Source organism: Canis lupus, chromosome 13, assembly GCF_048164855.1.
Source record: "Canis lupus baileyi chromosome 13, mCanLup2.hap1, whole genome shotgun sequence".
In the NCBI taxonomy this organism is placed as follows: domain Eukaryota; kingdom Metazoa; phylum Chordata; class Mammalia; order Carnivora; family Canidae; genus Canis; species Canis lupus.
The window spans coordinates 14,546,832-14,668,727 of record NC_132850.1 but is presented as its reverse complement, the minus strand read 5'-3'; the positions used below and the strand labels follow the sequence as shown (position 1 = coordinate 14,668,727).

General features: G+C 38.7%; 2 protein-coding genes across 8 annotated transcripts; one reads left to right on the top strand and one right to left on the bottom strand.

The window, feature by feature from the left end:
• Positions 1–268: 268 nt before the first annotated feature.
• Positions 269–63,018, bottom strand: STIL (STIL centriolar assembly protein). 6 transcript variants are annotated; one of them, XM_072772232.1, is made up of 17 exons: positions 62,719–63,018; positions 60,290–60,376; positions 56,661–56,768; positions 53,899–54,011; positions 53,415–53,602; positions 51,789–52,036; positions 48,538–48,621; positions 47,322–47,408; positions 44,200–44,350; positions 41,600–41,709; positions 36,394–36,508; positions 34,048–34,983; positions 31,355–31,520; positions 27,347–27,578; positions 12,923–13,136; positions 10,841–11,091; positions 269–1,772 (listed from the first exon to the last, which is right to left on the bottom strand). In XM_072772232.1, exons 2-17 carry the CDS (start codon positions 60,331–60,333, stop codon positions 986–988), a joined length of 3,834 nt encoding a protein of 1,277 aa, XP_072628333.1. In that variant the 5' UTR covers positions 60,334–60,376; positions 62,719–63,018; the 3' UTR covers positions 269–985. The 6 variants fall into 6 exon arrangements, with proteins under 6 accessions (XP_072628333.1, XP_072628336.1, XP_072628334.1 ...); XM_072772235.1 differs by having other exon boundaries at positions 36,406–36,508; XM_072772233.1 differs by having other exon boundaries at positions 62,763–63,018.
• An 11,635-nt stretch (positions 63,019–74,653) lies between these two features.
• On the top strand, positions 74,654–106,627 carry CMPK1 (cytidine/uridine monophosphate kinase 1). 2 transcript variants are annotated; one of them, XM_072772230.1, is made up of 6 exons: positions 74,654–74,900; positions 98,661–98,807; positions 102,584–102,736; positions 104,002–104,078; positions 104,324–104,420; positions 105,539–106,627. In XM_072772230.1, the coding sequence occupies exons 1-6, from the start codon at positions 74,730–74,732 to the stop codon at positions 105,578–105,580; spliced, it is 687 nt and encodes a 228-aa protein (XP_072628331.1). In that variant the 5' UTR covers positions 74,654–74,729; the 3' UTR covers positions 105,581–106,627. The 2 variants fall into 2 exon arrangements, with proteins under 2 accessions (XP_072628331.1, XP_072628332.1); XM_072772231.1 differs by lacking the exon at positions 74,654–74,900 and adding an exon at positions 97,159–97,243.
• The last annotated feature ends 15,269 nt before the right edge of the window (positions 106,628–121,896 follow it).

Sequence of the window (121,896 nt, the reverse complement as noted above, 5' to 3'; positions counted from 1 at the left end):
TAGTTATATACCAAAATGTAAATAAATGAGTGCACGTAAAAACTTGTGAAACCTGAAAGGTCTGTGGCTTAGTTACTAATACTGTGCCCAATGTCAATTTCTTGGTTTTGATCATTTGCTACTGTTATGTAAGATACTGTAACTGGGGGTCCCTGGGTAAAAGGGTATACCTGAACTCTGTTATTATTTTTGTAACTTTTTGGGAGTCAAAAAAGTCTTTTTTTAAAAAAAAAAAAAGAGGAGAAGGATATGGTACAGAGGAAAACAGTAAATTTAGATATTTTTATTAAGTTCTATTAAAAAATATTAAGACACTTGAAACAAAGTTTATAAGACACACTCATACTCAATAATTTTCTTATTTTGTGATAGCTAGTGCTATAACTTGAAAATGTTACATTAAATCAACCCACCGGACTGCAAAAGTTTTACTTCCACAGAATTTAACAAATATGCATCTTAACTGAGAACATAAACACTCATTGTATAACAGATCTTAAAGTTATTTTTAAAAGTAAAACTTTCCCCTTAAATTCAGTAAGGGTTGATTTAGCTAATTTAGTCAGGGTCATGATAAGTTTATTCTACGTTATTTCAGGATACTGGATAGATGCAGAGATGCAACGTGCTAGAAAAATTGAGTTATTTTTCACAATTTACAGTATAAAAGAGTGGTTCAGATTCAGAGTTGGATAGCACCTGTTTACCTATATCTGTTGAAATAGCCTATCTCAGGATTCTTTTTAAAAAAGGTTATAGGGATGCTGAACAGCTCTATTTGAGCAGAGAACTTCGCCCTCCTACTAGCCCACCATTTCACAGACCATCAGGTCACTTGTTCAGCTCTTTGCCATCAGCTGCTACCAAGAAACAGATTGGCCCCTAGAATGCTTAGGCATCTCAAAACCACCAAAAGGCTCTGGCTTCCCTAAGTCTCTTCGAGAGTCACCCCATCCTCATAGCAGGAGGGTGGTGAATGGAAGGTTTAAAATAATTTTGGCAACTGTCTAAGCTGTTTTACATCTAAGAATGTGCCTACTGAATTCATACTGCTCATTTGCTTTAAAGTTTCAGGTTTCAAACTTTCGGGAAGAATTGGAGTGTCCTTTTCATTTTCTTTCTCAGGATGTTGTGTAAACTCTGCTTTTCCAGTTCGGAGGTTCACTACAGGACTTGGTTTAAGGTTTTTTAATAAGAAAGCTGGGTTTTCATTCAATTGCTGCATTCCTTTTGGCTGAACAACTTCATTTGTAATATTTCTCAATACTGGTGTATCTGTGTAGGTGCTCCCAGATTCACAGTTATAACGATTAATTATTTCATAGGCATTCCTAGAAGGTTCTTTCTGACAGTGAAGTTGTTCAGGTATGGATGTAAGGTTTTGATTCAATAAATGTTCACTCTTGCTATCTGTATTGTTTGGGGGCTCCTCTTCATCTTCACTGTTGTCACTGCTTTGTATGAGTCCATATCTCTTCATGTATTTTTTGGTTGCAAATGACATGTTGTTTGGTGAAATTAAACTAAGCCCCACGGTGCTTTTGTCTGTATTAATATGTAGAAAGCTAAAAGATGAGTCACAGTTATTTTGGTTTGATCGAGTGAGAGATAGCTGTGACAGCTGATTTTCATTTAAATATTTCAGAGCTATAGCATTTGCCTCCATACTCAAATCCACACCGCTGGGGCTTAAGCCACTCATGCCAACATTAGCAAATGACATGTAGTTTAATCCAGAAATCACGGCTTCGGGGCTGATGCATGCCAACACACTGAAAGACACAACGAAGTAGGCCATCATTTATCTTACTTTGAGTACTAAAACAGTGTTATTCTACATGTGTTCCATTCTATGAAAGTAACAAAAGGTCTTCAGCTTTAAGCTTCATGATATTTTTTCAGCTGAGTGCTCAAACATCTAAGTCTAAATAATCCAGATACATTCGAGAGATAAATACAATAAACTAGAAGGTAATCCATGATTCAAAGACTGAAAGTGGAACACAAATTAGTTTTCCTAGATTTATACATCAGTCATGGTTGTAAGAACAAATGTAACACCTCAAAACGTAAAAGCCATTCAGTTTTGGTAAAATAAAACAAAAATAAAATCAAACAAAAAAACATTTACAAACTTTGGTGAGTAGTTCAGAATATTTAAAGTTGAAGAGATTCCATTTGTAAGGACTGAAAAACATCAACCAGTCTCTGGATATGGACTAGTATATCTCTGTATACATCCATTTTCTTTCATTAGATATAATCTTCAACTCACTTTTGATTGGTGTTATCTCATTAATAGTAACTAACTGACTTGCCTTATATTAGTATTATAAATACAATAACAGCTGCTCATTTTTATTGATGCCTTATTATATGCCAGGCACTCTGTGCTAAACATTCACTCTCATTTAATCCTCACAGAAACCTTTCTCAGAGATGTCTCCCCTTTCAAATATTCCGACCTCATTCTCTACTCTCCAACACTTTACACTTGTATCATTTATTGGCAGTCCATATATTTAACCCACATTTCTTATTTATCATCTAACTCCCTCGTGAAAACCCATGAGGGCAGGGATTTTTAACTGCTCCTTTTCCCACATCAATATCCTCGGTGGCTGGAACAATGCCCGGTATAGAGTAGGCATTCATTAAATATTTACTGAACAAATCAAAGAAATAAGTACTATTATCTTCATCTTACATTTGAAAAAACTAAGGAATAGAGATTTTAACTGATTTTCCTAACCTGAAGAGGCAGGAGTTTAAAAACTGAGACCAGGTCTGCCTTACTCTCGAGCTCTACAAACACTGTTTCACTATACTATATTCAGCAACTTCTATTTTACTATCAGTTTTTCTGTCCCCTAAAAATTAGTCTTTTGTATACCATTTGTTGTGGTAAACATAATATTCTGGTCAAAAAATATGCTATGATTTTCCATATGACCCAATGAAGCTGTTTTTATTTTTTATTTATTTTTTTATGAAGCTGTTTTATATATGCCAGCCACTGCTTACATCCCTGCCACCCAAATAATGACCAGGTATTTTCATTCTGAGAAGCACCTGAAATTTTGAAGAAACTATTTCCAACCATTAATATTCTCGATATGAGAATGATGTCATCAAACAATGGAACAGTGTGCTCAATAATTCTGGTCTTAAAAACCACCTTGTAGGGACTCCTGGGTGGCTCAGTGGTTTAGTGCCTGCCTTTGGCCCAGGGCATGGTCCTGGAGTCCCAAGATCGAATCCCACATCGGGCTTCCTGCATGGAGCCTGCTTCTCCCCCTGCCTGTGTCTCTGCCTCTGTCTCTCATGAATACATAAATAAAATCTTAAAAGAAAAAAAACACCTTATAATTTTCCCTTAAACTTCTTGGTACTTATGGCTTTGGAGACTGTCTTAATATGATGGAAAGATACCAATTTATCTAGACATTATTATTTTATGAAATATTCATAGTGACATTATCTTCTGAATATAAAATATTTTTCTACTGTCTTTGCCTATTTCTTCAAAATTATAAGCAATTTACATATTAAATCAGAAGACCCATACACATTAAAATACATATAGGTATAATATCTCTAGAGGTAATATTAATGTAAATAATTTGAATAGACAAAAACTTTTCTTTTAAGATTTATTTTATTATTTATGATAGACACAGAGAGAGAGAGAGAGAGAGAGAGAGAGAGAGAGGCGGAGACCTAGGCAGAGGGAGAAGCAGGCTCCATGCCGGGAGCCCGATGTGGGACTCGATCCTGGGTCTCCAGGATCGCGCCCTGGGCCAAAGGCAGATGCCAAACCGCTGAGCCACCCAGGGATCCTAGATAAAAACTTCTAATTCAAAATGTTAAATATTTAGAAAAAGGTCTAATTTGAATTAGGTTTTCTTTTATAGATTAGCGAAAGATTCTATACAAATCCATAAACCAGTCAATATGAGTTTAGAAGGTTCTTCAAGTTTCATTGTGTAACATAGCTTGCAAATTTTAATTTGGGGTTAGGGGAACCAACATTACTTTGAAAACAAAACAAATCAATAATACTCAGAACCAATGCAGATAAACACTGAGGAATTAAAAATGAGAGGCAAAAGGAAGCCATTCCACTAATCAAATCCTAACAGCCTTGAGCACAAATATACTATACTAGAACCTCATTATATAGGCAGTCACAAAAGGATGATGAGAATTCATTTATGTTTGTATATGAGAGTCACAGGCCAACAATTAAGGAAAGCTAAAAAATTATCCCAATTTACTTAAAGATGAAAACCAACCTTGACTTTATTGTCCTGTTTGAATCCCAATTAGTTACCTCCTACTTATCCTACCTAGGGTTTTCAGCTAATAAGTAGAAAAGAAGGAAACAAAGAGACTGCTTAAGGTGTTTTGAATTTGAAAGGAATTGGAAATATGCCTATAGAGACTGTTGTCAAACACCAAAACCACAATCTCCATTTTCCCTACAATTTCTAGGATTGTGTAGGACCTTCTTCCATTGTTCTGCTGCCTTTGGATCCTTCTAACCTCTGTGGTGTTCTAAAACAGGAAAGCAGAAAGGAAATCTTCGGAGCATCTGGGTGGCTCAGTTGGTTAAGCATCTGCCTTCACCTCAGATCATGATTTCAGGGTCCTGGGATTGAGCCCTACATCAGGCTTTCCACTCAGCGGAAAGTCTGCTTCTTCCTCTTCTCCCTGTGCTCGTGTATGCTCTCAAATAAATAAAATATTTAAAAAGAAAAAAAAAAAAAGAAGAAGAAATCTTCCTTCCCTTGTCTCAGCTACTCATCTGGTAGGAGGACCTGCTGCTCCTGAAGTTCAGAACTGGAACATGAAGTAAGTTTTCACATAGATACAATGACAAAGAATAAGTGGTTTAGAGAACTAGGGGAACGGTGTGGATTGTAAGAATTATACAGTACTTTCCTGGAATACTTAACTAATTTATAACACTATTTGTATAGGATAATGTACTTTAAATTCTAAACAACTGCCTTATATGTACTTTAAACATACCAATTATATTATACTCATGTGTTAAAAGATAACAATACAAGGCCATAAATACTGACAAATACTACAGAGGTGCTAAAAATAAATTACTCACTGTAAGTTTCAGGGATGACCCACATAGGTGAGATTTAACTAATTCAATTCAGCAAATGACTCAAGGAAGGCCCACCAAGTAGAAGCAAAGTAGAGTCAAAGATATATAAAACTTGCTGGAAAGGCTATCACAAGAACATGCTATAATCTATTAGGAACAAGATATTCTGTGTAAAAACATCAATATTCTGGTGAGAGGTCCAGGAAACCTTGACAAAGGAGGTACCATCTGAGTTCACCTCTGAAGGATAGATAAGAGGATGTGGCAGGCAGAAAGGTGAAAAAGAGTATCCTAGGTAAAAGTAACAACAAAGAACCTTGCAATACCAATGTTGAGTTAACTGGAAGCTGTTAGAGAATGAGAGATTATACTAAAGAAAAGTTAAGTTTAAGACAAACTGTGAAACAATGTGAATTAATTAGGTAGGCTTTAGATGGTCTTATGTTTGGAGTGTTCTCTTAGCTTAAGATTAATGACAGACAAAATTTGACTTCTGTGTTAGAAAGTTAGGGTGTAGTTTCATTTTTAAGCCTTTAAAAAAGCTGATTTTAGAGGGAGAGGGGCAGAAGGAGAGGGAGAAAGTTTCAAGCAGACTCCACACTGAGCATGGTGACTGACAGAGGGCTTCATCTCATGACCCTAAAAGATCATGACCTGAGCCAAAACCAAGAGTCGGACGCTTAACCAACTGTGCCACTCAGGTGCCCCAGCTTCATTTTTAATCATAATTATATGTAGAACCTATTACCAATCGAAAAAATATAAATTAAGAATAGTTTAAGATGTTTTGGTCTAAATTAGCACACATCTTGTAAAAGGAAGATTTTAGGGGTACCTGGGTGGCTCAGTTGGGCATCCAATTCTTGGTTTTGGCTCAGGATCATGAGACTGAGCCCTTATCAAGCTCCACACTAAGCACAGAATCTGCCTATCTCTCTCCCTCCTCCTCTACCCCTTGCCTCAAAAAAAAAAAAAAAAAAAAAAAAATCTTAGGGCAATTTTAATATGGGGTAATTATAATACAATATGAAAATATTGCTAATGTTAGCTACCTCTCCCATGTGCTTCTACAACAAATTGTATCCAGTTTTTCAAAGGAGGCAACAGAATATACTATAGTTGACTATCTGTGTTTCTCCACTACACTATGAGCTCTGTGAAGGCAAAGACGTCTTCAGCAGGTTATCCTGTATGCCACGATGTCTCTCAGAGTTGGTTCAAATTAGAAGCTCAATACATATTTACTGAAGTAAAATGAGTGAAAAGTACTGGTGAAATAGACATATAGCTGGTAAGACCGTAAAACTTAACTCTTTCCAAAAGCAATGTAGCAACAGCTTTAAATTTTTCCTACTCTTTTGACTTAGTCTTCCCATTTCTGAGACTCTATGGAAATAATACTAAAACTAAAAAACTGCAATCTTGGTAAAAGATGTTCATGTCGCTCAATAGAGGATGCGCCTGGCTGGCTCAGTTGGTTAAGCGTCTGCCTTTGGCTTAGGTCATGATCCCAGGCTCCTGGGACTGAGCCCCCATATTGGGCTCCCTGCTCAGTGGAGAGTCTGCTTCTCCCTCTGCTCATGCTCTCTCGCTCTCTCTCTCAAATAAAATAAAAAATACATATTAAAAAAAAGTAATTTTAGAAGAAGAATAAAAGGAAAAACAAAAATAGTTTTAATAATAAATGAGTTTGATTGGTATGAATATGGGTTTTTCCTACATTTTACAAAGTAAGTTTGTATTACTTTGACAATGAAAACAAATAGCAAACTCTTATTTCCAAAGCTCTATAATATTTTATATAATTTATACCATATAATAAAACTTAAAAATTATTTTTCATATGAAGATATAGCTATGGTACTATGAGGTTTTTGCCAGCCTACCCCTCTATGGAAATTAATTAATTAATTAATTAATTTAACAGATTGCTTTGAAACGAAAACAATTTTTTTCATATTGGCTTTCACTTCCTTGAGAAGATTATCTTATATGAAGTTAAAATCCTATCCATAAATGTGTATCTATGAGTTTTTTAACTCGTGTAACCAAATTTTTATAATGGGTATATAGACTACAATATTAAAATGCTTAAATCTTTAAAAAAAAAAAAAAGGAGGGGGTGCTTGAGTGGCTCAGTTGGTTAAGTATCTGCTGTTGGCTCAGATACTTAACAGCATACTTAATCAGGTCATGATTCCAGGGTCCTGGGATTGAGCCCCCATATTGGGCTCCCCGCTGAGCAGGGAGCTTCTCCCCTTCCCCCCACTTGTGCTCTCTTGCTATCTCTTTCTATCAAGTAAATAAATAAAATCTTTAAAAATAAATAAAATGCTTAAAGAAACATTTTTAAAATTGTATATATAGTAAAACTGCACTGTTTCTTAAAAAGCTAATTTTGGGGGGATAAGTTCAGATGACATTTTTTCATTTTCTAAAACACCAAACTTGAGCATGTATATTTTTCATAGTATAAATTTATAATGTAAATCATTATTTAAATAAAGAACAGAATAATCTTGATTAAAACAATGACTACCCCACACTGATAAATCAAAAACTTTACTTCCCATTTCATTCTAAAGAATCTAAAAAAAAACAATCAGGTTCATTATACACTAGTAATTTATTAATTCCTATGTGTCACTGTAAACACATTAAAATTGGGTAACCACTCTGAAGAAATAATTAGCCAGAAACTAGCCCCTGCCCCCACAAAGGCACTACACCAAAACACAGTGTTCCACACAGATAGCAGGGTGATTTGTATATTCAACAGACATTATGTAGCCTTTATCTCACAGCATTGAGTTAAAACCTTCAAAAATGCTAGCCTAACTCTCTTACACTGTTGATAGGAACTGTTTTGGTGGGCAATGGCAGCAACTACTAAAACTTTAAATGCGCATATCCTTTGATCCTGACTACTTCTAAGAATTTATCCTACAAAGATACTTGTACATGTTCCTGTAGAATGATGTTTACCTAGCATTGTCTGAGATGAGAAATAAGAGATTCAGCCTAGAAGTCCATTAGGAGAGGACACGTTCCCTATCTTATAGTACATGGGTACAACAGAATATTATGCAGCTGTTTAAATGCATGAGGAAGAACTGTATACACCTATAAAGAAAAATATCTAAGACATAATGTTAAGTAAACAAAATGAAACAAGAACAAATTATATCTGAACATGCATGGAACATTTCTACAGAATACAAAACAAGAGAAGTAACCTTAAAAAAAAAAAGGAAAGAAAAAAAAAAGAAGTAACCTTATGGGGGTCAGATTGAGGAATTGGGAAGTGGAAGCTTTTACATTTTATCTGATATTGTTGTGTGTTATTTAATACTTTCTTAAATCATGAGACAGTATTACCTTTGCAACTAGAAAACAATAAAAATAATTAACAGAAAACACGCTAACCTTAATAATATAATTTTCAGATTTTATCCTTTTTAAAAACAAGCATATGCTAAAGTCATCTTTGATGAAGACAATTCTGAATAGAAGAACGTGGCCAATTTTAACTGGTAAGCAATAAGTAAGTGTTGTATGACTATACAGTTCAAAATATATTCCTAAGGAATGTTTTTGCCATTTAGATGACACAACTGCATAACCAAACATCCAATAGCTGATGTAGACCCTATCACCTCCAAGAAGACCTTCCAGACCCCATAAATGAGTAAGAGCATTCTTTCTCCAAAACTCCCAGAGTATTTTGTTGGATTGTTACCCAAGAGATAGTATCTCTTATGTATATAAAACCCACTGAGTACAGATGATCTCTTAGTCATCACACACGTAGTAGGCCCTGAATAAATGATGAATCAACTGAATTGAGTGGTAAGCTTATAGTTTTCCTCATGAGCTTGCTGTAAGACATCTAAAATTTTTTCATCTTTTTTTTTTTAAGATTTTATTTATTTATTCATGAGAGACACACACAGAGAGAGAGGCAGAGACACAGGCAGAGGGAGAAGCAGGCCCTATGCAGGGAGCCTGATGTGGGACTCGATCCCCCAGTCTCCAGGATCACACCCCAGGCCAAAGGCAGTTGCTAAACTGCTGAGCCACCCAGGGATCCCTTTTTCATCTTTTCAAACAACTGTTATACAACTATATGGTCAACTAATCTTTGACAAAGCAGGAAAGATTATCCAGTGGGAAAAAGTCTCTTTAACAAAGAGTGTTGGAAAAACTGGATAGCAACACGTGGAAGAATGAAACTGGACCACTTTCTTACACAAAAAATAAATTCAAGAAGGATGAAAGATCTTTATGTGAGACAGGAAATCATCAAAATCCTAGAGGAGAACACAGGCAGGAACCTCTGTGACCTCAGTCATAGCAACTTCTTACTAGACGTGTCACCATAGGCAAGGGAAACAAAAGCAAAAATGAACTACTAGGACTTCATCAAGATAAAAAGCTTCTGCACAGCAAAGGAAACAATCAACAAAACTAAAAGGCAGCCTACAGAATGGGAGAAGATATTTGCAGATGACTTAACTGATAAAGGGTTAGCATCCAAAATCTGCAAACTTACCAAATTCAACACCCAAAAACCAAATAACCCACTTAAAAAATGGGCAAAAGACATGAATAGACACTTTTCTAAAGAAAGACATCCAGATGGCCAACAGACACAAGAAAAGATGCTAAATATTACTCATCATCAGGGAACTACAAATCAAGACCACGATGAGATACCACCTCACACCTGTCAGAATGCCTAACGTTAACAACACAAGAAACAAGAGGTGTACTGTTGGTGGGAATGCAAACTGGTGCAGCCACTCCAGAGAACAGTATGGAGGTTCCTCAAAATGTTAAAAACAGAACTACTCCGGGAGCAAGCAATTACACTACTAGGTATTTACCCAAAGGATGCAAAAATACAGATTTGAAAGGGTACATGCATTCCAATGTTTATGGCAGCATTATCAACAACAGCCACGCTATGGAGAGAGCCCAAATGTCCATCAACTGATGAACGGATAAAGAAGATGTGGTGTGCATACACACACACGTGCACACACACACACACACTGGAATATTACTCAGCCATCAAAAAGAATGAAATAAAAAAAAAGAATGAAATCTTGCCATTTGCAACAATGTGGATGGAGCTGGAATGTACTATACTAAGTGAAATGAATCAGAGAAAGACAAATATCACATGATTTCACTCATCTGTGGAATTTAAGAAAGAAAACAGATATGGGAGGGGGATAAAGAGGGAAACAAATCATAAGAAAATCTAAAAGAAAGGAGAGGAAGCAGGGTTGATGGAGGGAAGTGGGTAGGGGACTGGGCTAGAAGGGTAATGGGTATCAAGGATGGCATTTTTTTTTTTTTTGGTTTTGTTTTGTAAGATTTTATTTATTTATTCATGAGAGAGAGAGAGAGAGAGAGAGAGAGGCAGAGACATAGGCAGAGGAGAAGCAGCTCCCTGTGGGGAGCCTGATGTGGGGACTCAATCCCAGGACCCCAGGAATCATGATCTGAGCCAAAGGCAGATGCTCAACCACTGAGCCACCCATGGAACCCCTCAGGACGGCATTTGTTACAATGAGCACTGGGTATTGTTTGTAAGTGATAACCACTTACTCTGGAATTCTACTCCAAAAACCAATATTGCACTGTATGTTAATTAACTAGAATTTAAATAAAAATTTGGAAGTAAGTAACAAAACAAATTTTAGTTACCTGGCGTGATCCACTTTATGTGCATTTTTATTCACTTTAGTGGGAGAATCTATTTTTACTCCAAGGCTTCTTAGCTGTTTAAGGGTTGCATTAAGAACACAATCTTTGTCTACCAGACCTGAATCACATTTTTTCTTCTTTGTATGGTAAACATTTTGTGTTCTGGTGCATTCATGGCTGATAATAACTGCTTTGGTAGATGGCTGCTCAGTTTCTTTGGAGGAGTTATTCAGTAGGTGGTTCACTTGACTCTGACAAAAAGAAAAAAGACCTATTTGAAAAACCATTGTTAACAATCTTAAGAAACAAAATGTAAATAGCATAAGTAAAGCCAGGGAAAAGCAAAATAATATCTAGCCAAATACCACAAAGAATCAAGTATATTTGGAAGGTTTTTTTTATAGGGTTTTTATAAAGGAAACCCATCTTAACGAATGATTTTATCAGACCCTAGAGGAAATTTAGAATGTTTGCTGAGAATTTGTTCATTTTAAAACCAACAGATTTAAAACTATGAGTAATATTTCAAGTGTTTTCCAGGGCTTATGTAACTATTTATAAATTAGATCTTTATGTTATTTTCAGAATTTGACTCCTCTCTTTTCTCCCTCTGAATGAGAATGACCTGTGATACTATCTCTGCCTTCTTGACATTAGAACGTATTTCATGCCGAGGGCACAGCTGCCAGTACCAGTATAGAACCCAGTAGGCAAATAACAACTATGTATTCACTGATGAACATCAAGGCCCTATGAAGTATGGAGAAATCAAATATTCCCAAGTCTACAGTTTGGATGGAAGTGACAGCCAGGGTCATTCAACCTTCAAGTCTCAGTCTACATTCTAATTTTTTTTTTAAGATTTTATTTATTTATTTATTTATTTATTTATTTATTTATTTATTTGGGAGAGAGAGAGAGAGAAAGAGGCAGAGACAGGCAGAGGGAGAAGCAGGCTCCATGCAGGAGCCCAATGTGGGACTCAATCTCGGGTCTCCAGGATCAGGCCCTGGGCTGAAGGCAGCGCCAAACCGCTGAGCCACCTGGGCTGCCCTCTACATTCTAATTTTTCCAAGATGACCAGATGACTATTTCTTCCAACTGGAATTATTCCTTTTTATTACATGCTGCCTTTGCTTCTTAGACTATCCTATAATTGTTTGTTACTGGTATCTATGTGCTATTTCCCCTAGGTTCTCAAGAGCAGAGACTATCATCTTTATATTATTCACTTTACTTAGTTCATTTTTTTTTTAAAGATTTATTTATTTGAGAGAGAGAGCACAAAGTGGAGGAGGGGCAGAGGGGAGGCAGAGAGAGAGAATCCTCAAGCAGATTCCTGGCTGAGTGCAGAACCCGCTTCACGGCTTGATCTCATGACCTCTGAGATCACAACCTGAGCTGAAAACAAGAGTCAGATGCTTAACAGACTAAGCCACCCACGCACCCCTTTTTACTCAGTTCACTTTCTTAGACTAAGCTAAGTATTCAATAAAAATCTGCTTAACCTGAATGCAACAAATATTGCCATAAATATTCTCCTACATTCCAATTTTCAAACTTCCTGCAAACTGTTCCTTGATTTTTCTGGTACTAACTTTACTTTGGTTTGTTTGTGTTAAGTTTTTTTTTTTTTTTTTTTTGAGAGAGAGAGAAAACACACAAGTGGGGAGAGGGCAGAGAGAGAGGGAGAGAGAATCTTAAGCAGGCTCCATGCTCAGCATGAAGCCTGACTCAGGGCTGGATCTCACAACCCTGAGGTCATGACCTAAGCTGAAATCTCAAGAGTCAGATGTTTAACCGACTGAGCCATCCAGGCACCCTAACTTTACTTTGAATTTGGCTTAATATTAACACTACTATTTTTAAAATAAGGGTTTTTTCCCCCTCGTGGCTAAGAATTTGGTAACCGGTATGCTTATAGGTTATCATCATTATGAAAAGCTAAAAGAAACAAATTATACATCATATATTTGGGGGAAAAAAAGGTCCCAATCAGTTTAAGGATAGGAGAGGCTTAACTAGTCTCCCCTAAACTAAATAATCATCTAAGAAAAGATGAAATAGGTTACATTTTCTTACCAATAAATCCTGGTATATCTTCTGATTGTCTGGTGGTTGATGAGGCAAGGGATGCATTACTTGCTCAATTTTTGGTTCCCCTGATGTTACAGAGTTGTCACTGGCACCCTCTGTTGGTCCACTCTGTAAACAGATGCTTACATCCTCTGCCAGCATGGAATTTGGAAAGAACACAGGTGCATCAGGTTCTTTTTTCACAGCTGGAGAAGAGCTGCTTGAAAGAATATAAATAATGTGTCAGTATCAAGATACTTTCAACATATATTTGAGATGTAGTAACTTTGAAATAAAGAGTAACACTCAAACAGCATTCTGGTTTGTATTTTCAGTTCTCATCTTGATAAACTGCACATAAACCAGATAATAACACCTTTTAAAGTCATGTTATTTATATTTAGATCACTTCTTTTGATAGCTGGCAAACAACCTATTGATTTCTCCTGAACTTGATGCAAGTATCTAAAAATTTTAAATATACTATTTCTTTACTGAAGTTTTAAGATATACTTAAGATCCCTGCAAATGAGAGTTCATAAGCTGACATTTATAATCACGTTACATATTTGGTAGTATTTCTTTCCTTCTTTATGCTTTTATATATTCTTCAAATTTTATACAATGAGCCATTTATTACTTTCAAACTTAGCACGTAAATACATAGTTTTAAATTTACTATGGAAAGCGATATTTAAAAACATCTGGTACAGGAATAATCTGTCATTATTATAGAGAAAGTAATATTAAACATTTCATTTATTTATTCATGAGAGACACAGAGAGAGATAGGCAGAGACACAGGCAGGGGAAGAAGCAGGATCCTTGCAGGGGATCCCAGGATCAAGACCCGAGCAGAAGGCAGATGCTCAACCACTGAGCCACCCAGGTGCCCCTGGAGGCTGCTTTTTAAAACCTAACATTATATGTCATTAGTTCATTTCACTAAATATTCTTAAAAAACAAGTCTTAGGGATGCCTGGGTGACTTGGCATTTGGGCACCTGCCTTCAGCTCAGGTCATGATCCCAGGATCCGGATCGAGTACCACATCGGGCTCCCTGCAGGGAGCCTGCTTCTCCCTCTGCCTGTGTCTCTGCCTCTTTCTCTCTCAGTCTGTGTCTCTCATGAATAAATAAATAAATCTTAAAAAAACAAAAACAAGTTTTAATTGTGACATAGCATTTCATTTCATAGGTATAATTTTTCTATCCACACATCTTTAAAACTCAGCTAATTTCCAATTTTCCCCATATAGCTTAATTTTTGTCTTTTTTTTAGAGGGGCTGAGGGGCAGAAAGAGAATCTTAAGTAGGCTTCCATGCTCAGTGCGGAGACTGACACGGGGCTCGATCTCATAACTCTGACATCAAAACCTGAGCCAAAGTTAAGAGTCGAACACTTAACCAACTTGAGCCACCCAGGTGCCCCATGATATTGCTTAATTTTAACTTGATATGAAGTGCCAAGTACTCATTTGGTATATGATAAGCTCAGTAAATTATTAACTGAAATGAGTATTTGTAAAATACCAGTTAAGATATAATTCTAGGAAAAAAATCAAATTTGACCACATAAAATAAAAAATTTTTACATGGCAAAAAACATGAAAGTCAAAAGACAACTGACAAACCGGAAGAGAATATTCACAACATATACTACAAAGAGCTAACATCTCTAACATATAAGAACACCTGAAAATTGGAGGGTGAAGGACCTAAGACTCTAGTAGAAAAATAGTGCGAGGGCAGCCTGGGTGGCTCAGCGGTTTAGCACCGCCTTCGGCCCGGAGCGTAATCCTGGAGACCAGGGACCGAGTCCCACGTCGGGCTCCCTGCATGGAGCCTGCTTTTCCCTCTGCCTGTGTCTCTGCCTCTCTCTCTCTCTCTCTCTGTGTCTCTCATGAATGAATAGATAAAAATTTTCTTAAAAAAAGAAAAAAGTACGAGACATAAACTAACAATGCACAAAGATATTAAAATAACTCTCAATGTGAGAAATGATCCAACTTATTCATAATTTTTAAAATGAAATGAAAACACCACCAACATACCATTTATCACCTATCAGACTGGCAAAAAACTTTTTAAATATGGCAATATAGGGCAGCCCAGGTGGCTCAGCGGTTTGGCGCTGCCTTCAGCCCAGGGCCTGATCCTGGAGACCCGAGATCGAGTCCCACATCGGGCTCACTGCATGGAGCCTGCTTCTCCCTCTGCCTGTCTCTGCCTCTCTCTCTCTCTCTCTCTCTTCCTCCCTCTCTCTCTCCTCCATGTCTCTCATTAATAAATAAATAAAATCTTAAAAAAAATATGGCAATATATTTTGTTGGCACAGCTGTGGGAAAACAGGTAATCTCATCCATTGCTGCTGAGAATGCAAACTGGTACAACCTTCTATAGGGAAACTTGCTAATATTTAACAAAATTATGTATGCACCTAACCTTGGATACAAAAATCCCATTTCTAAAACTCTTCAAAAAAAAATATGCCACCAGGTAATCACTCTAGCAATGCTTGTAATTGAAAAATACTGGAAACAGTCTAAATATTCATAAGCAGGAAAAGTATTTATTAACCTATGGCATAGCCACATTGTGGATTATTATACAGCCATATAAAGATCTCTAGGACTCATTTGGAGTAATTTCTGGTACACACTGTTAAGGGAAAAGAGAAAAGTTCAAAAAAATACCTACGGCATGCTACCTTTCTATGCTTCATATAAGAAAAAAGTATCATAAGATAATACAGATACATATGCTCACTTGTGCAAAAGAAATACAAGAAAGGTAACCCAGTAACTAGAGAGATTGATTATCTAAAGGAGATGGTTGGGGGATCCCTGGGTGGCGCAGGGGTTTGGCGTCTGCCTTTGGCCCAGGACGCGATCCTGGAGACCCAGGATTGAAACCCACGTCGGGCTCCCGGTGCATGGAGCCTGCTTCTCCCTCTGCCTATGTCTCTGCCTCTCTCTCTCTGTGTGACTATCATAAATAAATAAAAATTTAAAAAAATTTAAAAATAAAAAATAAAAAAAAAATAAAGGAGATGGTTGGGAAAGGGAGAGGAAAAAGGGGAATTTGGGAATAAGGTGTCAAGAATGAGAAGGGAACAATACTTCTTTGAGTATATACCTTTTTATCTAACTTGGTCTGTTAAAACCACAGTAATGTTTCAGATACCTAAAGAACAAATAAAATCAGCCAGAATATGGAGGGACCCTCAAGTGGAATACAAGCAGTAACAAATCAACCTAACAGTATTACAAACAAATAACATAACCTAGGAAATGTGAAAGAAATGTGAAAGAAAGGAAATGTGAAATGTGAAAGAAAGGAAATGTGAAAGAAAATAACCTACCTGAAATAACTATGGAGAAAGGTATTTTCATTGGATATTGTAAGGCTAAAGATAAAAAGAATTATAAACAATATACATACTCTAATTAGATCCATTTCAGAATTCTTAGCAATTCTGAAATTATTGTATGTGTACACTAGAATTGTACAAATAACTATAGTGTACATGAAAGTCTGGTTTCTCACTCTTGGGGAAAGAGGTATAAATAAGAAAAAGGGCTGTGTTGGGTTGGAATAAGAGGATGGTATGAAGTCAAGGATTTTCAAATATAGATATACATGTAAAAATAAGTAAGAATGTGTGTGTATATCCAACTAGGAGGGCCTAGAAGCACAGATACAAAGTAGCAATGACATACCTATTGCTCAGATCTTAGCTTCTCTCTGATACCATTGCTCTTGGTTTCTGTAGGTTGGGGCAGGGAAAGTACAAGATGAGCCTGGAACATCTTGTGGTGCCAAAAAATAAGAACATGCTTGAAAAAGAATGAGGGTTTTTCCAAAGGAAGCAGAAGCCAACCTAAAGAGCTCCCAAAGACCAAAACTAGAACAATTTAAGCAAATAATAGTTTGAATTATAACTCATAGAATAAAAGAAATGTCCAGGAGTCTACACCAACATAAATAAATGAATACATAAACAGAGGAGAAGGTAAACAGCTTTTCCTTACAGAAGAAATCTAATTTACAAATGTAGAAGGAATGAGGAAAATAAAAAATCATCAGGAGGCAAATACTATGGTAATCATTGCTACAGGCATATCTATAGATGGATGCAAAAATCAGAGGGAGAAAGCTCAAGAAGAGAATATTTACACAGTCTCAAGTATCTTTCTGAAAGCATTTATTAACTACAAGGGGAAAATTTTTAACTTTAGTAATAAAAACTAGCAGGTGTCATCTGAGAGCTGTGAGTTCAAAGTTAATAATGTGATTTCACGTAACCCACTGATAGAATGCACTGAGAGGGGAGGGCTATACCACCTCTTTGTGGTATCTTAACAAAAATGTAAAACTTCAATTTAATTATCAGAGAAAGTATCAGACAAACCTAAATTAAGACATAGTCTACAAAATAACTGACTCATCAAAAGTGTTAAAGTCATGAAAGACAAGAAAAGACTGAGGATCTGTCACAGATTGGACTAATAAGATATAACTAATGAACCAATGTAGAATCCTATACTGGTTCCTGGAACAGAAAAGGACATTATTGGAAAAACTGGTACAATTAGAATTTGCAGTTTAATATAATATTGTACCAATGTTAATTTCCTGGTTTTGATCATTTTACTATGGTTATACATGGTGTTAACATTAGTGAAAAAACTCTATATTTTTCTAACTTTTCTGTAAATCTAAAATTTCAAAATAAAAATGCTTAATAAAGCAAGATATAATTTTAGATTGAGTTTCTTTTTCTCAAATAAAATTTGATAAAGAAGTCTGAAATCCTGAAGGAAAACAACAAAAATATAATGCACAAATATTTTAACAAAGATTATTACTTGGTATCTCAGACACAAAGACACACTGTTCTTAAAATCCGGAAGAAGCTCTCCAAGTCACCATCTCCTCCTTAAGATGAAATTGCATTTAAACCAGTAAAGACCCAGTGAATTTATCTGACTCAAAAGAACTTCAGTGAAATTATGTTGTATAATTTCATTTAGTATCCAAATTTGGTATACTTAATTAAATGCCAAGAACTGGGGGATCCCTAGGTGGCTCAGCTGTTTGGCGCCTGTCTTTGGCCCAGGGTGTGATCCTGGAGTCCCGGGATTGAGTTCCACATCAGGCTCCCGGCATGGAGCCTGCTTCTCTCCCTGCCTGTGTCTCTGCCTCTCTCTCCCCCCTCTCTATCATGAATAAATAAAATCTTTTTTAAAAATTAAATAAAAAATAAAGAATAAAGTCTTAAAAAAAATAAATACCAAGAATTGAATCTTAAAAAAAATATTTTTTTGAGTGTAGTTGACACACAATGTTTTATCAGTTTCAGGTATAACCAAGAAATAAATTTTATACACAGAGAAAAGTACCTGTTTAAAAAACTTAAGTGGAAGAAATATTTCCAAATTATGTGTCTGATGAGGGGTTAATATCTAAAATACATGAAGAACTCCAACTTAATAACAAAAAATTGAATAACCTAATTAAAATGGGCAAAGGACATTCTCTCCGAAGATGATATAAAATGTCAAGCAGGTATATGAACATCATCAGTAATCATGAAAGAAAAATGCAAATCAAAAATGAACTATCACCTCATACCCGTTAAAACTGCTACTGTAAGAAACCCCAGAAAATAAGTGTTGGCAAACAAAAGTCCTTGCATTGTTGGTGGGACTGTAAAATGATTGCACCTACTATGGAAAAACAGTATGGAGTAAAATATAAAAATATTTTATAAACTTTATTTTATAAAGTAAAAACAGTATGGAAGTTCCTCAAAATATTAAAAGCACAACTACCTTGTGATCCAGCAATCCCACTTCTGGGTATATATCCAAGAGGATCGAAAGCAGGGGCTCACAAAGATACTTCCACACCCATATTCACAGCAGCATTATTCACAATAGCCAACAGGCAGAAGTAACCTGAATGTCCATTGATGGATGGATAAACAAAATGTAGTATATACATATTCACATGGAATATTATTCAGTTTTAGAAAGGAAATCCTGTCACATGCTACAACATGGATGAATACCTTGAGACCATTATACTAAGTGAAATAAAGCAATCATAAAAAGACAGATACTGTACGATTCCGCTTACACGAAATATCTAGTCAAATTCAGAGAAACAGAGTAGAATAATGATTACCAGGGGCTGGGGGAGGAGGTTGGGGGAAGAAAAAGGGGAGTTATTCTTTAATGGGTATAGAGTTTCAGATTTACATGATGAAAAAAGTCTAAAGATCTGTTTTTCAACAATGTAAATGTACGTAACACTACCAAACTATACCTAAATATCAGTAAGATGGTAAATTTTAGGTTATGTATTTTTTATCAAAACAATGAAAATGGGATCCCTGGGTGGCGCAGCGGTTTGGCGCCTGCCTTTGGCCCAGGGCACGATCCTGGAGACCCGGGATCGAATCCCATGTTGGGCTCCCGGTGCATGGAGCCTGCTTCTCCCTCTGCCTGTGTCTCTGCCTCTCTCTCTCTCTCTGTGACTATCATAAATAAATAAAAATTTAATAAAAAATTTAAAAAAACAATGAAATAAACAAAAACCTTAAATGATTTATTAAAACAAACACAATTCCTTATTCTGCCAACCAAAGCGCTCCAAAATTTGGTAGTCAATTTGGCTTTTCAGCCAATTTCTTACAATACCCCATTTTACTTTATATTCTAAACAAACTGGATTACTAATAATACTCTGAATTCAGTCCATATATTTTCAGTACACAATGCAGTAGTTCTCAATCTTGGTAGCACAATAATATCACTTGTAAAGTTTAAAAAAAAAAACAAAACCGTTTGGATCTCAACCTTCAAAAATGCTGAAATGGTGAAGGGCCTGAATATCTCAAATGCCAAGGACTTGAGGATTAACTGCTCTATTGCATCTAAATTGGCACAACTGTCAAACTACCCACCCTCGAGGGGTCATTATATTTTATTTTATTTAAATATTTCACTTATTTATTGGGGAAGCGAGGGGAGAGAGAGAGAAATCAGGGGGGTGGGGCAGAAGGAGAGGGAGAAAGAGAAGCAGACTCCCCTCTGGGCAAGGAGCCCAACACAGGGCTCACACAGGGCTTGATCCCAGGACCCTGAAATCATGACCTGACCCAAGGGCAGATGCTCAACCAAATGAGCCACTTAGACGCCCCTCGAGGGGTCATTTTAAAAGTCTGCTTCCTCTAAAACTCTAACTGTATATGTTCTCTTGCTTCTTTTAACCCCCATTAGCACTTCCTTTTATCTCTTATGTCACATATACTCTCATTTATAACACAGTTATCTGTGTGTTCATCATGTTTTGTGTAAAATTTTTAATCTTTCTCGGTTTTGATTTCCTCATCTATGAAAAGGGAAAAAAGGGACTCCTGGGTGGCTCAGTGGTTGAGTGTCTGCCTTCGGCTCAGGTCGTGATCCTGGGGTCCTGGGATCCAGTCCCTCACTGGGCTCCCTCTGGGGAGCCTGCTTCCCCCTCTGCCTATGTCTCTGCCTCTCTCATGAATAAATACATAAAATCTTAAAAAAAAAAAAAAAAAAAAGAAAGAAAAGGGAAAAATGATATCCATTTCCCTGGCTTAAAAAAATGTGACAGGATCAAGGGAGATACAAAGCGCCTAGCATAGTACCAGAAACTAGTGAATCATAATTGTTAGTTTTCTTCATCTCTTGTTGCTTTCCCCTTGTTCCCCAAACATCAAATTGAACTTTTATCTTCAGCCATGTTAACTAATACCAATGAAAACACCAAACTCTCAAACAGAAGAAGAAATCTAGTCTTTATAGAGATTTTGATGGCTTTTTGGAAAATTACTTGTACTGAGCAGGTTTTATCATCCAAACATTTGCAAAGCACTTTGTTTTTAAGTAGAATCTGTGTCAGTTACTGAGTTTGCCTTACTCCAACTTTAGCTAGATGATAACAATAATTAGATACAAAGGCACTGTTCTAAATGCTTTACATATATTAAATTATTTAACCCTTACAAGAATCCTGAGATAGGTACTTTTATTATCTCCATTTATAGATGAGAAAACCAAGTCATCCATAAATTACGAAACCTGGCCACAGTACTGTGATTCAAATCCAGGCAGTCTGACACCAGAGCTTATCATCTTAATCATAATCACTCATCTATACTGCATTTTCAAGAATTTTAAAATATCTGTTTTGGCATTTAACTTAGTAAGCAAAAACAAAGGAAAAATAAAAGAACCAAAACATTAAAGATTTTAACCTCAAAAGATTTAAGATTAAAACAACATTTTACTTTATCTTTTTTTTTTTTTAAAGATCTTAATTCTTAAATAATCTCTATACCAATGTGGGAGTTGAATTTACAACCCCAAGATTAAGAGTCACATGCTTTACTGACTGAGCCAGCCAGGGACCCCAAAACAACATTTTAAAAGATGATTCTAATATGACAAGTATTAGTAGGTATGTCCAAAGTATGACTTCTAAAGAAAATAAAATTATTTCAAATGAAAGTTTCTGTAAATAACACATACCACTGTTCTTCACTGGGAAAAAGCTTCCAGTTACCAATTATGCTTCAAGGCAAATAAATTTATCCCTCACAGAATGCTTTGACATCAGAAAGAGAAAGATCCAGGAAGACATCCAAGGGGGACAGGGAACCCAGGTGGTTAGTTGCCATGTATGAACACTTAGCAGTGGGAAGCACAGCATGAATCAGACCACATATTTGGGAAGAATCCTATAGAAGCACCAAAATCACCACAGACACAATGAAATCAGTATTTAATCCAAATCAATATATTATGCTGAAAATCAGATTTACATCTAGTTATATGCTGGAATCAATAGAGCTGATTAGCTGCCCTGCGAAAGCAATGAACTACATTCTACCAATTAACTCAGATAGGTTTCTCAAGTTAAAAACCACATCGGAGTGAAGATATTTAAGTTCTGACTTAGAACCTATTTCTAGGGGAAAACCCCTATAATTCAAAAAAAAAAAAAAAAGGTCTACAGTTTACAGAAGTCAATGAGAATAAATAAGGATAGCAATAGCTAGTTCCTCCTTGATCTCAGCTGTTTTTAAGTATTTAAAATTTATTTAGGTAATCTCTACACCCAATGTGGGGCTCAAATGCACAACTCTGAGATCAAGAGTAACATGCTCTTTTGACTGAACCAACCAGGCACCCTTGTTCTCACTTTATATTATTACAAACAAAATATGGACTTATTCTGGGGCTCAACTTAAATTGTTCTTCCTATCACTGAACTCATACAAAATAGGTAACATGGGGAACAATACACTAGGTCAAGTTCTAAGGATACAGGAAATTATTATGATCCTTGTCCTACAGAAATTCAATCTAATAGGGGAGACATATTTACAAACCTTTTTAAATACACTCTGGTACATACAATGAGAATTTAAGTTATATGAAATATACTATACCGGGCAAAGGAGATAAATGTTTCTAGTTTTCTGGAGGAACATGTTATTGTTTTACTCATTATGATAATCAGAATAATTTAAAATGACAAATATTAGAGGATAAAAAGGAATAGAAAAGCATCCATGCTCATGGACTAGAAGAACAAACATTGTTAAAATGTCTATACCACCCAAAGCAATTAATGTATTTAATGCAATCCCCATCAAAACACCATCAGTAAAAAAAAAAAAAAAACAAACAAAAAAACAACACCATCAGTATTTTTCACAGAGCTAGAACAATCCCAAAATTTGTATGGAACCACAACAGACCCCAAATAGCCAAAGCAATTCTCAAAAAGAAAAACAAAACTGGAAGCATCATGATTCCAGATTTCTTTCTTTCTTTCTTTCTTTTTTAAGGTTTTATTTATTTATTCATGAGAGACACAGAAAGAGGCAGAGACATAGACAGAGGGAGAAATAGGCTCCCTGCAGGAAGCCCGATGCAGGACTCCGGGATCACACCCTAAGCCAAAGGCACACACTCAACCACTGAGCCACTCAGGTGTCCCATGATTCCAGATTTCAAGCTATATTACAAAGTTGTAGTCATCAAAACAGTATGGCACTGGCACAAAAACAGACATATAGATGGAACAGAATAGAGAACCCAGAAACGGACCCTCAACTATATGGTCAACAAAAAATTTTTTAAGGATTTTCTTTATTTGAGAGAGAGAGAGAGAGAGAGAGAGAGCACAAGCAGGGGGAGCAGCAGAGGGAGAGGGAGAAGCAGGCTCCCCACTGAGCTGGGAGACCGACATCGGCCTTGACCCTGGGATCATGTCCTAGGCCGAAGGCAGATGCTTAACCAACTGAGCCACCCAGGTGCACCTATGGTCAACTAATCTTCAGGAAAGCAGGAAACACTACCTGATGGAAAAGACCATCTCTTCAACAAATGGTGTTGGGAAAACTGGATAGCAACATGCAGAAGAATGAAACTGGACCACTTTTTCACATTGTACACAAAAAATAAATTCAAGAAAGATGAAAGACCTTTTTTATTTTTAAAGATTTTATTTATTTATTCATAAGAGACATAGAGAAAGGCAGAGACATAGGCAGAGGGAGAAGCAGGCTTGCTGTGGGGAGCCTAATGTGGGATTTGATCCCAGGACTCCTGGATCACAACCTGAGCAAAGGCAGATGCTCAATCACTGAGCCATCCAGAAGCCCCAGGGATGAAAAACCTTAATGTGAGACAGGAAATCATCAAAATCCTAGAGGAGAACACAGGCAGGAACCTCTGTGACCTCAGTCATAGCAACTTCTTACTAGATGTGTCACCATAGGCAAGGGAAACAAAAGCAAAAATGAACTACTAGGACTTCATCAAGATAAAAAGCTTCTGCACAGCAAAGGAAACAATCAACAAAACTAAAAGGCAGCCTACAGAATGGGAGAAGATATTTGCAGATGACTTAACTGATAAAGGGTTAGCATCCAAAATCTGCAAACTTACCAAATTCAACACCCAAAAACCAAATAACCCACTTAAAAAATGGGCAAAAGACATGAATAGACACTTTTCTAAAGAAAGACATCCAGATGGCCAACAGACACAAGAAAAGATGCTAAATATTACTCATCATCAGGGAACTACAAATCAAGACCACGATGAGATACCACCTCACACCTGTCAGAATGCCTAACGTTAACAACACAAGAAACAAGAGGTGTACTGTTGGTGGGAATGCAAACTGGTGCAGCCACTCCAGAGAACAGTATGGAGGTTCCTCAAAATGTTAAAAACAGAACTACTCCGGGAGCAAGCAATTACACTACTAGGTATTTACCCAAAGGATGCAAAAATACAGATTTGAAAGGGTACATGCATTCCAATGTTTATGGCAGCATTATCAACAACAGCCACGCTATGGAGAGAGCCCAAATGTCCATCAACTGATGAACGGATAAAGAAGATGTGGTGTGCGTACACACACACGTGCACACACACACACACACTGGAATATTACTCAGCCATCAAAAAGAATGAAATAAAAAAAAAGAATGAAATCTTGCCATTTGCAACAATGTGGATGGAGCTGGAATGTACTATATATACTAAGTGAAATGAATCAGAGAAAGACAAATATCACATGATTTCACTCATATGTGGAGTTTAAGAAAGAAAACAGATGAGCATATGGGAAAGGGGAAAAGAAAAAAGGAGAGAGGGAAACAAACCATAAGAGACTCTTAACAACAGAGAACAAAGTGAAGGTTGATCGAAGGATGTGGGTGGGGGAGATGGACTAGAAAGGTGATGGGTATTAAGGAGAGCACTCGTTGTGATAAGCACTGGGTGTCATATGTGAGGAATCACTGAATTCTACTCCAGAAACCAATACTGCACTGTATGTTAACTACCTAAAATTTAAATTAAAAATAAAATAAAATGTACCTAGAATGTATCAAGCAAAAAAAAAAAAAAAAAAGCCAAATATTATCACAAGGTTTATAATTTAAAAAAATAATCAGGGGTGGAACATCTGGGTGGCTCAGCAGTTGAGTATCTGTCTGCCTTCAGCTCAGGGTGTGATCCATGGTCCATGGATTGAGTCCCGCATTGAGCTCCCTGGGAGGGGCCTGCTTCTCCCTCTGCCTGTCTCTGTCTCTCTCTCTCTGTCTCTCTCATGAATAAATAAAATCCTAAAAAAAAAAAAAAAAAATTGGGGGTACCTGGTAGCTCAGTTGGTTGGGCATCTGCCTTTGGCTCGGGTTGTGATCCTAGGATTGACCCCCGCATAGGGAGAATCTGCTCAGTGGAGAGTCTGCTTTTCCCTCATCATCTGCCTCTCCCTCTGCTCATGCTTTCTCTCACATTGTCTCTCTCTCAAATAAATAATCTTAAGAAAAAAATCAGTTGTCTGCCCCATGCCACCCCACCACCAAATTCGCCTTTTAACTGTTACATATGGTGTTTTATACCTATATCATTCCTCTACTTCCAAGTTTATTGTTTATTCTATACCTGATTCCTCCTAATACTTCCACAAGTCCAAGCTCTCTCACTTGGCCTTTACTATACTAACCAGTTTCCCTATTTCCACTCTAAACTCCATCAGTTCATTTGCCACAGAACAGCTATTTAAAAACTGAAAAATCATTATCATTCTGTTGTCTAAAATCCCTCCTGGATTTAATAAGCATAGAATAAATTCAAAGCTCTTTTCCACATCCTCCAAAGCCCCCACTTAATTTGAACTGTCAAGCTTTTGTGCACACCTCAGGGTCTACACCCGACATTTCTTCCACCTGGAACACTTTTCAGGTGTTCTCAGAGCTGGCTCCTCCTTGTTATTCTAATCACTACTCAAATTGTTAACTCCTCAGGGAAGGCTTCCTTTACCACCACCTACTTAATATAGTCCTCACTTCCATGCTACCATCCTAGGTACACTCCACTTGACCACTCTGGTTTATTTTCTTCAGAACTGTTGTTGTCATTATGTGAAATTAAATTATTTGTTAATAATATGTTTACCTCTCCAAGTCATGGAAATTCTAAGAAGTTAGCAGTTTTTTCTAACCTACTGCTCAATCTCTAGGGCCTAGTTCTGTGACAGCACTTATCAGAAGCTCAAAGATAGTTAAAATTGTTTCCTAATATCCTGAAGATCCAAATTACTTTGAGATCCTTGTTTAATAAAGTAAAACAAAACAAAACAAAACAAAACAAAAACCAATCTTCATGGGCACCTGGGTGGCTTAGTCGGTTGAGCGTCTGCCTTTGGCTCAGGTCATGATCCCAGAGTCCTGGGATTGAGTCCTGCATCAGGCTCCCTGCTCAGTGAGGAGCCTGCTCCTCTGCCCCCACCCCTCTTCCTGCTCATGCACAAGCTTTCTCTCTCACACACAAAAAAATATCTTAAAAAAAAAAAAAAACTTAAAAAAATTCCTGAAAAATTTTAAACACAGAAGAGGATAGATAGTATAACAACCATTATACACAGACTTAAAGATTACCTATTCACAGGGCACCTGGGTGGCTCAGCTGGTTGAGTGGCTGACTCTTGACTTTAGCTCAGGTCATGATTTCACAGTCCTGGGATCGAGCCCCGTGTCAGGTTCCAAGCTGAGCATGGAGTCTGCTTGAGGTTCTCTCTCTCCTTCTCTCTCTGCTCCAAGCCCCCACCCTCCACAAACATATTCTCTCTCTAAATGAATAAATCTTAAAAAAAAAAAAAAAAAACCCTACTTACAATGAACCTTATTCTAATTATACCTCTAGCCATTTACTCTCCCCCAGGTTGGTTTTTTTTTTCTTTTTTTCCTCACCCGGTTATTATTATTTTTTAAAGATTTATTTATTTATTTATGACAGACACACACAGAGAGAGACAGAGAGAGAGAGACAGGCAGAGACACAGGCAGAGGGACATAGGAGCCCAACATGGGACTCGATCCTGGGCCCCTGGATCGAGCCCTGGGCCAGAGGCACGTGCTAAACCGCTGAGCCACCCAGGGATCCCCCTCACCAAGTTATTTTGAAGTAAATCTCAGATAACACTTCATATGTAAATATTCAGGCTATATTTTTCAAAAATAAATTATTATATATAATTGCAATATGCAGAATCTTTAAAAATTTATAAATTTCAGGGCCCCATCTCCATCTGAGACCTAATTATCAGAATCTCTACAGTGAGGCCTAAGTATATATATTTCTGAAATTTTCTTCAGATGTTCTGATTCAGCTACACTGTAAACACTTCTGATGACTGACATCTGGGAATAGTTATAGAGGGGCCAGAATTGTCAATTTCCTAAGAACCCTATCAGGAAAGACACTACTGAAAATACAATTTATAAAACAAATAGTTTGAGTTAAAACACCAAAAAGATTAGAATTTAAAAAGAAAAAAAAGGGGATGAATGTTCAAAGACACCTTACTTGGATACAGAAAGTGATTGATTAAATTCCTCTTCCACAGCAATGTTGCTTTCTTCAAAGCTGGGAATATCAACTGCTTTTAATGAAGACGTGCTACATGGAGGACTTGTGACCTCATTATTAACATCAACAGAAAAATTCATGTCCTCACTGGAAATCTTGGTATCATCTTGCCTTAGCTGAGATTCAGGCTCTTGATTATCACCTGCTCCATTCCAAAACAAGCTGGCACCTGGAGGTTAAATGATTAACCAGATACTGAAACAAATATTCTACTACAAAAATAATCTTCTGCAAACCTCTAAGACTAACTGTATTATTTTAACACAATTACCTAGAAATGTTTTCAGATTATATCTTCTCAGAAATGCCATAAAGAGTAAGGTGAAAAGATGGAAAATTGGTGTACAAAGGTGGGGGGTGTGTGCTTGGGTGGCTTAGTTGGTTAAGTGTCTGACTCTTGATTTCAGCCCAGATTAGATGGCTCTCAGGGCTGTGAGTTCAAGCATGTTGGGGTCCACACTGTGTGTGGAGCCTACTTAAAAAGGTAAAAACAGGGATCCCTGGGTGGCTCAGCGGTTTAGCGCCTGCCTCTGGCCCAGGGCGCTATCCTGGAGTCCCAGGATTGAGTCCTGCGTCGGGCTCCTGGCCTGGAGCCTGCTTCTCCCTCCTCCTGTGTCCCTGCCTCTCTCTCTCTCTCTCTCTCTCTCTCTTTGTGTCTATCATGAATAAATCAATAAATAAATCTTTTAAAAAATTTGACAAAAAATAATAATAATAAAAAAAATAAAAAGGTAAAAACAAAAAACCACCTGGGATACAAAGGGAAAGGAGATATTCTGGGCCCTGTCTCTTCAAGTATGGCTCTCAAATGACATGCTACACATAAGAAGGTTCTGAATACGATTTGGGGTGTATGTGTATGTGCAGATAACTGCTGTTCTGAAAAACAAGGGAAAATATATAAAATACCAGTTGCTAGGCTCTCTGATTTCTATCCTTAAATACAATATTTATGAGAATATTTAGAGACATACCAGACTTATGTAATATCAGGCAAGTATTTAAAAATCAGATGTTTGGGGACCCTGGGTGGCTCAGTTGGTTAAGTGTCCAACTCTTGGTTTTGGCTCAAATCATGATGTTGGGGTCATGAGATTGAGCCCCATTACAGGCACTGTACTCAGTGAGAAGTCTGCTTAAGACTCTCTCCTTATGCCCCACCCCCAACCAATCACATTCACACACGTTCTTTTTCAATTAAATATTTTTTAAATTAAAAAAATTTTTTTTTAAGATTTCATTCATTTATTCATGAGAGACACAGAGGGGGGTGCGCAGAGAGACAGGCAGAGGCAGAAGCAGGCTCCATGCAGGGAGCCTGACATGGGACTCGATCCCGGGTCTCCAGGATCAGGCCCTGGGCTGAAGGTGGCGCTAAACCATTGAGCCACCCAGGCTCCCCCAAATTTTTAAAAAATTTTAAAAAAGATTTTATTATTTGAGAGAGAGTGTGTGTGTGAGAGAGAGAGAGCAGGAGGAGGAGGTAGAGGGAGAAGCAGGCTTCCCATTGAGCATGGAATTTGATGCGGGACTCAATCTCAGGACCCTGGGATCATGACCTGAGCTAAGGCAGACGTTTAACCAGCTGAGCCACCCAGGTGCCCTCAAATAAATAAATAAATCTTAAAAGAAAAAACAATTATGAAAAATTTATGTAAGTATTGCTATTTTTCTGGAATATTTACTAATATATACCTTCAGAAAATTAATCATCATTGTAGAATAAACATGCTTTTAAAAGCCATTTAGTTCTAATAATTATTAATAATGCTTTTTTCTGCATATAAGTAATAACTACCCCAGGTCATCCACGCTGAATACCTGAAGTTTCAAGACAGTTTCACAATATCAGCTTAACCATGTAAATGACTTCATTCAATTATCTTTTATTCAGCACACATTATGATTTAGGAATCATGTTAGTGAATGAGATACAATAGTGGAATAAGGCAGTTTTCCGGATCCCAAAAGTTTACAGTCTAGTACAGATAGAGATACAGATACAGATGAGAGGCAGCTATAATACAGTAAAAGTACAGAGTTTTCTAGTAGGATACTACACTTTTTGGTATGTTTGGTACCTATGTTTGATTAGCTCACAATACCCACCAACTCCTTGTCCACCATCCCTCTACAACACACACACACACACACACACTTTCTTTGGTAACTGTCACCCGTCCCTGCAATTAACAAAGGTGAGACTCCGGCAGTTATGTCCCTATTACATGCTTCTCAATCCCCTTACCATTGAACCAGGGATAGAACTCTAATCCAAGCTAGGTCATTCAGGTTCTCTGCAATTTGAAATAAGACTGAAGGACAGTAACCTGGTTTGTGTACATGGCTAAAACTGTATAACATATACTTTGGAGCTTTAGGTGAGCTAGAAAAAACTGGGTAAAACAGCCATGTAGACTAGGCTGGATAGTCTTAATGGTATTCCAGTTTCTAGTTCTAGTCTTTTCCTGAAGTCCAGCCCATTCTTGGCCTTGGTTTTCATGAAACATCCTCCTATCCTTCCAGTAAATTCTTCTTCCTTGCTTAAATTATTATTATTATTTTTTTGCTTAAATTATTTCAAAGTGGTTTATATTACTTGCAGCCAAAGAATCTTGCCTAATACTCAGTAATGTCTGACTTATAAATGTACATGAGTTTCTTCCTCCACTCTCCCTCCTTGCTCCCCTCTACATGGACAGTTAACAAATGGGTTCAGAGATAGAATATAGAAATCTGTCTTCCTTCCTTTTCTCCCTCTCAAATCTTCATCTGTTACTTTTTCAAGTCTTAGGTCACCAAACCATCTTCATTCCTCAAATGTTTGAGTATCACCATCTTCATTTCCCAAAGCAGCTCAAATTCAACAGATTACTTAGAGTGAACTCCATCCCCTCTCTTTTGCTTCTCTAACATGCCTTCCCTAGGTCATCTAAGCTGAAAATCCTGGAGTAACTTTTATTTTCATTTTTAATACACTTTTAATATTAGAATAATTCTAGATTCATAGAGAAGATAAAGTTCCCGTATACTCCTCACCAGTTTGCCCTGATGTTAACACCTTACATTATCATGGCACATTTTTCAAAATCAAGAAACCAATATTGGTACATTAAAATTAACTAAATCTCCAGACTTTATTTAGATTTCACTGATTTTTCCACTAATGTTCTTTTTTCTGTTTCAGGATCCAAACCAGGGTATTATATCACATTTAGTAACTGTAGAATCCTACCTCTTCCAATCACCACATCCAATTAGTTATCAAAACCTATCACCCTACACAACTCTTTCTCTTCATTCCTACCATCATCATCCTATGTACTAGGCATCTTGCTAGGTCTTGGTGACATTCTTGAAGACATTTTTAAAGATCTCATGGTCTGGTAGTGAACAAACATGTAAACAAATATAGGTCATTTACATTATTAATTGATTTTTCAAAAAGGCCTTCAATGTTGTTTATCAAATAAAAGAGACGATATAATAAGCGCTCTCCATAGGCAGGACCACACTGGACGATTCAGAGCCCTGCTTTCTCACTGCACCCCTGCTATTTTCTCTACCCACCCTGTTCTACCTTCTCTCTACTTCATCGACTAAAACCCTACATACCCTTCAATGCCCAGAATTAGTAATAATGCACGGATGAAACAAACCTTCCCTGATCCCTCAAGACACAGATGACTTTTCTTATAAAAATTGGGTTCAGTCCAGGAAAGTAGTAAAAATATGTATTATATGTCGGGTGGACTCACATTTGTTTTCAGATACAGTTCTTGTTCACAAAAAGTAAAATTACACGAAGACTTAAGTGATACTCTCTTCACCTTGGCTTTGGTTCTGTTGGTACCACACACCAATTTAATGTATAAATTTTAAAGTGATATGAAAAGCAGTTTAAAAAAAAAAAATTCCTTACAAATAAAAAAAAAAAGACATTACCTGTGCTCACAGCAATGCTTACACTTTTTCTCATGTGCAAGCCAGGGGAAGACTGTGCTTCCATGGAAACCAGATCCATTTGTCTTGCAGCTTGCACTGTGTCTTCAACAGAGGTTGTCTTAGGGAAACAGGGCTGCAGAGACTGTGCTTCCAATAAACGCTGAATCTGTATTAATTAAAAACATATTTTAAACTGGTAGTGAAGTAATCAACCAAATTGTTAGTGGAGTTTAAAAATGAATTACTAAGTGCCCCAGTTATAAATAACTGACTTTTAACTCTATCTTCTCATAATTCAGTTAGATCATACCATAAAACTATTCAATGCAGAAATCACTATCCTTCATTATTAAGAAGCACTTAAGTAGGTGAAGTGTAAGTTTTATCTTTTTTTAAAGTAAACTCTATGCCAAACGTGGGGTTCGAATGTAGAACTCTGAGATCAAGAGTTGCATGTTCTACTGACTGAGCCAGCCAGGTAAGTGCCCCATGGCCAAGTGTAAATTTAAAAATGAAAACATAAAGGTATTTAAACTGGCATTCATAAATTGACACTTGTGTAAAAAAAAAAGTCTGAATGTTAACACTTCAAATCAGTATTTCATTCCTATTCCACTTATAAGTCAAAAGTAAGATAAGAATTATATTCTAACTCCTTACCAAATTGTGAACATTTTTTATATAAGGTTCTTCTTATAAAGGTTAATCAGAATAGCCCATGTTTGGCCATGCTAAAACTGGAATTATTAACAATAGTAGCAAACACTTACTTACTGAGTGCTTCCTGTTTATAAGACACTATAGTAAGAGCCTTTATGTTTGCTTATCACAATCCACCCCATGAAGAATGTACTACTATTAAACACACTTTACAGAGAAGAAAACTTGAGAAATTATAAATGAAGTTATTTGGCCAACTCATGTAACTAACAAATAACAAAGCTGAGGTTCAAACACCAAACAGTTCCCTGTTCCTTTTAAAACTAAAATGTAACTTACATACCATAAAACTCATCCCCTTAAAGTGTACAAGTCAGTGGTTTTTAGCAAAGCCACCAAAAAGTTTGTAACCGTCACCACCATCTAATTCTAGGACATTTTCAACAATCCGCTGAAAAAACCTTACCCATTAGTGGGGACTCACTATTGCCCACACCCATTCCCTGGCAACCACAAATCTACTTTCTGTCTCCACAGATTTGCCTATTCCAGACATTTTACATAAATGAAACCACACAGTACGTGGCCTTGTATCTTGCGTCTTTCACTTAAGCATAACATTTTCAAAGTTCATCCGTGTTGTTGTATCTATCAGTACTTTATAGTTGAATAATATCCCATTGTGTGGATGTTGTGTTTACCCATTCATCAGTTGATGGACACTGGACTGTTTTCATTTTTGGCTATTATAGATAATGTTGGTATGAACATTTGTGTATAGGTTTTTTGTTTTTTTTTTAAGATTTTATTTATTTATGCATGAGAGACATATACAGGCAGAAGGAGAAGCAGGCAGAGGGAGAAGCAGGCTCCATGCAGGGAGCCTGATGTGGGACTCGATTCCTGGTCTCCAGGATCCCACCCTGGGCTGAAGGCGGCACTAAACCACTGAGCCACCGGGGGCTGCCCTGTGTATAGGTTTTTTTTTTTTTTTTTTAAATTTTTATTTATTTATGATAGTCACACATACACAGAGAGAGAGAGAGAGAGAGAGGCAGAGACACAGGCAGGAGAAGCAGGCTCCATGCACCGGGAGCCCGACGTGGGACCCGATCCCGGGTCTCCAGGATCGTGCCCTGGGCCAAAGACAGGCGCTAAACCGCTGCGCCACCCAGGGATCCCTGTGTATAGGTTTTTATGTGAGCATATTTTTTTCTTTTTCTTGTGTATACACTTAGGACTGGAAGAGCCTCCCTTTTTAAACACTATGATTTTCTATTTCCCTATAAATTATACTATTGTGTTCAATTTGTCTCATTAATTTCAGCAAACTAATTTTATTAATATACAAAAATATAAATTATCAATAAATTATTAAGATCAGTAGAAATATAACCTGCATTACTAATACAAAATAGCATATATAGAGTGGTTTATGTGGATTTTGGTGTCATGAGGACATAAGTTTAAATCCTACTCTGCTACCTTTGGTTGTATACCAAGGCTTAGTACACTACACAGACTTTTCATTTGAGGCCGACAAATCAAAGACAAAGGTAGTTATGTTGTAGATTAGGATATGTACAAGACAGAGAAGAGAAGGTTTGCTTTCCAGTCCCAGCTCTACTCCTAACTAGCAATGTGTCATTGGGTAAATTATTTTCTCTGTCTAATCGTCTTTTTACTTATCTGTGAAACAACAGGAACCAGAATTCAGTTTCCAAGGTTCCTTCCAGTTTTGATATTCTACAATTTTACTCCATAAAATGTAATTACTGAAGAATTGCCAGTTATTTTTTAGAAACCATATTAAAACCAAGAATTTAAAAGAACTAAAAAAGTGGGGATCCCTGGGTGGCTCAGTGTTTTAGCGCCTGCCTTTGGCCCAGGGCACGATCCTGGAGCCCCAGGATCGAGTCCCACGTTGGGCTCCCGGCATGGAGCCTGCTTCTCCCTCCTCCTGTGTCTCTGCCTCTCTCTCTCTATCATAAATAAATAAATCTAAAAAAAAAGAACTAAAAAAGCTCGCAAACCTGTGCCTGAAGCAGTCTCAGCTGTCTGTCTTGTTCTGTGAGGAACCTATAAGCATCTGGAGACAGTCCCATCATTCCATTATCTGACCCAGTCTTGGGTGTGTGCATGCATACTGCACAAGGTGATGGGTTACAGGAGTCCACATGCGAAGGTAGTCTTGCCACAGGTGATGGTTCTACAATGCTGTGGGGAGAACAAGTACTCGTGTTTCCCTGAGGTCTCAAGGCTATAGGACTACTTGAAGAACAGAATGCATTAGGGTACAGTGCTGGACATCCACCTGGGTGAAATAATGAATGCTTGTGAAGGGCTTCAGACTGGAGGTCTTGAACAGACCCTACTGTATTCATTCCTTGCCAAGAATTTATTGGACTATACTGCATGCAGCCATGATGCTGACAACAACCACAAACATTTGTAGGACAGTAAGACGGTGGTGATGGAGTAGGTATCTGAAGTTCCATTGGTCTTCCTGAATTATGGGATGAAAAAACAAAATTGTGTGGTTGAGACCATGAGGCAAGAGAAGACTGCTTGGAATTCAACGCAGAGGATCTTACAGGATATTCTTCTTTGTGTACATCTGTATCAAGAGACGGCCTATTAATGGAAGATGGCTTAACACTGTTCCTGATGTGGGAGTTCCCATTCTTACAGGTAGATGGCTGCCTTACTCTGCCATGTTTCAAAGGAACAGTGCTCTGGGTTAATTGATTTGGTTGCCCTCTCAAGGAAAGCTCTCCAGCTTTGGCTTCTAGGCTGCATTTGTCATCGTAAAGCTGGGGTTGCAATGGCTCCAAGTGTTCAGAGTGGTTAATCAACAAAGGATTTTCACTATTCATCATTTCCAATGGCTTAGGCAGAGGATTAGATTCTATGAAATTGCCATCCAACACAAGCGAAAGTTCAGGAACTGATGGTTGGATCTTAGGAACCTATAAACGGGAAAGAAATGAAAGAGGAAAAGTATTTTTTAGTATGTTGCACTTTCTTCAAACTAATATTTTCCAAATTATATCCAATTACTTATTAAAAAGTACTTATTCTTTAGACAGTTGACATATATTTTCTAGGCACCTTCTACATGCTAGCACTAGGAATACAGTTGTGAGTAAAATAAACAAGGTCCTTGTCCTTACAAACTTACTTAACAATGGAATTCCTTTTATTGGAACACTGATTAATGTTGCTTATATAACATAGCACAATATGGGAAACTGTTTTAAAATAGACTTTTTAAAAATAAATAAATAAATAAATAAATAAATAAATAAATAAATAAATAAATAAATAAAATAGACTTTTTTAACCCTCTCTCTGCAAAAAACTTATCACTGGCAGAATGCTCCAATAGATCTTGTAACAAATAATGTTGCTGCATTTTAAGTAACAAAAGACCTGATAAGTATTTTAATAATTCTTATACTAAGTGAAAGTGTTCACTGTTATTCTTTTTACTGATAGTGACTAGGAGTTGGAAGAGAACAGAAAAAAGTAAACTAAATATTCACTATGGTGAATTTGGTTACAATTTGTTATTCATTTTTAAAAATCTTTCCCATTCCTTTTTCTTCTAATAAGTAATTGGTCCAATTAAGGCACAACAGTTCCACAATAAACTACTGGTTGCCTGCAGTCAAAAAATTATGACAGAGATTACTGCAATCTCCAAAATCAAGTTTGTTTTCTCAGATTTGGTGATAAGAATCAATGTGAAGTTCTAGTGATAGTATAGAATGTTGAGTCTATATGGGTTAATAGCACCATGTTCTGAAACCAAATCTTCTGAACTACTATTTTTACTGAATTCCAAACCTCCTGAATCCCAGCTTTACTACTTACTAGTTGTTTAATACTGGGTAGGCAACTTAACCAATCTGTGCCTCAGTTTTCTCTGGAAGTATAATTACATGTACTTACTAGAATATGTACACATATATATATATACATTATTACATATACAACATAATAATTACATGTACCTGTGAGAAATAACTATATCTGTGTATACAGATAATAGCCACACAGATGTATAGCTAGACAGATCTTCGAATAAAACTTAAATAAGCTTGAGGTAATATTATTGAATAACATGAAAAGATTTTAAGTTTTTTTTTTTTTTTAAGATTTATTTATTTATTCATGAGAGACACAGAGAGAGGCAGAGACATAGGCAGAGGGAGAAGAAGCAGGCTCTATGCAGGAAGCCCGATGTGGGACTACACTTTAGGTCCCAGGGATCACAACCTGAGTCAAATGCAGACGCTCAACCACTGAGCCACCCAGGTGTCCCAGATTTTAGGTTTATAAACACATAGGTGGGTTCTTCACAAGATCAATAATACCTTCTGACTCACAGGATGAGGACTAGGAATTGGTCTTGGAGAAAAATCTTCATCTTCAACACCAGAGTCATGATCATTTATTGGCATTTTTCCTGGAGATAACTTTTGGGAAGACCTAAAGAATAGAGGGGAGTAAAGAAAAGTCTTCAGTAATCTGTTTATTTTTTTTTAAGATTTTATTTATTTATTCATGAGAATACACAGAAAGGAGAGAGAGAGACAGGCAGAGACACAGGCAGAGGGAGAAGCAGGCTCCATGCAGGGAGCCGGACATGGGACTCGATCCCAGGTGGTCTCCAGGATCACGCCCCAGGCTGAAGGTGGCGCCAAACCGCTGAGCCACCTGGGCTGCTCTATTTGTTTATTTGTTCTTTCTTTTTGAAACTGAATAAAGTCCTTTTTTTTTTAAAGATTTTATTTATTTATTCATAGAGACACACAGAGAGAGAGAGAGAGAGGCAGAGACACAGGCAGAGGGAGAAGCAGGCTCCATGCAGGGAGCCTGACGTGGGACTCAATCCCAGGTCTCCAGGATCACACCCCAGGCTGCAGGCGGTGCTAAACTGCTGCGCCATGGAGGCTACCCTGAATAAAGTCCTTTAATAATCCCCAGTAGCATCTGGATCATTTAATTTAGTATCTGACAACCATAGATTATTTTGTTTTTCGGGCTAGTGTTAGTGGCCTAGAAAAGCTGGTCCAGTCAGATTCATGCATAATAAACTACCTCCCTTTGCCTGATCATGGGAAGTTTAACTCAGTTTTCCTTAAAGTTGCAAAATACCAATAGTTACCAAGCTATTTTCTAATTAACCACTTTGAGGAATGTAGTTATAAATACCGCATAGTGCTCGCCAAAAAAAACTTATAAACTGGTGATAAATCTGTACACTTATTGCATTAAACACTGTGTTAAAAAGGGAACTCAATAAGAAACTGTTACATTTTCCTGTACACTTACATCTCTGATGGGACATTAACTGAGGTCCCTCCTCCTACCAAGTCAGTTGTAGTCATTGCATCACAGGGGCCTACCCCAACGGAACACAACAAACCTTGAGTGCTGGTAATGAGTTTCAAAAGGCAAATTTAGAGTTTAAGACTAAAATCTGGAAGACTATACACATCAGGTTTTTTTTGCATCCTAGATAAAGTTTCAACAGGATGAGTTCAGGAAAGAGAAAAGCCAGAAGGAAATTAAGAGTTAAGACAATGATGGACTCCCTCAGAAAGGGTCCTATATCCTGGCAGGGAGCACAACAGAAATGCCCAGGTAGATGTGAAGGTCGGACAGCAGGGGAGAACTTTGCCCTAAACCCTGGTGGGCTGAGAAGCACTCAGGTCCTTCAGTGCTGAGGTGCTTCAATGAAACAATCAGAACGTCTGCATGGTGCGTTTAAGCAGCAGGGTCTACAAAGTTCTCCCCTAGCACCCAAGAGTAACATGGAGAATATTATGATACCTACTGTGCCTCAGTACAGCATGGACATGACAGAGATCCAAGGACCTGACTAGAGTAAGGAAATCACAGTGGAGGCCTGCACAAACCTACTGCCAAAGACCAGATGTAAAAGAAAATACCAGAGCAGATGGCAACTTAGCTGCATGATAATCATGTCATCCCACATCATTACTCTTGGCATAGCATTAATTCCTCCAAATTACATATAACTTCACAGAAAAGTGGATAAAGAGACCTTGAATTGACTGAAATTTGGTTTCTATAACCAATTGGACAGTCAAATTAGAAATTAAATTCAATTACTTTTAAAAAGAAAAAAAAGTTACATTTTTTGAACCTGAGTTTGTGGTAAAGAATTAGTATATTTTTAAAAAGATTTTATTTATTTATTTGAGAAAGAGAGGAAGAGAGCACAAGTAGGGGGTAGGAGTGGAGGAAGAGGGAGAAGCAGATTTCCCTGCTGCACAGGGAACCCGACTCGGAGCTCAATCCCTAGGACCCTGGGATCATGACTTGAAGGCAGATGCTTAACTGACTGACACACCCAGGTGCCCCAAGAATTAATATTTGCTACATAACTACTTATGATAACACACATATCAACACCCACATAAAATTTCTGACATTGAGCAATAAAATTCATTTCTGAGCTTTTGTAGTACCAAAAGCAAAAAGAAAAAACTTTGTTGTATAATTATAAGATCAGTTCTTTAGGTAAGACAAAAATTTTACTAAAATCTAAAAGTGACTGTTACTAAAGTTTTGATCAGAGTTGAAAGTTGGCAGTTTTCAAAAATAACGCTAAAGAAATTATGTGTCTCCTTAATCTGGCTTTTTAAATATTCAATGAAATCTTGAATAAAGACTTAAAAAGACACCAAAGGTATTCCTGAAAAAGCTGTAAGAATATAGTTTTCCAGTAACCTAATGTATTTCAAGGATAACTTAAAACGCCCAAAGATGGAGACAGTATAACTCAGGTATTTTTCTAATCCTCTCAGAACCTGTGGCTATGTTTATTGTAAAAGGGAGTTTGCAGATGTGATTAAGTTAAAGATCTTGATATGTGGAGATTATCCTAGATTATCCAGGCAGGCTCAATGTAATCACAAGGGCCCTTATAAAATGGAGGCAAAAGGGTCAGAGTCAGAGAAGGAGATGTGAAGATAGAAGCAGAAGTCAGAAGCTAGCTTTGAAGAGAGAGTGAGGGACCACCAGAAAAAGAATGCACATGGCCTCTAAAAGCTAGAAAAGGGAATAAAATGGATTCTCTACTAAAGCTTCCAGAAGGAATGCAGCCCTATCATCACTTTGATTTTAGCCTCAAATACCATTTCAGACTTCTGACCTCCAAAACTGAAAGGCAATAAATTTGTATTATTTTTAAGTCAACAAGTTTGTGGTAATTTGTTAGAGCAGCAACAAGAAACTACTTCTGATTCAGTCATAATTCCCACTTTACAGATGGAAGAATAATGTTCAGAACTAGGATTTGAATGTTGTGACCTGTATAAATAGTTGGTATAGTTGGCATTTGTTTTATTTTAAAATTGTACCATAAGTTCCAACTATACAATCAAGTGTTATGGACAGATGAATGAATGCTATGAAAAAAGTCAAGCCATTTTCTCAATAATGGCAATAATCTACAATGAACCTATACCTTCTGTTTCCCATGAAAGATATTAAACAAGCAGTATTAAAGGGGTCCAAAGACAGGTTAAGGTTATAGTCAAAAAGTTGTGAAAAGGACAAATTAACTACTAGGGTAAGTCAAAATAACAATAGTTTTATTGTTGTTTTATTGTCAGGACACCTGACTAGCTCAGTAGAGGATATGACTCTTGATCTCAGGGTTCTGAGTTTGATCCCCAAATTTGGGGGCAGAGTTTACTATGAAAACAATACTTTCAGACCTACAGCATCAAAGAACAAACCAGGATTCCAAAATAACTTTCAAATGAGGATACCAAATATTTGGCAAATTACTAACTTAAATTAATGGACCTCTCCAATCATATGGAGAACAATCAACACCTCATCAGTGGAATATAAATTCCATGAGGGAAGAAATCTGTCTGCCACTGTTTTTATTTTATTTTTTTAAAGATTTTTATTTATTCATGAGAGACACAAAAGAGAGGCAGAGACACAGGCAGAGGGAAAAGTAGGCTCCCCATGGGGAGCCTGATGCGGGACTCAATCCCAGGACGCCAGGATCACGACCTGAGCCAAAGGCAGACACTCTCAACCACTGAGCCACCCGGGTGCCCTGCAAGTGTTTTTAATACCACCATATTCCCAGCTTTTAGCACACCACCTGCCATACAGAAGAATGAGAAAGCATGAAGGGTTAATTTTATGTGTCAACTTGGCTAGGCCATGATAACCAGATATTTGGTCAATCATTATTCTAGATATTTCTGTGAAGGTTTTTTTTTTTGAGGGCATCAGGGAAAGAGGAGGGACAGAGGGAGGGAAAAAGAATCTTAGGCAGGCTCTATAAACAGTGTGGAGCCCTACGCAGTGCTCAATCTCACAACCCTGAGACCATGACCTGAGCCAAAATCAAGAGTTGGGACACTTAACTGACTAAACCACTCAGGAGTCTCTCTGTGAAGGTATTTTTAGATGAGATTAACGTTAAAATCAGCAGACTACCAAGTAAAGCAAATTATCCTCCACAATGTGGATGGGCCTTATCTAGTCACTGAAGGCCTTAATAGAACATACAAAGCAAGAAGAGGAAATTCAGCTAGCAGACCACTTTTGGACTCTAACTGAAACTTTTCTCAGCCTCCACAATTGCACAAGCCAATTTCATAAAATAAATCTTTCCCTCTCTCTCTCTCCATCCTGCTGTTTTTGTTTCTCTGGAGAACTCTAATACAAAGGAACATGTTTTTTTACCAGAAAAGGTTTATCAGACCCAAAACGCCACAGCCATTATTTAATTAATATTCCCCAAGCGTATTTCATTTTTTAGGTAGAGAAATTACATCTTACAGTAGTTTCTCTGATAGACCCAGGTTTAAAACTATACGGAAGAGAAGAACAAACAGAAGGCAAACTAACAAAAACAGGATGCTTCTTCCTAAGCAAGATGATTTCTTGACACTTTTCCCCCCATGTAATAAAGCAACTCAAATGACAACCATATTAAAGTTGTCACTTCATTAAAATTATCATCCAACATCTGAGTATGAAGTAATGCATTTAAAGCAAGGACATTTTATCATATCTAAGATACACAATCAGTTTCATCAGATTGGAGAGTTACTTTAATTACTCATCAACAACTAGTGGATATAATTTTAAAAGTACATATTATAACAAAAATTTATTTATTTATTTATTTGTTTGTTTATTCATAAATAAAGATTTTATTTATTTATTCATGAGAGACACACACAGAGAGAGGCAGAGAGACAGGCAGAAGGAGAAGCAGGCTCCATGCAGGGAGCCCGACATGGGACTTGATTCCAGGTCTCCAGGATCACGCCCTGGACTGAAGGAGGTGCTAAACTGCTGAGCCACCCAGGCTGCCCTCTTTTATCTTTTTAAAAAAATATTTTACTTATTTATTTGAAAGAGAGAGCGCGCACACAGAGGGAGAGGGAGAAGCAGACTCCCTGCTGAGCAGGGAGCCTGATATGGGGCCTGATTCCAGAACCTTAGGATCATGACCTGAGCCAAAGGCAGACACTTAACCAATTGAACCACCCAGGCACCCCCATCTTTTACCTTTTAGTTGAAATATTCTTAGAAACCTTGTTGAAAAACTCTGTTTCTGCATTTTGACTTTCAGCAGTCAGTTCAAAATGGAGTGAATTCGTGTCAGAAGGTTCAACATTCTGAAATAAAGTAGGTTGTACTTTGAGAGCTGACTTAAGCAAAAACACCAGTGAATTCTATTTAGCTGAAAAGTAGCTAGCTCTGAAACACTAGAAGGAGGAGACTTATTTCTATTACAGTACCCTTTTTAAAAAAATTATTTTTAAAATTGAGATACAACTGCCATTATCACATTACATTAGTTTCAGGTGTGCAACATAATGATTCAATATTTGTATATAATGCAAAATGCTTATCACAATAAGTCTAGTTAACATCTATCACCATACAGTTACAATTCTTTCTCCTTCTGTTGAGAACTTTTAAGATCTACTGCCTTAGCAACTCTCAAAGACAAGTTATTAATCATACCATGCTACACATTACATCCTCATGTCTTATAACTGTTCGGACCTTTTGACTCCCTTCACCCATTCTGGCCATCCTCAACCTTCTACCAATCTGTTTTCTGTATCTATGAGTTCAGATTTCACCCATAAGTAAGATCATATGGTATTTGGCCTTCTTTGACTTCTTTTACTTAGCATTTCAAGGTCCAACCACGTTGTCACAAATGACAGGATTTCTTCTTTTTTATGACTGAATAACATTCCACTGTATGTATGTATATGTGTGTATATATATATATATAATATGATATATAATATCATATATGTGTGTGTATATATAATCTATCTATCTATCCATCTATCTATCTATCTCACACTTTCTTTATCCAGTCACCCATCGGTGGATATTTAGGTTGCCTCTATGTCTTGGCTAACAGTGCTGCAGTCAACATGCGGGTGCAAAGGTCTTTTCAAGTCTGTGTTTTTGTTTCCTTTGGATAAAAATCCAGAAGTGGAACTGCTTAAAAATATGTTAGTTCTACTTTTTTGAAACCTTTTTTAACTGTCCATTCCCCTGCCATACAAATGAAAGTGAAAACTTAATTATCTCTATTATGTAACTCACTCGATAACCAGGGATTCAGTGAAGAAATGAACTGTGAACTGAGAATGTGATCTAAAGAATAATATATGTTTCCAAAATGGAAATGTATTAGACTTCAATTAAGAGAATTATATTTATAATTAATTAAATACAAAAACTTGATTCAAAAACTGATATTGCCTATAAACGTAATTCAAGAAGACACAAAATAGGAGCTGAGTGAAAACAAATAATTATTTAGAAGTATTCAATATTTTTGTATAAAATACACAATTTTTTTTTAAAGTTTTATTTCTTTAAGCTCTACATCCAACATGTGGCTTGAACTCATGACTCCAAGATCAAGGGTTTTTTTTTTGTTTTGTTTTTAATTTTTATTTATTTGTGATAGTCACAGAGAGAGAGAGAGAATGAGGCAGAGACACAGGCAGAGGGAGAAGCAGGCTCCATGCACCGGGAGCCCGACGTGGGATTCGATCCCGGGTCTCCAGGATCGCGCCCTGGGCCAAAGGCAGGCGCCAAACCGCTGCGCCACCCAGGGATCCCAAGATCAAGAGTTATATGCTTTTCTTAAGAATATAAATTTTTTTATTATTAGTCTGAGACATAGGACAATCAATCATTTTACTGAAAAGCAGTCTGAATGTTTTTACATAATGACACTTAGGGTTTCAAAGATCTACTTTTTCTGTGACCATCACTTATGTACTTTTACGTGTTTTATGAGATACAGCAACAATCTATTCTGATTCCTGGGATCAGACATAAACACTGACTTTCATCTGAGAAACCATTTGTTATACCTACATATTTAAAAAATAACAGGGTAAATAAAATACTAAGATTACAAATCAACTCTCAATATCATAAAATGATACCAATATATAAATTTTTGATACTCTTCAAAGGCTTTAGAACAACATGGGTAAATTATTCTGAAAAGGGATCCCTGGGTGGCGCAGCGGTTTGGCGCCTGCCTTTGGCCCAGGGCACGATCCTGGAGACCCGGGATCGAATCCCACGTCGGGCTCCCGGTACATGGAGCCTGCTTCTCCCTCTGCCTATGTCTCTGCCTCTATCTCTCTCTGTGTGACTATCATAAATAAAATAAACTGAAACTTTAAAAAAAAAAAAAAAAATTATTCTGAAAAGCTCTGATCCTGTATTATAATTTGGTTCTGCAGACATGATCTGAAATTTATAAAATATTAACCATAAATGAATAAAGTTAATATTCAATAATAATTATAAATATGGGACACCTGGGTGGCTCAGTGGTTGAGTGTGTGCCTTTGGCTCAGGGCATGATCCCAGGTTTCCGGGATCGAGTCCTGCATCGGGCTACCCGCAGGAGCCTGCTTCTCCCTCTGCCTGTGTCTCTGCCTCTCTCTGTGTCTCTCATGAATAAATAAATAAAATATTAAAATAATAATAATAATAATTATAAACAAATCTAATAGTTTGAGTAACTATGTTAAAGGGTAAAGACCATTGTGTTTAAACTGCCAACATGACCCTAAACAATCATTAATGTGCCAGGTAATCAAATCACTTACTTTGAAAAGATGTAATGTTTCCTTGCTGGTTAGTAGCTGGAACTGAAGGTCAGACGACCTGCCATCACAGGGGAGGCATTCATAAAATTCAGGATCCTTATGTGTCACAGAATAGAGAACTATAATGAAATTTCCAGATTCTGAAAAAACCCTGGACAAAAAAAAATGCCATTTAATTAAAAATTTCTAATAATAAGAATATATTCTAACAACTCTACATGAATCTCTCAATCTAGTTAATAAACTACCTAAGCAGTCTAACTTTGGGAAGAAAACTGGGGAGTAGGACGCCTGGGTGGCTCAGTCAGTTCAATGTCTGACTTTGGCTCAGGTTGTGATCTCCAGATCCTGGGACTAGGCCCATATCGCACTCTGTGCCTGGCGAGGGGTCTGCTTGTCCCTCTCCCTCTGCATGACATGTGCATCCCCCACCCCCACCCCGGCCATGTGTTTGGTCTGTCTCAAATGAATAAAGTCTTTTTTTTTTTTTTTTTTTTTTTTTTTTTAATTTATTTATGATAGTCACAGAGAGAGAGAGGCAGAGACACAGGCAGAGGGAGAAGCAGGCTCCATGCACCGGGAGCCCAATGTGGGATTCGATCCCGGGTCTCCAGGATCGCGCCCTGGGCCAAAGGCAGGCGCTAAACTGCTGCGCCACCCAGGGATCCCTCAAATGAATAAAGTCTTAAAGAAAAAACTAGGAAGCAAATTTGTGCTTACTTTTTAGTGTTACTGATTTTTAATTTTTAAAATATATTTTATTATGAAATACATATTCCTTGTAAAAACTTCAAGCAAAATAGATATATAAAACAAAATGAAAATCACCTCACTCTCTGGTTTAGCGTACACATCTCTGTAATTTTCTCCTCAGCATACAAAAACATTTTTCACAATCTAACAAAAATGAGGCCATACCATACATACTATAGTTGACTCTTGAGCAACATGAGTTTGACCTGTGTAAATCCACTTACACATGAATTTTTGTCAAATACAGCACAGTAGTATAAATGTATTTAGTCTTCTGTATAATTTTAATATTTTTTTCTCCATCTTGTTTTATTGTAGAATACTTATAATACTGTGAGAATATTTAAAGTATATAATGCATATAACATATAAAATATGTGTTAACTAGATTATCTATAAAGCTTTTGGTCAACAGTAGGCTATTAGTATAAGTTTTTAGGGAATTAAGTTATATCCAGTAGTTTTTGTGTTTTTTTAAGTAAATTCTATGCCCAACATGGGGCTTGAACTTATGACTCAGAGATCATGAGTCACATGCTCTACTGACTGAGCCAGCTGACACCTCATATGCAGATTTTTTACTGAGCACCCCACCTACATTGTTTCAAGGGCAACTGTTTTAGTGATTGCTATTTTTTATTTGACTATCTTGAATTTCTTCCCATGTCACTATTTTATATCATGTCTTAGACTTTTTTTTTTAAAGATTTTATTTATTTATTCATGAGAGATACACAGAGAGAGAGAGAGAGAGAGAGAGAGAGGCAGAGACACAGGCAGAGGGAGAAGCCGGCTCCATGCAGGGAGTCCGACGTGGGACTTGATCCCGGATCTCCAGTATCACACCCTGGGCCGAAGGCGGTACTAAACCACTGAGCAACCCGGGCTGCCCATGCCTTATACTTCTTTACTCATTTTAAGTGACTACATAATATTATCATTTATAGATGACATTATTCACCTAGACTTCTAAAAGTACGTATTTTAATTATTTACAATATTTCACTATTAATAACACAGATAAAAACATTCATTTTATTATTCATTGCATGTCTTACCAATTATTTGTAAAGTCATCAAGAATCCCTAAAACACATACTAAAATTAATTAAAAGATATCCTTTCTTTTTAAAAGTTCACATCAGGCCACTTCACTTTTACAGAAGACCTCTGTTAGAACCTGTTTTCAGTAACTGAGAGAAATGTGAAGAGGATTTTTGCTTCTACAAAAAAAAGCAAAATCAAAAATAATGTTCAGCATTTGTTTTGCATGAGCCATTATAGAGGTAAATGTGCACCAAAAGCAAGAGTAGCCCTGTCAGGCTCCTTCCTCAGGAACTACACTCAGCATCAAGTAGCCTTGGCTTTGTACTGTGTCTGTGAGTACTGTTTGAGCTAAGAGACAAATGGTGGTGGCATCACATACAAAATAACAATTAAATGAGGAGTTGAGGTAAGAAAGTTCCCTTGTGGGCAGCATGGTGGCTCAGCGGTTTAGCACTGCCTTCAGCCCAGGGCATGATCCTGGAGACCCAGGGTCGAGTCCCACGTCGGGCTCCCTGCGTGGAGCCTGCTTCTCCCTCTGCCTGCGTCTCTGCCTCTCTCTGTGTGTCTCTCGTGAATAAATAAATAAAATCTTAAAAAAAAAAGAAAGTTCCTTTGTTTGTTCCAATGCTTGTGCTTCAGTTCCAGAAAGAAAATTAAATCTCATCTCAAATATTTATTACAGTACTAGCATTAGCACTGTGTAACTTAATAAAACACGCATAAGGCAACAAACTCAAATTCATTTTTAATCAGTTCACTGAAAATTAATCTCTTTATAAAATCAGATGCTACAGTAGATGATCCCTAGGGTTTATTCACCACATAAAAAAAGTGTATCTTCTGTGTTACAGTACTGTGGTTAGGCAAATGAATTCCTTCACATTTCCAAGTATACTACAACCTCACCTTTGTCTGGTTTTATTCCAGACAATTTTTATTCCATCAATAAAAGATCTTACAAATCTTAATGTAAGATTTGTTTTTCTTAGTGCACTTAATCTTCTGGTCTATATAAGTATTATAAATGGCTAAAGCACTGTATGAATTTTATTTTATTATTTATCTTTAAAAGATTTTATTTATTCATGAGAAACACAGAGAGAGAGAGGCACAAACACAGGCAGAGAGAGAGGGAGAAGCAGGCTCCAGGCAGGGAGCCCGACATGGGATTCGATCCCGGGTCTCCAGGATCACGCCCTGGGCTGAAGGCGGCGCTAAACCGCTGAGCCACCTGGGCTGCCCCACACCGTATGAATTTTAAACCAGACATGTTCAGGAAAACATGAACAGGGGAGAAGATTAAAATACAAAATATCACTTGCCTTTCTTGAATAGAAGGACTGAACATGTATCGTAAGCAGCAAGCCCATACCTGAGGACTATATATATGTATAATTCCAGACAGCCAACTAAAAGAAAAAAATACAAATTAAAAGCTATAGTCACTTACAAATTAACACTTAATGTGCTTTACATTCTTAAAGTAATACGGGAGAGATTCTTGATATTTACCAGCGATACAGTAAGCAGCTCATAAATAAGAAATCTATGAACACCAGACCATGCTAATAATTAAAAGGAATATAGATATATAGATACAGTCAGAGCTTTCTCTCTGCCCTCTTCCACCTGAGAGGACAAGAAAATGGTGGGACACAAAACGGTTAACAACAGAGATGAAAGAAGGAATCAATTAGAATCATCTAGCCTGGACTAAGAAGAATGTGCTAAATTAGGGGAGAATGAAGTTAGGAGCCTAAAACTATAGAGTTATTGAGAGGATTAAATGTCGTAACATATATATGTAGCCCAAATCACCCAAGGCTCTTAATAGGCATTCACTTGATATAATCCATAGCTAATACCAAGACCATAGGAAACAGACTGTAAGATTTTGTGGTCTGCAGAATATTTGTGCATTCTCATTATTTAACTTTGCATATAGCACCAAACCCCTCTATTCTATTATCCAAACTCTTCAAGGTCCCCCTCAAGTTTGCCTTCTTTAAGGAAATGTCCCTATCATTTCTGTAACGAAGACTAGTAACACTCACTGTCTATATATTGCTCATTTCATAATAAATCACATACTTCCTGATTATTTTTTTATTTGTGAATATACGCATATTTTATTGCTTCACCTTTATTAAAAACTCCTTGGAAAATTTTTAATCCCAACACAGTACCAAATACAGTACTATGCATAGGGTAAACACACAATAAATACTCAACATAAAATTTCTGACTGAATAATCTATCTAAATGTCCTTAACCACGAACTCTAATGAGAAAGGCATTAACACTAAAGGAAATTTCCATAAAACTGCTTGGCAGTATATTTTAAAGTGTTATTCTGAGCCCTGGCTTCTTCAAGGTCCCTTAAAGACAGGGGGTAGTGATGGAGGTTGAAGAAACAGGGCTCTAAGGTTTCAATTTCAGCAAAAAAGAACTCAACGTTGTATGTTTTATTTATGCTTATTACATACATTTGAATACATATGTGGCTGGAAAGGTTTTCATACATAATACAATACTTACATCCCCACTAACGGTAGAGAACAAACCTTGGGATCCGATTCCAGCAAAAGTAACAATTTGCGTGTTTCGTCCATAGTAAGATATCTAAACAGAAGACATTCGTGTAAAAAACAATTAAAAGAGTATGTCCTTTTTACCTAAAAGAGATAATCTGAGTGCTTGAAGAAGCTTATTTTAAGCAGAGAAGATGATTCATATAAATGTTTTCTCTCATACACACGCACACAAAGAAAACTTCAATATGTAAAAAACGAATCCAGTAAGAGGAAGGAATTGAAGAGATTTAATATCTTAAAATTTCTATTAAAATGGCCATTGAAGATCACACCACTTTTTTAAAAGTTTTGCTCTAAAAGTAGCCACTTATTTTAATCAGGAATATTAAAATCAAGGCTATTTCAGATTCAAATAGATTTCCAGGGAGAAGTGAATTTCCTGTTACTAAAAGTGTTCAAGCATCCAGGTGATCTGAGAAGACTGCAACAGATGTGACTTTTCACTAACGAAACTGAATTATGTGAGGTATATTCAACTTTCCATGCACTATATTTCTCCAACCACTATCAAAGAATGTTGTAACCATTATGACCCCAAAATTCACTTTTTCCTAAAAGGAAACTATACCACATTTAAACTTTGTTATTATATTTATTATTGACAGTGGCTTTTTTTTAAAGTTTATTTTATTTTTTAAAGTAATCTCTATACCTAGTATGGGGCTTGAACTCAAGACCCTGAGGTAAAGAGTCATATGCTCCATTGACTAAGCCAGCCGGGCACCCCCATTACTGATAGTAAATTTTAAGAATATGAATGACCATAGAATCGTCAAGAGTTGGGGTGTGTGAGTGGCTCAGAGTTGGGGTGTGTGAGCGGCTCAGTCAGTTAAGTGTCAGACTCTTGATGTCAGCCCAAGTTATAATCTCACGGTTGTGAGGTTGAGCTCCTTATCAGCACTAGGCATGGGGCATGCTTAAGATTCTTTCTCTCCCTCTCCCTCTGCCCTTCACACTACCATCCCCCAGTCCCAGTACTTTCACTCTCTCTCTTTGGGGAAAAAAAAAAAAAAAAAAGTTAATTTCATCATTATGGCTTTAAAACACAAAAATAAAAAGGATACTATCAGTAACATAAAGTCTTGATAGTACCACTGAGGATATATTTTATTGCTATAATAGCCCTAAAACACAAAAATAATGAATTTATCAGGCCATGTGACAAGATGAGTAAGCCTGAGTTGGCAGGGAGATTTATGGATCAATGACACTTAGGGTTGCCTGGCTGGCTCAACTAATAGAGCATGCGACTCTTGAGCTCAGGGTTGTGGGTTCAAGACCACGCTGGGTGTAGAGATTACTTAAAATAATATCTTAGGGAAATAATGACACTTGGGGCATCTGGTTGGCTCAGTCAGAAAAGCATGCCACTCCTGATCTCAGGGTTATGAATTCAAGTCCCATACTGGGTGTGGAGATTATTAAAAAAAAAAAAAGTTATTTTTTTTACACCTGCTTTGAAAGCTCTTTTGCCTTGACCATCTAATAAAATCTCATTCTTTAAAAGAACTTTCTATGATTTTCCCAGGCAATCGGGACACACCTTCCTGCTTTCCCTGCACTGAATATGAACCCCCATTATGTTTATCTGCATGTTTACATATTAATATACTTAATGGACAAAAAATAAGGTTTCTAAGCTACTTAATTCCAGTGTCTAACACAATACCTATTCCATAACGGATCCTAAAAAATATCAGGGTAGTGCACCTGGGTGGCTCATTTGGTTAAGCGTCTACCTTTAGCTCAGGTCATGATCCTGGGGCCCTGGGATGGAGCCCCATACCAGGCTCCCTGCTCCGCAGGGAACCTCCTTCTCCCTCTCTCTGCCTCTCCCCCAACTTATGCTATCTCTTGCTCACTCTCTACCTCAAATAAAAAGTAAAAAATCTTAAAAAAAAAAATACTAAATCTTAAAAAAAATACTAAATAAATGAATGTAGTCAAGGAAAAGGACAAATGTCACAAATTAAATAATTCTAGGTAAGAAGGGGCAAAGAAAATAGGCGATTAGATAGAATTCTGAACATCCTGGGTTACCAGCATGCCAAGGGGTCAAAGAAAGACAAATTCATGCTTCACTAGTGGATGGGCATAGGTTTAAGAAAAACAAATTAATTTTTTAGTTAATTTTAACAAAAATTCCCATGTCCCAACTGAGAAGGACTTTATTACCCCCAAGAGAATTAAATGTTTCAGTTAATTCAAACACTTGATTTCTATCACCTTTGGCTATATCACAATAATGGAACATACCCTTTGACCTTTGTACCACTCCAACCAGAAGGGTGCTCTGATCGGCACGTGGGACTCAAAAATAGGACTTTTCTTGCCATTCCCGGGACCCTGTAAAAAGTAAACCCTCTTTTTCTTTTCCTCCTTTCAAAAGGCATTTTTAGAGAATTGGACCTGGAGCTGAGTGTATCTTGGCAAACATTTTCAGCTCCAGAGACCTAACAGGAACTAGGGTGGAGTCAGGGAAAGGAAACCAGAAGTGAATTGCTTAGACTTTAAAGCAGAGGGTGCTTACATTGTCTAACCTAGGTTCGTAGACAATAGATAAAGAAAGTGGATGAGGATTCAGGGAAGTAGTCCTGCTGAGGGTCAGAAAGCATGCAATTTGGCTTATATTTCCTAAGAAACTAAGAGTGGTGATAGAAAGCTGGAGAGGATGCTGTTCCAACTATGTGGGGAAACTCCACCCTCAAGTGGTTGATAATTTGGTAAGCAAGATTCTACAAATTTTTATTTAGTTATCTCCTTTCTCTGTCTGCAATGCTCATTATTCACAATTAAAACTGCAAGTAACAAATTTTTCAGCCCCTGTTAGGCTTATAGTCAGATTATAGTTTAAAAAAAAAAAAAAAAAGGCAAGACAAAAAGACGACACCCAAACCTAAGCAAAAAATAAAACAAAGAACAAGTAACAGGTTAATTTCTTCTACTTTCAAATCGCAAAATACAACCAATTACTAATATAAATTTTAATATTAATTTTTCTTGGAGTAATAGGCACAACTCTGAACTATATGAGGCAAAATTTAACAACTTCATTTTTTCCCTTCCTTGGTTATTTATCTAGCCACCATAGATCTCTGACTTGTCAACTGAATGCACAAACATTTCATATGATGTGGGTACCATGAAAATATACTGATATAACCAATATTTAAAATTACTTTATCTCTTACTTACCCATATTTATAGGTACCTTGAACTTGAGAAATATTCAAATTACTGCTCAAATTTCTTGCCAGAGCTGTTGGAATAACGGGGATGGGCTTCACAGGTGTGCACTTAAAGGTATTTGCCAGAGTTACTGCTGCCCAGTGCAAATCCAAATCCACAATGTCCAAACTTTCCCTGGAAGTGATATGAACTCTTAGGGAAAGCAGCTTACCACAATCCAAGGAATCTTTGCTACATACATGGTGCTGCAGAGCCTGAGGAATCAATATTACACAATTATTTTAAAACTTTGAAATTTGTCCATATTTATAAATGTTTGATCTCATACTGGTACATATATACATATGTATACCTTCAACTGACAAAATTAAATAATTTCTGATTTGCAATATTTCAATTCTCTCATTTCTTCCATGTGACCAAAAAGTTACATGAATACTTATGTCAAAGCAAGTCAAGATTTACTGAACCAAACTCTATCACACATTGCCAACTTAAATGCCCCAGGAGCATCTCAAATTCTTTTTTTTTTTTAGGATTTTATTTATTTTTTTCATGAGAGATATAGAGAGAGGCAAAGACATAGGCAGAGGGAGAAGCAGGCACCCTGTGGGGAGCCTGATGCAGGATTTGATCCCAAGACCCGAGGATCAGGACCTGAGCCAAAGGCAAACACTCAACCACTGAGCCACCCAGGTGCTCCAGCATTTCAAATTCTTATGAGAGAATATCACTTCCAATTAACATTTAAGACATGAAAAAAAGGATGTAAACTACCTCTGACTCAACTCAGAAAATCTAAAGTCCATTCTTTTTTTTTTTTCCCATTCTTCTTTATTACTATTATTATTGTTTTTTAAAGATTTTGTTCATTTAAAAGAGAGAGCAAGCATGAGAGGTGGGTGGCAAAGGGAGAGGAAGTAGATCTCCCCCCCCCCCCCCCCCCATTGAGCAGGGAGCTGACTTAGGGCTTGATCCCAGGACCCTGGATCACAACCTGAGCCAAAGGCAGACACTCAACCAACTGAACCACCCAGGTACCCCTAATTATTTTCTTATTACCCCAAATTGTCAAGTCAGTTCTTCTTGCATAGTTGCTCATGCCCACTGTGTCCTTCCTAGACATTGTCCTTCAGGCTAATACACCTTCTCTTACACCTGACTACTGACATGGCCTACCTACTCTCTCTGACTTTAGTCAGGCTGCCCTATCAGATTAACTATCTTTGATTTAATAGTATTTCCTCTTTTCAAAAACTTTCAATAACTCTACATAGCCCATATGACAAAGTTCAAATTCCTTAGATTGGCAGACAGGGGTCTCTACAATCTGACCAAACTAATAATCCATTCTGATTGCCCACAAATGCAGCAAAAAACTACACCCTTAACATCACCCTGAGCACATCTTCTACTTTGTTATCTTGTTCATACTGCCTCCCTTTCTGGAATGCTACTCATACTACCTCCCTAGAATTTCTGCCTTCAGAAACCATATTTAATTGTATTTTAGCAACAATCATTCAATCAGAAATTATTAGGTATACTTGTAAAATATGGGTTTATTGAAATACAACATAGTACACATAATTTGATACTTGTGTTCAATTAAAAATAGTCAAAAAATCTCACCTTAAAAGCTGAACTGAAGTCATCTGCATCATGAGCTATTATTTCTTTTGAACAAAGTCCCTGAGTATGAATTTTGCATGGAATCACAAAGTCCCCAGGAAGAGAAGCAGTAGGGGTTCTTTCTAAGCTTTCAGGTACTTCTCTACCAGGATCAAAACGATCTACTGTCAACGTCATACTTTCTTCATCTGGAGAACAAAAATAGCAGTTATTATATAGCATGACAAGCAAGCCTACAATTATAGCAAAGCATTTTGTTAATACTAATAGTACGCTAAGCTCTTATTTTAAAAAATGGTTTGCATATATATTCTTCCACCTGACCAGACTGTGAAGTCTCTGGTGGGTAGTATCAAGTTTTACTTACTTTTATAACCTTGGCATCTTGCAAAGAAAAATAGCACAAAGAACATCACAATAATTGGCTGAATTCGATACATAAATTCTATTATAGTTACAAAAAAATTTTTTTTAAGTATATTACCTTCATCTACTATGAGAGAACCAAGTAAAAAGCATGGCAGGCTTTTTTTATTCTGCTTAGCATGACGACAAGCAAGTCGGATGGTCTTTTCAGTTACCACAAGCTTTGGATTTCTGGAAAAAAAAAAAAAAAAGTCTTATATGAATGTGGTGGATCGGACATCCTAAAAAACCCTCCTGCCATGAAATGCTGCCTAAAATATAACACACATCTTTAACATGTACAGAAAAATCACTGTTGACAAATCCTAGGGTCAAAGATGGGCAGAGGTAAGAGTGGCTAGGGAGAGCTGCCTGGAAACCAGAATTGCAGTAAGTAGACACTGAAGATACAGTTATTATCTGAGCATTTGCTTAATTTAATGAACCAGAGCAAGGATCAAGAAACTGTGAGGCCAGCCTCCTGTCTTTATAAACAAAGTCTGACTGACATACTAAATCTGTTTGTTTACATATGGTTTATGGTCTTCAGATACTATAGTATTATTGAATGTACAATATATAAAAATATGATTAAAATGTGTAAAGATATATAAAAGGGACTCTAAAATATAAGCAAGGAAATATATACTATCAAAAAAGATGAGGCATATTTGAAAAAGAATCACAAAGAACTTGCAGAAATAAAAATATAATCAGTTAAAAGCTCAATATAATGAACTAGGAATAGGTATGTAAATTTTTATTATCCTATAAACACTGCACATATATTATAAACAATGTTTCATATATATGGAATACTTTCACATTTAAAAAAACCTAAACAAATAGGTTACACAGCAACTAAGTACACATAAAGAGAAAATTACCAGAGTTGAAAAAAATTACATTGTAGCACAAAAAGATACAATAGAAAATATAAAAAAGGTCAGACATTGAGAAAAAAATGAACAAGTCTAAGAAATATTTAATTGAACTGCCACAAGACTGTTTTTTTTTTTTTTTTAAAGATTTTATGAATTTGAGAGCGAGAAAAAACATGAGTGGAAAGAGAGAGAAGCAGACTGTGTGCTGAGCAGGGAGCCTGACACAGGACTCGATCTAAGGACCCTGAGATCAGGACCTGGGCCAAAGGCAGACACTTAACCAACTAAGCCACACAGACACCCTCACAAGACTATTTTTTTATTAGTGACACTATCCTTCTCTGCCAACTGGTTTAGAACTTCAGTACTTTTTGACTTGTAGCTCTCCTTTAGTTCAATGGAATCCATCATCAAATGCTATAAGCTATTCAAAATATCTTGTTTCATTCTTTCCTTTTTTTTTTTTTTTAAGATTTTGTTTATTCATGAGACATAATACAAAGAGAGGCAGAAACATAGGCAGAGGGAGGAGTAGCAGGCTCTATGCAGGGAGCCCAATGTGGGATTTGATCCCAGAACTCTGGGATCGTGCCCTGAGCCCAAGGCAGATGCTCAACCACTGAGCCACCCAGGTGTCCCTCATTCTTTCTTTTTGATCTCAATACTGCTACATTGCTCTACAAACCCTTGTAATAGCTACCATTTATTGAATACTTCCTGTTTTAGGCACTGTGCCAATTGCTGCTTTACAGAGTCTGTCTCATTTAATCCTTACAAGAGTGCTATGAAACAGGTATCACTATTCCATTTTCTGAATAAAGAAACTGATCCTTGCCTACTTTACTGAGGTTGCATAAATAAGAAGTGGTAGAATCAGGATTTGACCCTCCAGGCAGTCTGACTCCAGTTATAGCACCTTAAACAAACCAGTAGGACATAAACCTATGTTGCTTAGATTACAGAAAACCATCTCACAGCTAGGCTAACTCCAGGCTCTCCCCACCATGACCCATCCTTCTTAGAATTCTGCTTTCAAAAGCTCCCTTATATACAAAATCTCAAGTCAGCAAGTCTCTATTTTCTATTTCTTCAAACCCAAGTTGTAATATCTTTCCTTCAAGATCCTACCCACAACCTATGTTATATTCCTTCTAACATGATCTATCCACTCAAAATCAGTTCAATCTTCTCAGTGTTCTACAAAGAGAGTATGCTAAAGCATGATGAAAACCCTTTCGGTTTTTATCGTATTTTGTCTCTTGAATTCCCATAATACTTATAACTTTAGATTTGCAGAACACTTTGTGAAATTAAGATTACTTCTCAAAAGCACAAGTAATAGGGGCACCTGGGTGGCTCAGTGGTTGCGTGTCTCTGCCTTTGGCTCAGGTCATGATTCTGGGGTCCTGGGATCCAGTTCCACATCATGCTGCCCACAGGAAGTCTCCTTCTCCCTCTGCCTATGTCTCTGCCTCTCTCTCTCTCTGTGTCTCTCACGAATAAATAAATAAAATATTTTTTTAATTTATTTATTTATGATAGACACACAGAGAGAGAGAGAGAGAGAGAGAGGCAGAGACACAGGAGGAGGGAGAAGCAGGCTCCATGCCGGGAGCGAGAGAGAGAGAGAGGCAGAGACACAGGAGGAGGGAGAAGCAGGCTCCATGCCGGGAGCCCAACGTGGGACTCCATCCCGGGACTCCAGGATCGCGCCCTGGGCCAAAGGCAGGCGCTAAACTGCTGAGCCACCCAGGGATTCCAAATAAATACAATCTTTAAAAACCAAAAAACACAAAAGATTTAAGAATCAGCAAAAGGGATAGTTTGTTTGAAGGGAGATTCTGAATGGAAAAGGTTAAAAAAAAAAAGGAATTAGTCATAGTAATCAACTTTGCCTTACATATCATTTTGACTCCTGTTTCTACAAGTTTGATTTGAAAAGAGAAACATCTTATACCTGTAGTAATTGAGATGTAAGTAGATGAAATCTCCAACTGGCATTGGGTTCCAAAGTGCACATTTTGATGGAGGAAAATAGAAAGGTATCATCTTGCTTGAAGGAAACCTTTAAAAAATGTTTTAAATCACAGAGACAAGCAAACTTAGCAGAAATTTTATAAGAAATGGTTTAACATTAAATGATGAGGCTTTTCAAATACTTATGTTAATTTTAAGAGCTTTATATATATATATATATATTTTTTAAGATTTTATTTATTTATTCATGAGAGACACAAAGAGAAGCAGAGACACAGGCAGAGGGAGAATCAGGCTCCCAGAGGGGAGCCCAATGGGGGACTCAATCCCAGATCCCAAGCTCATGCCCTGAGCCAAAGGCGGACGCTCAACTGCCGAGCCAGCCAAGCGTCCCTAAAAATATTTTGAAGAAGAAAAAAAAAAGAAAAGAAAAATCCTTATAACTTTACTATCAAGAAAATAAGTACTCAGGGACGGACGCCTGGGTGGCTTAGTAGTTGAGCATCTGCCTTTGGCTCAGGTCGTGATCCTAGAGCCCTGCGATGGAGTCTCGCATCGGGCTCCCTGCAGGGAGACTGCTTCTCCCTCTGCCTGTGTCTCTGCCTCTCTATGTCTCTCATAGATAAATAAAATCTTAAAAAAATATATAAAAATAACTTAAAAAAAAAAAAGAAAAAGAAGCACTCAAAATGTAGGTATAGCTTTTTCTTGTCCCTTTTTCCCTATGCATACATAAATTTATATACACACATTTTTTTAAATGAAGCGGGAAGGATGCCTGGCTGGCCCAATTGGTAGAGCATGTGACTCTTGATCTCAAGGTAATGAGTTCAAGCCCCATGTTGGGCATGGAGCCTACTTAAAAATCTAAAAAAAAAAAAATTTTTTTTTGAAGAAAGAAAACTAAATAAAGAAAAAAGAAATAGGAGTATCAATCCTATAAAATCATTAAATAACAGAAATAACTATAAACCATGAATTTACATTTAAATTTAAAACTAAAATTCTGTTCTTCTGAACTAATTTCTAGACAATATCTAATAAAATTATGGAAAGCACAAAAACTTAATACAGTCTATTTTTCAGTGTTTCCAATATTGGTATCTTGGGTCCTACTACTTCAGTTGAATTATTACTGAAGCATCAAAAGGACAGCAACATAAACAAGTCCTTAGCGAAGATCCTAGAGACAGTATATAGCAAGTTTCAATCTTAAATCATACAAAGCACCATCACAAAGTTTTTTATTTTACATAAGTGAGTAACATGAGAAAACCACAGTAAGAAAAAAACAATGGAGCGAAAGGACTGAGGGGAAGATATCAGCCTAAGTTCCCAGGTAATTAAAGCAAGAAAGCTCTGGCAGTGAGCTACCTACACCCAGTGTATTTGCATGGTCATAGACTATTAAATAGGTGAACTGAAAGAATATTCATCATATCACATATTAAGAATACCTTGTTCTAGATCTTACGTTCACGGATCACCTAGTGAAGCTTCTCAACTACAAGACTAGCCCCAGTTTACTGATCACCCAATATGTACCAGGCATCTCAGTAGGCATTTTACATACACAATATTTCTCACTAAAACTGTTCCAGAAACACTTTTATCATCCATTTTATAGATAACAAACTATAACTTTCCTAACTTTATACAATTAAGCAGCAAAGCTGGGATCTGAATCTAAGTGTCTGATTTCAAAGATTATATTTCTAGAAGCTAAACGGTATAGTGCTTTAGAACCTGGGTTCAAATTCTGATTCCATCATTACTCCTAGCTGTGTGTCTAATTTGAGCTCATAATATCTATAAGAAGGATTTTTAGTCTCCCTTTTTTGAAATGAGGACATGGTCTGAGATTGAGAAATCTGTTCAAGGTCACAAAGCAAGTAAGGAACAAACTCAGTTTATCTACATTTCTGTATCTAACGTATTTATCACGTATTTATCAATTGGTGAGAGGCCGTATGATGTAGTGGGTAAAACAAAATGTCTGGAAGTTAATTGTTTAGATCTGAAAACTCATTTCAAGATTTGCTAGCTATGTGACCTCGCTCACATTATTTAATGTCTCTGTGCCTCAGTTTCCTCATCTGCTAAACAGGGTAACACCTGTATCTCCTGTAGTTATAATGAATATTAAATGAGTCAACACATGTAAAGGGTTTGAAGTAGAAATCACATAAGGTTTAAATCCTGGCTATACCACTTACCAACTATGTAACTTTGGGTTGGTTAATCTCTCTACACTATAGTTTCCTCGTTTAAAAAAAAAAGAATGGGGGATAATAATAGTACTTACACCTTATAGTTTGTTATGAGGATTAAATAAGAATAATGCATGGCACATAACAAGATTTCTTTAAATGCTATTAGCCCTTTTCTTAACCTAAGGTATACAGTAGACTTTAGAGGCAGGGGAAACACAAACATCTTGAAATGTGATAGAAACTTTTACATGCATGTATAACTGTTTTGTCTTAGGGAAGGAGATTCATGCAATCAGATATTCAAAGGGGTCTGCAACTCCTAAATAATTCAGAACTGTTGCTCTCTGGCCCAGAGATTATTGAAAATGAAAAAAAAAAACCAACCCCCCCCCCCCCAAAAAAAAAAAAACGAGAGATCATTAAATAAGTAAAAACTAGAGTTGAATGTATCAGGAATAATCAATTTATTATATAAGTATATTCTTACCTAGAATGTGTAATTAATTTGACCCCCCCAAAAAAATAATAATTTGACCCTAAAAATAAAACTAAAAAGAGACTGTACTGAGTTGTTGCAAACACAAGTTTTTTCAAAGAACAGAAGTTGACAAATTTTCAAAGAATAAGAGGTGGCAGGAGGATAAAACAGAAGGGCCAAAATTAAGCAAAAGGAATATGATAGCCTCTTTTGGTCAGGTTTCCCATTGTCTTCATCAAAAACATCTGGCACACAAAAAAAAAAGTACAGAGAATGAAGGTAACTCGTGGATATAATTATAGTTTAGAAGAAAACAACATTCACACGACAGCATTAACTGTCCCTTCCCAGAGGGAAAAAAAGAAGAATAAAAATCATCTAAATAGCCAAATAACATAAGCCAATCTGTCTTGTCCCCAGAGTACTGACAGACTGAGAAAATTAGGAGACAGGTGGTATGCTCCTCCTTCCTCTTCCACACAAATGGGAAAAGGCTTAGGGACATTTAAAAAAACTTAGTATATCCAGTGTGAAATTTTTCCATTCAAGGATTAGGGTTTAGACAAGGGAAGGAACCCAACCATTTTCTTACTTGTTTAGGATGTAAATAAATATGTATGTGATTTTTTTAGCCTCAAGGGGTCAGGTTCCATTTCCCATCGATAAAGATGCTCTGTGAAACCAAAAAAGGGAAAGTGGGAATGAAACTAATATTTACCAAGTGCCTACTATGTGCCAGATCCTTACTTTAGTAATCTTATTTAATCCTTCACAATAATCTTGTTATACAGACATTACCATGCCCCATTTACAGATAAGGAAACTGAGGCTTAGAGAAGTTTTCTTTTTCTATTCCAACCTATCTTCCCAAGTTAGGGAAAGTAGTGAAAAAAACATTTTGTAAAAATATTTCTATACCTGGTATTTATCTGGTGCCCTGCAAGAGAATATGTAGGCTCCATGATAGTTGGTGAATTTTGTATTCAATTTCAAATGCTTAGTATCCTAAAAAAAAAGTAAAGAGAATGTTATCAATGAGTGATAAAAAACAAAAAATAAGAAACATGATTTAACGGCATATTAATAGTACAGGCAAAATTAGGTTATTTTTATGAAGTGTCTTCATCTATAGTAAAATAAAACACTTGTGTATTCTGATTGTTTTTCATACTTTATAGTCATTCTGCCTATAAATTAATGTTAATATTTATTTTAGGCAGCAGGTGGTATTTAATATATGAAATTTTGAACAAAAGCCTCATAATATTCAGAAAACCACAAAATAGTACACAGGAACAACTTGAACTAGGTATTTATTGAATCTGTATGAGGTTAACAAACTTTAAGTCTTGTGGAGATGGAAGACAAATACTGCATCCCCACAAACTGATATGTTTCCTGCAAAATCAGTGGAGTTTTTTTGGCTGCACATGCCCTCTCTGGGTACTTTTCATCCACTCCCATTGCCTCCATACCCATTTATACATAGCCAACTCTCAGTTTCCACCTCTCTCCTCAGTTACAAACCTGTATTTCTAGCTGTACTATTCACTAGATATCTCCAACTAAATATTATCAAAGCAAAATACAGAGTGCATAGTCCTTTCTTTATGGTTCAGTACTTCCTATACTCTTTTATTAGGTCTTTTATTAGGAGTTCTTTAAGCTGTGTACATTCTACTTCAATTCTAGCAAGAAGGAATTGTCTGAAGCAAGATAAGGGAGGAAAGAGTTACTGATGCAGATGCAGAAGAGTCTTTTCAGATAAAGCCAGAGGCTGAAATTATGGACTAGAACAAAATCTTATTTAAAGAGCCACCTGGGAAAAAAAATAAAAATAAAAAATAAAGAGCCACCTGGGTGGCTCAGAGGTTGAGTGTCTGCCTTCAGCTCAGGTTGTGAATCTGAGGTCCTGGGATTGAGTCATGGGCTCCCTGCATGGAGCCTGCTTCTCCCTCTGCCTATGTCTCTGCTTCTCTCTCTCTCTCTCTGTGTCTCTCATGAATTAATAAATTAAAATCTTAAAAAACTAAATAAATAAAGTGCTCTTGTAAGGCTACAACGTCCCTCTTGGACTTCATGCATTGCCCATGGACTGAAGGCTTCTTTTTTTTTTTTTTTAAATTTATTCATGATAGTCACAGAGAGAGAGAGAGATGCAGAGACACAGGCTGAAGGAGAAGCAGGCTCCATGCACCGAGAGCCCGACGTGGGGCTCGATCCAGGGCCTCCAGGATTGCGCCCTGGGCCAAAGGCAGGCGCCAAACCGCTGCGCCACCCAGGGATCCCGGACTGAAGGCTTTAAACTTGAATACCGTCTGCATCACTTGGGTGTCACCGGTAACAGTATTCAGATGGATGACTTTAATTCTAGGAAATATATAAAATGCCATTTTTCTTCATTAAACGGAAGAGCCTTTAAACTCCACATCTGTCTCTTTTTCCTTTATGTATTAGGGTAAAAAGGTAATGTTGATTTTTTCTCATTTTAAAACAATACACGAGTTTATTCTGACAGCATCACACAAGCCATGAAAGCCGCCGAACCAAAGCCATATGCCACTATACCTAGCAAGACATACTCTCCTCAGGTGATGGCATCATGGTTCATCAAACTGAAACTCCAAGTTATCCTTACCTCTCCTTCCTCCCTCCCTGTTTTCCTATATAAATTCGGCTTATCTCCTCTACCTTAGTTTCTGACTTCATCAATTCTCACTAGATTTACTGAAAAGTCCCCAGACTGCTCCCAGGGGAGTATCTGTGCATCTCGGACCAAATTATTCCCCCTGCTTAAAAACCGGATGGCTCTTCTTTATTTTTTTTTTTTTTAAGATTTTATTTATTTACTCATGAGAGACAGAGAGAGAGAGAGGCAGAGACCCAGGCAGAGGGAGAAGCAGGCTCCCTGCAAGCAGCCCGACACGGACTGGCTCCCGGGACCCCGGGGTCACGCCCCGGGAGGAAGGCAGGCGCTCCATCGCTGAGCCCCGGGCACCCCGGCTCCTTTGCCTGCAGAGCAGAGCGCCCCGGCAGCCTGGCCCCATCGTACCGCGCCAACCTCCTCCTCTATCCACTCATCCCACCCCCCGAGCACCTGCAGCCTCTGCACAGGCCACCCCTGAAGCTGGAATGCCCTCGCAAAGCCCCGTGGCCCTTCACCGCCCGCGCTCACACCGCGCTGTTTGCACGTTACTCCCCGGAGCCCACCGACGTCCCACGTTCACCGACCGCCTCCACCCCGTAGCCGCCGGGCCCGACGGGAGGACGCAGGGCTCCAGCCGACAAACCTTCGCAGTAAAAACACCTTTACGTGGCACGCAATGGACTGCAAGCCTCTCACTCACCTGAGGACAAGCGGTTCCAGGAACTCCAAGTCCTCCTGACTTACTTTTCCACTAGCTCCCCTTCACGGTACCGGCCGCAGGCTCCGGGAGGGCGGAACCCGCCGCCGCGCCGCAGGCCGCCCGCCGTCCTCCGAGCTCCGCCGCCGCCACCCTCCGGGAGCACTCGGGACACAAAGCCCCAGTCGCCGCCACCTCCGCCCCGCGGGGCCTGTTTGTTGGGCCGGAACAGAGGTCGGCTCCAAGCAGCGCCTCCGTCCCCGCCGCCCCGCCTCCGGGACGTTGGGGTCGCGGGAACCGAGGCGGCAAACACCGGCTCGCGAAAACGAAGCCCGCGCCGCGCCTACTGATTGGTCAGAAGTCCCACCCGTCAGGGGCGGGGGCGGGGGCGGGGGCGGGGCCAGAGGCCACACGCACGGTCGCCGCGACGTGCTGCGACACCAGCCAATCAGCACTCCGCATCCATCCGCGCTCGTCCAATCCCAAGCCCCATAGGAGAACCGAGTGCGCCGCCGGCTCCCCAGAATCAGGATCGAGAGGATTTAAACACTTCACTGCGGGCAACGGTTAAGTTCCGGGGATGGGCGGACCTTGCGCACGCGCAGTGAAAAGCCCAGTGCGGTAGATGCGGGGTGGCAGGGGAGCCGGAAGTGCTTGCTGTCTCCATTGTCGCCGGCTGGCTTTTATTTAAGTAGAGAATAGAGGGAAATTACGTTTCTTCTAGTTTCTTTAACTAAAGAGTCCTAGGCAGCCTGGGTGGCTCGGCGGTTTAGCGCCTGCCTTCACGCCCAGGTCGTGATCCCGGGGTCATGGGATTGAGTCCCACGTCGGGCTCCCTGCAAGGAGCCTGCTCCTCCCTCTGCCTGTGTCTCTGCCTCTCTCCCCCCGCCCCCCCGTGTCTCTCATGGATAAATAAAATCTTTAAAAATAAATAAATAAATAAATAAATAAATACACTAACCAAGAGATATATGTTTTATAGAATGTCCCTCTCTGCTTTCCTGAAAAAAATTCCTGGAATCTAGGGCACACGTTTTATGAGAAATGATGAATTCCCCAGCTGGGATGTGAGAGTAGGAAGAGCCCCAGACAGTAATGCATTTTTGACAAAGTGTTGGCCATCCCCATAGGGAGCTGTGGAGCAAAGATTGCCCATTAGAGGAGTCCCACATTAGGCAGAAATGGCTAGAATCCTTGCTGTGCTCAATCATTTCCTGGGGGGCTTCTCAGAAAAAGCAAGCACCAAGGTAAGGCACATACTGAAGGCCACAGCAAGAGGCTATTAGCCAAGTGTACAATTGCAGCTGATTGGAATGTTCTTTCAGGAGAAAGAGCTAAGTGACGCGCCTCAATGGCTGTCATGAGTTACATTGAGTGCAAAGGCCCTGGAGTGGGAGCTTTATGTGGGAGCAGTATGTCCTTAGCAGAATGAATGAGGAGAAGAATACTAAGAGTTAAAGGTGCCTAGGTGGCTCAGTGGTTGAGCATCTGACTTTGGCTTAGGGCATGATCCCGGTCTTGGGATGGAGTCCCACGTAAGGCTTCCTGTGAGGAGTCTGCTCCTCCCTCTGCCTATGTCTCTGCCTCTCTCTCTGTCTCTCATGAATAAATAAATAAAATATATTTTTTTTAAGTGTTAAAGGAGGAAGGATGCCTGGGTGGCTCACTGGTTGAGTGTCTGCCTTTGGCTCAGGTGGTCCTGAAGTCCTGGGATCAAGTGCCGCATCAGGTTCCCCACAGGGAGCCTGATTCTCCCTCTGCCTATGTCTCTGCCTCGGTGTGTGTGTGTCTCATGGATAAATAAGTAAAATCTCGGGGGAAAAAAAAAAGGAGATGAAAGAGGAGGTGCTGGTAGACCTTAAAGCTTTAGAGGCCATGATAAGGATTTGACTGCACTTTCGAGTTAGATATGAAGCCACTAGAATATTGTACTCTATTTCATTCTATTTATTCGTTTTAAAGTAGGCTCCACACCCAATGTGGGACTTGAACTCAAAACCCTGAGATTAATAGTCACATGCTCTACCTATTGACCCAGCCAGGTGCTGCAACCACTGGAATATTTTAAATAGGGGGCTGACATGATCTGATTTTAGGTTTTAGAAGGACTACTATGGTTGCTACTTTGAGAATAAACTGTAGGGGAAAGGAGAAGCAAGGAGACCAGTTAGAAAACTACTGCAATGACCTAGGAGAGACATTCATAGTAGCTTGAACCAGACCTGTAGCAATGGAAGTGGTGAGAGGTGGTTGGATACTGGAGATATATATTCAGATTTTATTTATTCATTCATGAGAGACACAGAGAGAGGCAGAGATATAGGCAGAGGGAGAAACAGGCTCCTTACAGGGAGCCCAATGTGGAACTCAGTCCCAGGACCCTGGGATCATGCCCTGAGCCGAAGGCAAATGCTCAACCACTGAGTCACCCAGGTGTCCCTATATATACTTTTTTGAGAGAGAGAGAAAGAGCATGTGCATGCATGGGGGGGCGGGGTGGAGGTGGGGATGAGAGAGAGGAAGAAGGAGAGAGAGAACCTTAAGCAAGCTCCACTGACACGGGGCTTGATCTTATGATCTGGAGATCATGACCTGAGCCAAAATCAAGAGTCAGGCCCTTAATTGACTGAATCACCTAGGCACCCCTAGATTTTCTTAGTTTTTAACCTAGTGTCATTTTTCTGTTCCATGATTTCATCTATGATGCTACATTACATTTAGTTTTCATCTCTCTTTGGGCTCCTCATGGCTAGTTTCTCAGACTTTCCTTGTTTTTGATAACTTTGACAGTCTTGAGTACAGGCCAGGTATTTTATAGGATTTCCCACTATTAGAATTTGTCCACTATTTTTCCCAGGATAAGACTAGGTCTATAGGGATGCCTGGGTCACATATATATAAACTATGGACTTTAATTAATAATAATTAATTAAATTAATAATAATGTACCAATATTGGTTACTTAATTGTAACAAATGTACCATATTAAATATAAGATGTTAATAATGGGGAGAAACTATGTGGGGGGTATTTTTTTTAAGATTTATTTATTTATGATAGACATAGAGAGAGAGAGAGAGAGAGGCAGAGACACAGGCAGAGGGAGAAGCAGGCTTCATGCCGGGAGCCCGACGGGGGACTCGATCCCGGGACTCCAGGGTCGGGCCCTGGGCCAAAGGCAGGCACTAAACCACTGAGCCACCCAGGGATCCTCTATGTGGGGGGGTTATATGAGAACTCTGTACTATGCTCTTAGCTTTTCTGTAAATATAAAAGTGTTCTAAAAAATAAAGTCTACTAAAAAGAAAAAAGGAAGGGGCAAGAGGAGAGTTGAAACATTAACTTTTGAGCAATAACAATAAAATGTCTTCTTTTTGATTAATAAGAACTCAAATACAGTAAAACTTCAAGTAAACATTTTATTACCACTGGACTTCTTTTTTTTTTTAAGATTTTATGTGTGTATTCATGAGAGACACACAGAGAGAGAGGCAGAGACACAGGCAGAGGGAGAAGCAGGCTCCGTGCAGGGAGCCTGATGTGGGACTTGATCTCGGGACTCCAGGATCACGCCCTGGGCTGAAGGCAGGAGCTAAACCACTGAGCCACCCAGGGATCCCCTACCACTGGACTTCTAAGCAGGATATACATTTAACAATATGCATAATATAGATACTTTTCAAGTTAAACGAAGAGGAAAGTAATTACTGAATTCATCTTAGGATTGAAATGACTCAGGATCTTATTGAGGAGAACTTAGAGGTGCCTAAAGGGCCTTCTTCCCTAGATATTGAGAAAAAATTTTTAACTATGTTATAATGTAATAAGTACTGGCTTTAGGATTGGGCCTCAATTCTGCCATTTAATCTCTCTACATTATCATAGAAAAGAGTTAATGAGTGTGAAAGTTAATTAAAATTAATTAAAAGAGTACCCATAAATTATTATTTGTCCAAGTGTATTGACAATTGACAGTGTTAATAAATGAGCAACACATTCAGAGATTAAGGGAGTTGATTTATTAAATTAGAGAATAAGCTTAGTGAAATAAAACCTACAAATGCCATACCAAGGACCTTCTACACACTAAGCTTTGTGCTTAATGGACTGGAAGGGTATGACAAACATAGAACCAGGAAGGCACAATTTTAAAAGTGGGGTAATAACAGGTAATTATCCAAAGCAAACATGAATTACTTTTAGACTGTGGGCAGTTTAAATAGACTGAATATATACTACTGTACTGATCTATTCTTTGATCCTCATTTTTTAAAATTTATGTCATTTCAGGACACTATGAAATTGCTCTGGTTATGGGTCTTTACAGAGAAAAGCTACTGGCCTTATTTTTCAGACTTGCAAGTGCTTTAGTTTGCTTCACAGAGAATCATTTCTAGTATGTCATACTTTGAAAAACTGTATGAGTTTGTTGCACAAACACTGCTATAACAAGAAAAAAATTGTAAAAGCTAAAGTTCACCTAAAATGCTAAACCTTAACACATCACTTGTTCTCATTTTTCCTTATTCCCTTCCAGTTCCGGTCCACATGACATAGTCTTTATGATAACGCTGGGTAAATGTTCGGTGTTATAAACCCTGGTGTGCCTGCTAGTAGGCTAGATGAAGGAATTAAAGCGGTATTGTTATCAGCAGGAACAAGGAAGTTGGAATTAGTTATGAGTTTTGTTACTCCAAATACCAATTTTTACTTTCTCTATTTACACTTCTGAGCTAAGCTAGACTACTGCTCTTTAAAACAGCTACAGCTTTGCTTTTAAGGAACATCATATTTTTAAAGGGGACTGTTAATCTGTCAATTTGTATAAAATTCCTTTGAGACTCTTAAACCTCTTGGGAGAGGTAAAAACAACAATTTACGTGTCAAGTCAACTTATTTTACTTTTCTTCCCCTATAATCTCTATACTCAGTATAAATCTTGAACTAATGACCCTGAGATCAAGAGTCATATGCTCTGCCCAACTAAGCCAGCCAGGTGCCCCATATTTTACTTATTTTTTTAAACCTTGGATTGTTTGGAATGAAGACAGGAATGATGAAATAACACATACAGATACATTCTCTAAGAGTATTTGCTTGACTGAGTTAATGTACCATCATCCTGATTTTGCAGGCAAGAAAACTACAGGTGTAACCAACCTACCTGTGCTTACAGAGTTAATAGCAAAGACGCTAAGACCTGTCAAAGACAATCTCCCTTCCCTGTTCAGCCTGCTTTTCTGCAGCATAGACCTGATGGAGTTCAGCTGACACACCTCCAAGAGGTTAGGCATATTGCCTGTGATCAGATTTGCCACGTCAGGTTTTTAAAGACCATATTTCTTTTAACAAATGTTCTTAGAATATTTGATAAGAGGTCCTTTGATAAAAGAGGAAATCGAATATGCAAATATGCAAATCTAAGTAATAGAAATCTTCATTTTAGAAACTCCATTAAGTATCAGGTGATATAATGTACTAAGCATCCTTCCAGGAAACAGATCACAAAATAATAGATGGTTACAAAGGCCTGAATGTAAAGCATATGGCCTGCCACCCCCCTCCTTTGCTACCATATGCCGTGTCTTTGCTTCATCACCCAGACTGATTTTAGAAACTGGTTCCTAAGTATATCAGGAAAAGTATTTTTGTAATTACAGGGAAGTAGCTGCCAAAGACCACCATAGATAAAACTTGAGTGGCAGCAACCAAAGTAGTCTAAATCTTCCAAGGACCTTGGAGTACCCTTAAGAGAGTGAATCATACTGCTACAAGTAATAAGTTGTAATGCTGTATAAAGAGTAATCAGACATAGTCTCTTCCCTCTAGAAGTTCTAAATCTAGTGTGGAGATACACAATATACCACAGTGGTGGTTATGTGTATAGAAGAAGAAAAAAGAGGCACCTAACCCAGTCTTGCAAGTTTGGACAGAGCTTCCTGAAGGAGGTAAACTCTGAGCTGAATCCTGAAAAATGAATGGCACATACCAGCAAAGAGGTATGTATGTTCAAGAATGGAAAAATGAAAATATAGGAACAGATGATCTATCCCTAAAGGATAATTATGATAAATAGGGCAGATAAGTGACAAGGCTCTGCTTTTTAAGCTCCTATAAAGTTCACTAGGAACATAGCTATACCCTGGAAATAATATGCATGCACTGAATACATGCCCCAAAGACCTAAGGTACTTGATGATAAATAAACATATGGGTAGGAGTGGGTTTTGAGGAGAGCTCTTGTTATATGTCTTCCTGAGATCAGTCTTCTCATCTATAACAGAACTAATTTTGGGCACCTGGGTGACTTAGTGGTTGAGCATCTGTCTTTGGCTCAGGTCATGATCCTGGGGTCCTGGGATCAAGTCCTGCATCAGGCTCCCCAAGGAAGCCTGCTTCTCCCTCTGCCTATGTCTCTGCTTCTCTCTGTGTGTGTCTCTCATGAATAAATAAATAAATAAATAATCTTTTTAAAAAACAGAACTAACTTTGCAGGACTTTTGTGAATATGGAACTTTTTTATCTTATAAGGGGTCTGAATTGTAGAGAAAGAATGCAGATTTAAAGCCATATAACACCAAGTTTGAATTTGACTTTATCTACTGCCTGTGTGGTCTTGAACAAAGTACTTCCATTTCCTGGCTGTTTCTCCATCTGCAAAATGACAGTACTAATGTCACAGTGTTATGAGGATTCTATAAGGCAAGGCTAATGTATAACCAACACAACTGGTAAGACCGTATTGGTGGTTAAAATAATTAATTATTTTCATATTAGTTAGTTTATAGCTACTCCACTGAGCACTTTGAGTGCCCTCCACCCTTCTCCTGGGACCCCAAGTACTTCTTTATGATCCAGCAATTAGAAAGATGATGCCTGGCATAGCAAATCTTGGCAAGGAAATCTACAGATATTCTGATTGTACTGATTATTAAAAAGTTTGAATATCTAACAATTAGATAATGTAAGTGAAATGCCTGGTACTTAGTGGATATTCAATATATGTTCATCAAAATTATGAAATCAATCTATGGGTTTATTCTTTTTTAAAAGATTTTATTTATTCATGAGAGACAGAGAAAGAGGGAGGCAGAGGGAGAGGCAGGCTCCCCGCAGAGCAGGGAACCTGATGTGGGGCTCAATCCCAGGACCCTGGGATCACAACCTGAGCCAAAGGCAGACACTCAACCGACTGAGCTACTCAGGCACCCTAATCTATGGGTTTAGATAGGAAATGGCTCTCTACTGGGTGACATCCATTTATTCAATATATATTTATTAAGGCATACTATTTTTGAAGGTCTGGTTGTTTGCATCTAGGTGGAATTCCTTCTTTTCTCTGCTACCTCCAAGGAGTAGAAGCACTGATCTAAGGTTAAGAAAAAAAAGCAAATTCTTTGAGTACAAATTAGGAGCAAGGCGCTAAGAGTTTGACCCTTCACTGTGGACAAATAGAGGGGTTAAATGTTAAAGCATCCGAGTATCATGGTGTCTTTTATGAATGCTTGGCTTGGGCCCATGGGAGTGCCTGGTCCGATGACATGGGTGTTTTGGAAAAACTCCATGTTTATCCTCTTTCTACTGAGCACTATTCACACTGAACACTCCAGGTCACCAATGAGGGGCAAGGGGAGGAGGGGAGAAGAGAGGGCGGGGTTCCCACATTAAGCATTTCATGTTGCAAGCCGTTAAGTTTTGGGGTTGGTTTGTTATGTAGCAATAGATAACCAGTACAGGCCCAAAGAGCTAACAAATAATAAATTTTTCTTTGGCCTAACCTTGTTCTTCCTGGAAATAACTCCCTGGAAAACCCTTGGCAGAGATGGATATATGGGTTTCACTTTTTGGTATATATTCACAACAGTATTTTCCTTAGTTGCCTAGCATGGTTGGCACAAAGAGCTGCACAAGGTACGAGACCGTAAGTACTCAATGTAAGGTGGTCATAGTTCTCCAGGGAGACTTAGAAAGGTCCCTGCATCTTGCTATATGTACGTATACAATGAGATTTGGGGTTCAAACTCCTGTGTGGATTCCTTATTCTGGTGAACTCTACCAAGGGAGCAAGAAAGACTACTTTTTTGTTTATGCCCTAAGGTCTTCACTGACAGCATGTGAATAGCTTCCTAATCCTCTTTTCCACAGCTCCCATATCCTGAACAAATTCTTTTAACTCTAATTGCCAGAAGAGATACAGAAAAGAGTTGAGAGAACATGCACAAAGGAAAAGAAGGCACATCTGCTTCAATATGGCCTTTTTTGTACTCCTACAGCTTCTTAGTATTATGACCAACTGTTCTTTTTTTCAGCTGATTGGTGCCCCAGCTCCTCCTTCCCAGGGGTCCAGGGGGCTCAATAAACAAGCACACACACACACACACACAAAAAAAAAAAAAAAAGAAAAAAAAAAGAAAAAGAAAAAGAAAAAAGAAATATTGTGAAGGAATACAAGTAAGTTACTAATCATAATATTTTTCGAGCTGTGATGACCTGAGATATTCTATTCCCTCCTCCATGATGGGAAGGAAAAGGTAGAAATTATGGAAAGGAAGGAAGTAGTAACTGAAGGGAGAAGAGATAAGACCGGCAAAGAAAGAGAACAAGGCAGGGAGAAGGACAGAAAAAGAGAACTAGATGAGGAGAATGGGAGGAAGTGAGAAATGGGAGAAGGGGAGGAGAGATAGGAATAAGTTTAAAAAGGGAGAGGAGGGAGGGAGAGAAGGAAGGATGAGATGGAGAGGAGACTAGAAATACTGGGTGAGGGGGAGGAAAGGAGTAGTAGAGAGGAAAGAGACTAGGGGTAGCCAGACAGAGGCTATATCTCCCTCTTCCCCTCCTGTTTGCTATCATGTACCAACCTTCTTGTCACTTCAACAACTTTGTTCCTCTTTCATAGTTTGTCTCTGGACCCTAATGCGATGATGTAAACTTCTTGGATGAAAATCCAACACCCTGGCCACTCAGTTCCAACTACAGGGCATGCTCTTGCCTCAGTCTTCTACTCCCATAGTCTCATCCAGCTTGGGTTCATCCTGGATCTCAACATCATCATAAACTTATAGTCTCTGAAATCTTAATTCCAAATATCCCACCCAGAGCACTGGCATCTGTACTGCCAGTTTACTTGCTCAAATACCCCACTGCAGTCATTCTTCAACACCGATGCTTCTGGGACGCCTGGGTGGCTCAGTGGTTGAGTGTTTGCCTTCGGCTCAGGGTCCCGGGGTCCCAGGATCGAGTCCCACATCGGGGTCCCTGTGGGGAGCCTGCTTCTCCCTCTGTGTCTCTACTTCTCAGTGTCTCTCATGAATAAATAAAATCTTAAAAAAAAAAAACAAACCCAAAACATGGATGCTTCGAATACCTTGGCCCCCTTCCTGGCTCTCCTCTACATCCCCACAATCAGGCCTCATATGCCATCATTTGCTATTTTTTTAAAGATTTTATTTATTTATTCATGAGAGACACAAAGAGAGAGAGAGAGAGAGAGAGGCAGAGACACAGGCAGAAGAAGCAGACTCCATGCAGAGAGACTGATGTGGGACTCGATCCTGGGTCTCCAGGATCAGGCCCTGGGCCGAAGGCGGCACTAAACCGCTGAGCCACCCGGGCTGCCCCATCATTTGCTTTTTTATATGTTTTTTTTTTTTTTTTAAGATTTTAAAAAATATATCTATTAATGAGAAAGAGAGAGGCAGAGACACAGGCAGAGGGAGAAGCAGGCTCCATGCAGGGAGCCCGAAAGGGACTCCATCCCAGGTCTCTAGGATCATGCCCTGGGCTTAAGCGGATGCTAAACTGCTAAGCCACCTGGGCTGCCCAATATGGTTTTGATTCCATATATATCCTAACAAACATTCTTGTGCAAACTCCATCTTGGTCCTCTCTCCCTCTGTTGTACTTGTTTGGTAAACACCCAACCCTGGATGGCCTCAAGAATTTGTCTTCTCTCTGCCTGCACCTGAACAAATACCTTCAGTGATTTAAAGCCGTGATCTAAAACACCAAGTGAGCTCTTAATAATTGCTCACGAGTCCTACTGACTAGTTATCTTGAGAAAACTAATTTTTCCATTCTTAAAAGATGGAAAAATGAAAAAAAAATTGTATCTTCTCTCTCCTCAAACATCCTACCTCAAAATCTTTACCCTTAATTGATGTTGCCTTTTCTTTACTGAGAAAGTACAATTTTCAGACAGGAACTCTACCTTCACACTTTCCTGCAATGGTGCCCTTCTTGCAACTCCTATTGCAAATTAATGTCTTTGTCTCTTACTTTTTAAAAAAATATACGTTTTTAAAGATTTATCCATCCACTTGAGAGAGAGAGAGAAAGAGAGAGAGAGAGAGGAGAGAAGTGCGTGCATGGGATGTGTGTGTGTGCCGGGTGAGGGAGAGAATCTCAAGCAGCCACCCCGGTAAGCACAGGGCAGGGAGGGGGCCTGAATTCCACCGACATGGGCCAAAATCAAGAGCTGGAAGCTTAACCAACTGAGCTATGCAGGTGCCCCTAACTCTTAAAACCTCTTAAGTCATCTCAGGTCCTCCTTTTGCCCCTTTGAGTTTTCTTCTCAGGGGGTTACCTGTCTCCCTTTCTATCATCACATCATCCCGGGGAGCTTAAGTACAAGCCCAGCACAGGACTAGCCAACAGAACTTAGTGCAGTGGGTATGTTCTCTCTGTGCAATGTCCAATACAGTTGCCACTACCGCACGTGCCCATCGAGCACTTGAAATGCGGTTGGTGTAGGGATCCTTGGGTGGCTCAGCGGTTAAAGCGTCTGCCTTCAGCCCAGGGCGTGATCCTGGAGTCCCATGTCGAGTCCCATGTCGAGTCCCATGTCGAGTCCCACGTCGGGCTCCCTGCATGGAGCCTGCTTCTCCCTCTGCCTGTGTGTGTCTCTGCCCTTCCCCTCCCCATGAATAAATAAATAATCTTAAAAAAAAAAAAAAAGAAATGTGGTTGGTGTGACGGAAGCACTTAGCTTTTATTTGTATTTAAAGAGATTTTCCTCACGTGCAGAGCAATGGAGTTATAGTTAAGGGGCTTCTCACCGTAATTAGAACATAATCCCAACTCCTTTCCACACCCAAAGGGCCTGTACCACCAGCCTGGGCCTTCCTCTCCCACACTCCGTTCTCTGCCTCATTCATTCCCACAGCTCTGCTCTCTCTGACCTTTCCCAACACAAGCCGGCTTAGTTTTTTTTTTTTTTTTTAAGATTTTATTTATTTATTCATGACAGAGAGAGAGAGAGAGAGAGAGAGACAGGCAGAGGGAGAAGCAGGCTCCGTGCAGGGAGCCTGACGTGGGACTCGATCCCGGGTCTCCAGGATCAGGCCCTGGGCTGAAGGTGGCGCCAAACCGCTGGGCCACCCGGGCTGCCCCGGTTTAGGGTTTTTGCATATGCATTTCTTTTTGTGGGACACGCTACCCTGCTCTTGCTCTTTCCAAGCCTTATGTCTTGGCTTAAAGGTCACCTCTGCAGAGGCTCTCTCGGACTGCGCGCGCCCAATGACATCCATCCCTCCTTATTCTTCCGCTTTTTTCCTGCAACGCCTGTACGGCTATTTCTTCCCTCCTCCTTGTCTGTCATCCACCCCTTCCAGGTTGGCCTGTCCAGCGCGGCGGCCCACCCCCGTCCCGCGCAGACACTAGGCTCTCTCTCCCGCGCGCCGCGCCGCAGACTCGGGCTCAGGCCCGCCGCGGACGGCGCCCCACGCAGCATCCGCACACCCGCCGCCCGGCCAGCGGGGATGAAGGGCCGGCGGGGCGGGGACGGGGGGAGGGGGGGGGGGCGCGAGCCCGTACAGGAGCGCCCGAGCGCAGGCGCGGAGCGCGCAGCGAAAGCCCCGCCCCTTCCGGCCGCGGCGCGGACGCCTCGGCAGCCACGGCGGCGGGGCGGCGGCGGGCGCCAACTGGGCCCGCCCCCTTGCCCCCGCCCCGCCCCGCCCCGCGCCGCCGCCGGCCGGGCCGCTGTCAGCTCTCCTCGGCGTCGGGCGGAGACGCGGTGTATGGTGAGCCGCTGCGGCCGCAGGCTGCTGCACGTCCTGGGCCTTAGCTTCCCCCTGCTGACCCGCCCGCCGCTTTTCCTCTGCCCTCGCCGCCTCATGAAACCGCTGGTCGTGTTCGTCCTCGGCGGTCCTGGCGCCGGCAAGGGGACCCAGTGCGCCCGCATCGTCGAGGTGAGGCCCGGGCAGCTGGCGCGCTCCCTGGGCTTGACCGGACGCCGGGTCGGCCCGTCCCGCCGCGCCGGGCGGTCCGCGCCCCCGGGAGCCCCGGTCTCCGCGGACTACGAGTCCCGGCGACCCTTGCGGCGCCCGCGTGGCGGTGGTCGAGGGTCCTGAGGCGCGCGGCCTGTCGGGACTCGTAGTCCACGTCCCCCCGCCTCGGGGGCGCCCAGAACGGAGGGGGACCGCTTGGGGTCGCTTTGTTCCCGCGCCCCTTTTTCCTTACAATTTGGGGACCAAGTTCGTCTGGAGAGTGGGCTGGGAAGGGGATCCGGGAGGATCAGCCTCCGGGCCCCGCCGCCCCCGGCGCGCCGAGGTCCGCGTGTGGCTGGTGGGAGGTGGGTGCGGGCAGCGGGAGCGCGGGCGGGGTAGGTCAGAGGCGGCGTGCGCTCGCGGCTGTCCGGCGGCGGGGCCGGCTCCTCCCCTCCGCCTCTGCCCGCGCGCCCTCTGCGAAGCCCGGTGTCAGCCCTGGGAGGAACCCCGGGGACGCGGCGATGTGCCCGCGGCGCTGTGCTGGCCCCGGCCGTGGCCGCAGCAGCTCCGAGGCGCAGCCGGGATTCGTGCGGTGGAAAAGCCGAGCCGCGGGGTAGGAGTTCAGGCTGCAGCCTCCCGCCCGGCTCCGGCCCCGCTCCGGCCCCGCTCCGCCCGCCGCCGAGCCCCCTCCTCCCTCCGACTCCCCTTTGCGCTCTCGACCCTAAGGCTGTGCACCAGATTTAAGCTCAGCGTAAAATACCTCCCAGCGCTAAGATTGCGTACTTTCTTTGTTGTCGCTTCACGACGTGTTAGGGTTACCGGTTCAATTCTGTTATTTTTCAAACAGATAAACGTGCTTAGCCGCAGTGACACTGAGGAGAAAGGCTTTATTGGCGAATCCGGGGAATGAAATTGGAGGTAAAGGAAAACAGAGGATATCTAGAAACGAGTGGTCCTGTAGAACACCCAGACAACCCGTGTGACACTCGGTGACCACACAAGGTGTGACCCAGAACTTCTAAAATAATGCCCTCTTCCGTTCCAGGACGTGGCTTACAGCGTTACCTTCGGGCTTTCACTCCTCTCCTGTGTTCATACAATCCATCCATGTCCTATATTTTATTCTCTAAAGAACGTCCAAAGAAAGTCAAATGGTAGCATCTACTTCATCGCTATTTTACAGATGTCTTTATAGTTATTGGTCATTTTTAGGAATAAAAGTGGAGCTAAATCGACCAAAAAAAATACAAATATTTTTCTTATTTTTATTGATTCTTTTAACTTTTTAAGACAAGTGGCAATCGGATGATTTCAGGTTTGTCTGCTTTTAATATATGAAATACATGTATATGATATGATAGGGGAAGGAGAAAAGATTTCAGAGTCAAACAGACATGGGTTTAAATCCTCACTCTGCTGTTTACTATTTTTTTGTTTTGTTTTGTTTTGGTTTTTAAGATTTTATTTATTTTTGAGTAATCGGTACACTCAATCTGGAGCTTGAACTCACAACCTGGAGATCAGGAGTGGCAAGGTCTACAGACTGAGCCAGCCAGGCAACCCCCCATTTACTGTTTTAGTCCCAGAGAAGTTGTTACATTTAGCTGGCTTCCTCTGTGAAAAGAGAGAAATAATACCTATCTACTATGGTATTTGTGAATATTAAATAAGGTCAGATATCTGGCACACATAAATGCAGACTTTTTTCTCCATTTTAGACTTCCTGTTCTTAATTTTTGACATTGGTTATTTATACTTTGAAGTTGTATTACTTTAAAAATTGGTTTGTGACTGCTATATTTGAATGCATTTAAATATTTTGTCTCTGAATCATGACCTGGTTTTAAATATCTACATCTAAACTAATAATACTCAAATTACTCCACTGCTTTAAAAATAATCTACACATTCTGTAGCTAGTATTCTTTACTCTGTTCAGTAATGGCTGATAATGTTTTAAGTCTGTTAATTACCAACTAGAAGACTTCCATGATTAAATGTTTCATAATGTATTATTCTTTAATATTTTGGCAATTATATGAGCTTAAATTGTTTTAAATTGTCATCTTCTTTCATGAAAATAGTTGCTCTTGATTCCAATTGCCATAAACAAGTTGATTTAGACAAATTCAAAATAGTTTATAATTTAGCAATTGCTACCTCCTCGCTGACTAAACAATGGAATGTCTATGAATGTTAAGTCAGAGGGTTCCCTGCCCCATGAGTCTTTTGTATTTTGACTCAATATTTTATTTCATAGGCAAATATAAACTGAATCCTAAACAATTGTAATTTTGGGGACTAAGTTTTTTTCTGTACAGAAAAAGTTCTATAAGTCAAGTTTAAATTTCCTGTCTATCATGCCAGCGCTAATTTAGCTCACAGAGTACCTGAAATGTGGCTGAAATACAATTTGGGGAGATGGGGAATTACACTGATTTCCAACTCAGCCTGCCAGAAGTACCTATTTGGGCCTGGCTATAGAATCTGAGAATATCTGGCCCTCCTATGTCCTGGGGCATTGCAGTTAATGATGAGGGTATAATGGGAGGGAAGCTGGTTTGTATGTCTGTATGTACTTACTATCTCTTTTCTCCCTTCCATCTCTTCCCTCCGTCCCTCCCTTCCTTGAGGTGAGTTACCTCTGCTACTTACTCTCCTAGACCTTAAGGAAGAAAAGGCAAATCTGATATAGTATCTTCTGCAAGTGTTCTGAACTGGGAAGGGAGGATTTGAGGGAGATTTGGGGTTTGACTTCGCCCTTTTGTTTGTATTGGTCCTCAGTTTTATTTTCTGATTAATGGCTTCTAAATCTGTGGCCTCTTGTACTCCATTTGTCTTTGAAAATTAGCCGTTTTCTAAATTAGTGCAATCCTTTCATTAGTTAAGTGCTTAGAGTCATTGTGGAATAACTTGTTACTAAAAAATCAAGATGGAGAATCTGTGTCATTTTTTTAATTTCTAAAATTAAGCTTTATTTATAATGTTTTGGCCCAAGAAAAATTTTGGTGCCATAACCTAAATTTGTCTTTCAAAATAACCACAATTTTGCATGTGTTAGCTGGAAGGATACTTAAATCTCCTCCTTTTTTTAAAGATTTGCATACATAAACAATCTATGCTAAAGCTTATCTCCATGCCAAATTGCTTTCTTCAGAACCCCAAAAGCATTCTTGTCATTTTGTGTCATAACTCTCTCCAGGGCCTATATAGGTAACTCATACTTCGTATGGTCTTCCTACCTACCGTGCTTAGAAATGTTGCGATAGTATTAACTTTAAGCATGTAGAAATAAGAAAGTTGATTGTATTTACCTTTGTGTTTCCAGTGCTGAACATTGTGCCTGGCACATATTAAGGGCTCAATAAGTATTTTTTGAGTCAGTAGTTTTAGAGGACCCTGGTTTGTCCTAAGATGTAAAAAGTTTTAAAGTTTGGTCCCCAGGGGGCGCCCAAGTAGCAGTTAGCTCTCCCAATTTCAGGACGGAAACGTTTGAATGAGACTCAGCTGTCATACTCAGATTTCTTTTTTTTTTTTTTTCTTTATTTATTTATGAGAAACATACAGAGAGAGAGAGAGAGGCAGAGGCACAGGCACAGGCAGAGGGAGAAGCAGGCTCCATGCAGGGAGCCCCACTTGGGACTTGATCCTGCATCTCTAGGATCACGCCCTGGGCTGAAGGCGGCGCTAAACCGCTGAGCCACCTGGGCTGCCCCATACTCAGATTTCTTATGTAACACTTTTGCTTACTCTCACTGAATAAAAGGTATGGTTGTGAAAATCTGCTGAGTGTTCTAAAACCAAGCTCCTGATTGCAAATCCCTAAAGCAGATTATGGTTCATAGAAGAAATTAGATAGGAAGATCCACTGAACCTTGTTTAATTAGGTCTTTCTCTCCTTTTGGTGGAATAGGATAGAGTAAGAAATAGGTTGGTTTTATATATATATATATATATAATAGAAAGTTTAAATTATCTGTAGAAGAGGTAGTCCACAGAATTCCCGACTCTTCTGAAGTACCACCTTTTTATTAAAGCTGATTGTAACAGAATTTTTTTTTTTTTTTTTTGGTTAAGAACTTGTAGGAGGGGAGAATATACTGAGATATTACTATCATTACTTTTGAAAGCTTGCTCCTTTTATGTACTTGGTTGGGAAAAGCTAAATCACCTCTAATTCTGATGTTATTCATATTAGCTGTCTAATTTTAATTGCTTCCCCATCTCTTTCTCAATATTCTTAGACATAAAAATGCCAGTGTATATGTTTTTTTCACCTCCAGATGGGATTCTTCTATTTTCTACTGAATATATCATGGATATCTTTTCATGTCTTTACATATATATTTAATTTATTCTATTAGTTGCTGTGAATATTCCATAATATTCATATTCATATTCTATAGCATAGGTGTACCATTCCCCATTGATGGACATTCAGGATAGTCTTCAGGAATTGTTTTAATATTGCAAACAGTACTTTAAAAAACTTCCTTGTAAATATGACATTGCATATGGATACTTTTTTTGTAAGTTAATTCCTAAAAGTAGGATTGCTGAGTCAGAGGATATGCATATTTTTATTTTAATTGATAATTAATTGTCAATACTTTTCAAAAACATTATACTTATTAGATTTCTATCAGCAGTGTATGGTTCCTTATTAGCACAGGATGGTTATCAGTCACTTTAATTTTTGCAAATTTGTAAATCTCCTTTCTAAAGCTTTTCTGAGTAAATTCCTCATTTTTTTCAGTAAGTATATAAAAGTAAAAAGGCATAATTTTAAAGATTTCCTTTTACTTGTCATTTATTTAGTTTTTTGAGAGCTAGGGATTGTGATTGTTGCTGAGATGAATAAGGCACAGATCCTACTGTTGAAACCTTACAGTTAGTATGGGGGCAAGGAAGTTAATTGGTGACTACTATAGAACAAAGTGGTAAGTCCTATGATACAAATGTACTAACTCTACCATTTAAATTTTAGTCTAGTGGGTCAAGGAGGTCTTCCCCAGGTAGATGATATGTCTGAAATCAATTTTGAAGGACAGTAGGCAAGAAGCTGGGAGATGTGGGGGAAAGAATACTTAAAGCAGAGTTACCCTTGAATAGGGCAATTGGAGGTTTCATTTCTGAGAAAAGCCTAAGGAGAGTAAACCTATATGAGATTGACCCAGAAAACACTTCCTGAATACAGACTGTGTGATGTATCTGTATATAGGGATATAGGCTTCTAGGGGCTTTCAATTTATGGAGATAGACACACACTTAATAGAATTTTATGAGAAAAGATATTTAAAAGTTTTACAAATATTAAAGTTTAACATTACATTGCTTTAACACTGTTTATCTTTTAGTTTGCTTTCTGAACTATATTGTAATGTCTCCAAGGGTGGGGACCTGTCTTTTACTCCTCCTGCCTGGTGTTTAAAATGCTTGCTCATCTTGGGGAATCCCTGGGTGTCTCAGCGGTTTGGTGCCTGCCTTTGGCCCAGGGTGCGATCCTGGAGTCCCGGGATCGAGTCCCGCGTCGGGCTTGGAGCCTGCTTCTCCCTCTGCCTGTATCTCTGCCTCTCTCTCTCTCTCTCTCTCTCTCTGTCTATCACGAATAAATAAAAATCTTAAAAAAAAAATGCTTGCTCATCTTTCAGATCTTAGTTTCATACAGAGATTCCCAAACATTCTCAGTTCATGGTGCCCTTAGTGTCTCAGTAATTTTTTCACAACTACCGTAGTCCAAAAGAAATATCTTAAGTTCTATTTGTTAAGTAATTAGATCTGAACAATACTTAGGTATAGTGAAACAACTTGTGATCTTTGTCCACATTTCCTGACTTAAATAGCTCCCAAAAACCCTTGGAATTTCCTAAGTGTTGAGAGTTACAAAAGTGTTCCTTGTTAGGTTAATGAGGTGGGGTTTGGACCCTGCCTAAGGAAGGGGGATGTTTGGTTGCGAGGTAAACCCACCATGTGATCTGGGGGTTGGAACTTTCAGTCTCACCTTTTCCCCTTACCTCCAGGGAGGACAGTGAGCCTGGATGTTTTAATCAGTTGCCAGTAGCCAGTGATTTAATCAATCATGATTATGTAATGAAGCTTCCAAAAAAAAAAAAAAAATGGAGGACAGGGTTCAGAGAGCTTCTGCGTCGGTGAACACGTGGAGATTTAGGGGGAGACACTTGCATGGAGTGGGCATGGAAGCTCTGTGCCTTTGGCTGTTCCTGAGTTACATCCTATTTACAATAAACCAGTGATCTAGTTAGTAAAATGTTTCTCTGAGTTCTGAGCCATTCTAGCAACTTAAACCCAAAGGGGGTCGTGGGGCCCTCTGATTTATAGCCAGTTGGTCAGAAGTGCAGGCAATACCTTTGACTTGGGACTGGTCTCTGAAGTGGTGGTGGTGAGGGGGCAGTCTTGTAGGACTGAACCTTTAACCTGTGTAAGCTGGCAATATCTTCTGGGTAGATACTGTCAGAATTGAGTTGAATTCTCAGACACTGCTGGTGTTAGAGAATTATTTGCTTTGTGAGGGAATCTGTCCCTCAAGTTAGAATTGGGTCCGGGAACCCCAGAGACTATGTGAATGGGTGGAGAACCTTGAATTTCTGATTTACTTTCATATTTTTAGTGCCCAGCAGGATATCTGGCATAAAAAGATGCTCAGTAAACATGTAAGTAGATTTTGAAGCCATTTAGACCTGGGTGCCTGCCTCTTGGTGAGTTACTTAAATTTTTGCTTTTTAGTTCTACTGAAAATTTGGGATATTAATCTACTTTTCATGGTGTTTATGAGGATTAACCAAAAGAACATATGTAATAAAATGTCTGGCAGAGTGCCTAATATTATTTGTGTAAGTTAGCACCCCCCCCCCCTTTGCCTACTCTATGCTTATTATCCTTAAATAGTCATGAAGGAAATGCTTAGAGCAGTGAGTCTAAGTAGCCACACTTTGGGTGCATTTTGGTACAAGTAGCTACATTCTTAGTCATTAAACTGAAGAAAAATTGAAAGGATATGAATTAATGTTGAAGAGTCATACCTGTGTATTGTCTATTAGGCAATATGTAGTGTTCAGATTCTATAGTGAGACTGCCTGGGTTTGAATTTCATCCTAATACCTACTGTGTGTGTGTGTGTGTGTGTGTGTGTGTGTGTGTGTGACCTCAGCCAACTCATTTAATCTCTGCTTAAATTTCCTCATCTGTAAAATGGGAATAATAAAATATAGGAGTGTTGTATAGATTAAATGAGCTAATATATGTAAAGTTCTGAGAGCAGTATCAGACATGTGGTAAACTATATATAAATGTTAGCCTTTTTTTTTAAGGGTTTATTTATTTAATTGAGAGAGTGAGAGCATGAAGTGGGGGAGGAGAGGGAGAAGCAGACTCCCCACTGAGCAGGGAGCCCTATGCAGGGTTTAGTCCCAGGACCATGAGAAGTTGCTCTAATAGTGGGACTTTTAGATCAGGTAAGAGGAGAAGGGTGGACGTGGGGGGATGACTGTCTTATTCTTCATATCATGTTGGCTTGATCACACTGACTTGTTAACCTTAAAGCCAATACTTTTAGCCCAATTGCCTATGAAAACGTACCTGCTCTAACATTTCTATTACTTTAACTTGACAAATCAAGAACATTTTTACAGGCTAAACATGTGATAAGAGCACTTAGAATTTAATAGAGAACAGGTATGAGTGAACATATTGTTTGCCAACAATTTTATGCTGCCTGGTAAATACAACTAACAAAACATTATTACTGGGGATCCCTGGGTGGCGCAGTGGTTTGGCGCCTGCCTTTGGCCCAGGGCGCGATCCTGGAGACCCGGGATCGAATCCCATGTCAGGCTCCCGTGCATGGAGCCTGCTTCTCCCCCTGCCTCTGTCTCTGCCTCTCTCTTTGCTCTCTCTGAATGAATAAATAAGTAAATCTTAAAAAAAAAAAAAAAAAAGGTATGTGTAAACTTGCATACCTGGCATAAAAACTATAGAGATATGAAAATCAAGGGATCCCTGGGTGACGCAGCAGTTTGGCGTCTGCCTTTGGCCCAGGGCGCGATCCTGGAGACCCAGGATCGAATCCCATGTGGGGCTCTCGGTGCATGGAGCCTGCTTCTCCCTCTGCCTGTGTCTCTGCCTCTCTCTCTCTCTCTCTCTGTATGACTATCATAAATAAATTAAAAAAAAATAAAAAAAAAACCCATTATTACTTTGGTAAAGGAAAAAGCATGAGTTGCTACCTACCATTCTCAGAAACTTTCACTTTGAGGGACTGGGTCCTATGAATCATGTTCCATGCCTGGTTTCCATCAGTCTTCTCCAGAAGACCCATAAGTTGGTTTTATTCATCATTAGGATGTATCTTTATCAACAAACAATTAAATATGCTTAACTTGGGGCTACGCAAAAGACTGCTGCCCTGCCTACTTTCTCTTTGGAATTTCTGTGATGTATTCATCACTGGTATGTGCTGTTGGAAAGTATTATGTTTAATTTAAAGGATAAGATACACGTTTATAATTATGTATGGTTTGTTTATTTATCTATTTTTTAGATTTTATTTACTTATTCATGAGGGACACAGAGAGAGAGGCAGAGACATAGGCAGAGGGAGAAGTAGGCTCCCTGCTGGGAGCATGAGGTGGGGGGGAGACACTCAATCCCTGTATCACGCTCTGAGTCGAAGGCAGATGCTCAACCACTGAGTCACCTAGGCATCCCAATTATGTATGGTTTAGGTAGATAACATAAATTAGTATTTTCTTGGTGTCTACGGGGAATAGAGACAGCCCAGATGTTTTGATTATGTAATTGGGAATTGACTTAATGGCTGATTTAGGTTTTTAAATAGTAGAATATTTTATTTGCTACTTACTTAGTAATTATTAGATGAGGCAAGTGGAAATGGTAACAATCTCAGAAGTGGTGGTGGTCTCAAAGGCAAGAGTGAAACAAGGATGGTCAAAATCTGACTGAATGGTAGTTAGGTCAAATATGCCTGGCTCTTTGTGTATGGATAAAGTTCTCTTCATCCATATGGTAGGATACAACCAAATGATAAAGTATATCAAGTTGGAGTTTCCTATTTATTTATTTATTTATTTATTTATTTATTTATTTATTTATTTATTTATTTATTTTATTATTTATTTATTTATTTATTTTTTGGAGTTTCCTTTTTAATTTCTACCAGCAGATTCTATTATTTAAAGGCATTAAGTAGCTTGATGGCAAAAGACTGTCTCTCTGTGTCTGTCACTGAGGAATTGCCCCAGATGCCCACTGTGGATTAATAGTCAGGAGACTTGGGTTCAGGTGCTTTTTTTCCTCTCTAACTGGCAAGGCAGTTTATCTCAATGTTCTCTTTTGTAAAAGGAGATGGATAGAAGTAGGTGGTCTTGCCAACCCTGAAACAAATATGTATCCCAAGACTTTAGTGATCCATGTGTAGTCACACTCAGAGGTAAATTATCCAGTCCCTCTGAATAGGTATACCTTCTGTGCCATTTGTGTTGTATGAATTATGAGCACCAAGCAATTGTGTTTAATAAATTCCCATGTATTTTATGTTTACATAGATCTTTAGGCTGATAACAAAGAATGTATAAGGTGGGAAAAGAAATAGCTTTCTGAAATAGAATTGTGTATGTATGTATTTTTAAAATTACAAATATGTAAGAAATGGGATATTAGGACCAACTTTCTTACAAGAAAGCATGGAATTAGAAAGCATCTAGACTTTGGAGTCAGACATTGGTTTTAATCTCTGTCTACCACCTACAGTTATTTTCACTAACTTCTATGATTCTGTATGCCGACCTCACTGAGTTGTTAGGAAGGTGAAATGAGATGATGCTTCTATAACATTTGGCTGAGTACGTGACACTTATTTTAGAAAAGATCTATAAGAAAGAAATAAAAAAATAATTTGGATAAAAATAGTTTTGGAAAGCATTATATTCTTTGTTTGCTATAACATAGGAAGTGATTGCTCACTGATCAGTTTATAAATTTTAGAAAATCTAGTATGGTATTTTAGAGTCTATGGAATATGAAAGATCTTTCTACTTAGAGAAAATATTTGGAGTTAGTTTACATTTAGAATTCCTAGAAAGGGTGGTGGATTTAAGGAAGTTTATAGTATAAATGCTATTTATATTGAAAATAGATTATTAGATGCCAAATGGAGCTAATGACCTAATGATGGGTTAAGTGTCGAGCTAATGCTGTATATATATATATATATGTGTGTGTGTGTATATATATATGTATATATATATACACATACACACACAGAGATACACACACACACACCTTAACGGTCCTGTTATTAAAGATGTGCATGCTTTTTATTTTGGTTACTTTTTTATTATGCAAGTAGTATAGACACATTACACAAAATTTAGAAAATATAGATACATAAAAAGAAGAGTATAGGGGCGCCTGGATGGCTCACTCAGGCATCTGACCGCCTCAGGTCGTGATCTCAGGGTCCTGGGCTGATCTCAGGATCCTTGAGCTTCCCACGCAGGGGGCAATCTGCCTGTCTCCCCTCCCCCTTCCCTTCCTTCCTGCTTGTGCTCTCTCTCCTCTCTCTCTCTCAAATAAATAAAATCTTTAAAAGGAAAAAAGTATAAAAATTACCAATAATCTTACCATCCAGAGAAAGCTACCATCAATCAGTATTTTGGGGCATACATATTCTTCCGGACATCTTTTTTTTAGTAGGCTCGTGCTATTATAAGTGAAAACAGGTTTCCTGCTTTTTTCACTTATAATATTATAAACATATTACCATATTAATAAATATACTTTTACCATGTAATCTATTTAATAATATACCATGTAGATTAGATACATTACATAATTAATTAATTCCCTGTTGTGGAAATTTTGTTGTTTGTGATTTTTCAGAAATTGTATTGTTTCTTCAAAAAATAACTTCATTGAAATGTAATTCACCTACCAAACAATTCACCCATTTGAAATGTATAATTCAGTGGCTTTGGGATATTACATTGTTAATTTTTTAAAATTGTGGTAAAATACAACTAAGATTTCTCATTTTAACCAGCTTAAATGTACAGTTGAGCAGTGTTAATCGCATTCACCATGTTGTACAGCCATCACCACTTTTCTAAAACTTATTTGATATAGAAACAGAAACTGTGCCATTTAGCGTTAAGTCCCTATTCCTCTCTTTTTCAGTCCCTGGTAACCTCTGATCTACTTTCTCCCTTAATGAATTTGCCTATTTTGTATTCTTCATACAAGTGGAATCACAATATTTGTCTTGTTGTGTTTGGCTTATTTCACTTTAGCATACTGTTTTCAAGGTTTGTACACATTAGCATGTCAGTACTGTATTCCTTTTTATGGCTGACTGATGTTTCATAGTTTGTACATATCACATTTTGTTTTTCCATTTATCTGTTGTGGGACAAGGGTTGCTTCTCTACCTTTTGGCTATTGTGAATCATACTGCAATGAACATTGACATACAAGCATCTGTTTGAGTCTCTGTTTTGAATTCTTTTGGGTGTGTAGCTAGGAATGTAATTGCTGGGTCCTATGATAATTCTGTTTAACTTGTTGAGGAACTGCCAAACTTTTCCGCAGTGGCTATACTGTTTTTACATTCCCATCGGCAATGCATAAGGGTTCCAATTTCTTCACATCCTTACCAACACTTAATTATTTTTGGTTTGTTTAATTATAACCATCCTAGTACTGTGAAGTGGTATCTCATTGTGGCTTTGATCTGCATTTCCCTCATGACTAGCATGAACATCTTTCATGGACTTGTTGATCACTTGTATATCTTTGAAGAGATGTCTATTCAAGTCCCTGACCCATTTTTTAATTGAGTTATCTTTTTGTTGTTCAGTTATAGGAGTTCTTTATTCTAGATATTAAGCCTTTGTCAGATAGATTATGTGCACACATGTTATATTTAACCTTTTGAGGAACTGCTTGACTTTCTCATAGTGGCCGCACCACTTTACCTTCCTACCTTCAGGGTATAAGGGTTCTAATTTCTTGATGTACTGGCCAACACTTCTTATCTGTTTTTTTCTTTCTTTTTTTTAAATAGCTATTCCAGTGGGCGTGAAGTGGTATCTTACTATGATTTTGATTTGTATTTCCCTGGTGACTAGTGATGTTGAGCAACTTTCCCACTTTCAAGCTTTCAAGCTTACTGGTCACTTGAATATCTTTGGAAAAATGTGTATTTGGATCCTTTGTCCTTTGATGTTATTGTTTTTCTTTCTTTTTTCCTAGAATATTGCATTTTAAAAATTACCTTTTTGTATTGGGTTATCTTTTTTATTATTGAGTTATAAAGTTGTTTACATATTTTAGATACAAATCCTTTATCCAGCTATATGATTTGCAAATATTTTCTCCCATCCTGTGGGTTGTCTTCTCATTTTTTTGATAGTATCCTTGGAAGCACAGTAGTTCTTAATTTTGATGAGGCCTTACGACTTGCACATTAGGCTTTCTATTGCCTATGATGCAGAGATTAAAAAACTGATAAGTTTTAAAAAGAGGGTAACTGGTAAGTATATGTCTTACACCTGTAAATGAGAGTAGAGGGTGGGGGAGAGAGGAGGAGAGAGAGTGGTGGATGGAAAGAAAGAGTGAGAGTAACAGATTCTTAACTACTTTCTTGACTGATTGTAAGGCATAGTTGATGCCACGGTAAGTCAGACTACTGGGCTGGGTGAGAGAAGTTGCCCATTTTGCAGATGGTTTCCAGCATTCTTCCTGTTGTATAGTCATGGCAGGAAAGAAAATTTGCCATAAAATTCCCCATACATTTACCACTTTTTCCTGTATATGAAGAAAATGAAGCTCTAATCAAGAACTGGGAGTCCCTTATATTTTGCTCTACATTATAGAAATGGGTATAGTTCTCTGTGGCCAACATTGAATTCCAGGCTGGGCTAGGATTTGATTTTGATGGCTGTGCTATCAAAAATGTGTATTCTTAGACTGACTTTGATTGATTGTTGATGCACAATGTTATATTAGTTTCAGGTGTACATAGTGATTCAGGATCTCTGAAGGTTATGCTATGCTCATGGCAAGTGTAGCTACCATCTGTCACTATATGATGCCATTACATTATTATTGACACATTTCCCTATATTGTATCTTCTGTTTTCATACCTTATTCATTCCATAACTAGAAGCCTGTATCCCCCACTTCCCATCACCCATTTTGCTCATCCCCCATCCCTCTGGCAAGCATCAGTTTATTCTCTGTATTTGAAGATCTGATTCTGCTTTTTGTTTATTCATTCGTTTTGTGGACTTTAATTTTAAATTGAGCAAAATGTAATGAAACTAAATTTTATACACCCCAAATTTAAAATATGTACTATCTTTTACAGCCAAATAAATAATGGTTTTGCTCACACTTTCTTCTATTTGTACAGGTTGGTGGACTAAAATGAAGATGATTCTTTGTTAAAGTTAAGCAAGATTAATTATGTCAGAAAATGCAATTGAAAGAGGTTGCTTGGCACAGTAAAGTTCTGAAAGTGCTCCAAAGGGTTATTCTGTAGACTAGAGGTAGTACAAGTATATTGTCTTTGCCATGAAGGTGTCATTTCCAGAACAACTTGCTTATAATTTTGAATTCTAGTTTCTAAAGTGGGGCTTCATTGAAATATGTTTCCTTTTAAACCTTTGCTGCTGTGCCTTTTGGATTCTCTCAACTGAGTGTTGTCTCTAAATTTCCATCTGTTTCTAGGCTATAAAACTGGACTGTTTTCTGTCTCCTTCTATAACTCTTGACTTCATGCCCATGTAGTATGTTTTTGTGTTGCTATATTATACTTTTGTTTCTCTTTTGTTTAAGAAATGGATCACTTTCCAGAGAAAGTTTTATTCAGACATTTGAATTGGTTTTTGCTATCCTCTACAATGATTTAGTTTTAAATTTTAAAAGTTTTTGATTGTACAGGTACTGTTTCCCTTTCTTCTTGAAATTACATGTTTTTTTATATAGGGATTTTATCCTTAATGTGAGGCTATTTTGAATTTCATCTTGCTGTTTTCTTAGGATTTTATATATACATATGTATACACATATATATGTACATTTTCTTTTTAGATTTTTATTTCTAAGTAATCTCTACCCAACATGGAGCTCAAATTTATAACCCCGAGATCAGGAGTTCCATGCTCCACCAACTGAGCTAGCCAGACACCCAAGGATTTTATATTAATAAAACATTTAAATGAATATTAATTTTTCTTTGTGGTATTTGCCATTAGAGATGTGTGGATAGTATACATGCTTTAGATAAAAGCATATAAAATTAAAACTTTAAAAAGTTAATATGTATGCGTGTACATTATAAAAGATTCAAACATTTTGAAAGTACATAAAGTAAAAGTGAAAGTTCTCCTTAACTTCAGGGTACTCCTTATATAATCACTTATTAATTTTTGTATGTGTGCCTTTCTGGTCCTTATTTTTTTAAAAATGTAAATTCCATGCCCAACCTGGGGCTTGAACTCACGATTCTGAGATCATGAGTAGCTCACTCTATCAACTGAGCCAGCCAAACAACCCTCTGGTCCTTTTTTGACGTGTCTATACACAGATATAATGCATGTGCACATATGTGCATACATGTTGCCTATTTTGTGACTTGTATTTTTTTGTTTAGCAGTGTATCTTGGATAGCTTTCCATATAGATAGTCTACTTCATTTGTAATAAATACAATGATCTGTGTAGCCACTTGTATTTTGGTGAACATTTCTATTTTGTTTACAAATGATGCTGCTGTGAACATTCATATACAGAACGTCTGTGTGTATGTGTGACTGTTTCAGTAGTACAGCTCTTACAGACGGAAGTACTGAGCCAGAGGATGTGCAAACTTAAATTCTGATAGATTCTGCTACATTGCCCTTTAAAAACGCTGAACCAATTCACACTCCCACAAAGTATGAGGATGCCGGTTTTCCCTCACCTGCACCTCCATTCTTGCCATAGCCAGATAGAGCAGTCTTTTTTTTTATTTTACCAATCTGATGAATAGAAAATGGAATCACATTGTTTTAATTTGCATTTTCATGATTACCAGTGAAATTGAGCATCTGTTCTTTACTTCTTTTCTGTCAATTGTTTATTTTTATCCTTTGTCCATTTCTGTATTGAAGTTTTTTTATTTGTTAGTATGATCTCTTTATGTACAGTCTGTATTACCCCCTTTCACCTTTGTATGGTTAAGAACATTTTCTTCTAGGCCCTTGTTATTTGATTATATTTATGATATCTTTCTTTGTTCTGAGGTTTTTATTATTTATGTGGTCAAACATAAATCTTAGCTGACTTGGTTCTTTTTTTTATTTTTATTTTTTAAAAGATTTTATTTATTTATTCTTGAGAGACAGAGAGGGGCAGAGACATAGGCAGAGGGAGAAGGAGGTTCCCTGTGGAGAGCCTGATGTGGGACTCAATCCCAGGACCCTGGGATCACTACCCGAGCCAGAGATGCAATAGTGGTGCACATTATTTTTCTCTAATACTGTCATAGGGTTTTTGTTTTAGTTTTACATATAGTTTGATGTAGGAATCTGATTTAATTTTTTCCCAGGTGGGTAACTAGTTGCACAAGTATCATTTAATAGATAATCTTTTCCTCTTTGATTTTTAATTTCATTTAAATTTATTTAAACTTTTTTTTTTTTTTTTTTAAGTAATCTCTATGCCCAATGTGGTGCTCAAACTCACGACCGTAAGATCAAGTTGTATGCTCTACTGACTGAGCCAGCCAGGTACTCCTCTTACTGATTTTTAAATGCTAAGTCTATTACTTATTGAGTTCCCATTTACACTTGGGTCTGTTTCTGGACTGTTGACTTTCATTGTTCTGTTTGCCTATTTTTATACTAGTGTCCTACTGTTTTAATTATTATAATTTTATAATATTTAATGCCACATGGTAAGACAAGTTCCCACTTCTAGTTGTTAAAATTATTTTCAGGTTTGGCCATTCTCCTTTCACATTTATACTGTCTGATAGGGATCCCTGGATGGCGCAGCGGTTTAGCGCCTGCCTTTGGCCCAGGGCGCGATCCTGGAGACCCGGGATCGGGTCCCACGTTGGGCTCCCGGTGCATGGAGCCTGCTTCTCCCTCTGCCTGTGTCTCTGCCTCTCTCTCTCTCTCTCTCTATCATAAAATATATATATATATATACATATATATATATACACACACACACACACACAGATAAACTTGAGAATCAGTTCATTAATTAAAAAATTAATTCCAATTGAATTTTGATTGAAGTTGCAATAAATTCAGATTAACTTGTGGAATTTTAAAATATTTACAGTATTGCATCTTTCTATTCAGGAACACGGACAGAATGCCTTCTTTTTACTTATTTTTTTAAAATATTTATTTTTTTAAGTAAACTCTGCCCATTGTGGGGCTTGAGCTTATGACCCCGCGATCAAGAATCATACTCCCTTCCGGTTGAGTCAGCCAGATGCCAGTGTTTTTTTTTTATGATAGTGGTTTTAAGGATTTCTAATTTCTTTATATAATTTTTGTACGTTAGTCTTAGGTATAATCCTAAATTTGTTTTTATTGCTGTTTTGAATAAGACCTTTTAAAATGTATATTTTCTAATTAGTCATTGCTAGTTGATTGGTAAGATATTGATCTATTTGTTTATAAGCAAGATAAATTCCTGTTGGTTCTCATAAATTTTTAAATGTATTCAAATACATCTCTGATGCCAATTTTTGGAGCCTCTGCCTTTGAGACTATTTGCTTAGTGGGTTGGATTGTCATTTGTTATACTATACTTGCTCTGTAGTTATTTATTGACTTTGCTCCTTTCTTGTGTACATTTGTATGCTGTTGAGCCGGTTTGGTAGATCTTTTCCTTAATTGGTATGTAATTTGTAGGTTAGCCGCTGATTATTTTGGCCTTTGCTTCAGGAATAACCTGAATATGTTTGTCTAGCTTCTCCCTGAAGTTAGCAGGTCTCATAGTAGGTCTTAAATCCAGCAGTATAGACCATGTTTTTAGAAGTATGTTCTTAAGGAGTTGCCTCTAGTTGTAATAGCTAATATCGATACTTTGCTGTAGCTGATGCATAGTATAGATATTATTTCTGATAGTATAGATATTCTGTTTATAAATGAAGAAGCTGAGATCTAAGAAAGGTAACATAAATTTTCCAGTGTCACACAGGGTTGTGAACAGAGTTCAGTTTTAAGACTTGATCCCTTAACTTTTACAAACGTTCAGTTTTCTGAGGATGTGATTTCATGCAAGGTTCTGTGTTCTTGTGGTTCTTGCTGAATTCTATTTCTCTAAGTGTATTTCTCCGTTAGTTCGATAATTTTGCAGATACTTAAAATGCTATGCTTGTATACATTACTGAATTCAGAATTTGGTATCCTTTGCGCATTTTACTCAAGAGTTGATTCGTAAATCCAAATACATGCTAGCTGTTACAGAGAACCTGAGCTATTAAAATGTTGTGGCTCTTTTGTGATGAGGCTTTTTACAAATTGTAGTCTCAAGCATTTTTGTCTCTTAGGGTGACTTTGTTATTTTTGGTATTCTTTAGGTAAATGATATTCTGATTTTAATGTTACTTGCTTTTTAAAAAATAAGAAACAAGTACAACTAGGTCTGCTTACTATTTTAAAAACCTCTCTTTTCTAAGGTGAAATAGAGGCAAGGGTCTTTATCTGAGTGGTTTGATACATGTCCTCCAAGTGTTCTCACAGGAAATGAATTAACTGAACTCTAGGCTCTTAGGCCACCTGCAACAATACTTGGGTTGTAGTGATATGAGTGTGTAGCTTGTAGGCCTTACAGTGTACGAACTGATCATTCAATTAACAAGATCAGAGAATGTTTCCTAACATTAACAAGACCTCTGTGCCTGTCCATTAATGTTGGAAGTTTTCAAATTATTGCTTCTGAGCTTCTGGAATCTCAAGAGGTTTCTGGGCCTAGTCTTCATCTTTGACCATTTTCCATTCCTTTCTAATGTAAGGAGTACAGATTGATTAAGAATGAGTGAGATGAATTAAAAGAGAAATACTGGAAATGACCAACTGGAATGAAGTTGAAGTGTGAAAATTCCAATTTACAGTTGCTATAAGGGCCATTTGGTATGTAAATCAGGTACTCACATCCTCCGTTATCTGAGAGCCTTCTGCAAACTGTTGGAGGAATATACAGGATTACACAAGTGGGCAGAGAGTATTGGGTGGTTTCTAACTCACCTTTGCTTTGTTTTATTTATTGTTCTTTTTGCCCCACCTCTGAAGAATCAGCCTCTTCCCCAAGCAGATGGTGCTGGTAAAGACTGAATTCCTTAAGAAAAGTTAATGCAAGTATAAAGAATTGCCTTATTATTTAATAGTAGGCTCTGGTCACTTTCTATATGTAGGTCACTGTTACATCCTGTTTACCTCTCCTGAAATGTTACCTGGCACTTCATAGATACTCCCTAATGTCTAAATGTAAATAAATAAATATTTATGGATTCAGAATAAATTCCAAGTATTGCCTGAATTTAGGTTTTCTTATATGAAGAGCAAAACATTGAGGAAAATGTTTAATGTTATAATTGTGTGCAGTTGAATGGATTATATCCCTCTTCTTTTCAAAATATAAATTTTTAAAATATCACTCTTTAATTAGAAAAAAGCACATTTCATGTTAATTTAAAATCTGTCTGCTAAAGCTTTTTGCTTAAGAAAAGGTTTAGCTCTGTTGTAACTTCCATAGCTTATAGTTAATATGTAGATTTGCAATTAAATAGGCATGGTGAAATGCAGTGCATATATTTGAAAATACAGTGAGAACAAACTAAAAATGAGATTGGAAATCCACTAAGCAACTTAAGTTAGCTATTACACTCAACTTTTCTCACACTGGATAATCTTTTGTTTTTCTTTTAATACTGATCTTTCTTTAATGCTGATTATAGAAAATACCCTTTTTCAAACTTCCTGTGGATGAAACTGGAGGGAACCTTAAATATTTGACCAGTTTTCAGCATCTGAGCACCGTGTAGTGGTTTTTACCTTCAAAATAATGTAAGTTCCCGAAGACTGGTGGATTCTGTTCTTGGAAGGTCCTTACCAGACATCTCATTTAGAGTAATTGGAAAAAGTTCTATTGGAAATGCCTTTGAAGTGAATGGTAGGCTTTTATAAAATGTTGCTGGGAGGCTGTAGACTCTAAAGCTGTTGTTTGCAACAAGCACCAGACTGGTGAATCTGGATGACTTTGGATAGTCCTTGCAGCATTTCTGGGTATTCTGTTGGCGCATTGTTGACAGTATATAACCAAAATTTAGATTTTAGGGTTCATTAATCTTTAGGGAATGCAAAATAAACTTAGTCTTAAATGCTTCATAGATACATCCACTATTTTAAAGGACATTCAATAATTTTAATGCACACAGTTGCATTAAAAATCTATTTATACTTAATATATCTGCTATGTGTCCTTTCTTATGAAGCTCAGAAGCAGCCCCATATACTTTCTAATTGCCACACTAACTAGAGGAGGTATCCAGCAGCTGGATCTCTACTCGCTTCCAAGGACTTGCCATTTATGCATCATTTTTACCTTGAACTCTTTTATGAGGTTGTTGTTTTGTTTTTGGTTGTTTTTATTGATTTTGTTCACATAGAACCACATTACTTAAATTAAGAAAGAAGGAAAGACGATTGCTGATAAGTGAGAGAAGTCCCATCAAGATGACTAGAGATTTAATACTATAAAATAGTCAACATTCGCCTAGTTGTAGTAAAAATCGAGTGCCATTCTATCCTTATTGAGAACATGGTGCTTTTTTTCTCCCTCCAGATTTTAGTATGTGGTTTATAAAAATTGATTGAGTTGTTTTTCAGTTTCTCAACGGAGAAAATGAAAGTAAAAAGCTCAGACCATTACTCTAAATGAATTTTTATACATTTGTCACTTGAAAACTATTTTTAGTTGAATGGTAGCTTGTAATTGTATTTATTGTAGTTTATAGTATTTATAACCTGCTGTGGTTTTGAATGTTGCTCTTAAGATCGCAGTTAGTGACCCACTAGGTTTTAATTGCTAGGAAATTTCAGAGAATGTGAAAAAGTTTTGGTTAAGCCTGGGGAATAGCCATTCTTGCTTTCCTCAAAATTGGCATCAGTGACTATTTAATGACAACAGAATGCTTTAAAAACATGCTGCCTAAAGTCTAGCTGTTATTAAAATACCATAATAGCTAGTGTGTAAGTAATAGTTGCTTTTTTGTTGTAGAAACTCTGTGGTAAGAGGAAAGCTTCAGCAAAATCCTTAAAAATATAGTATAAAAAAGCAGTAAATAGAGGATTTTTAAAAATGGGATATGGATGAGAAAGAGGAAGACACATGTTTAGATCTGACATGCTTACAGTTATTTAAATTCCTTGTTTCCTTTGACTTTGCAGTTAAGGTTGTTTTCTTTCTTTTTGACAAAGTGTGTGTAATTATTTTTTAAAATATCATTTGTATACCTCTACAGTTTACAACTAGTGTCTCTTTTAAAAAAGTGATATGCCAAAACCCATTTTAATGCAATATAAAGCTTGGAAATTTGAGCACTTCAATGTCAGGAAACCAACACCGTATGTACTAATTTCTAAATTACTAGCTGGGCTTCTAAATGTATGTTGTTCATGCAGCAGAGGCAATTCGTACAGAGCAGTCTGTGTGGTTGGTGCTTCACTAAGCATTTGCCATTGTTTAGTACTGTTTGTCTTTACATTTATTCAATATTACCATATGCTATAATCTCTAGACCAGATGAGAACATCCAGCAAGCATAGACTTCCAAGCAGGAAACAAAATAAGTTGTAGGAAATGGAGCTGCTATAAAATTTTATGGACACTAGTTGCAAAATGCTTTTTGAAAATTGTAATAGTAAGTGGGAGAGTGGGTCACGCCTCATTTTTTATAGTCTTTTCTACACCCATCTTTCAGAAGTTTCCTTATGCTTGGTGATCAAAGTAGGCATTTAAAAATGGTGTGGTGTGGAAATAATTTTAGAATAACAGTTTAAATAATTAAACATTTTGTATTCCATTTTCTGTAAGCGATGGGAGGGTTTTTTTTTTTTTTTAAGACTATTTCAACAACTAAATCCACTTTTGATTATTCTAATGGAAGGGGCTATATGACTAAGAGACACAAGTGACACTGTAATTTTGTTTATTCTCATCCAACTTTATGCCCAGTTTTAGTCAGCAAGTAAACTATTTAGAGTTTGTTTTCCTTTGCTGACTACCTTACTGCTAGCTTACTTTTAGCTAACGATGTTTAGAAATAGAAAAAGGGGTAAGGAATATATGCCTTCTGCATCTAAAAAAAGAAGACTCACCATAATCTGGGTAATTGAGAATTTTTATGAACTGTGCAATTGAAACATTCTACTTTAAAAGGGAGATGGGAATGTGGGCTTCCTCAATTTTTTTTTTTTAAATTATTTATTTATTTATTTATGATAGTCACACACAGAGAGAGAGAGGCAGAGACATAGGCAGAGGGAGAAGCAGGCTCCATGCACCAGGAGCCCGACGTGGGATTCGATCCCGGGTCTCCAGGATCGCGCCCTGGGCCAAAGGCAGGCGCTAAACCGCTGCGCCACCCAGGGATCCCAAGGCTTCCTCAAATCTTAATGTTGAAATTAAAGATAAATTTAAGATATTAAATATTTATTATATACCTAAATATGAATGAGATAAACCCATTTAGGAAGTTTTTAAAATTTGGGGTGAGATGATTGTTGTAACTGAAAATTGAATATAGTTCTGAGTGCACTGATATTTGAGAATAAAAGTGTATTTTTTAAAATATTAAGTGTTTTTTTATTTACTTATTTATTAAAAAAATTTTTAAAAGATTTTATTTGAGAGAGAGTATACTAGCAAGTGGGGAGAGGGGCAAAGCGAGAGGGAGAAGCAGACTCCCCACTGAGCATGGAGCTCCACTTGGCGGGGTAGTCTTGCAACTTTGAGATCATGACGAGGTGAAATCAGGAGTCCTTGGCTTACCTGACTGAGACACCCAGGCACCCCAGAAACGTTTTAAAAATAGATTTTATAGTTCTTTTGATAAATGGAATGTGTATGTTCATGATGAGGAAAAAGCTTTTCATTATTCAGAATTATTTCTTAGATCTGCATTGTTTTCTCATTCTAGTCATGGGAAAATGGCAGGGCAACACTACAGCATCTTATCTGACTTAGTCAGCTATTACCCTATACCCCGACCTAATGCATCATTTGTAAGTCCTACATAATAATGATCATCACAATCATAATAATATACTACTCACCTTTCATAGGCTATTCATATCTATTATTTCATTTAAGCCCTTTGGTCTTTCCATGAAAACCATTAAAGTGAGTGTATATTCGTGTGTGTGTGTGTGTGTGTGTGTGTGTATAGTATAAAAACGGTATATATACATATAATATAAAAAATGCTTCTTGGTTGTTTAAGATAAGTATCATCATAATGGCAAAGAGGTAATTGAGGACTTCTACTATGTGTCAGGCTCTTTGGTAGGAAACTTACACACGTTATCTCATTTAGTCATCACCACTAACTTTTATAAAATAGGTCTCTGTATTCCTATTTTATGATGAGACCTCTAGTTGCAACTAGAGGAAGAGAAGATGGACTTTTAAGAGGGGTAAGGAAGGTACTGGTCTAGGTAGAGAGACAGTGATACTTGAAAACACTATTTGGTTATGTGACCACTCTCCAGAAAGTGGTCAGGAAAGTTAATTTATTTTTTTAAGATTTTATTTATTTATTCATGAAAGACAGAGAGAGAGAGAGAGAGAGGCAGAGACACAGGTAGAGGGAGAAGTAGGCTCCATGCAGGGAGCCTGACGTGAGACTCTATCCTGGCACTCCAGGATCACGCCCTGGGCCAAAGGCAGGCGCTAAACCGCTGAGCCACCCAGGGATCCCAGGAAAGTTAATTTTGTGGAGGAGGTTGGACTTGTGCTATTTACTGAGAAAGGGAACAAACCAGAAAAGGGTTAGTATAAGTGCTGATGAGTTTAGTTAGGATGTCTTAAGTTTAGGGAAGGGAAGCAGAGATCTTACAGAAGGTAGGTATAACCAACAGTGGTAAGATTTTTTTCCCCCCTGAACTGTATAGTTTTTTGTTAGGCATTTCTCTAGACATTATTAATGACATTTAAGTTTTGATTGTGTTTATGAAGGATTATAATGAAATGTTTATGCCTTGAATAGTTACATAAATTTTGGGATGATTTCATGGTATGTTACTGTTATAGCTACCATGTCCTACCAGGTTGAGTATGTTTTTTAAGCAAACTTGATTATATGAAATCTCAATTTTTAAAATTATTTTTTAAATATATAAGCAAAGCTTGTTTATTGTAGAAAAATTAGACTAGAAATTAACATGAAGGAAAAAATTGATAGTCCTACTACTGGATTTCATTATTATTTTTAAAATTTATTTATTAGAGAGCAAGGTGGGGGAGGAGCAGAAGGAGAGGGACAAGCAGACTCCAGACTTAGTGCACATCCAGATGCATGGCTCAATCCAAGATTATGATCTGAGCCAAAATCAAGAGCTGGATGCTCAACTGACTGAGTCACCCAGGTGCCCCTGAGTTGAATATATTCTGATTTTTCCTCCTATGTGTTGTTCCTTTCAGAAATATGGCTACACACACCTTTCTGCAGGAGAACTTCTTCGTGATGAAAGGAAGAACCCAGCTTCACAGTATGGTGAACTCATTGAAAAGTACATTAAAGATGGAAAGATTGTGCCAGTTGAGATAACCATCAGTTTGTTAAAGAGGGTAAGGAGTGTGAATGCCAGCCAATTTAAACCAGCATGGAAATGAGAAACTAATTCTATCTTTTCTTTTTCTTTTTTTTAAATTCTACCTTTTCTTTGAGTAATGGAAAAAAATGAGAGTAATAAATTTCTTGCTTGTGGTAGGTGGTCATGCTTTTTGGGAATAGCACTACTGGACATTCTACTTTTACCTGGGAAGAAATTAGACAGTAGCAAGCATTCTCTACCTTGATCTAGGATCAGCTAGCTCAACTTCACATCTACGTACGTGTCCTCAACTCTTCCCCAGTGTGCAGTGTCTCACTTGCATTTCTATTCTTCCTTTTTCTTTTCCTTCCTCCTTCTCCTCCTCCCCCTCACTTTTCCCTTTTCTGTTTTCTTGTAAGCTGTAAGCTTTCTTTCTTCCCTCCCTCCTTTCCTTCCTCTCTTCCCTTTCTCCCTTTTTCCCATGACCCTGCTATTGTTGCTGTTTTCTCAATTTTGATGTTTCCTTTTGTGGTGAATATGTCACCATCTTCAGTATGAAATATGGAGATCAACAGCTAGCAAATTTAAATATGTCTCATCTTAAAAACAGATATCTTGCATGTACATGGTAACTCTCCACTATAGATTTCCAAGACTAGACATTAACAGGTATTTTGACATATAAGAAACAGTAAAGGAGAAATGCAGGAGTGAAAACAGCCAAGAAATAGTTGAAACCTAGTGGAAAAGAGATACATATGAGCACCTGGATGGAATCACAGAAACTTGAGGTGGAAGAGTGGCTCATTTACACACATTCTTACCTTTTGTTTCAGAGATTGGAATAACCTGCTTCCATTTCAGAATATATCCTCTCTCCCTATTCTCTGGATTAAATGCCTTGTCTCCACTTTATCACTCAGTATTGTGAAAAAGTGGTCACATTTTACTTTTTCACGTTCTGCTCTTCAGCCCTCTGTGGTCAGGTTCTACTTCCATCTTCATTGAAACTATTCTTGCTATTGTTAGCAGTGATCTTCCTTATCAAATCTAGGGGATATTTTTCGTTATTTTTCTCTTTTTTAAAAAAGAATTTATTTGTTAGAGAGAGCCAGGAGTAGGGGAGGGAGAAGCAGACTCCCCACTGAGCAGGGAGCCCAATATAGGGCTCGGTCCCAGGACCTCAGGATCATGACTTGAGCTGAAGGCAGACACTTAATGGACTCAGCCACTCTCACACCCCTTTGGTCATTTTTCTTATAGTACTTAACTTTATTCACTGTCTTTTTGAAACTTCTTTGTTCTCTGTGACACTGTTTTTCTTGATTCTTTCCTATTTCAATGGCTATTGTTTTTTACATCTCCTTGCAAGTTTCCTAAACCATGATGTTCTCAGGGTTTTATCCATAGTCCTCTTCTCCTTTTATGTATTTCATGCTGGATGGTTTTAGCCATGTCCAAGGCTTTCATTATACTAATAAATGCTAAAATCTATAGCTCTAGACACAACTTTTTTTCTGAACTCCAGACCGATTAGATATCCATCTGAATATTTGGCAACTGTCTCAGTGTATCAGTGTATCATCTAAAATGTAATCACCCGGGCAGTCTGGGTGGCTCAGCAGTTTAGTGCCGCCTTCAGCCCAGGGCCTGATCCTGGAGACCTGGGATCGAGTCCCACGTCGGGCTCCCTGAATGGAGCCTGCTTTTCCCTCTGCCTGTCTGTCTCTCTCTCTCTCTTGAATAAGTAAATAAAAATTTAAAAAATTAAATAAAAAAATGAAATGAAATGAAATGTAATCACCCTTTATCTCCTTTCCTGGTTAATGGTTCTACCATTTGTGCCCAAATCTGAAATCTCGGAGCCAGCCATCTTGTATTTTCCACTTCTTCAATTTCCCAAATTCAGTGAACAAACCTTTCAATTATCTTCCTCTTAACTGTCTTTGATATAGTCTTTTTTTTTCTCCTTTACCACTGTCACCTTAGTTCAGATCCTCTTTTCCTTACCTTGACCATCACTAGAGCCTCCTCATGAATCTTTTTGCCTTTAATCCATGCTTACCCCTTCTAATTCATCCTTCATGTTGCAATCAGGGTGATTTTTTTTTTTTTTTTTTTTAGAGCTAGAGAGTGAGTGTGAGCAGGGGAGTGGGGCAGAGCAGGAGGGAGAGAGAGAATCTCAAGCAGACTGCAGAGCCCATCACAAAGCCTGTCACACGGCTCCATCTCACAAACCTGAGATCACGACCTGAGCTGAAATCCAGAGTCCATGCTCAACAGACTGAGCCACCCAAGCACCCTAGTCAGGGTGATTTTTTTCCAGAAGGTGATATAAGCATATTTGCTTAAAATTCCTTAGCAATCCTTTGTTGCTTCCAGAATAAAGAGCAGTTCCTTAGTGTGGTGTAATAAGTTCTTCATTAATCTTACCCCTACCTACTTTTTAGTCCTATCTTTCACCACTCTGTGTGTGTCTTAATATTCAGTTTTCTCAGCTTACTTCAGATTCATTAAAATTGTTATGCTTTCTCATTTCTGAGCCTTTATATATCCAGTTTACATCATCTGGAGTACCTTGACTCCCATCTGCTTGCCACTTTGCTATTTAGGACTTAGCTCCACTGCCATTTCTCTGATAAAGCTCTCTTGGGCAGTTTCCCTGGTAATTTGTGCTTTATTTTGTTGTCTTATCATTGCATCTTTTCCTATGTCCTCATAGAACTTAGCACATTTACTTACATGTAATTGTTACCTGCTGAACCGTGAGCCTCCCAAGAGCCATGTTACTGTTCATGTTCCCTGGTAATTAGGCCTTGAATAAATGTATGTTGAGTGAGTAGCACACCTCTTCAGATATCTTCCTCTGTCATAATCAGGGTAGAAATGCTGTAGCAGGGGCTCAAAAATATTCTGTGAAAGTTTTGTATTACTAGAGGATATTGGAGAAGCAAATGCTGGGATAAAGCCAACTTTTAGATAAAGGAATTAGAGGACCTGACAGCCTTTGTTCTTCGTGAGAAACAAGGAGCAGTTTGAGCACTGAGGGGACTGGATGTTGATGTGCTTTGGAATAGAGGTTGCTCCAGAATTGGTCAGAGTTCTGCATCAGTGCATACCCCATGGTGGCTGGCAGTGGTGAAGATTTGGAAACTAGGGACCTGCACCTCCCATTCACATATTTCAACATTCCGGTCTCAGACTTTGGCTAGGAATGGTGAAGCATGCTACTCTTGCTGTCTTCCTTGCTTGTATTCTTTCCTCTGCTACCTGTGTTTTGGGGTAGCCAGTGGCATTTAAAATTTAATTAGCTTCAGTCAAAAATGTATTAACTTTTATGCTAATAATTAATGCTTGCAGTCTCTTTATATTTGTCCAAAGCTTTGTGCAATTGGACTTGAATTATTGCGGAGAATCTGAATGCCTGCAGAAGCAGCATACTTCTTCCTATAGCAAAATGACTTGGGAGGGGAGAGGGGAAGGCAAGATGGGGTCTCTAGTAGCTGGAGCAAAGGTACTGGTTAATGCTTATTTTTTTTTCTTTCTGCTATTCATAACTTTGTGAATGTATATGTGAAAGTAATAAATGCTTACTGTAAAAAATTTAGAAACTGCAGAAAAAAACATTGTATGTGTATGTATATGTATATTGGATTATTTCCTTTAAGTCTTTTTTCTTCTATGCGCCCTCCACTCTTTACTGATGATTTAAGGAATAATAATAATAACAAAATACTTATATCTCCCTCACCCGGCTTAAGAAATTGGATTTCGTTAATGTGTTGAACCTGAATCTTCCTTTTCTTTTAGGAAATGGATCAGACAATGGCTGCCAATGCTCAGAAGAATAAATTCTTGATTGATGGGTTTCCAAGAAATCAAGACAACCTTCAAGGTTGGAATAAGACCATGGATGGGAAAGCAGATGTGTCTTTTGTTCTGTTTTTTGACTGTAATAATGAGGTAATGAAAACCTTCATCTGCTCATGGTCTTTAAGCAACTGATGGTCACTATTAGAGAAAAACAAAGTGACTTTTATATTTACATTTTATATTGGCAACAATATTACTTGAACTGGCAAATTGGATGGATGGAACAGCACTATCTTGAGGCTGCACTACTAAAAACTATTTGGCATCAGCAATCTTGTGGGCCTGAAATTTGCTTTATTTTCAAAATAACAAGTATTTGTTTTTTTAAAGGCTTTATTTATTCATGAGAGACAGAGAGAGAGGCAGAGACATAGGTTCAGGGAGAAGAAGGCTCCCTGCGGGGAGAAAAAAGTTTGAAGAGATTACAAAGAACCCGACATTAAAACTAAAAAAGAAACATGTAAGATAGCTTGGTTGGTTTGGGAAAAAAAAGTTTAATTTTTCTTCTAAGAGTGAAATGATCTTGAGAAAAGCAGGAAAGCCTTTTTTCTTCCTGGTACTTCTAATAACATACCCAGACATACCTTTAAATAACTAAATGAATTTCTCAGAATCATTTAATTAGAAGGCCTGACTGTTTGACAGCTGTAATATAACTTCATTAAATTAATGCCAACAGCCTGAAAGAATAAGAATCTAAAGTACTGCCTTGAAGGAAGTTGGCTATTCTTGGGTTGAATTGCAAATGTGCCTCTGGTGGAGAGACTTACTGCAGCCTTTGAGTTGTTTTAAAATGTAACTCTTTTTCCAACTCCCAAAAATATGTTTTCACTTATTCTTCAAAGTTAACTTTAGAATGTTACCGCAGCTTTATAACTAAGGAATGTTTATTCACGATTAACAAGGGATACTTTATTCAAATGCAAATATGTTGACTCTTAAATATTTGGATATTTATGGAATTATCAAAAAGTAAGCAAAATGGAACAAAGTTTGAGGCATGTAATTCATACCTAATAAGTTAATAATATATCCTAGATGGAAGCATACACATACAGATCTTCTTTTTATTGCGGTTTTAAAAAAAAGTACACAGGAAAAACTGAGTCATGAATGAATTCTTATTATGCTCTGTACTTATTTAACCTAGTTTATATAAATTGAACCACATGTTTAAATTTAAAAGGACTTTGCATGTTGATTAATGAATTAGACAAATTAGTTTTAATGTCGGGTTCTTTGTAATCTCTTCAAACTTTTTTCTCTTTTCAGGTTAAAAGAATGGCAAATGTGAACAGCAAATTCACATTTTTTTTTTTTTTTGTAACGACTGTTTTATTTATTTCTCTTTTTAGATCTGTATTGAACGATGTCTTGAGAGGGGAAAGAGCAGTGGTAGAAGTGATGACAACAGAGAGAGCTTGGAAAAGAGGTACTTTGCAGAATTTACACATTGCCACCTCAGACTCAGTTTGGAACTTGAGGAGCAGATTAAATACCTGCCTCAATTTGCCCAGAAAAAGAAAATGGGATGCTTAAATATGTAAAATGTCTGGTCTAAGAAGATGATAAGGGAGTCGGTTGGGTTGGATCTGGGTTGTGCTCTGAGCAGTCCTATAACCTGGGGAAGAATGAGGGAGTACTTAGAATCTTGAGCATTATTTGCTGCTTTTGCAGAATTCAGACCTATCTTCAATCAACAAAGCCAATTATTGACTTATATGAAGAAATGGGGAAAGTCAAGAAAATAGATGCCTCTAAGTCTGTTGACGAGGTGAGTATCCCTAGCTTGCCTTAAAAGTCAAGTAAAAATGTGATTTAGTGGGGGCGGTGGGGTAGGTAGGCAGGAGACAAAGAGAAATGGCAGATTAGTTTGTTTGCTTTTAAAGACCCCGGAGACAAAATGGAAAATGAGATTTTTTTTCTCCATTTTGAATAACATCTAAAATAGATTTTACAACTTGAGACTTGTTCTTCACAAGAAGTGGATGGTTTATTAATTCCAAACCTCTTTTTTCAAGCACTGGAAAATTGGCATTTTGAGAACTGTGATTTGGACCATGTTCATTTTTAAAAATATCTAATGTGAATGGGGCCCCTCAAGGGCCCCAGGCTGCTTCCAACTTATCATCACAGAGCACAGAGCTCCAGGGGAGTAGGTCTTCCAGACCTAGCTCTTCTCACCTCCTCCAAAAATCCATAATTTCTAAACTGCTATGCAAGCCCTCAGTGCCCAGCAGCTTTTTCTGGTGTCTCTTAATCCAACTCCTCTCGCCTTGACTCCCTGAGTCTTTCTTTCTGGACCTTTCTTGTTTATCACATAATTCTAGGTTTATTTTTTTATTTTTTTTATTTTTTTAAGATTTTATGTATTTATTTGAGAGAGATAGTGAGCATGAGCAGGGGAGAAAGAGAGAGGGACAGGGAGAAGCAGACTCTTGCTGAGCAGGGAGTGACCCCAAGACTCTAGGATCATGATCTGAGCTGAGGGCAGATGTTTAACCAACTGAGCCCCAGTTCTATTGGTTTTTTATCCATTACTCCTTCCCATAGAGGTGAGGTGATACATCAGGGAACTTAGTGCTTTAGAATCAAAAGTAGAAAAATAAGCTACTTCAGTTTACATTTTATCAAATAATTGCTACTGATCAAGAAGTTTGTTTTGTCCTGAAACCACTAATAAAATTGAATGTATGTTGTTCACAATTATGTATTTATGATATTATATGCCATTGTGTAAAGTAAAACAGATAAAACCAAGGAATTACAGTATTTTTTTAATGATACATCTTGAAAATTTATTTAAAAAATTGACCTTTTAGCAGGAACTTAGCCATATAGTGTTTTAATAATACCTGCTTTTAAAATTACTATTATTTTTGTCCTTTACAGGTTTTTGATGAAGTTGTGAAGATTTTTGACAAAGAAGGCTAACTCTAAACCTGAAAGGAAACTCAAAATCATGCTTGAATATTGCTTTGATAGCTGCTATTACAACCCCTTTTTAAGGCAATTTTAATCTTTCATAATTACATCTCAATTAATGGCTGGAAAGAATATAGTAAGACAAATTAAATTTTTTATCTTAGATTTTTTTGGTTATAGGAGTAGAGAGTAAATTCGGGTCTAATTTTATCTTAGCTATGGTGCTCACCAAACAAAGAAGGATATCAGCTAGTTCTTTGTTTTTACTCAAAAAGCATATCCCTTTTATAGTTTGTGCCTTCTGTGAGCAAAACTTTTTAGTATGTGTGTATATCCCTTTAATAATTACAACATGTTAGGATTAGGGATTCCCCACTTCCTCGTTTTCTTGCAGGTTTTAAATTTCCAACCTGTTAAGTGAATTTGTGGACCAAATTCCAAAGGAACTTTTTGTGTAGTCGGTTCTTGCAAAATGTGTTTGGTAAACAAACTCATAAAAAGAATTCCTAGAAGTGTTTTAGTATTTATCAAATAACTGACCATTTCCTACAGAAAAGTAAGAAAACTTAGGCTTTGCTTTATTACAACTTATACAAAGTTGTGTGACAGGGCATCTTCTTTGCTTCCAGGGATTGGGTTGGGGTCACTGGGGGTTCAGAGCCTGGCAGAGTTGTCAGCTTTATTCTGACATAAGTCTGAGGGTAAGAGGCAAGGATCACATCTAATGACATGTGTTCCTATGCTCTATTATATAGTGTTATTAATGATTAAACTGATCTTAACAGAATTCCTAGCAGTGGAACCTTGAAGTGCATGTATTAGGTTTATGGTAAATGATTTGGTTAGCATTTTAGTAACACTTCATTCAGAGTGTTTTTGTTTGTTTTTTAGACTAAATGTAGGGCTGGTATGAAGTAAAAAACATCTAGTGGTTAATTTCCCATTCGTGTTTTATTTTCTTGAATCCTTTTTTTTTTTCAGTTATTTGTTTAAGGAGATTTAAAAATCATTGCACTTTGGTCAGAAAAATAATAAATATATCTTATAAATGTTTGATTTCCTTCTTGGCTACTTTTATTTAGTATATTCTTTTTAGGCATCATGTTGAAGCATTGAAAGGCACAGAATTAAAAAAAAAAAAAAAAGGTTATAGAGTCCAAAGGAATTTTCCCTTAAATCCATTCTTCCTTTAAAAAAATCTCTGAGAAATTTGTTTTCCCCTTTCTTATCTTTTTCTGCCATTACTAATGCAGAGTGATTTCCAAGGTTCTTAATGTGAAATTTATTAAAATGTTTCTCATTTTTAGCACTTATGCTATTTGGTATACAGGATTAAGTCAGGTAAGGAATTTTGTCTTTGTGTAATTAGATTTTATATTTAAAGTCTTTGGGAATAGGAGCACCTGGCTGGCTCAGTGGTAGAGCATGCGTGATTCTTGATCTTATGGTCCTGAGTGTAAGCTCTACTTTGGACATAGCGTTTACTTTAAAAAAAAAAAAAAAAAAAAAAAAGTAGTAGTATAAGGTCATTGGGAATAGTGAAGGCAATTTATGGTTGTTTTACATTATAATAGGTTTATTTCTTTGTGTATTATGAAATTATTAATGATACATTTTTCAACATACTTGCCATTAGGAAACAAAGGATCTGTAAGTAATCTAAAATATTAGCACCAAAATTTGTATTGAGATTATTTTGGTTTCTTGGAAGGGATTGTAATGAATTCTTTTCTAGTGATTTAGTCCATACAGTACAGAGGGACTTTGCTGGTGGTTTAATCAAACAACTGCAGTGTGAAGCAAAAGTAAAGACTAAGGGTTTTTTTTTTTTAATTTTTAATTTTTAATTTATTTTTTATTTTTTTTTTAAGACTAAGGTTTTGAGAATATTCCTACTCAAATAAATGAAGAAATTAATCAGATGGAATCTATTTATATTGATACTCAGAAGACTGCTGAGACTAGATGCTTTGCTTTCTTTCATCACACATCCTTCTGTGGCATTTGAGAACAGAAACCAAGAAACAATAATTACTAAATTATGAGCCTTTGCTTGTTGTTTGCTTTTGAGTAGAAAAACATGTTGGCAGTAGTGAGTTTAGGATTTGACTGAGTTACCTTTGACTTCGTTAGGTTGGTCATTCCATTTCAAGAAGTTTTTAACTTTTATGAAAGACCCCTGTGGAAGCCTTGCTTTTAAAAAAAATCAATATTATTTCCATTCAGTGATGTTGGATGTATATGAATTATTTGGTAAATAATCCCAATAAATTCTGTGCCGTGGCCTTTACTGTTTCAGATTTCTGTTCTCTCTCAAGCATATTGAAAGACCGAGAAGTATCATATATTTCACGTGTGGGTTTACAGCAAAAGCAGAGTTCAGGATATAGGAGAATTTTCTGCTCTGGTATTATGTTTGCACATCTTGAATTAAGTAGAAAGCACGACTTTAATCCCATTTCTTTAAGAAGTAATTTGGGGGATCCCTGGGTGGCGCAGCGGTTTGGCGCCTGCCTTTGGCCCAGGGCGTGATCCTGGAGACCCGGGATCGAATCCCATATCAGGCTCCCGATGCATGGAGCCTGCTTCTCCCTCTGCCTGTGTCTCTGCCCCTCTCTCTCTCTCTCTGTGACTATCATAAGTAAATAAAAAAAAAAAAAAAAAAAAAAAAAAAAAAAAGAAGAAGTAATTTGGATTTAGGCACAAGTATAGCGTATTTCATTACCTACCTACATCATCAATTGCTTGTCTCTGTGATGGGGAGGTTGGCAGCGGGCAGTATCTCAGGATGCAGGGTTTTGGGGGCTTGTGGCTTTGTCATTTAATTTGAGTGGTTGCCTGACATTCCAGTGATCTCTGGAGACAATTTCAGTGGCTGAAAGTATTGGCCAAAGTGGGTCAGCATTTTTTCCCTGGAGGTTTGGTCCTTCATCTTCAAACACATACTAATTGCACTAGCCATGGTGCTACAGATATATTCTCTGCCTTCCAAGAGTTTTCTACCTGAAACTGATACCCTGATATGGGTAGACCTTCAGATGTTCTCTGTTGGCTAATATCATTATTATATAGCTATTTCACTTCTTCCTAGCCTACCTTCATACTTCGGCTAAATTAAGTACTCCTTAATTCTAGGCTTTTTTTTTTTTTTTTTTTCCTAATGAAAGCAAGATAGCTTATTTATTGTGTACCAAGGAAAAAAAGGTAAAAATGGTCCTAATTACCTATCCCTCTATTTCTGTTTCTTCACCCCTGACTGTAGTATGAGTAAGCTTTTCTTGGATCCAGGTATGCTTTCCTTGGAATGAGTGTGGTTATTGTGATTGTGGTATTAATTCTGGGTCTCAGTTATGTTCTGCAGGTCACCAGCTTACCTGTCCTAGGGCGAGGTAAAGGATGAAGTTGAATTTCTGGCTATCACCCTATACCCTTGGTCAGCCATACCAGCTCCAAGCTATCACCAGAACTCAGATTTTTATGGGGGTCTCTGCTATTTCTGCTTATTAGAGCAGAACCTGGTTTTCTTGAGGCCTTCTTCAGAGAGGCTTTTCTTTCATGATTTTGTCCTCCTAAGACTGAGGCATGAAAGAAGAGGGTTTAATGATTTTGTCCTATTTAGAATGGGTGAGATAAGGGTCATAAATCAACATTTCTTTAAGTGATGCTCTTCAGCCAAAGAAAATTTTTTATTTATGATATATTTTGAAGTACTTTACGCAGCTTCCTAATGCTGGCCTTTGATGCTCTAACCAACCAGAGGAAAAGCATCTGCAGAGGTAGGTTACCACATCGCAACTGTAACGGTAGATAATCCAGACAGACTTTAAAAAGTGTCTTCTGCACAGTAGAATTGAGCAGTTAAGCAGCATTCTGCAAAGATAGCAGATGCATTCTCATTTGGTTGAGCAACCACATTTAAAAAGAGAAAGTAAAATTCAAAAAACATGCATGTGAGCTTTGGGAATATTCATATTTTACCCTTTAGGAGGCTTTCTGGAAAAAATGTACTCTCAGTAGCTGCTGCTTCTATGAAATTAAGGGGGAAAAATTGCTATAGTGGACTCAATATAGACTTCCAAGAAAATCCCTGAATTGGCTGAGATTCCTTGCCAGTTTGTAAATGCTTGCAGCTCTCTAAGGACTCTGGGTGGAACTGGCCGTCTCACAACCACCTGGCTCCAAGGGCTTCCAGAACCAGAGGAAAAAGACATTGAATTGGTTCAGCAGTTAGTACTTTAAAGCACAAAGCTGTTGTACATGGCTCACTGTAGGTTGTTCATTAGTTTTATAGAGAAATAGTTTCACAAGTGGCTCTTAAGTAGCTGCCAGAATTTGGTCAGGGTATCTATGATTGAAAGCAAGGCTGCATCAAAATAGCCTTGTCAAAGTGGAAACCCTTCTTTTTAATTACCAGGTAGTGTACAAGAGTCACTACCATTATCCTATTCTGAACTAGGGTAGTGATTAAGATAGACATATTATTTACATTATTTGGGGGGAAAATGCTGAAGTTTAGTGGTTAACTTTCATGTTGGGTCAAAATCTTCTTACATCAAAATGACCAGTTTAAAACAGCTGCATCAAAATCCCCCTGGCATCAAATACTATGTCAGAATGTCCATGTCATATCCAGTATCAAACATGATTGAGCAGAGACTCTTCCTCTGTTTAGGGGCCTTTACTTAGGTCTGGATAAGTGCTCCTTAGGGAAGGAAGGTGTGCTACTGGACTTGAGGCTGCTGCTCCTGTGTGCTAATGGAAGATTCAGAAATGGGATGAGATGAGGACAGGGAGAGTGAAACCATTTGTATAGAGAAGCAGGAGTAGGTTCAGTCCAGTTCTCCATCCATAATGGCCTATAATACGATTTATTCTAGCCATAATCATTCCTACTAAACACCGTTTCCTAATCTAAAGTCCAAAGTTTTCATGATCCATAGGCCACATTTCCACTACTCTCTAAGAGTATTTTGTTGATGAAAATGGGTTTCAGGAATGTGATTCCTTTGATACCATCTATCTTCATTTATCCTTAACTTATGGTTTGAGTAATTTTGTGGATATTTATGAGTTTAGCTTGTGTTTATGACTTAAAGTAGCTGTTTAATTTATGGTCATCAGCTAAATCATTGTTAGGACAATACACAGACTGTGGCCACTTGGTCAGATAACAGCTAGATTCACACTGTTATCACACTGTTAGGAGGCATTATTACAGTTCGTAATCACATTCATGAAAGGATCTGCCATCTTAATTGAGCTAACATCATGTTAACAAGCTACATTTCAGAGATGCTAACCTGTGACTGAGATCAGAGTTTGTTACAGGAAATCTATATCTTCCTTGGGTAATATGCCTGTCATCAGACCAGGAGATGACGAGAGCACTAAATGATGACGTTACAAAAACTTGGTTGGCCATTCATTCAAAATATGTTTGAGACAGATTAATTAGGGATACCATAATCAGTTATACACAGTTCCTGCTCTCAACAAACTCACCAGTTAAGCTCAAGTCTAGTGGTTTCTTAACTGTATTGTGTTTTGCATAGTGTTTTAATGACCGCACACTTTTACCTCTGTGATCTCATTTTGTTTTCCAAATCATGTAGGTTGGGATGGCAGTTTTCCTGTTTCATGAATTATTAAACTGAAGCCCAAGGAATCCAAGTCAATTGCCCAACAATCTATAGTTAGATAGTTGTAAGTCTGGAATTGGACTCCAGACCTTTGGCTCTTACCAGATCTGCCTCCTGTCTTTCTGGTAGCCTGTACTTCCTCATCACTAGCTCGTTACCTTGTTTATTTTCCCTATTGCACAGATCTGCAATTTGTGAGGTTACTTTGTTTACTTATTGTTGACCTCCCATGCTAGATTATAAGTGTCAGGAGAACAAAAATGTCTCTTTTCATCTCTGTTTCCCAGTGTCTGCACATGGTAGGCTCTCAATAAATATTTCTTTAAAAAAAAAATGAAGAGAGAAATTATTCTTTAAAAGAGTATGTATGGGCAGCCCCGGTGGCGCAGCGGTTTAGCGCCGCCTGCAGCCCAGGGCATGATCCTGGAGTCCTGGGATGGAGTCCCACGTCAGGCTCTCTGCATGGAGCCTGCTTCTCCCTCTGCCTGTGTCTCTGCCTCTCTCTCTCTCTGCATCTCTATGAATAAATAAATAAAATCTTAAGAAAAAAATTTAAAAAAGAGTATGTATGTATGTATGTATTTATTTATTGAAGAAAGATCATGGAGAAGCAGAGGCCAGCTCACCACTGAGCAGAGAGCCCGACCCAGGGCTCAATCCCAGGACCCTGAGATCACTTATGACTTGAGCCAAAGGCAGACATTTAATCAACTGAGCCACCCAGGCACCCCTCTGCTGTCATTCCTAACAAAAACTTAGGTAAAGTCATATTTTGTGATGTTTCAGAGCCACTTCTATTTAATAGAATTTCATTCAATAAGTGGAATATTTATTGAATGTCTTTTAAACCTTAAAAAAAAAAAGAAACCAAACAGTGCCTCAGGCATCACTCCCAGAAATTTTAATTTCATTTTAAAGGCTCCCCAGGTGATTCTGAATCAGTGGTTCTCAAACTTTCAGGTGCATCAGAATCATTTGGAAGGCTTATTAAACCCAGTTTGTGGGGCCCACCCCAGAGCTGCTGGTTCACTAGATCTGGGTATGACCCAAGAATTTGTGTTTCTTAAGAAGTTCAGGCGATACTGGTGCTTTGAGAACCACTATACTAAACAGTGACTAAGGCTGATATTGGAACTCCCAGTCTTGTATCTTTGGGCAAGGGACCAAGCAAGTCTTCTTGGTATTTATTCCCAGTGCCTAACAGAGTAAGTACTCTGTGCTGGATAAATGACAAATTGATAACAACCCTAATGAGAACTCACAAACAGTTGCCTAGTCTGCCATCCCTGAAGCCCCCTGAGGGGGTGGAGGGAAAGAGTAGGGAGAAGGACTAGAAGAAGATCACAAATGTTCTCTCCTGAAGAAGTTGTCAGATGGGTACAAACTTGATATGATAGGGTGGCTTTTAGCTCACCAGCTGCCACTGTCATAAAAGGTGAGGAGAGCCCTGGGGGCCACTGTCACTGTCCAGACTTCTGAAGGGAGATGTAGTAGTTGTGTTCAGTGTGGGCTTGAGGGCACAGCTAGGACCGTGGAAGCAAGAGAAGACCTTTTAAAGTTAGAGCTGCCCAGCAGTGAATTGGGATAGAGGACATGAGTTCTCCATCACTGGAGGTGTGCAAGCAGCCTGGATGCCTACTCAGCAGGATGTTTTAGAATCTTCCAGCCCTTAGGTTCAATGGTTTGTGGACCATACTGTTCAAGTTGTAGCTATCTAAATCTGAGGTCCACCTGGAATCCCAGCCATATTCTTTGGGCTCTCTTGAAACCCAGCATGCAAAACAGCTTCCTGTTAATAGGAGCAGGGAGGAAAGGCTGAGGAACATCATGGGAGCCTGTGCCTTCCCACAGGGACCCAGATACTGAGAAATTTCTTTAAGCTTCTGTTTCTGCCTCCCGGGTCCCCTCCCCAAGCCTGGAATAGGTACTCAACAAAGTTTGTTGGTGGTAATACCGCTGGTGGTGAGGAGGTGCCTGTTTTGAATCAGAGGAGAGGAATAGCACTAGCAAAAGCATGACAGGATGAGTGAAGGGTGGGGTCCATATACCAAACAATGGGAGATAGGAACATAAAGACATAAAGACAAGGTGGGGAAATGTAATGGACAAACTATAAAGGCAGGTAAAAGAATGTGGACTTATCTGTGTCTGTTTAGCCGAGTCCAGACTAGAATGCTGGGCAACTGCCTAGCTAGATGAGGCTGTTTGACAAAAGCTTCTCAGATTTTGGAGGCTGCTCTACTCCTTACCCCCTCCTCTTTTTCTCCTCTTTCTCCTCCTTGCTGTGAGCTGTCCCTTGAGTTCTGTTCTGAACCCTAATGGTTTTTCCATCTCACTAGGGACAGTTTGCAAACCCTCCCTGGCTTGGCCTGGGTTAGGGCTGGGCCCAGGGCCGGCCTGCCTGAGCTGGGGAGAGGAGGCGCCTCCTAGCAATAAGCAACCCACAGAATTGTGTCTGTTATTTAAGAAAAGTTTCTGGGTTTTCGGCTAATTGCAAAAATACATAATGGATGCTTTTCGCATCTGCTAGTTATTCTGGAACAGGCCTGCATCCAAGAGCAAACTTTAAACAAACAATAAGATTATGGAGCTTAACTATTTCAATGTGTAACAGAAAACAAAGCCAAGGCCCAAAAAGTTACATTAACACACATCCATGCAGACACAAGCAATTGTACCAACAGATACAAATACATACCAACATACAGATGCACCTTCTGGCTCCAGTGCTCACAATGCCTGCACAATAGCACGTAGTACATACATGCACACACAACCTGCACATGTGCCCATCACCAGCACCAGTACACGGACACACAGATACACATGCTTAAATTCATAGACACGTGTACACCTACCCAGTTAGGCAACACAGACACACAACCCCACACACAAATGCATTCACACAAATCATTTTTATTGCAACAAGTGGTTCTCTTGTGCGGGTGAGTGGGCCCTTCTGGTCCTCAGGTTGAGTGAAACAGTCGGGCACTGGCTGTGCCTGGTTGGCATCGGGTGTAGTTGTTCAGTGTGGCCGCCAGGGGGCACCCATCACCCATCCTGCATCCACTTGCCCTTGGTTCCGCCAGCCTGTCAATTGCTTCTGTCCCAGGAGCCTGCCCCTTCCTGATCCAGCTCCCTGCACAGAGCTGGGAGTCTCCTTATTTCCAACCTCAACCTTCTAGGATCCACTGTACTCATTCTCACCTTTTCCCTCTCCCAAACCACTGAAACAGTCACAGCTCCTCCTGTCTCCTCCCTCCTAGCTGAACAAACATATTTCAGAGCCCCCTGTCCCGTCCTGAGACCGTGGCTTGGGAACTGGATCTGTCAGGTCTTAATCATAATGTGACCTCTCCCAAAAGCTTCTCCCCCTGGAGCAGCTGTCAAAATCCCATCTCTTTTTCAGAGCCTGAGATAGCATCTCCCAGGGCAGGATTGCCCGAGTTAACAATGCATGTTAAAATAACTGAATGAGTTCATGCCCAACTCAACAACTTCCCCACTAGCCCTACCTGAGAGGTCTTCCACCCCCAGCACCTGCCTCCCGACTTTTTTCCCCCTCAGTGTGTCTATAAAACAAATCCTGGGGGATCCCTGGGTGGCGCAGCGGTTTGGCGCCTGCCTTTGGCCTAGGGCGCGATCCTGGAGACCTGGGATCGAATCCCACGTCGGGCTCCCGGTGCATGGAGCCTGCTTCTCCCTCTGCCTGTGTCTCTGCCTCTCTCTCTCTGTGACTATCATAAAAAAAAAAAAAAAAAAAAATCCTGGCTTCAACACATAAGCTAGGGTAGAAAGGCCCTGGTATGTCATGAAGTCTGTCTTTTTCAGCATCCCTGACAGGTAACTACCCTAGCGACAGATTGCTCACCACTCCCTAAGCAGTTGTCCCTACTGGGCGGCTCAGACTTCTAGGAAGTTTCTCTATGTTCCTTCTCCATAAACATTCCCAGAGCTCCGTCTTCATGACAGGGTCTGCGGCAGGCCTAGATTTCTTCTCTTTCACAAGCTAATAGTCTGGAAAGCACAGCCTGAGATCTGCATTAGTGCAGCAAGTACAAAGTGCAGGGGAGGGTGTGGTGAACTTTCCAGAGGAGTGAGGCAGGGAGTCCGGGAGTCCGAGGGACTGAGAGCTGAACAGAGACAGTGAATAGAACAATAGTTATTGAACGCTTACTGTGTTTGCGACTGCTGCTCCTCAGAGGAACAGTTCTGACCCAGGTCAGCCTGCCTGCAGTCTGACAGTTTAACCACTAGGCCAAACATCTCTTACAACAGGAGTTTGGGGGCAGACATGCCAGGCGTATTAGTTTTCTATTTCTGTGTAACGAATCATTACAAACTTGGTGACTTTAAACAACCACGTGTTACCTAACAGTTCAGAAGTCTGGGTTCTCTGCTCACAGTATCACAAAGCCGAAATCAAGAAACCAGCTGGGCTGGGCTCTCATCTGGAGGCTGGGAGAAAGAGAATCTACTTCCAAGCTTATCCATACTGTTGGTAGAACCCAGTTCCTTGCAGTTGTTAGACTGAGGCACCCATTTCCTTGTTGACTGTTGGTCATGGGGTGCTCTTGGCACTAGAGGCGGGGCTCAGGTCTCTTGCCCCTTCCATTTTCCAGACAACAAAGGCAGATGGAATCTTCCTCATGCTACACATCTCTGACTTTCTCTTCGGTCTCCAGCTAGACAGTCATGTCTTTTATGCTTTGTTTATAAATGCATCCAAAAATTTAGAAACTAATAAAATTCTTTTTTGTATAATTGTGTTAGTATCATTCACTGCAGAGCTGGTGGTTACTAGACGGCATTTTATTTCATGCACAACTTTTTCTTCTACTATTTCCTTACTGCCTTTATTTCTCTCTCATGTTTATCCAGTCTCTCATTCAGCCTCCCCTTCCCCCTCGACACCTCTCCTTTCAGGGCCCACTGCTCTCCCACTCGAATCTCATCTGCGAGTGTCTAAACCTGCTGGTCACTAACTAGTCAGCCTGAATTCCTCTCATCTCATCTTCTGCACGGGGGCTAGTCTTTTCTGGAACATATCTTTTTTCTTCCATGGCTTATTTCCATGGGTTGGAGGGTTGTCTGGAGAAAACGCTCCAAGTAATTAACTAAGGAAGGGTGCATGGGACATAAATACTCTGACTCCAGTATGGCTCCATATGTCTTTATTCTAGTCTAGTGATTGATAGTTTAGCCTATATAGAGTTCTAGATTGAGAACTCTGCTTGGCCTGCATTTGGAAGCATTTCTCTGCTGACTGCTAGCATCCTGTGTTCCTGCTGAGAATTCTGAAGTCATTCTCATTCCTTTGTGATCTTTTTTTCTTTATTTTCATTTTTCTCCCCTCTGAAAGCTTTTAGATCCTCTCTCTCTCTCTCTCTCTCTTTTTTTTTAGATCTTCTCTTTAATCCCTGTGTTCAGAAGTGTCCAGATACTGTACCTGAGTGTGGGTCACCTTGTCATTCATTTTGGGGGCACATACTGAACTCTTTTAATATGGAGATTTTATGAACTTGGTTTATGGGAAATTTTCTTATGTAACTTTTAAATAATTCCTCTTCTCCATTTGTATCTGTGCTAGAATTCCTGTTAGTTGGATTTTTAACTTCTTGGATTGATGCTTTAAGTAGTTTATATTTTCTCTCATATTTTCCTTTTTAAAAAAAGTTTATTGGGCAGCCCGGATGGCTCAGCAGTTTAGCGCCACCTTCAGCCCAGGGTGTGGTCCTGGGGACCCAGGATCGAATCCCACATCAGGCTCCTTGCATGGAGCCTCCTTCTCCCTCTGCCTGTGTCTGTGCCTCTCTCTCTCTCTCTCTCTCTTTCTGTGTCTCTCATGAATAAATAAAATCTTTTTAAAGTTTATTTTTCTTAGTAATCTCTACACTCGATGTGGGGCTCAAACTCAACCCTGTGATCGAGTTGCATGCTCCTCCAACTGAGCCAGCTAGGAACCCCATTCTCTCATATTTTCTACCTCCTTATCTTTTTATTTCACTTTCTGAAACTCTTCCTTAGCTTGAAAACATTCTATTTCTGTTACATATATTTTTATACTATATATACATTATATATAATTTATTTACATATTATATAAATTATATAATTAATATACACATATACAATTATATAGTTAATATATATGTAATATAAATATATAATAAATATATATATATTTAACCCAAGAGCTCTGTTTGGTTCTTTTTTCTTTATATTATCCAGTTTTTATTTTATGGACACAGTACCCCCCTGAATCCCTGTGGGGGTATTAATAGAGTGTAAACTTTTTCTAGATCTCTGTTCCTTGCATCATTTCCATTTCCTCTGGGGTCACTTTATTTGTTTGCCTTAGGTTCAGTTTGGAGGCTTTCCTCAAATATGTGGTAATCTTTGGGTGTCCATTCGCATTTAAGAATGAAGAGCTAGGGACGCCTGGGTGGCTAGTGGTTGGGCATCTGCCTTCGGCTCAGGTCGTGATCCCAGAGACCCGGGATCGAGTCCCACATCGGGCTCCCTGCAGGGAGCCTGCTTCTCCCTCTGCCTGTGTCTCTCATGAATAAATAAATAAAATCTTAATTTAAAAAATAAGAATGGGATCCCTGGGTGGCGCAGCGGTTTGGCGCCTGCCTTTGGCCCAGGGCGCGATCCTGGAGACCCGGGATCGAGTCCCACATCGGGCTCCCGGTGCATGGAGCCTGCTTCTCCCTCTGCCTGTACCTCTCCCTCTCTCTCTCTCTCTCTCTCTATCATAAAGAAATAAAAATTAAAAAAAAAGATAAAAAAAATAAAAAATAAAAAATAAGAATGAAGAACTAAAGAGCTTGCTGATTAGCTGGCATGCGCCAGTTGACAAGGCGATCAGTTAGTCATGACAGCAGAGGACTTCCTCCCCCATCCCCTCCCCCCTACCAGGGAACATTAGATTTCTCCAGAAACTGCCTGCTCCCACCTGAAGAGTAGACTGCCCTCCTGGTGCTCTGTGCCCAGGTGTGGGGAGGCACTGTCCAGTCTGCAGATTCTCCTTTCATCCGCTGATTTGAGCTCTGTGTCTGCTGGTTGCACCAAGGAAAACCGCCTCTTTCCTTGGCTGTATCTTCTCTGCATGCCCCGTGCCAAGGCTTTCTCTGCCCCCCTGCATCAGTTACACTCTTCCATCTGCTCTCTTTGTCCTGAAATTTGTTGTAGCATCTCCCCTGCTGATGGTACCTCACTCATTATTTTTATTGTTGTGGGTTTACATCCTTATTTCTTTTTGTTTTTAATTTTTATTTATTTATGGTAGTCGCAGAGAGAGAGAGAGAGAGAGAGGCAGAGACACAGGCAGAGGGAGAAGCAGGCTCCATGCACCGGGAGCCCGACGTGGGATTCGATCCCAGGTCTCCAGGATCGCGCCCTGGGCCAAAGGCAGGCGCTAAACCGCTGCGCCACCCAGGGATCCCTACATCCTTATTTCTTAACTGTCATTTTGGAAAGGCTCTCGAGAAAAACAGGAATAAAAGAAGCCATCAATATATCATCCTCAGTGACGTGTCAGCCAAAACTCCTGTCCCTCTTATTACCACACTGGCCCAGTTGCAAGGTCCTCAAAATGTGTCTTGGGACTCCTGTGGTCGTTCCCTCGTCCCTGAGCTGCAGGAACCACTTCTTCACCTTTCAAGGCTCGTTCCTCTGCAGGAAAGGACTGTAGGCTTCTTTACACCGAGTTGTAAAGGTCAGGTCAGGTGAGAGCTTCTGGTGAACACAGTCCCTATTGGTTCGTAGCTGACAAATGAAGACTGATTGGTTCTATTTCAGTTTTCAGGCATGATTTGGGAAAGCTATATAGCTCAGGCTTGAGCACTGTTCTTATATGATCACCGTTCTTATATGATCTCCGTTTTTATATGACCCCTAAAATTATCTCATGTTACTCACTGGTGATAAGAGCACAAGTGTGAATCTCCCAAAGGGCTGAGACAGGCCAACTGTGGCTGGAGAGAGGTTGCTGCTACTCCATACTTGATCCTCTGTCTCTAGGCCCGGACATGCAGCCTGTGATCACTGAGGGGCCACTGCTGCCCCTGACCTAAAAGGCTATAAAGCCTGGTTGCCTGGAGGGGGCTCTGCATCCTGGGCCTCCATGGGACAGACTACTTGGCCAGGATATTAACCCTTATACTGGGACACAGGACTCCCTGAATCCTGGAGGGCTCCACCTGCAGGATCCCTGCAGACAAGGTCTGACCAACCCTCCTGGTGTGCCCTGCACTAAAGGGCTTCTCAGGATGTGAGATTTTCAATGCTAACACTGGAAAGTCCTGGGCAAACTAGGGCAAACTGGTCACCCTACCTGTGAAAGATTGTTGCCCATCCCAACCTCAGATTTCCATAGAAGAAGGTTTGGGGCCTTAGACTGTTTTGAGTGATTGTTCAGGGGTCTCGACCAGGCTCCTCTCACCAGCCTGTGAGATAGGCTACTTTCACCTCTTTCCCATCACTGAGCTGTACAGGACAATCCAGCTTCTCCCGGGGCAGAAGTCCCCCACCCTTGGTCTCGCTCACAGCACCTTCAGCTCTGCTTTTGCCCCTGGAGATGGAAGGGGCACATCTAGGGGCAGTTATGTCCCCCACAAAATGCTTTCCTGACACTTCTCAGTGGTCTCAACAGCAACATTGGATCAACACAAAACCAACTGGGTTAGTTTTTTTGCCTCTTAATAATTTGATAAGATAGTCATGATAAATAATATTTTAAAATCACTTCCTATGCGGAACACCTGGGTGGCTCAGTGGTTGAGTGTCTGCCTTTGGCTCAGGTTGTGATCCCAGGGTCCTGGGATCGAGTCCCGTGTCAGGCTCCTCACGGGGAGCCTGCTTCTCCCTCTGTCTATGCCTCTGCCTCTCTCTGTGTGTCTCTCATGAGTAAATAAATAAAATCTTTAAAAAAATCACTTCCTATGCATCAGGTCTCATGCTAAGCTCTTACTATATGTATCATCTCACTGAATTCTCAGAAGGGCCTTGGAGGCAAATATTATTATTCCTATTTTATAAATGAGAAAGTTGAAGCTCAGAGAGTTGCTCAGTCACACAGCTAGTAGTAATTGCAGAAATAGAACTCAAATCTAGGAGTATTTGATACCAAAGTGTAAGAACTTGAGATGGTCTTGAAATGTGCAGTTTAAGTCCCACCTTCTCCAGGAAGTCTTCCCTGATCATGTTTGCCTCCTGCTCCAAATTTGGACAGAAAATCCAACTCACAATGGCTTAAACTTTTAGGACATTGCTTGTTTACTTGAGAAGTCCAGAAAGGTTAGTCCCAGGACCAGTGCAGTGGCTTAGAGGTAACAAGGACCATGACTCATTCCAGCTTATCACATCATGTGGGTAGAGTAGATTGCATTTTCCAAAGATGAACAGAACAATATTTCCCATGCCACCTGCTCTTCTGCAATATCATGTTGCCATTCCTTCTCCTAGATATAGAGTCTAATTCTCTTCCTCTTTAATAAGAGCGGGCCTTAGTAATTAGCTTAACCAATAGAATGTACTGGAAATGACATTTTATTTTTTTTAAGATTTTTATTTATTTATTCATGAGCGACACAGAGTGAGAGGCAGAGAAAGAAGCAGGCTCCACACAGGGAGCCCAATATGGGACTCGATCCCAGGACTCTAGGATCATGCCCTGGGCCGAAGGCAGGTGCTCAACTGCTGAGCCACCCAGGCGTCCCTGGAAATGACATTTTGAACTTCCAAGGTTACATCATGAGTCTTGCAGCATAGGTCTGGGCCTCTTAAAATGATTAGTGCTGGGCAGCCCTGGTGGCGCAGCGGTTTAGCGCCGCCTGCAGCCCGGGGAGTGATCCTGGAGACCCTGGATCCAGTCCCACGTCGGGCTCCCTGCATGGAGCCTGCTTCTCCCTCTGCCTGTGTCTCTGCCTCTCATTCTCTCTCTGTGTCTCTATAAATTAATAAATAAAATCTTTAAAAAAATGATTAGTGCTTGAACACTTGCCCTTGGAAATCAGCGGCCATGCTGTGGGACACCGAGCCATATGGAGAATTCCTGTGCAGGTGTCCTGGTCAGGAGCCCAAGCTGAGCTCCCAGTGGGCATCCAGCATCAGCGGCCAGCTATGCGAGTGAGCCATCTAGGACATGCAGCCCCATTGAGCCTTAAGATGATTCCTGCCCCCACCTCTATCAGACTGCAACCAAAGTCCTCAAGTATGAACCATGTAGTTGAGTCCAGTCAACATACAGAATGGTGAAAGAGAATAAATTGTTCCTTTAAGACACTGAATTTTGGGGGTGATTTTTTTACCTAGTAATAGGTGACCGGAACAGCTGGCTTTCTTCTTCAAATGTGTTGTCTCAAGTTACAAGATGGTTGCCTCAGCAGCTAGCATCACTACAAACCACCAAAGGTAAAAGCAGAAGTGAGGGAGTACGTGTGGAACAAAGGTTTTCTTCTTGAGTTACTTCAAGGAGGAAGAAAATCTATCCAGAAATCCAGCAGCAAAATCCCCCACATCTCTCATTGGCCAGCACTAGGTCACGCAGTCTCTCCTAGCCATCAGGGAGGTAATGCACGGCCTCCTTAGTGGGAGGCAAAGGAAAAGGAGGTCGGAAATGACCACTGGGTGGACACCAACAGTGTCTGCTGTATTGTTGACACTATGGTTGTTCAAGGAGAA

What these genes read in the sequence shown, in the direction of transcription:
- CMPK1 (XM_072772230.1), top strand. Translation starts at nt 74,730, where the DNA reads ATGGTGAGCCGCTGCGGCCGCAGGCTGCTGCACGTCCTGGGCCTTAGC. An exon ending in CCATCAGTTTGTTAAAGAGG is followed by an intron (nt 98,808 to 102,583) that starts GTAAGGAGTGTG and finishes CTTTTCTTTTAG; the next exon opens with GAAATGGATCAGACAATGGC. An exon ending in AGAGAGAGCTTGGAAAAGAG is followed by an intron (nt 104,079 to 104,323) that starts GTACTTTGCAGA and finishes CTGCTTTTGCAG; the next exon opens with AATTCAGACCTATCTTCAAT.
- STIL (XM_072772232.1), bottom strand. Translation starts at nt 60,333, where the DNA reads ATGGAGCCTACATATTCTCTTGCAGGGCACCAGATAAATACCAG. An exon ending in TTCTCTCATAGTAGATGAAG is followed by an intron (nt 53,603 to 53,898) that starts GTAATATACTTA and finishes TTTGTTCTCCAG; the next exon opens with ATGAAGAAAGTATGACGTTG. An exon ending in AGATATACCAGGATTTATTG is followed by an intron (nt 11,092 to 12,922) that starts GTAAGAAAATGT and finishes TCTTTTTGTCAG; the next exon opens with AGTCAAGTGAACCACCTACT.